Source organism: Drosophila eugracilis, unplaced genomic scaffold, assembly GCF_018153835.1.
Source record: "Drosophila eugracilis isolate 14026-0451.02 unplaced genomic scaffold, ASM1815383v1 contig_649, whole genome shotgun sequence".
Taxonomy (NCBI): domain Eukaryota; kingdom Metazoa; phylum Arthropoda; class Insecta; order Diptera; family Drosophilidae; genus Drosophila; species Drosophila eugracilis.
In genome coordinates this window covers 577,239-695,422 of record NW_024573535.1, presented here as the reverse complement: position 1 = coordinate 695,422, position 118,184 = coordinate 577,239, and the positions used below count along the sequence as shown (strand labels likewise).

The 118,184-nt window shown below is 41.6% G+C and overlaps 10 protein-coding genes across 17 annotated transcripts; 6 read left to right on the top strand and 4 right to left on the bottom strand.

The window, feature by feature from the left end:
* Window positions 1–8,706: 8,706 nt before the first annotated feature.
* Window positions 8,707–12,251, bottom strand: LOC108103113 (transcription factor btd). Its single transcript, XM_017208481.2, has 2 exons — window positions 11,236–12,251; window positions 8,707–10,425 (listed from the first exon to the last, which is right to left on the bottom strand). The coding sequence occupies exons 1-2, from the start codon at window positions 11,958–11,960 to the stop codon at window positions 9,213–9,215; spliced, it is 1,938 nt and encodes a 645-aa protein (XP_017063970.1). The 5' UTR covers window positions 11,961–12,251; the 3' UTR covers window positions 8,707–9,212.
* A 9,420-nt stretch (window positions 12,252–21,671) lies between these two features.
* On the top strand, window positions 21,672–26,415 carry LOC108103125 (probable serine/threonine-protein kinase DDB_G0278665). Of its 2 annotated transcripts, none has more exons than XM_017208493.2 (2): window positions 21,672–21,790; window positions 24,709–26,415. In XM_017208493.2, exon 2 carries the CDS (start codon window positions 25,296–25,298, stop codon window positions 25,920–25,922), a length of 627 nt encoding a protein of 208 aa, XP_017063982.1. In that variant the 5' UTR covers window positions 21,672–21,790; window positions 24,709–25,295; the 3' UTR covers window positions 25,923–26,415. The 2 variants fall into 2 exon arrangements, with proteins under 2 accessions (XP_017063982.1, XP_017063981.1); XM_017208492.2 differs by lacking the exon at window positions 21,672–21,790 and adding an exon at window positions 23,088–23,334.
* LOC108103124 (histone lysine acetyltransferase CREBBP) lies at window positions 26,356–40,709 on the top strand. Of its 2 annotated transcripts, none has more exons than XM_017208491.2 (13): window positions 26,356–26,468; window positions 26,891–27,481; window positions 27,585–27,953; window positions 28,033–32,070; window positions 32,164–32,453; window positions 32,524–32,681; window positions 34,501–34,581; window positions 34,832–35,780; window positions 35,868–36,098; window positions 36,173–36,403; window positions 36,851–37,248; window positions 37,440–38,940; window positions 39,238–40,709. In XM_017208491.2, exons 1-13 carry the CDS (start codon window positions 26,414–26,416, stop codon window positions 40,132–40,134), a joined length of 9,789 nt encoding a protein of 3,262 aa, XP_017063980.1. In that variant the 5' UTR covers window positions 26,356–26,413; the 3' UTR covers window positions 40,135–40,709. The 2 variants fall into 2 exon arrangements, with proteins under 2 accessions (XP_017063980.1, XP_017063979.1); XM_017208490.2 differs by having other exon boundaries at window positions 34,471–34,581.
* Window positions 40,710–47,652: 6,943 nt separating this feature from the next.
* LOC108103194 (nose resistant to fluoxetine protein 6) lies at window positions 47,653–51,944 on the top strand. The gene is made up of 6 exons (XM_017208582.2): window positions 47,653–48,034; window positions 49,674–50,076; window positions 50,147–50,220; window positions 50,286–50,815; window positions 50,876–51,532; window positions 51,593–51,944. The coding sequence occupies exons 1-6, from the start codon at window positions 47,758–47,760 to the stop codon at window positions 51,860–51,862; spliced, it is 2,211 nt and encodes a 736-aa protein (XP_017064071.1). The 5' UTR covers window positions 47,653–47,757; the 3' UTR covers window positions 51,863–51,944.
* A 1,216-nt stretch (window positions 51,945–53,160) lies between these two features.
* LOC108103137 (tyrosine-protein phosphatase non-receptor type 9) lies at window positions 53,161–87,876 on the top strand. 3 transcript variants are annotated; one of them, XM_017208510.2, is made up of 8 exons: window positions 53,161–53,252; window positions 69,145–69,534; window positions 69,611–69,841; window positions 82,965–83,872; window positions 83,925–84,085; window positions 84,143–84,372; window positions 84,440–84,647; window positions 84,710–87,876. In XM_017208510.2, the coding sequence occupies exons 1-8, from the start codon at window positions 53,229–53,231 to the stop codon at window positions 84,934–84,936; spliced, it is 2,379 nt and encodes a 792-aa protein (XP_017063999.1). In that variant the 5' UTR covers window positions 53,161–53,228; the 3' UTR covers window positions 84,937–87,876. The 3 variants fall into 3 exon arrangements, with proteins under 3 accessions (XP_017063999.1, XP_017063997.1, XP_017063998.1); XM_017208508.2 differs by lacking the exon at window positions 53,161–53,252 and adding an exon at window positions 61,958–62,228; XM_017208509.2 differs by lacking the exon at window positions 53,161–53,252 and adding an exon at window positions 67,434–67,659.
* Window positions 87,877–87,995: 119 nt separating this feature from the next.
* LOC108103143 (E3 ubiquitin-protein ligase HECW2) lies at window positions 87,996–102,521 on the bottom strand. 2 transcript variants are annotated; one of them, XM_017208514.2, is made up of 5 exons: window positions 101,829–102,521; window positions 99,286–101,768; window positions 99,018–99,184; window positions 90,662–90,850; window positions 87,996–90,586 (listed from the first exon to the last, which is right to left on the bottom strand). In XM_017208514.2, exons 1-5 carry the CDS (start codon window positions 102,199–102,201, stop codon window positions 89,512–89,514), a joined length of 4,287 nt encoding a protein of 1,428 aa, XP_017064003.1. In that variant the 5' UTR covers window positions 102,202–102,521; the 3' UTR covers window positions 87,996–89,511. The 2 variants fall into 2 exon arrangements, with proteins under 2 accessions (XP_017064003.1, XP_017064004.1); XM_017208515.2 differs by lacking the exons at window positions 99,018–99,184; window positions 99,286–101,768; window positions 101,829–102,521 and adding an exon at window positions 94,896–95,287.
* An 82-nt stretch (window positions 102,522–102,603) lies between these two features.
* Window positions 102,604–105,090, top strand: LOC108103144 (lysine--tRNA ligase). Of its 2 annotated transcripts, none has more exons than XM_017208517.2 (4): window positions 102,604–102,742; window positions 103,149–103,812; window positions 103,883–104,830; window positions 104,885–105,090. In XM_017208517.2, exons 1-4 carry the CDS (start codon window positions 102,711–102,713, stop codon window positions 104,972–104,974), a joined length of 1,734 nt encoding a protein of 577 aa, XP_017064006.1. In that variant the 5' UTR covers window positions 102,604–102,710; the 3' UTR covers window positions 104,975–105,090. The 2 variants fall into 2 exon arrangements, with proteins under 2 accessions (XP_017064006.1, XP_017064005.1); XM_017208516.2 differs by lacking the exon at window positions 102,604–102,742 and adding an exon at window positions 102,840–103,008.
* A 205-nt stretch (window positions 105,091–105,295) lies between these two features.
* LOC108103193 lies at window positions 105,296–107,515 on the bottom strand. The gene is made up of 2 exons (XM_017208581.2): window positions 107,367–107,515; window positions 105,296–106,775 (listed from the first exon to the last, which is right to left on the bottom strand). The coding sequence occupies exons 1-2, from the start codon at window positions 107,370–107,372 to the stop codon at window positions 105,612–105,614; spliced, it is 1,170 nt and encodes a 389-aa protein (XP_017064070.1). The 5' UTR covers window positions 107,373–107,515; the 3' UTR covers window positions 105,296–105,611.
* A 128-nt stretch (window positions 107,516–107,643) lies between these two features.
* LOC108103169 (protein LST8 homolog) lies at window positions 107,644–109,651 on the top strand. The gene is made up of 2 exons (XM_017208555.2): window positions 107,644–107,854; window positions 107,919–109,651. The coding sequence occupies exons 1-2, from the start codon at window positions 107,741–107,743 to the stop codon at window positions 108,744–108,746; spliced, it is 942 nt and encodes a 313-aa protein (XP_017064044.1). The 5' UTR covers window positions 107,644–107,740; the 3' UTR covers window positions 108,747–109,651.
* On the bottom strand, window positions 109,538–113,052 carry LOC108103168 (ADP-ribosylation factor-binding protein GGA2). 2 transcript variants are annotated; one of them, XM_017208554.2, is made up of 5 exons: window positions 112,897–113,052; window positions 112,651–112,808; window positions 111,307–111,901; window positions 110,078–111,054; window positions 109,538–110,016 (listed from the first exon to the last, which is right to left on the bottom strand). In XM_017208554.2, exons 1-5 carry the CDS (start codon window positions 112,931–112,933, stop codon window positions 109,804–109,806), a joined length of 1,980 nt encoding a protein of 659 aa, XP_017064043.1. In that variant the 5' UTR covers window positions 112,934–113,052; the 3' UTR covers window positions 109,538–109,803. The 2 variants fall into 2 exon arrangements, with proteins under 2 accessions (XP_017064043.1, XP_041675309.1); XM_041819375.1 differs by lacking the exons at window positions 112,651–112,808; window positions 112,897–113,052 and adding an exon at window positions 112,377–112,557.
* Between the last annotated feature and the right edge of the window lie 5,132 nt (window positions 113,053–118,184).

Below are 118,184 nucleotides of genomic sequence, written 5' to 3'. Positions count from 1 at the left end.
GCTAGCTAGGCGCCCTACTATTCAGCCGGAAAACGGGAAAACAAAACACACACGCATATGTGTGGGTGGGTGGTAATATGGGGTAGAGTGGGCGTGGCGCAGTTATCGATAAACCGCAGCAAATCGAAAGAAACATTCGTTGACACAAACAAATAAGCGAAGCGCGAACAATAAAATCAAATTAAATGCAGCAGAAAAGGAGCAATCGCGAGTCCTTTTTAGGGGTCCTTCAACATTTTCTTTTCTTTTTTTTTGCCCTTTTCTGCCTGTGAATTAAATGCGCCTGGTCATTGTGGAGCCATTAGCGGTCCTCGGGCGCCCCTGCTTTCCCTTCGTTTCTGTGCTGTCAGCATGAAAAGTGGAAAATTTATTGACTGCACATATGTCGCACTTTTTCCATTGGCTCCTGCTCCTGCTCTTGCTCCTGCTCCTGCGTCCTTAATGTTTTCCCTCGCCTAATGCACACATAAATATTTTAATTTGTATGCCGCAGATGCCGTTGCCTCGATTGAGTTGTCCTTCGGCCATTAGGTCCTTTCCTAGCCCTTTGGCCACTCTCTAGTAGTCGATTGGAATCCCCCCCAATCCTTCATAGCCTCCTTAACGATTGTCACGGCCTGATGTGCTCGACAGTGATTGGGTCACGTGCCGCATTGGACAAAGGACTCGCCAGAATGGGAGTTCATCGATTGGATTCATCGGTGTTCATCAGGTAATTATTTGGTATTCAAATGTGGGGGACCTCTGGAAAGGTTCTTAAATAAAGAAAACTTTAATTAAAGAAGAGTTTGAGTGGCTTCTTAAAGGGGGTTTAAGGCTAAGGTTTGACTATATTAACTTTAAGTGGAATTAGGTGGGTAAGGTAAGGTGTATGGGGATGAGGTAAGGTAAGGTAAGGTAAGATGACCTTAAATATTCTAAACTAATATTTTATAGAAATATTTATATATTTTTTGATATTATATATAATATAAAATACCGAAAATACGAGGTGTGTTCAAAAAGTAAGGTGACTCTTCAAATTTCGCGAATTTCAAATTTTTCGATTATCGAAACCTTTTAGAAGTTATACGAGGTGTGTTCAAAAAGTAAGGTGACTTTTCAAATTTCAAATTTTTCAAATTTTTCGATTATCTTCAGTTTTGGGAACAAGAAAAAGTCACATGGGGCCAAATCCGGTGAATATGGTGGGTGAGGCATTATTGTGGTGTTGTTTTTGGCCAAAAAATCCAAATCCTTTGATCCATATTTTTCGATAGCAAAAAATCGCCGAGCTCGCAAAACAACTTGTAACTTTACGCCTCTCACAACCAAACAAAAGAGGATGTTCCATTGAAACTTGGTACAGATGTTAGGGAAGAGTGTACCAATATAACAAAACAAAAAAATCGATAATCGAAAAATTTGAAATTCGCGAAATTTGAAGAGTCACCTTACTTTTTGAACACACCTCGTATAATCAAATTACAAACTAAGTTGTAGAATTTAAGTTTATCAAGCCGAAAGCCCTAGCAGCTGTGGCTTGGCTTCTTTTTTAGAAGTTTAAGTTTTTAGCATAAGCTAAAAGTGTATAAATAATTGAATAAAATAAAATACTTAACAATTAAGAGAGTTCATTATCATCGATTTATTGGTTTTTATCTTCTTTATTTTTATTATTTGATAGTCTAAGGTGGAGGAGACCAGAAAATGTCCTTCGACTAACAGATCTGCAAATTAAAGAAGATTTTGATTAAATTCTTAAGGAAATCGGTATTACTTCATCAGTAGGATATGATTTTAAGATAAGATATGATTAAGATATGATTAAAATAAGATTAAGATAAGATTAAGATATAATTAAAATATTATTAAGATATAATAAAGATATGATTAAGATATGATTAAGATATGATTAAGATAAGATTAAGTTATGATTATATTATTATCATTTGAGTGGAATTCGATGTAAAGGTCAAGTGAGGTTAACTAAAATATTGCTTTACAAATTTCTTAAATATTCGTAAAATATAGCTAAAGATGAAAAATCTTTTATGAAATGCCTGATATTAGGGAGATTCATGATTTCATCATTAATTTATTGATATTTATCTTGATTATTATTATTATTTGATATTTAAATGTTGGAAATGTTGGGTGGAAGCCAAGAAAAAATCCTTCTATTAACAGATCTGCAAATTAAAGAAGATTTTGAGAACTTTCTTAAGGGAATTGGTATTATTTTATCAGTGAGTTACGATAATAAAGTAAGATATGATTAAGATATGATTAAGATATGATTATATTATCATTATTTGAATGGAATTAGAAAGGAAAAGCAAGATGGCCTTAAATATTCCTTAAATAATTCCTTAAATATTCCTTAAATAATTCCTTAAATATTCCTTAAATATTCCTTAAATATAGCTAAAGCTAACAAATCACCCTATTTTATCATTAATTTATTGATTTTTATCTTGATTATTATAATTATTATTATTATTATTTGATTTTGAATTATCAAGAAGCCAAGAAAGTATCCTTCGACTAACAGAACTGCAAATTAAAGAAGATTTTGATTATATTTTTTAAAGGGAATTTTAAACATTAAATGAGTGAATTTTTTATAAAATTATATAATCAGTCAAAGTTTTCATTGGTATTTTTTAGACACAATGAAAAAGTTAACAGATTAGAGTTAAGCAACATTATATTTTGCGAACATTGTTCCCTGGGCGGTTGATATCGAAAAGTGGTGATTTTGACTGGCCCCCAACATCACCAGATTGGACGGCACCAGACTTTTATTTGTGGGGTTATTTGAAATCCAAGTTATACGCTAATAAACCAAAAACCTTAAGTCAACTAAAAGACAACATTAGACATGAAATAGCCGCCATAACGTCTGAAACATTGACCAAAGTCATGGAAAATGCTGAAAAAAGAATGCATTCGGCTGTCAGAGCTAAAGGTGCCCATTTACGTGATATCATTTTTAATAATAATTTGTAAAAAATCTCCTTGGACCAAAATAAATGATTTTTGGAATAAAAAAATAATTGTCCACTTTTTTTTGTTTTTGTTTTAAGAATCAAGTGGGTCAACTTTAAATGGCCCACCCTGTACCTGATAAATTTACTATATTTATGATATTTACTATATCATCCTCGATTGCTTTCGTCTGTTTTTAGTCTGTTTTTATTCCTTTTTATGTTCCTGTTTACTTACTATTTGCTTTTCAAATTAAGTTAATTGAGTTAACAAATGCGAAGAAATGTTGATCAAATTACATAAGCAAAAAAGTTATTTAAAATTTTTAATATTTTTCATAGAGTTTTGGCATTTATTTCTTGGTTAAAAACTTTATTACTTTTACTTTACTTTATTTGAGAAAATGCATGTACCTATGTGCTTATTTAATTTTATTTCATTAACTTATTTATTTATCTAAGACTAACAATTAGTTTAAAACTAAGAGCTAGCATAGGGCCAGGAGCAATAGCAGTTAAGAACTTCTGTTGGCTGCTAAATTTAGTTAATGGCTTGGTTAATATTAAGAAAAGGTTTAATTAAAACAAGGGTTTACTTTTTACATTTTATTCATATAATAATAAATGGTAACAAATTTCAATTTGGAAGTTAACAACCTTTTCTCAAATTTAATATTTGTTTTAAGTTAAGTTCTTGATGGATATTTTAGATGATATTTAAATTAAAATTACATAAAAATAAGAAGAATGTATAAAATTGATTAAAACCAAAAAGCATTCCAAAAAGTTTAGTTTTTTAAGCACCTTTTCTTTGCCAAATGTAAAATGCAAATTGGTAAATATTAAAAGCGCTGAAAGGCTTAAGTTTAGCTCTTAAAATATATAAAAATGAAGAAAAATAACCTTAAATTATAAAGATAAAATAATATTTACTACTAATTAGTGATGAAGATTTTTAAAATGAGTTTTCTTTAACATTTACAGTTTATGTCTTTATATTTTACCAAGCAATTAAGACATAAATTAAAATATTCAATAAAAAAAGGCTTACAATTTTTAGGTTTACTATAAGCCAGCTTAAAATATATTTAAATTTTAAGCGCTTACCTTATCAACACCCTCTGTTCTACACTCTAACCGAGTAATATCATTAATATTTCCCCTCGATCGGAGCTCAATAATAGTTGGCCATAAATGAAGTCATTTCATTCTTAGGCTTGCCTTCCATATCTACATTTTAATCCCCAGCTGAAGTCAATCCATCGTCGAGCCGTTTATCTCGGGCCTTTTGCCAATCGAGATTGCGATCTCGTTGCGCGATTATCCTTTAAACACATGTCATCTTAGCCACCAGTGCCCAGTTTTTCCTTTCTGCCGAGATCTGCACCCGCATCGAGCCCAAATACAGGCCATATGCTGCAGCAGCGATCTTTGGCAAAGAAGGACAAAGGGGCTAGGGCTAGGGCAAGGGAAAGGCAAAAGGAACCCACACACACACACAGGACAGAGGAGTTCTCGACCGCAGGACACGACCGAAATTTATAATCACCGATGACCATGTCAAACACGCCCACCGCCAACGCCCCCCCAACCAAAGGAGAAAAATAAGAGAGAGGGAAATGTGAAAAGTGAAAAGTAAAAACTAATAAATACCAAGTGCCGATGAAACATAAAACATTTTCTAGTTAAGTCATGTTCGATCATCTCGGCCGCAGGACCTTTTTTTTAGACACGCTTGCTTAGCGCAGGCAGAGCGAGAGATAATCTCAACTCAATTTGCTGTTGTCCTTTCGAGGAGACCAAAAAAAAAAGGATCGCTGGCAAGCCAAGCGCCGCCGAACATCAAAACACAGATTCCATGGAAATGTCAAGCTATAAGGGGGAGAGAGCGAGTCAAGTGCGCTTAGAACTCGATATTATTTATAGCCCCGATCAAAATTAGAGCGATATCTGGTTACCCCAAAAAAAAGAACATAAGCAGCGCCACTTGAGAATCTCTGAGATCTCTCTCTCTCTGTTGGAGGAGCGTGCCCAGAAGTCGAAGTCAAGTCGAGTCGAGTCGAGTATGTGTGACAACACTTTCGAAGGCAGCCTGCCATTGGGTTCCTCGAGTGGCCATCGAGTGGCCATATAGGTGTGGTGTCATCTAGCCACAAATTCTGGGAACTTCTCGGCTCCTGATCTAGTTTTTTGCTCCTCTCCTAAGTGGTTACTCATGTCGCAATATGGGGTTATGACTTCAGTTAGTGCTGTGATTTCGTAATTTGTTTAATTTGTTTTTTCTAACAGGTTTCGGGGCAAACATTTTTCTACTTAGCCCAAGGTTGGGGCCTTACAGATCTATTAATTCTCAGTGGATTGTTATGAAACTTTGGAATTGGGTGTATTGTAGTCTGATATTACATTGTAGAGAAGGATATGGCTCTATCTCTGTAGTGCTTTCATATAATTTTACTCAAAATTTGATTAATTATTCTGAAAAATTATCAGTTGCTGATCTGGGCTGTCAGGCTGTGTCACTTAATCGGAATATAACTTCAGTTTGTTTAATTTTTGTTCTTTAAGAGATTTCTAATCAAAAGTTTTTTCAAAAAGCCCAAAGTAGGACTCTTAATGATCCATTAACTCTCGCTGGATTGTTATGAAACTTCAGAAATGGGTGTATTTTAGTCTGATATAACATTGTAGGGAAGGATATGCCTCTATCGCTATCGTACTTTGATAAAATTTAACTCAAAATTTGATTATTTATTCTAAAATATTCTCAGTTGCTGATCTGGGCGGTTCAGGTTGTGTCACTTAATCGGAATATAACTTCAGTTTGTAAATTTTTTGTTCTTTAAGAGGCTTCTGATCAAAAGTTTTTTCAAAAAGCCCAAAGTAGGACTCTTAATGATCCATTAATTTTCGCTGGATTATTATGAAACTTCAGAAATGGGTGTATTTTAGTCGAATACAAAATTGTAGAGAAGGATATGTCTCCATCTCTTAAGTATTTTACATAAATTTTGCTTAAGATTGCAATAAATGTACTTCATAGTTCCAGAACCTTCTCAGATGCTGATCTAATTTATCTATCATGACTCTTAAGTGGTTACTTATGTCCAGACTATGTGAAAATATCAAGTTATGACTTAAGTTTGTATTGTAATTTCATAAATTCCTTAAATCTGATCAAAGATTTAGCATAGCCCCTCTTAAAGATTGATTTATCCTTACAGGATTGTAACAAACTTTAGAAACTTTATAAACAAGTGTATTATTAACGAACATGACGTGCTAAAAAGAAATGTAAGAATTTTATAGAAAATTATGAAAAAAGTACCCACTAAACGAAAGAAAGATCTATTCAATCTCACAGAATTATCATGAAATCTTAAAGTTACTTAGATGCCAACCCAATATAGCATTGTACCAAAGAATAAGTCAGTAAGGCTTGCCAAACTCATGATATTTAAGTTTTAGCCTAAAAAGTTTCATCTTCTTTCTATGGGGAAACAAAACACCATTCCAAGGCATTAGAGTCGTAAAGGAAATCTATAAACAAAATCATTTAAAAAGACCAACCCCGGCCAACAAACATTTCCAGCGATTTTGTAACCCATACTTAAAATTACACTTTCGCCCGGACAAGACTAGCTGGAGAGCACTTTTCGGGCCATTAAACTGGCCAAAAGACCAAAAGACGGAATACCTTATGTTCGGGTTAACTCCTCTACGTAATAAAACAGAAAAAAAAGAGAGACAGACAGAGAGAGAGAGAGAGAGAGAGAGAGTCGGAGGGAAGCGAAGAAAAATTAACAAATCATAACATCATCATTTATCATCATTAAGCTGCGAGATTTTATATTTTGTATTTCTTGTTGTACTTTATATTTTTTTTCCTTTTTTTTCGATTTTTTTTTTCATTTTATTTCTGGACTTTTCCCTTTTGGTTGTGTTTTTTTTTTATTTTCCTTCGCTGACCGCAGACTTCAGTTATAAATCAATCAGATTTTGTTTGCCATTTAGTGGAGCGCCCCGAAAAAAAAGGGTTTGGGCTTTGTGGGATCTTAACGTGGCCAACGCGGCGTATGATTAACGTGCGTGTGAAGTTGTTGGGCTGCCCCATCACACCCTCCGCCTCCGCCTCCTCCTTCTCCACCTTCTCCCGCATAGAGAAGAAGTAACTCCAAACTCTTCTACGAGTCTCTACCTACCTACCTACCTACCTACCTACCTACCAATCCCAACTGAGGTTGTCAACCGCTTCTTGCACCCAACAAATGGAAATGCATTGCGGCTGAGCGGTAGAGGGAGCCTTTTTAAGGGGGCGTGGCACGTTCGGAGGCTTGGCGCTCAGTCAACTTGAAAATTGATTGATGCCCGGGCAGGGCAGCATAAATCAATATTTTATATTGGCCGCAATCGATCTGCATCGCTATCTGCATTGCTTCACAGCGGATCGGATTGGATCGATCTCCTCTCCGTACGCCAATTCGATTGCCAATCTTCACGCCATCATTGTATCTCATTTTTGCACTTTTTTTTGCTTAACTTTTCCCGTTTAATTATAAAAACTCTGCGTGTGTGTGTTGGGGAAGGGGGGGGGCAATTCATTTTGGGCTGGCCAAAGTGGGCTAGTCGCTGGGTCTAAATTGACTCTCATTGGTTGCCTTTTAGATTGAATATTCCCCCAGCTGAGTTATGATCTCCGGCTGAACTAGGAGGGAACAGGCTGAAATGAGATTAAAATTGATTTTAGCAGATGGTAAGTAAGGTTGCCCCAAGGATCCTATCTTATTTGGGATCTATTATGGCAGGTGAGAAAGAGAAGATTGCTTTGGGTTAGCAAGTAGTAGGTTTCTGTAGTAACTTTTGGAAAGGAAAAACTTTCTTGCTGCTAACTAGGTTGTTGGGTTAGCTAGAGGATATGTGTTTTATGATGGAATATAACTTTGAGGGATGGTATTTAAGTTTTTCTTGTATAGTTAAAGAACTTTTAACCCTTTTAAATGAGTAAAAGTCAGATTTAGTTCATATTATCTAGTAAGTAGTTGCAGGGTTGCCCTTAAGCTATCTCTTAGAAAGAAAAATCTGTTAAAACTCGCGTTAAGCCTCGCTTTCAGGGAGATATGATATAAGATATATAGCCTAAGGTATAAGATATATATCCTAAGATATGAGATATACCCTAAGAAATAATGTCTAAGCTTAATCTTACTTTATTAAACGAATCGAATCGCTGATATTTCATAGCTTAAACTGATATAGTTCTAACCTGATAAAGAGGCTTTTCTTAACTGCACTTTTAACGCTTTCAATCAGAGGTAACTTCCCTATAAAAAATATAAAAAAAACCCAAAAAAATATTCCCCAAAAAAGGGTCCTTTCAAGTTAACAATGTTTTTACAGCTTTAAAGCGATGGCCGTCGAAATGAAAATAAAAATGAAAATAAAAATGAAAATAAATCTGGGAATGCAGACAAATACAAAGAGAAACCCTTAGAAAAAGTTTCCATTAAACAAAGAACCAAGCCAAAGATCAGCAGCACCCAAGCAGGAGATCAAGTTCGCCGGAAGTGGCAGAGCTTCCTGGCAAGAACAACCCTTGGATCATGATCAAACAACCCTGAAAGCAGCCCCTAAGCCCCTAAGGGTGTGCCTTTGGTTTCAAAAATAATAAAAACTGGAATCGCTTTGTTTTTCGATATAATTTTGTTCGTTTTTTTTTTTATTGTTAGGATTTTCGTGTTGCCTTGTTGTTGGTTTTTCATTTGCTTTTCCTTTTGTATATAATTTATCTTAAAGACAATTAACAATTATTATGGTACACAACTAGATGGTTTCTCTCGTTTCTATATGGTATGGCTTAAAAAACTCTATTTTTTTATGTACAGACATGCAAAAAAAAATGCCTTAACTAGGTTGCTGGGGGAAAAAAAAAAAGATTTTTAAAAAAAATTCAAGTCCTAGAACTAGCTATCAGTATAGTTAATATATATATGTTTAGTATTATATAATGTCTTAGGCGGTATTTGTGGATACTTTTTCTTTTTTTTTTGCTTGATTTTTCACATACTTTTTTATGTCAACAATAAACACTGAAAAAAAAACACACACTAGATTTTCGTTCTACGCTTGCTTTGTTGCCTTTTTTTGGGAAGGGAAAAGGGGGGGTTGGACTTTATGGCATTTGTTTTCTCAACTTTAAACTGTAACAATCTGGTTGGGGCAGCTCTCCTGGACATCCTTGTAGGACACCTAGGCAGTGGCATGTGGATGATAGGCCGCTGCCCAGGCATTGTGATGATGCGGATGCGGATGCGGATGAGGATGTGGATAGCCATAGCTGGCCGCTGTGCTTGCCCCAAAGTCCGCTGGATAACTGGCCGCATACTCGGACTTCATGTGGCAACTGGAGCTAGAGTCCTGGCTAGCTCCACTGGCCAGACCGCTCATGGTCAGACCATATTCCGCCGCCAACTGGGATTCACTTTGCATGGCCAGGGCGGCATAATGATGCTGGGCCAGTGCCGTGGCCGAAGCGGCTGGGGAAGATGCCGAACCGGTGGCGGAAACAACGGCTGCCGCTGGCGAACTGGCGCTGGAGGATGAGGATGAACTTGCTGAGGTAGTGGCTGGTTGTATGGCACGGCTGCTCCAGGGCTCCACATAGCTGGCGCCCATCTGCTGGCCCGTCGTCGCATGCTGATGCTGCTGGAAGAGTGGCGGCGGTGGTGGCGGGGCATTCACACCCGCTGATCCCGCTGATGCTGCCTGCTGGTAGAGATTAGCATAGGGAGCATAGTTGACCAGAGTGGTGGCCGCCTCTGGCTGTTCCTGCTTGAACTCCACGGGCGGTGTCAATGGCTTGCCCGACTTCTTCTCCTTCTTCTCCTGCTTTATCGCCGCCGCTGCCTGCTCCTTGGCCTCCGCGGCCAGAGCCTTCTTGCTCTTCTTGTCCTTGAAATGGGTCTTCTTGTGCTTGCTCAGGTGATCGCTGCGCGAGAACTTCTTGGAGCATATGGGGCAGGCATACGGGCGGTAGTTAGTGTGGGTCCGGCCATGTCGCTGCAGTTCGTCGGAACGGGAGAAACGCTTGCCGCAGGTGAGGCAGAGGAAGGGACGTTCGCCCGTATGCCAGCGGAGGTGGGTCTTCAGATGGGAGGCCTTGCCGTACAGCCGCTCGCAGCCGGGAATGTGGCAGATGTGCTGTTTGCGTCCCCGCTCATCGGGACCCACAATCGGCGGCAGTCCGCTCATCTCGTTCGTGCAATTGGGGCACGTGCAGCGAACGGAGCGCCGTTGCAATTGGGTCTGGAAGGCAATGTCATCGAAGTTGAAGCTCGGATAGCTCTGGGAACTCCATGGCTGGTAAAGACGCTCCTGATGCGAAAACCAGGCTGCGGATGAGGGCATGCCCACTGCATTGCCATAATAATCGGAGGCGTATTGGGCATAAGGAAATTGGCTTCTGCAAAGGAAAAACAAAGAAAAATTTGATTAGTTTTTAGTTTAAATTACTTTTTTTTAATAGTTTAAATATAAACTTTAGAATAAGATTTTTATCTAGCCTTTATTAGCAATTTAAAATGCTTAATTAATGGTTTTAGTCACCGTTTTAGTCACCATTTAGTCCTATCATTAGCTGTTCTAAGCTTTAATTTGATAGCAAAGTTTGTTATGAAGTGTTGAGAAAGTTAATAAATCTGAATACTGACTTGAAAGATTGTTATAAATCTAACAATATTCAAATTAACCTATCATTTTCGCGACTTAGAAATCCGATCTATATTTATGATGCACTACTTGATACTATCTGTGAGTTAATAGCTGTTCTGTCTTCAAGTTAGTAATTAATTACTGTTCTAAGATCTGTGTAATTTTGCTAGTATATATGCTAGACCGATCGTATCTTGTTATTTTAACTATTAAGGGAAAGTTATCTATCACTATTTGTATGATAGAAAAGATTGTTGTATCCCCAAGATCTTCTCTTTTTGTTAGTAAAGAAAAGTAAAAATCATCTTTAAGTAGGCAGAGTTAGAAACTGAAATCAACCTTAAAAGTTGATATAATAACTATAATTTTTAGTTATTTATCTGTTAAACTTTGATCAATGGATCTTCAATAAGCATCAGTTTCTAAATACTAATCCCATCTTAAAGATTCTTAGTTAAACTTGAGTTAAGCTGAAACCTAAGATCCCATCTTAAAGTTTATACACCAAGAAAGAACCCCTCGCAAGTGCAAGTCAAACTTCATAATAGCAATAGATATTTACCTTGGTGGGCCCAATCCGGAGTAGGCGGTATTCCAACCGTAGGCGGCACTGGCGACCGCCGCTGCTCCAAGGTCCGCTGCTGCAGCTGCTGCTGCGGCCGCCGCTGCTGCCGCCGAGGCCGCTGATGAGGGCGAGGAGGATGTGGATCCGGCAACTGCTCCCGCTCCCGCTGCAGTGGGTGGCGCCAGGGTGGTGGTGGGCGTTGATGGACTGGCCGAAATGGAGGCAAATGACTGGGCGGGCGATGGGAAGATACTGGGCGATACGGAGGCCGATGAGGGCGCCGATTGAATGCTGGAATTCGGTGATGCTGTGCCCGTGGATGAGGCCTGTGGATACGGAAGTTCCAACTTCATTGGTGGCTTGCCAGAACTGCCGTACAGTGGGGAACTGCCGGAACTGGAGCCGGAACTCGAGCCGGAAAGGGACGAGGGAGCGGACAGAAGGGCGGCGGCGCTAAGGAAGTCATGCTGCTGCTGTTGCGGCTGTTGCAATTGCTGTTGCTGCTGCGGCAAGTGTGATGATTGCTGCTGTTGCATGTGTTGCTGCTGTTGCTGTTGCGCCTGCTGCTGCTGCTGCTGCTGCTGCTGCGACAAGTGGAGATGATGTTGCGCCTGCTGCATGTGTAAATGATGTTGCTGCTGTTGCGCCTGCTGCTGTTGTTGCTGCTGCGCCTGATGCTGTTGCGCATAGGGATTCAAGTAATTGCATGCCGCATCGATCATGTTGAAAGGCTTTTCGATTTTATTGTTGCGTTGATTTTTTGGCTACTGCTGCTCCTTCTGCTGCTGTTGCGTTTTGCTGCTACTGCTGCTGCTACTGCTACTGCGTTCGTTAGCAATTTTCGCACATTGCTCTCGCACTTATTGATATTCGCTCGTGTAATTATGGCACGCTTTTCACTTTAGTTTTATAATTATAGTCTTTATTTTAGCCGCACACGTAATTGCAAGCACGCGGTGGAGAACACGGAAAAAACACAAACAAATTAAAGGCGACCGAAAATTCGCCAATGCTGCACATATATATATATATGCGAATTTATATATATATATATATATATATAGATCCGAAAACGAGCGAGTTTCTCTGCTGCTACTGCTGTCTCTTCTTCTTCGTTTACGTTGCCTTGCTGCTGCTTCTGCTGCTGCTGCTGCGCGTGATGTGATGTGATACAACCACCGGTAATTATCGTCGATTGTCGACTGAATTCCAAAATGCGGCGAGAGAGTCTAACAACGTACAAAACGAATCACTTGGCTGCGGGCAGCGGCGCGGGCAGAGGGCAGCGGCAGAGCCAGCGCTAGTGCTATCCCGTTCTGGCCCTTTTATAAACATGCTCTGGCTTCTCTCACCGACTCGCTCTCTCTCTCTTTCTCTCGCTCTTGGCACAATCATGGTGGTTGTTTTTGGTCGAAAGAGGTTGCCTTCAGGGCAACTCGCTTGGTCTCTTTTGCACCTATCGTATGGATATTGAACTCCTGATAGAAGCAGTCTCTGACTCTCTCTTTTACGCCTTAGAGATGTGGCTCTCTCCTTGCTGTTGTTCTTATTATTTTTGATGTTGTTGTCGTTGTTATTGCTGCTGCTGCTGCTGCCGCGGGCGTTTTGTTTTAATTTCTATGTGTGGGTTTGTGTGTCAAAGCAATTGGGTGAGCATGCGTTTTATTGTTGTTTTTGTTGTTCTTCTTGTTGCTGTTCTTGGGTTTCAGTGCTTATATTGCTCCTTATTGTTGTTGCTCTACTTATAGTTGTTGTTGTGATTGTTGTTGTACCTGTAGTCAAACTTTAACTTAAAGGCAAAAATTTTGGCTTATCTTTAAGAGACATTTTTTAGCTTTAAGTTTAGAAAATTTAGAAAGATAAGTTATAGTTTAAATTCTTGGCAGAGTTTATGAAGAAAAGCAAAATAAAAATAAGCAAATTTTTTAATATTGTAAGATTTACAAATTTTTCAGTTTTATGTACATATCTTCTAGTAATTCCATACAAAATTCCATTAAAAAAAATATATATAAATTTTAAATAATTTATTGCATTCTCAAAATATTAAATTTCTCAATTTAAAAGTTCTTTTAAAATATAAAAATCATAAGATAATACCATGAACTTTTTAAATAAAACATAAAAAACATACAAACATATTTATAAAAAATAAATAACTTAACCTCAAACTTTCGAATATTTTCCACTCAACATTTGACGGCTATAAATTACTTGAATTTTTACACATTTCAAGTACATTCATTATGGGCACGAATATCTGCTTAAATTCCCATTATCCCTTAACCCATTTAGGGCCCTTCAATTTGTTTCGATGAAAGTAAGCAGACGGAGAAAAGTATGGCTCATCATTTTAATTAAATTAAAATTTCTGTTTAATGGCATTTAATTTTTCATTTTACTCATGAGAACTCCCCAAAGAAAACAAAAAAGAAAAGCAAAAAAAAAAAAAGAAGAAGAAGGAGAAGAATGGGTTGGGGAAGGGGTAGCGGGCATAATTCAAATATCAATACAATAACAATAAAAACTAATAAATTTGTGGTCGCGGCCCAATGAAATAACTGTATTTAAAGGGGCGTTGACCAAACACCACCACAAAAGAGACACCAGCTCTCTCTTTTGCTCTAACACTGTCCTTCTCTGTCTTGCCCTCTTGCAGGGCATGCCTTCATGTGCGCCCGTATACCAATGTGTGTATGTGTGTGTGTGTTTGTGTGCCGCATATTAATCACAATTGCTGTTGTTGTTTTCGCTCCCTTTTTATTATGCGGCGTCTTTTTTATTACGCATACGCAACGTGGGCCTGGGCCACAAATTTTACGATTTGCTGCTGCTGTGAAAAGATAATGATGACTCCCAAAACGAAACGAGATTTCTGTAAGGGATCTCGACCCTTAAGTTACCCATTGTAGGTAGGGAACTTATAGAGCTAAGAAGTTCTTAAGGTATACCTATTCTAAAGTTAGTCCCAGTGATATGAAAGCTGTTATGTTTTTATATTTTAATGAAATTTTCTAGTATGCTTTATATTGCAAGATATATGGGGATGTGAAATAAGTTATTGAGATAAGAAATCCCCAGAATATCATTCGATATCCATGTAAATCTCTATAAGAAAGGAAAACAATAGAAACTATAGTTGGATGGCGCAATTTAGGGATAACAATAAAAAATATCCTTAAGCAGGTATAAAACCCAAATTATATAAAGTAAATAACTTAAAGCATAGCCAACCGTATATGCCCTTCTTTAGCTTTACTGGGTATGCAACTGGGACTTCTGGGCAACATGTAATGAAACGGAAGATACAATTATATTGAGGCTGCCAGGCTACCAACAACAAGGAGCCTGTCTCGTGCTGCCAGTCTCCCCTGTTTCCCACTTTCCGTTCCCTGCTCTACCCTTTCCTCCCCGCAGCGATCCTTCCTGGCCAGCAGTTCCTCTGGCTCCTTTGGCTGCCGAAGATTTATGACACTGCTGAAGTCAACTAGACTTGAAGACCGTCTGCCTGCGCCTGCCTAGCCCCTCCCTCTTTCCGCCTCCCTTTCAGGAAATACCCCCTCACCCCTCTACACCTTCCCTTCCTCTGCGAGTCCTTGTCCTTGTTCTTGTTCTTGTTGTTGTGCTTCTTCTTCTGCTTGTCCTTGGGCCACCACGTCGCCGCATAATCAATTAGCAAAAAGTCGGCAGCAACAGCAAGGAAAGTTCCCGCTATCCCTATCTACCCGCCGCCCACCAACGAACACGCCCACTTCTTTGCACCACTAGGTCAAGTGAAGTTGGAAAATCATTTCGGAAAACTACTATGGGCCAAGTAATGTGATTATAGGAAATGGAAAACTGAAAACTTAGAAAGAGATTTAGGAAAATCTGCAAGTGATGATAGCTAAGAGATGGGTATATAGAATGAGATATTTCTTGTCAGATTTCTAGATCTAGATCTATAAAATGTTAGTTCTAAGATCTACAGAAAGTATGCCCAAAATATATAGATAGATTAAGCACCTTATCATTACTCAATCCCACTTAAGATCCCAAGCAAATCGGAAGAAGAAGATCTCCCTTAGAAGACATCTCTAAATCTCTCAAAACATTATGCAAAATGAATCTTAATCTAGAGGAAGTGACTCCAGATATAAGACCACCCATCGATCCCTTCAATCCCCTGCCCTAGTCCACAACAGTCAACCACCCTGCATTAACCCTACACATCCCCAAGAAACGATCTTAACCATCACGTTCCGATCTGATCCGATCCGTTGTCATAATCAATTGATTAACTTCGACGAGCCCACCAAACAAGGCGTAGATCAGAGATCACAGTAGGGACAGGTATGCGGCTGGTAGGACTCCTAAGCTAGGTTTAAGCTGGAAAAGTTTTGACTTCGCCGCATCAAAGCTCCTCATCCGCGGGATTTCTTGCCGGATCGTCTGTTAATCCCGAAAGCGGACGAACCAGCCAGGATTACCTCGTTCTGTTTTGCTACCTAGCCCCCGACTCGGTTACGCCTGAATCGTAATTATTGATTCTTGATCCGGATCGGTGGTCTTTGGCTTGGATTAATGCGACATCTTCGGGTTTTCTGCACTGTGAGAAAGTAGAGAAGATTTGCGGGTTTAGTTTTGGTTTTTAGGGTCTTAAAGGTGGATATTTAAACTATTTTTAAAGATTTTTTCTAGAAAAATAAAAGCATTTTTTTATATTTTAAACCAGTTTTAAGGGCACGCCAATGAGTTTGAGTGTTTAAAGAGGAAAATGAATTAATGCTTTAAGAAAAGGTTGATAAAAATGTTCAAAAATTAAAGATTTAACCTCAAATTCAAACCAAAAATTCAAATTATTATCAAAAAACATTCAAGAACATTCCGAAACCACCCAAAATTTCTTTTCAGTGCAGCTATATGGCCCTCACATCGGTTTTTGGTGGTCTCGGATTAAACCGCACCCTTTGACCAAAGGTCCTGTGGGTTGCGGGTTGCTGGCCGAATGGCCGAATGACCGAGTGGGTGGCTGGGTGGTTTCGACACTGCCGCGGGGTGCCATAAATGCATAATCCACGTTTTACGATCGCTTAGCAGGAAAAGTCAAGGGATCGTCTGCGGTAATCCGAAAGAGAGAACAGATATATCTCGGGAATAGATATTTAACCAGGTAAAAGGAATATGCAAAAAATATTCAATTGAAATTTTAGGATGTAGGGTGCCCGGGGTGTGTAGGTTGTAGGGTGGTGCTAGATAGTAATCCTTTTTGGCTTGGCCAAACCTTAACCCGTTATGCAGATTTGTGTTAATTGGATTTATGGGGATTTTCGCATCTAAATCCTTTCACTGTCTGCAAATATTTTGGCCTTTCTAGCGTCTTCGGCCCGTTCTCCCTTACAAGATTAGATTAATCTCCGGGGTTTTTTCGCCAATTGACTTTGCATGGCTCTCTTAGCCCCTTGTTCCCTGGCCAACTATCTTTGACTTCTGCACAATCTTTGACTTTGGCTAAAGTTGATCTGGGTTTCGGGACTATTTGTATTATCATAGAACTGCTTTATAGTTTATAGGTGTGTTTTTTTTTTGTTGGAAAAATGAAAATATTTTAGATTTTACAAAGATTTATTTATTATTGTAAAAAGTGTTTTGCTGTTGCTAAAATTTATTAAAAAAATATTGAAAAATTGGGAATTTAATGAATCAATTTTGTAGCTTTTTTTTTAAATTATTAAATAAAATATTTGTATATTTTTTTTTAACAGATAAAATCAGTTTAAAAAGAGACTTCAATTTAAATAATCCAACTTTTTGGTATTAAAATAATTTTTAAAATTTATTTTTAGACAAATTTACATTAATTTTGATCGAAGTAAGATTTTAATATTATATTTATAATTTTTAGTAATTAAATCATAAATTTATGGATAGAAATTTGATTATAAAAAATATTTTAACATTTATTTACATAAATTTAAGTCTAAAATATTAAATAAAATTGAAATTAGATAGCAAATATGTTAAAATAAATAAAATTAAATATCTTAAATCATATTTATATCTTATTTTAGTTTATTTTTAACACTTTTTTATTAATAAATTTCCCTTACTATTAAATAAGAAACCCTAAAAACCCCCTCAGCTACCCCCTTTGATTATATTTCCTTCAGTTTTTGCTGGCATTAACCACGAGAGGCAACAGCTGGGCTAAGGAATTCATCTCAGCAGATCCAGGCTACGCCCCATCATGCCTGCACCCTTCCCTTAAGCCATATATCCATTATATAGAAGATATAGCTAGCACATACGATCGGCTGTTTGGCGACAGATTGCGCAATACTCAGGCAAACATCGCAAGGTCGAGGCGCGCCCCCTTTGACCTTTTCGTGGACGCACTTGTGGCCATCTCCAGGGAACGAGAACGGGAACGGGATCGGGTTCGGGATCGAGATCTTTGGACTTCCACAGAATTCTCTAATCAAGCGGCAACGATGCAAAAAACCAAAGAAGACAGAAAAGAAAAACACACAGAAGAAGAAGAAGAAGAAGAAGAAGAAGAAGAAGAAGAAGGGGGAGGGGGAGGAAAAACAATGGCACTAAACAATAAATTTTAATTTCAATAATAAATATTACCCATCCATGTGAGTGTGTGTGTGTGTTTCTCTTCTTCTTCTTCTTCTTCTTCGTTTTTATATGTATTTTCTTCTTCTTTTATGGAAGCGTGTGCGTTCGATGGGGAGCGGGGGGGAGGAGGTAGAACCGCGAACAAGATATTAGAGATCTCCTCGGGGACCGTTTTGCACTAAAAATGTCAACAGCATCAATTTACAGCCCCTAAATAGGGGAAGAAAGAGAGGGAGAGCGAAGAAAGAGTGCCGAAACAAGGGGATTCTAACACTTCCCGGGAAATCACTTGGTCGAGGCCGAACGAAAATCTCTTGATGTCCGAACTCGAGGCACTTGTTGCTACACTTTAAGAAATTTCTGTAATTTTAAAAACTTTTTTGTGACATTTTTGTAGAAAAGAATATGTAAAAATTAAAGATAAACTTAAACTTAAGTAGTATATATTAAGTAATTTGTAATTTAAGACTTATATATAAGAAATAAAAAATAAATAGGGTAGATACTTATTTTAAAATTCAATTTAAGGAATATTTAAATAACAAAGGGAATTAATTTTATAAAAAGGTTTGTCGAATTTTAAAGTTTTCAAATTTTCGAACTTGGGCCAAGGTTTCCGTATTTCTTTTTAAACTTTACTCTTTGTAAGCCATTTGAAAATATATTTTATTATATTATTAAATAATAAAATTTTGTAACAAAATAAATACATTTTTGCAGTTTAAATATAATAAATAAATACATAAATATTTTTATTTTTATGTTTTTTTTTAAGTTTCTATAGTAATATCCCTTCCTAAGCCATTTAATAATCACTTTATTAGATTTATCAAAAAATTAAATGAATTTTTAAAGATTAAATATAAAAAAAATATAAATATAAATAAAAAAATATATATGTTAAGATGTTAATTGACTTAGTAGCTGATTTACTATTTCTTATTAGACTGCAAATTAAATCGATTTTGGAATTTAAAAATCTAAATAAATAAGCAAAAGTATTTTTTATTTATTTTCCTTTTTTTAGAACCCAATAAAATACATTTCTTAGACTTTTTAAATAAATTTGCAAAAGAAAGTAAGTAAGTTTAATGTATACAAAATTATATAAATAAATTTTTTAAGAAATAAAATAAATAAGCTTGTAAAAGAAACTCCTAAAGTTATTCTTAAGGGCAATCAAAAAACAACTTTGACATTTAACATTCAATCTAAAAACACAAACAGATTGAAAGACAATATTCAACTTTTATTCAACTTAAATTCCAAACAATAAACCATCCAACTATTTCTCTCGGTGCATGTAGAACAGGAGCTGCCAGCGAAGAGAAGAAAAGAGAAGAAGCCGCCGCATAAATGGGGTGTCGAAATGATCATCAGTTGAGGGCGCCCCGCGGCGGAGCGCTCCTCTGATCTTCGCACCGCACGCCCCGCTGCGCTCCTTCCACGGCCCGGAAAATAAAACCGAAAGAAGGATCCTCGACCCCGAAACAGGACTCTTCCTTGGCCCCTGAAACAGTGGCAAACTAACATAAGGAAAAGCCAACCATGGGCCATGGGAAAAATCGATGTGATTTCGGCCCGTGTGTGTGTGTTGCGAAATCCAGGCGACAAAGGTGCCAGTGCCAGGACAAAGGACAACTAATTGGTCCGCTTCCAAATTGCGAGTCGCTGTTCTTTTGATGCCCCTTAGAACCTGCCGCTGCTCCTTTGTCCTCCCTCGACGGCCCTTTGTTTCAGTCGGTGGCCCAACAGGTTCAAAGGGAACACGACCTGTGCGACTGGCACTGCCACTGCGAGTTCAAATCAAAAATATTTATTTATTTTTTATTTATTCCCCAAAAAACGAAGCCGCCCATTGGAATTTCTATTTTACTCTAAATCAGTTTTTAAGTTTATTATTACTAAGGGAAAAATATAAAATATTACAAAGAAGGAGAACAAAATGCATTTTAGATTTAGAAACTCAAAACAAAATCAAGAAATTAATTTCCTTATTTTGCTGACAGATTGCCATTTAACTCTAAGAAAAAGTATTCCAGCAGATATTGTAAATATATTTAACAATAAACTATTTTTTAAAATATTTTTTTAATCTGAAAAAAAAAACAAATAACAAAATTTCAATTTTACTCGAAATCAGTTTTTAAGTTTTTTATTACTAAGGAGAAAACCCATAAAATATTACAAAGAAGGAGAAAAAACTCAAAAAAAATATGGAATATATATCTATATATATCTAAAAAAATGAATTATAGAAAAAATTATAAAAGTATTAAGCAATAAATTATTTTTCAAATTTTTTTCTTATTCTATAAAAAATAAAAAACGAAAATCAGAATTTGAATTTTTCTCGAAATAATTTCTTTAAGTATTATTAAAAGGAAAAATACAAAACAAACAAAAAGTATAAATAGTTAATATGAAGACCACCAAAATTAAGTACTATTTAATATTATATTAATAATTATTTTAATAATATAAACATAAGAAATTGCAAACAGAAAAAAAGATATAAATATATTTAAATATTTAGCAAAAAAAACCAAAGATGGAAATCTGAATTAAAGAGACACAAATTATGATTTTTTCAAATTAATGAATCTATAATCTAGATTAGAAAAAAACATTATATTATATATTAAATAAATATTTTACAGACTTAACCAATCTAAAAACAAGCAAATTATTTACATGAAACAAATAGGAAGTAGGAAAACAATAGACATTTTTTATTTAACTTCTTTACATTTGTATTTATTATATTTTTTTATTTATTTTTTATTTTTAAAAAATTTTAAAACCTTTGTTTTAAGTTTTTATTTTAAAAAGCGCCACCTATCAACGACATCTAGAGCCAGCTTTCATATTTGGCCAAATTGATTTAAATACATTTGGCGTCCCTGTTCCAATATTTTAGTCATTCCTTCAATAAAGTATAATCACATTATTAATATGTGCTATTTAAAAAAAATCTATTAGAACATAAATAAAAAATAAATGCTTAAAATACAAATGGCATACTAACAGAAGATTTCATTTACTATTTTACATAATTTTACATAGGCAACACTAACAAGGGACGCTACGACGGATAAAGACGGCACTAGCTCTATTGTTAAGTCATGAACATGGTTTGTGTCTTGGATTTTCCGATTGGAATCGATAATCCGATATGTTTGCAGTTGAAGACAAATATTCGATACAACGATTGTTTATATTTGTTCTTAAAACCAAAATTATTAAAAGCAAAGAATAAACTTAAACTATCTATATTTGTAGTTATAAGCGTAAATATTTTTAAAAATTATTTAAGAAGTTTAATTTAGAATTTTCATTTATGTGGTCATGTAGTCATTCTTTCAACTTTTTTGATGAGTTATTAAAATTATACAAACAAAAATGTAATATTAGAAAAAACAGATATTCACGTTTTAAACATTTAATCTTAAGGCCGACTTAAACTGCTTATATTTTTTCTAAATTACTTAACAAATTGCGAAAAAATTAATTTTTTCTATAATTATATTTCCATTGCGTTAAAGATATAATTTTTACATGCCCGAAACGGCCAATATTTTTAATCTTTTTGACTTAGGTTTAAAAGATATATTTCATTTCTTATTTATATATATATATATATATATATATATATTTATGTGTATATACATATATATACAATATATTTTTTTATATTTACAAACATATATCTAACGTGATTTATGAGAACGGGAAGATGATATTTGAAAATAAGCTAGACCATTAGCTAGTTTCACGATCTATCTAAAAATGATTCAGAGTGACAGCACTGAGCCGCATACGAATGCTCGTGCGAAGAAGAGGAAGAGAGGAGCGGTGCTGGGCTGAAAAAAAAAGAGTAGAAAAGGGGGGAAAATTGGCGCAAATTGTACACGCGAGGCGCAGCAGTGACGTTGGATCGGATCTATCGGTTAGTGTGGCGTGTTTTGCGGCAAATTTAATGCCGCCGATTGCCAATGTCCCGAGGAAAATAGCATAATTAAATAACCAGAGCCAGCGCATCTAGTGTAAAAAGTCGGGCATTATTCCCAATCGCAAAAGAGAGAGAATCGAATCGAACTCATCTCTCGTTGACTCGTTGACCCGTCTCGTTCGAGTCTCGCTTGTGCTATCACTTTCGCACTTACACACCGACCACCAGCCAGCCATATTGCCATCCCACTCTATTCGGTGACAACGTGTCGGTGTGCGTGCGTCAGTGTGCCATAGTGCAAGCGTGTATGTGCGATGTGTATATGCAACAAACAACGGCGGCCGCTAACAAAAAAAAATTGTAAATAAATACGCTGCCTTTCGGCAGCGCGCGAAAATCGAAAAAGTGCTCAAAAAGTTTACTGTAGAGCGGTTTTAAAAAAATCCCCAAATTTCTACTCGCAAAAGGGGGACAAAATTAGAAGCTGGTGCGACATTTATTGAACAATTTGAAAATTAATTTGTTCTGTGCGTTGTTTGCATGGCCACCGGTTCGTCGGAAAAGGACAACGATAGTGTTATCCTGCGGCGGCTGATTTTTTCGGCTTGCCTCTCTCTCTTGCTCTCATTGTCTCTCTCGCGGCGAGAACTAGTGGAATCACACTTACACTGCGCCCACTAGATATGCGCAAGCCAGTCACTCGATCATTTGCGTGGTGTGTGAATATGTTATTTTTTTTATTTACGATAGCAGATATAAATGAGGAAATGATTTTAAATTAAAATTCTTATAAATGGGTGTGTTTTAGAAACAGACAATGATTCGTTTGCTATTACGTTAAACAACCGAATTTCATATTTATTGTCACATATATTTATCATTAAAACAAATTGTATACGTATATGTTGGTTTCTATTAAAGAAATAGTAAATAGCTATTTGATATAAAAAAAGAAACAGAATCAATTTGATTTTTATATATTTTTTTTCAAAACCCTTTGTTCGTAATTGAAGTGACCCGAGAAACTGTGATTTTGGTAGCATTAAAGAAACGGCGATTGTGTCACCGGTGAGTTGTGGTCATCTCTGGTCTCGCTGCTTCGTTATCTGGCGCGCCATATGTGTGCGTATGTATGCGTATCGGCTCTCTGAGAGCGCGTGGCGTGAGCGGACTCGCCGACGCAGAGAGCGAGAAATGAGAGCGGAACAGGCTTACAAACAGCGGTTAACAGCTGTTATGGCGACAACAGAGCGCTAACAGCGGCATTTGTATGGATTTCGGGCCGTAACAGTGTGATAGCAGCGGTCCAACAGGGCGCGAGAGCGACGAGATCCCACTCGCGTGCTGTCGCAAACAGTCAATTTTAGTGAATTTCCGTGCTCGGTGGTGTATTTGAACGACCAGCCGCGGTCACACTGAAGCAAAAACATTTTTGGCTCGGAGAACGATTAACACAAGCGGACTGAAATTTTTTTGTTTTAGTGTTGCGAAAAAGTTTGTGGGATTTTTCTAAAATCGCCGGAAAATGTGAAAAATATATGGTACGAAACCGAAATTCGGCAAAAATTCAAAGAATATTTAGAAATTTAGTGCGTGGCAATCGGAAGTGGTGTAAAAATAAAAAAACCGGCCAAAATGTGGCCGGAAATTTTTTCAAATTTTCTACAGCATTTTCTCGAATTTCGAATTTGCTTAAATAATTTTTGCCATTTTTGTGCGGGCCGGGAAAAATGAAAAACGCTCTGGCGGAGACAACACAAAAAATTTCTGCAATAGAAACTTTGAAACGACGTGAAGAAGAAAACGAAACGAAAACGACGAGCGAACACAGAAAAAAATGGAATATATTTCTGTCGTCTGTTTTTCTTTCTTTTTCCAATGCTCCTCGCACTCGTTGTCGCTTACCGTCGTGTGTGTATTGCACACTAATGCCGCATGCCACCAATACCATCACACGCTTTCTCTCTCTCGGACTCGTGCTTGCTCTTCCACGAACTCGCTGATTCTGGTGTGCCAGTGTGTGTGCGTGTGTGTGTAACTGTGTGGTGAAAACGTCGTTGGCGTCGCTGTGAGAATTCTGTACGCGCGCCCCAAACCCTAAATGTGTGTGCGTGCGTGCGTGTGTGAAAGCTTTTGTCAGCCAGCCCCACTAACGCTAGTGTCGTCCCATTCGCACCCCACTCGCCACTCGCCGCCCCAACAAATTGAATTTCATATGATGGCCGCTCGAATGCGGAAGCAAAACCAAAATACGGCCACTTTTTCGGCCATTTAAAATGTAAATTGGACTGTAAATTGTAGGCTCAGCCGGCTGGCGATTCTAGTTATTTTTTTTAAGCAGAGTTCTAGATTTTTTTTCTGCCTTTCTAAGGGGTTTTTATATTTTTCAAAAATTTGTTCTCATTAAATTTTAAAGCATTTTTTTTTCTTATTCAATTTAATTTTGCCAGCGACGGCATATAATTTTTTTTGGGGGAACTGGCGGCAAAATAAATTTTATTATTTTCATTTTCGTAGTGTGCGGTAAAAGAGCGAGAGGCCAACACACACGTCCACACGTCTGCGGGCAGAGTAGCGAGTACAGCGCGTAGTATTGGCGAATAAAATTGCGAGACAAGAACAGAGCAGAGAGTGATGTAGAGCGGCAACGAGTGGTCGTCAAGCGGCGCAAAGAAGAGTACGACGAGAACCAGAGAATTCTCCCATTCTCGTTCTCCTCTCCCTTTTTGCCATCGTCTCGTCTCGCTGCATTTTGGTTTCGTTTCGTTTCCCTTTTCCCCTCGGTTTTGCTGGCCACTCGCGCGCGGCTAAAAAAAAAAAAGAAAATAAATAAATATTGCATTCGATATTTGTGAGCGGCGTTGTGTTCAATATAATCTAATAGGCAGCATATCATTCTTCTTGTGCGTTTACAGTATATGTGCAATGTTAGAGCGGCAATTGGCGGCAGTAGCAGCAGCAGCAACAACATCAACAGCAGCAGCAGAAGCGCCAGCAACAAAAACAAAAACAACCGAAACACAACAAACCCAACAACAACAGCCAACATTGTGAATTGCTTTTTTTCTTATTAATTGTAAATGAAAACCGAAGCAAGTGCAGATAAAAAAAAATTAATTATATTATTTATACACACATACATATATAATATATAGTAAAATATCTATATATATATATGTGTAAAAAATACAACATATAAACAACAAAAACAAAAAACAGCGGAGCCGAAAAAAGCCGCCAAAAACAAATCTGAAAAAAGATGTAAGATAGCGGAAAAAAAGGCGGAAAGAAAAGGAAGAGAGAGAGAAGACGAAGACGGAGAAGAGGAGAGCCAAAACAGCAACCGTTAATTTTCGCTCAGTGGAGGCAGGCAGGCAACAACAAACAAAACAAACCAAATCCAACAAACAATAACAACAGCAGCAGCAACAAACTCAACAAACAACAAGAGCCGCCCAGCCAAGGTCAACTTTTGTTGTTTTTTGGGGCCCAACAACACAAAATGCACGCGTGTGTCTGCTGCTGTTCGACAAACAACAATTGCAACAACAACAACCACAAGAACAACGACGACAGCAGCAGCAGCAGCAGCAACGGCAACAATAAATTGCTGCTAACGAAGCACAAGGAAGTAGAAGCAGAAGACGAGGTACTGGTCAAGCGGGAGCAGGCGAAGAAGCAAAAGGAGCACCAGGCGGTGGAGGAGGAGTTGTCTGCTGGCCAAAGCGCCAGTGGCGGCGACAACAACGACAACGATCTCAACGGCGCCGCAACGAGGAGGCGGTGGTGGCTGCGCGATCCTCCAGGATCAGCGGAAGCGGCAGAAGGCGAAGAAGGAGAAGAAGGAGGATCCGGTGCGGGTACAGCAGGAAAGAAAGCAACAGGAACGACGACGTGGTGGTCTCCACCCGGTGACGTTGCGGTGACGATAGCGCCGGCGACGTTGTTGCTGTCGTTGCAGCGGCAATTAGCAAAACAACAACAACAACAACAACTGAAACCAACAACAAAAGCCACAACATCCTTAGCAACAAACACCTCAGCAACAACAACAGCAAGAACCTCCATCATCAAGATCCCAATATACCAACAATACCAAATCCCAATCCTCGCCAGCCACGCCTTTTGAGTGCCTCTTTGTGTGTTGTGTATTGTGCGTGCGTTCGTTCGTTCGTGTGTTGCAAAGTGTCCAAACTAATTACAAAAAAACAAAAACAACAAACAACAACAAGACGAAGAAGAAGAAGAAGGAGTCTATTACCAAACACTAAACATCAAAACCTTCTGGCAACCTGTGCAACAACTGTCAAATATCAAGAAACGAAGAAGGACAAGCTCCTTGTCAAAACGCTAAAATCAGAATACGACCGACCGTCAACGTCTTCGCATTAACCAGAACGAATAAAAAACCAAATCTGACAAAAGAATCATTTAAAAAAAAAACAAAAAAGACTAAACGTGCTTAAAAACTCAACTCGGAATAGTTAAAGAAAACAATCGGCAAACCGGAGGAACTCTTTTAAGCTCCCCTTCTTAATTTCCTCCGACTTTCCAAACGTTTTTCCTTCCTCGTTATTGGATTACCGTGCATTCGCAACGGAAAAATCCAACTAACTCTATATGATGGCCGATCACTTAGACGAACCGCCCCAGAAGCGGGTTAAAATGGATCCAAGTGAGTACCCAATCCAGAAATTGCACAAATTTTCCGTTCGCCATTTTCTAGTCCCTACTTTTGACAGGCGAAAGAAAATTCCAGCATGACTTGAATTTTCGCAGAGCCGGCTTTTTTTTTCTTTCGAAGGCATGACAACCCTAGGACTTTCTTATACTTTCTTTTAGTATTATTGCCCCTCCCCATGATAATATGTGAAGTACTATATAAAATATTTGAATATTAATGCTGAGTAATATAATTTTAGTTCAAGAAGATAAGCGAGCTAAAAAATTCTTCACTTATTTCATAATTTTTCATAATTAAGTGTAGGCTTGAAGAGTGTAGATCGTCTTTTCTCATGAATTTAGTCTAATTTCGTTTTTTCCAATCTTCAAAAATCGTTTGCTAAAAAGTCCTCTTTTGATTTACTCTTCTCACAGCGGACATGTCTTATTTTCTGGAGGAGAATTTGCCCGATGAGCTGGTGTCCTCGAACAGCGGCTGGTCGGATCAGCTGACCGGCGGAGCAGGCGGTGGCAATGGAGGCGGCGGCTCCTCCGGCGTAACCACAAACTCCACATCAGGACCAAATCCCGGCGGAGGACCCAATAAACCGGCAGCCCAAGGACCAGGACCCGGCTCAGGACCTGGCGGCGTTGGCGTTGGAGTCAATGTGGGCGTCGGTGGCGTTGTCGGCGTCGGCGTTGTGCCTTCCCAGATGAACGGAGCCGGCGGCGGCAACGGATCCGGAACAGGCGGCGACGACGGCAGTGGCAATAATTCCGGTGCGGGCAACAGGATCAGTCAAATGCAGCACCAGCAGCTGCAGCACCTACTCCAGCAGCAACAGCAGGGCCAGAAGGGCACCATGGTGGTGCCTGGAATGCAGCAGCTGGGCAGCAAGTCTCCAAACCTGCAGTCGCCCAACCAGGGCGGCATGCAGCAGGTCGTGGGCACTCAGATGGGTATGGTCAACTCAATGCCCATGTCAATATCGAATAATGGCAACAATGGCATGAACGCCATACCAGGTAAGTGTTAAAACTTCTTCTTGTAATTGAGTCGAAAGACAGCAAGGAGATCGTATCAAGAACATCCTCTCTAATGCCCTATTTCTCTCTGACTTTCCGGCAGGCATGAACACCATTGCTCAGGGCAATCTGGGAAACATGGTGCTAACCAACAGCGTTGGCGGTGGCATGGGCGGCATGGTCAATCATCTAAAGCAGCAGCCAGGCGGCGGCGGCGGTGGCATGATCAATGCCGTTTCTGTACCAGGAGGACCGGGAGCTGGTCCCGGAGGTGTTGGAGCTGGCGGCGGTGGAGCCGTTACCACGAATCAAGGCATGCACATGCAGAATGGTCCGATGATGGGACGCATGGTGGGGCAACAGCATATGATTCGTGGTCCGCATCTCATGGGCGCCGCAGGTGGAGCTGGTGGACCAGGTAATGGACCTGGTGGCGGAGGACCACGCATGCAGAATCCCAACATGCAAATGGGTATGTTTCTCATTCTTAGTTTTAGTGGCTTTCCTAGAAAAAGAAATCGGTGACTAAGTATCGTTTCATCCGTTTGCAGGCCAACTCAACAGTCTGCCTTACGGTGTAGGTCAGTATGGTGGCCCAGGCGGTGGCAACAATCCCCAGCAACAACAGCAGCAACAGCAACAACTGCTTGCCCAGCAAATGGCCCAAAGAGGCGGCGTCGTACCGGGAATGCCACAGGGCAATCGACCCGTCGGCACAGTAGTACCCATGTCCACACTCGGAGGCGATGGAAATGTTCCCACTGGTCAGTTGGTCAGCGGGAATCCCCAGCAGCAACAGATGCTGGCGCAACAGCAAACCGGAGCTATGGGACCGCGACCTCCGCAACCGAATCAGCTACTCGGCCACCCTGGGCAGCAGCAGCAGCAGCAACCGGGAACCTCTCAGCAGCAGCAACAGCAGCAGGGAGTCGTTCTTGGAGGAGCAGGCGTTGTGGGCAATGTAGGTACTGGTGCTGTTGTGCCGGCAGTTGCAGGCGGTGGAGCCGGTGGCACCGTACAAGCGAGCGGCCCCGGTGGCGCCAATCGCGATGTGCCCGACGACCGCAAACGACAGATCCAGCAGCAACTTATGCTGCTGCTCCATGCACACAAATGCAACCGCAGGGAGAACCTAAACCCAAACAGAGAAGTGTGCAACGTTAACTACTGCAAGGCGATGAAAACTGTGCTGGCCCACATGGGCACTTGCAAGCAGAGCAAGGACTGCACCATGCAGCATTGTGCCTCCTCACGCCAGATCCTGTTGCATTATAAGACTTGCACCAACAGTGGCTGCATCATTTGCTATCCCTTTCGGCAGAATCATTCGGTTTTTCAAAATGCGAGTGTACCACCTGGTGGCGGACCGGCAGGAATTGCAGGTGCACCGCCCGGTGCTGGAGGAGCGGCTGGTGGAGCAGCCGGCTCAGGCGGTAACCTTCAGCAACAGCAGCAGCAGCAGCAACAACAGCAGCAGCAAAACCAGCAGCCCAATCTGACGGGTCTGGTGGTTGATGGCAAGCAAGGACAGCAGGTGCCCCCAGGAGGTGGCCAGAACACTGCCATAGTTCTTCCCCAACAACAGGGAGCCGGCGGAGCACCGGGTGCGCCCAAAACGACAGCGGACATGGTCCAACAGTTGACCCAACAGCAGCAGCAGCAACAGCAAGTTCATCAGCAGCAAGTCCAGCAGGAACTCCGTCGCTTCGATGGCATGGGCCAAGTCGGTCTGTCGCCCGGACCAAACGGTGGAATGCAGCAGCAGCAGCAGGGTTTGCCTCCAGTGATTCGCATGCAAGGCGCTCAGCCGGCCGTAAGGGTTTTAGGACCTGGTGGACCTGGCGGCCCGAGTGGACCCAATGTTTTGGCGAACGATGTGAATAGCCTGCATCAACAACAGCAACAGATGCTCCAACAGCAGCAGCAGCAAGGCCCGAACCGTCGACGAGCTGGCCTGGCCACAATGGTGGAGCAACAGCAGCAGCAGCAACAGCAACAGCAGCAACCCAATCCCGCCCAGCTGGGTGGCAACATTCCAGCACCACTCTCTGTCAACGTCGGTGGCTTTAGCAATACCAATTTCGGTGGTGCCACAGCCGGCGGAGCCGTTGGAGCCAATGACAAGCAGCAGTTAAAGGTAGCCCAAGTGCATCCGCAAAGCCATGTGGTAGGAGCGGGCGGAGCGGCTGCGGGCGCTGGAGCGAGTGGTGGCCAAGTGCCCGCCGGTTCCAGTGTACTGATGCCAGCCGATACCACAGGCAGTGGCAACGCGGGGAATCCCAACCAGAATGCAGGAGCAGGAGGAGGAGGCGCCGGCGGTAATGGCGGAAACTCGGGAGCTCCAGGAGATAACGAGAAGGACTGGCGAGAATCGGTGACTGCCGATCTCCGCAACCATCTCGTTCACAAACTGGTGCAGGCCATCTTCCCCACCTCGGATCCTACGACCATGCAGGACAAGCGGATGCACAATCTGGTGTCCTATGCGGAAAAGGTCGAGAAGGACATGTACGAGATGGCCAAGTGTAGATCCGAGTACTATCACCTGCTAGCCGAAAAGATTTACAAGATCCAGAAGGAGCTGGAAGAGAAGCGACTGAAGCGTAAGGAACAGCACCAGCAAATGTTGATGCAGCAGCAGGGCGTTGCGAATCCGGTGGCTGGAGGAGCGGCTGGTGGTGCGGGCAGTGCAGCTGGCGGAGCCGGAGGTGTAGTTCTCCCCCAGCAGCAGCAGCAGCAACAACAGCAGCAGCAACAGCAGGGACAACAACCCCTTCAAGGCTGCATCCATCCCAGCATCAGTCCAATGGGCGGTGTCATGCCTCCGCAGCAGTTGCGTCCACAGGGTCCACCTGGAATACTGGGTCAGCAGACGGCTGCAGCTCTCGGTGTCGGTGTGGGAGTCACTAACAACATGGTGACTATGCGCAGTCATTCACCCGGCGGCAACATGCTCGCATTACAGCAGCAACAGCGTATGCAATTCCCGCAACAACAACAACAGCAGCAACAGCCCGGATCTGGAGCTGGCAAAATGCTGGTCGGTCCACCAGGACCTAGTCCCGGTGGCATGGTAGTCAACCCAGCGCTCTCGCCCTACCAAACGACCAATGTGCTCACCAGTCCGGTGCCGGGACAGCAGCAACAGCAGCAGTTCATCAATGCTAACGGCGGCACTGGCGCCAATTCTCAGCTCAGTGAGATCATGAAGCAGCGTCACATTCACCAGCAGCAGCAGCAGCAACAACAGCAGGTGCAGCAACAGCAGCAGCAGCAGGGAATGTTGCTGCCGCAGTCGCCGTTCAGCAATGCCACGACCCTCCAACAGCAGCAACAGGCGACAAGCAACAGCTTTAGCTCCCCAATGCAGCAGCAAGGTCAGCAGCAGCAACAGCAACAACAAAAACCCGGCAGTGTGCTGAACAACATGCCGCCCACGCCCACGAGTCTAGAGGCTCTGAATGCGGGGGCAGGAGCGCCGGGAACGGGAGGATCCGCCTCCAATGTGACGGTTTCAGCTCCAAGTCCATCGCCTGGCTTCCTGTCCAACGGTCCGTCGATCGGCACGCCCTCCAACAACAATAATAGTAGTAGTGCTAACAACAACCCGCCCTCGGTGAGCAGTCTGATGCAACAGCCGCTGAGCAATCGGCCGGGTACGCCTCCTTATATACCCGCCTCACCAGTACCGGCGACAAGTGCCTCCGGATTGGCGGCAAGCAGTACGCCCGCATCAGCAGCAGCCACCTGTGCGAGCAGTGGAAGTGGTAGTAACAGCAGCAGTGGAGCCACTGCAGCTGGTGCCAGTTCCACGTCATCATCTTCCTCTGCGGGCTCAGGTACACCACTCAGCTCTGTGTCCACTCCCACTTCAGCCACGATGGCCACTAGCAGTGGCGGTGGCGGAGGAGGAGGAGGATCATCAACGACGCCCGCTAGCAATCCACTGCACCTTATGTCTGGAGGAACAACTGGAGGCGGCGCGGGGGCGACAACCACCACTTCGACGTCTTCGAGCAGTCGCATGATGAGCAGCTCCAGCAGTCTTTCCTCCCAGATGGCTGCCCTGGAAGCTGCGGCGCGTGACAACGACGATGAGACACCCTCGCCGTCCGGTGAGAACACAAACGGCAGTGGCGGTAGCGGAAATGCTGGCGGAATGGCATCCAAGGGCAAGCTGGATTCCATTAAGCAGGATGATGATATCAAGAAGGAGTTCATGGACGACAGCTGTGGCGGCAACAACGACAGCTCCCAGATGGATTGCTCGACGGGCGGCGGCAAGGGCAAGAATGTGAACAACGACGGCACCAGTATGATCAAAATGGAGATCAAAACGGAAGATGGTCTCGATGGCGATGTCAAGATCAAGACAGAGGTCATGGATGTGGATGAGGCTGGAGGATCAACAGCCGGAGATCATCATGGTGAAGGCGGCGGCGGTGTTGGCGGCGGCAAGGACAACATCAATGGAGCCCACGATGGCGGAGCGGCTGGCGGCGCAGTGGACATAAAGCCCAAGACAGATACGAAACCACTCGTACCGGAACCACTGGCTCCCAATGCGGGTGACAAAAAGAAGAAATGCCGTAAGTAGAAGTTGTTTTTATGTATTTGGGGGAGATTTCTTATTATTGTGTGGGTCGAATACTCATCTCTACATCTGCTTTTTCTCCATATAGAATTCAATCCCGAAGAACTGCGCACCGCTTTACTGCCGACGCTGGAGAAGCTTTACAGGCAGGAGCCCGAATCCGTGCCCTTTCGCTATCCGGTTGATCCCCAAGCACTGGGCATTCCCGACTACTTTGAGATCGTGAAGAAGCCCATGGATCTGGGTACCATTCGCACCAACATCCAGAATGGCAAGTACAGTGACCCCTGGGAGTATGTGGATGACGTATGGCTGATGTTCGACAATGCCTGGCTGTATAATCGCAAGACATCGCGGGTCTATCGCTATTGCACAAAGGTAGGATTACTTAGATGAGACACTGAGAGTTTTGGATGTTAATATGATTATTTCTTACTTTGTCAATTAGCTTTCCGAAGTTTTTGAGGCGGAGATTGATCCTGTGATGCAGGCGCTAGGCTACTGCTGCGGCAGGAAGTACACATTCAACCCACAAGTGCTCTGCTGCTATGGCAAGCAGCTTTGTACGATTCCACGGGATGCGAAGTACTATAGCTACCAGAACAGGTATGTGATCATCTGATCCTGCAATCCAACCCTGCTACCCTAAGACCCACTTGCTCGCCACGAAGACGATCTTTGCTTGGCTCTGTTTCGTTTCCGTTTCTCTGTTTGATGTGAAATGTAATTTAGTTCGAATTAAGCAGCTTGCTCGTTTTTGAATGTTTCAATTCAGCGAGTTCTTGAAAATATTTGTAATCAAAGGCCTGTTTCGGGTTTCAAATGTCTTTCTTAAAAACAATTTTGAGATATATCTTTAGGCTTCTATATAAAAATGATGTACAAAATTACACAATACCCGAACAGCTCTTGTAATTTAGATGTAAACCGCTTGCTCTTTATTATCGATTCCATGTCAATGTTCGATATGCTGCTATCAGGCAGCTTTTTTTGCTATAAAAAATGTCCGTTTTGTGCACTAATTTGATGGCTATTGACCCTTGATCCCTTTGTTCCTTTCCCGCTGACCTCTCTATTCTGTGTTTTCTGTGTGTGTGTTTTATCCTTAACGTTGCTGTGTACATAAAACCATTAATGTTGCACAATGCACCATGAAATTTGATAGAATATATAAAGAGGCTTATATATATATATATTAGGTATATAACAAACCAACAATGATACACACACACAAACGCAAACACCTTAATAATGTTCCTTTAATATCGCTGCTTTTGCTGCTTCCGATGCTGCTGCTGTTGCTTGATGCATCCCCAGATCCATCATGGCCATTAACTATTCTGGATACAATCCAACGCAATTCTCAAAATCCCTGGTCCAAGCCGAGGCTTTACCTTCCACATTTTTCGTTTAGGGAGAACAGAGCAAAACAATCAAAAATCAAATGATAAAATTTGATCGATTTGGAAGAAAACAGATCTTGCAGAATTCGAGCGGTTTAAATTCTCGGTTATCCATAAGAATTACATTCCCAAAATTTCCCAATAATCCAACTACAAGATCTGTTTTTAAGTTAAACACAAACTATATAAGAAATTCTATCTTTTGAAATCACAAAACTTCAATATCCAATTCTATCAATTCGATCTTATATGATATATGATATGATTAAAAACCATTTTTATATAGAAAAGTAAACAATTTACACTATAAATGTTTGTATGTATATAAAATGGAGTTTAGTGAAAACTTCAAGAACAGATCTTGTATAATGTTACCGCTCAAATATCCCCAGTTTTTCTCGATAATTAAAAGCTTAGTACAAACTTGGGATATTCGAGTTTCTTCTATATTAAATAATTCTAACCCTTAAATGTTGTAATTGACAAAAATTCTAATGCAAAACAAAACACTATTTTTGTTTCTCTTCCTTTCTTTTTTCGTTTATTTTGATTTTCTTTTCTCTCCCGCAACAACTACAACAAAAACCAAAATAATAATAATAATACCCGTTAATCTGTGTCACCTCATAACTGTATTATTGCGTGTCTTTATCAAATTTTGTATCTGTGTGTGTGTGTGTCTGTGTGTGTGTGTATGAAAATTGACAAAAACAAAACAAAACAAAAAAAAAATGGAAAACAACAAAACAACATGTAAACCACACTCACACACTCGCAATTGACTAAATGCATATAACCATCTCGCTTGCACGCACACCTGTACATCCGTACATCCGAACACCTGTACACCCATACACCTGTACACACGCCTGTGTTGTTGTGTTCCCTTTTTGGCTGCCATCTTCAAATTTCGTCCATCAATCAACTAAAATCGTAAAAAAAAAAAACAAACAATATAAACGCAATCGAACAACCAAAAATCAAAACAACAGTCTAAAGGAATACGGTGTCGCCTCAAATAGATACACCTACTGCCAAAAGTGCTTTAACGACATCCAGGGCGATACGGTCACACTGGGCGACGATCCACTGCAATCGCAAACGTAAGTATTTGATCTTAAAATGTAGCAAATTTTAGTTTAAGGGATGGGTTTTTGGATATTTTTGGATATCAATCATAAGTTATGTTATGATATCGGAGGGGATCCGAACATAAATAAAAAGATAAATTTATGAAGAAATTAAACTAAAGGAAAGTGTTCATCATGAGTTTTAGATGTTTCTAAGTTTAGACTATGTTAGTAAGCTTTAAATAATCATGCAAAACTAACTGAGTTTTCATTCTCTATCCAGCCAAATCAAAAAGGACCAGTTCAAGGAGATGAAGAACGATCACCTGGAGCTGGAGCCGTTTGTTGATTGCCAGGAGTGCGGACGCAAGCAGCACCAGATCTGTGTGCTCTGGCTGGACTCGATTTGGCCCGGTGGCTTCGTATGCGATAATTGCCTTAAGAAGAAGAACTCGAAGCGAAAGGAGAACAAGTTCAATGCGAAACGCCTGCCCACCACCAAGCTGGGCGTCTACATCGAGACGCGAGTGAATAACTTCCTCAAGAAGAAGGAGGCGGGCGCCGGCGAGGTGCACATCCGTGTGGTCAGCTCGTCGGATAAGTGCGTCGAGGTGAAGCCCGGAATGCGGCGACGTTTCGTCGAGCAGGGCGAGATGATGAACGAGTTTCCATATCGCGCCAAAGCTCTGTTCGCCTTCGAGGAGGTGGACGGCATTGATGTCTGCTTCTTTGGCATGCACGTCCAGGAGTACGGATCCGAGTGCCCGGCGCCGAATACGCGGCGTGTATATATCGCCTATTTGGATTCCGTTCATTTCTTCCGGCCAAGACAATACCGTACAGCGGTATATCACGAAATCCTGCTAGGCTACATGGACTATGTGAAGCAGCTGGGCTATACAATGGCCCATATCTGGGCCTGTCCGCCCTCCGAGGGTGATGACTACATCTTCCACTGCCATCCCACGGACCAAAAGATCCCCAAGCCCAAGCGCCTGCAGGAATGGTACAAAAAGATGCTCGACAAGGGCATGATCGAGCGCATTATACAGGATTACAAGGACATACTCAAGCAGGCGATGGAGGACAAGCTGGGCTCTGCCGCAGAGCTACCCTACTTCGAGGGCGACTTCTGGCCGAATGTGCTGGAGGAGAGCATCAAGGAGCTGGACCAAGAGGAGGAGGAGAAGCGCAAGCAGGCTGAGGCTGCCGAAGCAGCAGCTGCAGCAAATGTAAGTTTTCTTCTTTAGTTCATATGACTAAAATATTAAAGGAAATCGTTTTACATCTCTAACTTAACGTCTCCTTAACTATTTCAGCTCTTCTCCATTGAGGAAAATGAGGTCAGCGGTGATGGCAAGAAGAAGGGCCAGAAGAAGGCCAAAAAGTCAAACAAATCGAAGGCGGCGCAGCGCAAGAACAGCAAAAAGTCCAATGAGCATCAATCGGGCAACGATCTCTCCGCTAAGATTTATGCCACCATGGAGAAGCACAAGGAGGTCTTCTTCGTTATCCGTCTGCATTCGGCGCAGTCGGCAGCGAGTCTAGCGGTAAGTGTACTTTATTTCTAGTCCAACTTTCTAGAACTAAAAAGACTATGACTTTTTTCCGTTTCCCTTTACAGCCCATCCAAGATCCCGATCCGTTGCTCACATGCGATCTCATGGACGGACGCGATGCCTTCCTGACTCTAGCCCGCGACAAGCACTTTGAGTTCTCGTCGCTGCGGCGTGCCCAGTTCTCCACTCTGTCCATGTTGTACGAGCTGCATAACCAGGGCCAGGATAAGTTCGTATACACCTGCAACAACTGCAAGACGGCGGTGGAGACGCGCTACCACTGCACCGTCTGTGATGTGAGTATTGCCTTGTTGTTCATAGCAATCCATGAACTCAGTAGCATCAGCTCTCTTGAGCGAATATATATACAAAGTATAGAGATAAGGAAGAGGAAAGGGAATCCGTTGATAAGCTAGCTGTTTTCGGCTCAACTCGAGAGACGATTGTTCATTAAATTTTTGTAAAGCAGAATTAAGTAGAGACCAGAAAGATTAAAAAAACCCGGAGCATTTCCGGCTCGACCAGGGTGACTAAGGACAGCTACTAAAGGCGGTCTATGAATAAGCTCTTTTTTTGTTTATGCAAATTGAGTACAAAAGTAGGGACGACTTATTTAGATGCTTCATAAAAAGATTTGCATTCAAAGCTTGTAGTTCGGTGCTCGTTATTAGAATACAGAAAGATGTCTTAATCGAAAGTTATACAGGACCTATAAGCAATGCTAATATTTATGTCTTTTATAGGACTTTGATCTGTGCATCGTTTGCAAGGAGAAGGTCGGACATCCGCACAAAATGGAGAAGCTCGGCTTCGATATCGACGACGGCTCAGCGCCGACGGATCACAAACAGGCCAATCCCCAGGAGGCCCGCAAGCAGTCCATCCAGCGTTGCATCCAATCGTTGGTGCACGCCTGCCAGTGTCGCGATGCCAACTGCCGTTTGCCTTCGTGCCAGAAGATGAAACGCGTCGTTCAACACACAAAGAACTGCAAACGCAAGACGAACGGTGGATGCCCAATCTGCAAACAGCTCATCGCCCTCTGTTGCTATCACGCCAAGCACTGTCAGGAGCAGAAGTGTCCCGTGCCCTTCTGTCCCAACATCAAGCACAAACTCAAACAGCAGCAGCTCCAGCAGAAGTGAGTTCATTTAAATTAATTGTCGACTGGCTTGCATGTATTTGTTTTAATTCATTTCGATTTGAACTCGACAGATTGCGTTCGTTTTTATTTATTTTTTATTTTTACATATTTTATAGCTATGTTGATTTTGTGGGATTTTCCAAAAAAAAAAATACCATTAATGATTGTATTCTTATCTTACTTTTCAGACTCCAACAGCAACAGTTACTGCGTCGTCGTGTGGCCCTCATGTCTCGAACAGCAGCTCCGGCAGCTTTGCCTGGTCCCGCTGCAGTCAGCGGTCCGGCCGTGGTCTCTGGCGGAGTACCCGTCGTGGGAATGTCCAGTGTGGCAGTTAGCCAGCAAGTGATACCAGGTCAGGCTGGAATTTTACCGCCAGGAGCGGGTGGCATGTCGCCATCAACCGTGGCAGTTCCATCGCCCGTTTCGGGAGGAGCCGGTGCCGTTGGCATGGGCGGAATGACCTCACCGCATCCACATCAACCAGGAATTGGCATGAAACCAGGTGGCGGTCACTCACCGTCGCCAAATGTCTTGCAAGTGGTGAAGCAGGTCCAGGAAGAGGCAGCGCGTCAACAGGTTTCGCATGGCGGTGGCTTCGGCAAGGGTGGGCCAATGGCGCCGCCCGGAATGAATCGTCCGATGGGAGGTGCTGGACCCAACCCTAATGTTGTCAATCAGCTCGGAGGCATGGGCGTTGGTGTAGGAGGTGTCGGCGGCGTTGGTGTCGGAGGTGTTGGCGGAGTGGGCGTTAACCAGATGGGTTCGGCCGGTGGTGGCAATCCCCCTGGGGGCCCAGTTCCCGGCTCTGGAAACTGTGGAATGAATGTCAATCATCTGCTGTCCATGGATCAATGGGGCGGTGGAGGAGCCGGCGGTGGCGGTGCTAATCCTGGCGGTGGCAATCCCCAGGCACGCTATACCAACAATACCAGTGGCATGCGCCAGCCCACCCAGCTAATGCAGGCGAATCTGATACCGCCGCAGCAGCAGCAACAGATGATGGGCGGTTTGGGAGGACCCAACCAATTGGGCGGAGGCCAAATGCCCGTCGGTGGACAGCACGGAGGCATGGGTATGGGCATGGGAGCACCAATGGCCGGAACTGTTGGCGGAGTCCGTCCACCTCCCGGTGGCGGTGGTGGAGGAGGAGGCGGAGGAAGTGCCACAGGCAGCGGCCTAAATACCCAGCAGCTCGCCCAGATTATGCAAAAGATCAAGAATAATCCCACCAACGAGAGTAACCAGCACATCCTCACCATTCTGAAGCAAAATCCGCAGATCATGGCGGCGATCATCAAGCAGCGTCAGCAAACCCAGATCAATGCGGCGGCCGGTGGAGGAGCCCCTGGCCCCGGCGGTGGAGCTTTGCAGCAGCAACAGGCGGGCAACGGACCGCAGAATCCCCAGCAACAGCAGCAGCAGCAACAACAGCAGCAGCAACAGGTGATGCAGCAACAGCAGATGCAGCACATGATTAACCAACAGCAACAAGGCGGCGGTCCACAGCAGATGAATCCTAACCAGCAGCAGCAACAGGTCAATCTTATGCAGCAACAGCAGCAGGGCGGACCAGGAGGCCCAGGCTCTGGACTCCCCCAGCGCATGCCCAACATGCAGAACGCAGCCATGATGCTGCAAAGCCTTCCGCCCAACATGTCACCAGGCGTCTCCACTCAGGGAGGAATGGTGAGTGATCAAAGAAAAGTTTAAACTAAATTCTCAGTCCCAACACTAACTAGAAGATTTTTGATTCTTGAAATTCGTATTTTATATTTTAATTTATCTATAACTTCTTTAAAAAGTAGCGTAATTATGTTCCTGTAATTTAAAGAAGTCCTGCATTAGGGTCTTATATCAAAATATTATTTATATTAACCCAATGGAAACGATCTTATGACGGCTCCCCCTAACCCTTTAACCGAAACAAAGTTTACCCAATGAGTTCCTGCTTTATACTGAGTAAACATTCCAACCCCATCACAGGTGTCCAACCAGAACTGGAACAAGATGCGTTACATGCAGATGAACCAGTACCCTCCACCATATCCGCAGCGTCAGCGTGGTCCGCACATGGGCGGAGCGGGACCCGGTCCCGGCCAGCAACAATTTCCCGGTGGGGGAGGTGGAGCTGGCAACTTTAATGCAGGCGGTGCTGGAGGCGCAGGAGTGGGAGTGGGTGGAGTGCCCGGCGGAGCAGGTGCCGTGCCTGGAGGTGATCAGTACTCGATGGCCAATGCAGCGGCCGCCTCCAATATGCTGCAACAGCAGCAGGGTCAGGTCGGCGTTGGAGTAGGTGTAGGCGTGGGCGTTGGCGTGAAGCCAGGACCCGGACAACAGCAACAGCAGATGGGCGTGGGCATGCCGCCGGGTATGCAGCAGCAGCAACAACAGCAGCAGCAACAACCGCTGCAGCAGCAGCAGATGATGCAGGTGGCCATGCCAAATGCGAATGCCCAGAATCCGTCGGCGGTTGTTGGTGGACCCAACTCTCAGGTGATGGGCCCACCGACGCCGCACTCGCTGTCTCAGCAGCTAATGCAATCGGCTCGCTCCTCGCCGCCCATCCGCTCACCACAGCCAACGCCATCACCACGTTCCGCCCCCTCGCCACGTGCTGCTCCCTCAGCCTCGCCACGGGCCCAACCCTCGCCGCACCATGTAATGAGCAGCCATTCACCGGCGCCGCAAGGACCACCACATGATGGAATGCACAATCATGGCATGCATCATCAGTCACCTTTGCCAGGTGTACCTCAGGATGTTGGTGTGGGCGTCGGAGTTGGAGTCGGCGTTAACGTCGGCAATGTGGGCGTGGGCAATGCCGGAGGAGCCCTGCCCGACGCCTCCGACCAGCTGACCAAATTTGTAGAGAGACTCTAGTGCAGCAGCAGCAACGGCAGCAGCAGCGGCAGCAGCTACAACGGATGGTAGCGCCGTGGCCCAGGGCTAGACTGAAAGATTATGTCCAGTAGCCACAGACCAGACGTCGACAAACACCACCACCACCATCATCAGCCAGCAGGGATCACCAGTGTGTGTTAAACTTTAACGATTGTGACTAATTATTTTTTTTTTTTTAATCTTCAAAGTAAACCGCACCCCCAATTGTATAGCGTTATTATAATTAAATCAACAACTATCACATCTAATTTTAATGTAGTATAAGACATCCCCCACTACCACCACCACCACCACCACTACTACTACTACAACAACTACAACAACAACAACAACTATCAATCCCTTATTGTTTAAGTCTAGGACAAAATTTGAACAAAGCATTATGATTATGATTATGATTCGATTTCCATATTAAGTCCGCGATTGAGCAAATATATATACCATATATTTCATTATGCCCCAAAATAACACATAAAAACCATGTATTAATGAATGCAATTCCTTTGTTTCCACTAAGCAGAAATAGAAACAAGCATACAAAAATCATAGATGAACATGATCCGGATTATGAGACAGTTAATGGGAGGTGGGAGAGACACCTCCGATGTAACAGCGTTTAAAACGCCGAGCGAAAGCTAAAAACCTTTCCTTAGTGACTTACATTTTAAGCAGCAGCGAAAGTCGAAATGTGTTAAAACGTAACATTATTTATTTTATGACTCCGCCACTTTTTAAAAAGAAAAAAGCAAAGTTTGTGCTAATTAAGAGAAAGAGAGAGAGAGAGAGGGAGGAGTTAGCGTGTTGTAAAGGTGAATTAAGTTTTTTGTACCCTTGTAGTGTTGTAAGCCAAGTTGACAGACATTGACAATGACGACGACGACGATAATGACGATCACGACTCAATTCACCCGACCATCCGCATCCGCACAAGAAATATATAGCCTATAGTGAACATGTGCCTGTTGGCGATCGGCAGTTGATTAAGTGCTCCTTATAGGAGCTTCAAATTGGGAACACGCATAGAGTAAATACATATTTTTATACACAGATCGAACGGAATAGGAATCTGAAACGGAATCGCAATCGCATTCGAAATCGAAATCGAAAACGGGAATCCTCATCCTTTTTAGCCTCAACGCCATCCCCCTGTCCCCTAGCCCCACGATCGCGTCACCTAATCTAGAGCCCAAGAATCACTTCCAATTGACAGACAACAATAAGTAATCGAGAGGATGAGGAGGAGGAGGAAGAGGAGGAGTACGAGGACGATAACGCAATCGCAATAGCAATCGCAATTAGGAGAATCAGGAATCAGGACAGTAGCAAACGAAACACCAAACAGTTTAGCAAGTGGAGTAGGATGACCGGGGGAGCGATACGAAAGGAGTATGATTAACAAGAGCAACAAAATAGCAATAGCCAAAATGCTTTGAAATCAGATTTAGGGTACTTGAAACTAATAAGGAACTAACATTTACAACATATACATATATATATATATATATATGTATATATATATATGTGCGTACGTAGGACAACAAATTAGAGTTGTAATTTCTAACAAATTGTTCACGATTGATTGTTTATATTGATTAAGGATTTTAGCCTAAGGAAACCATGTCCCATGTGTGTGTGTGTGTGTGTGCGCGCGTGCAAGAGTGTGTGCGTGCAAATGTGTGTGTGTGTGTGTGTGTGCGTTCCTAATTCCTTGACTTACACATCCATTTAATTTCGAACTTATTGTACATAACTTGAGGTTTTACTTAGTATTTGATTTTGTGATAGCCAAAAGAAAAAGGATAAGGGAGCGCCAACAAAACCCCATTTGTCTCAAATGCAGGAAGCAGGATTTTTTACGGGGGACGCAGGATTGATTGCTATTTATTAATGCTAAAACAAAACAAAAATAAAAAACCATATAGGCTATAGACTTTTAGGCTAAAACACGATTTAGGTTTATCACTATTTATTAGACGTAGTCTGTAGTTTCCAATTGGGTTCTTTCATTAATCGGATATATCATGTCTAACTATGATTTTTTTTTTAGTGTATCTACTAAGATGGTATGTGGCAGGTATTGTTTTCGTTTTCAAACTGTTTTCATTCTTACCAGTTGCCGCCGCCCAAGAATCAGAAAGAGATAGGAGACAGTGAGAGAGCGAGACAGTTGACGAGCAGAAGAAGGGGATTTTGTAAATTTTAGATACTAGGATAATTATTCACTGCGCATAAAAATGCCTTCGATTGCAACATCAGCAAGTAACTAACATAATTGTAAATACCCAAACACACACCACACACAAGCATACGAATACAAACACACATACAACATATATATACATATATATGTATATAAAACAAATATATATTTACCGATTACTGATAGGTCTAGTAGATCACTCGAACGCGAGTGTGTAAAATCCAATGCTCTAGTTCGTAAGCCGCGCATACATATATCGAAAAAATCGGTTATATCGTTTATATATATAGATCGAACTACACCGCCACACACACATAAATATGGCATATAATTATATATATATATCGGGATATATACTTTTAGTTAGTGTGTTTTTAATCGAAACGCGCATAGTTTCCTTAATTAAGCGAAAGACAACAAAACAAAAAAAAAAAAATTGGAAAAACCAACTAAAAAAGCTGCGCCTGCCACCGATAAACGATGAAACCGATAATAAGAATTAACGCGAAAGGACGAAGAGAATGTGAAACCCACGCTGCGCTGCACACAATCAAAAAACAAAACGAAAAAAAAACAGACACCAAAAAACAAAAACAAAAACTAAAAATAAAGCAAGCTAAAGTAAATATTATTATATAGAAACGAAAACATACTCAAGTCACTGGGCTCTGCCGCCGAATGCCTTTGTACTTTTAATGTATGGAACAATGATCGGTAATTGATTATCGACAATCGTTGATCGGTAATAGTTGCGATAACAAGACGCTGCCTTCAAAATGCAGACGCCGCGTGCTGGTGGTGTAAAAAACAAAACAACAAAAAAAAAAAAACAAAAAAGTTATCGGATTAGCGGGCGCAGCGTTTAATTATTAATTAAACCCACGATAGTAACCAAAAAAAGGAAGATGATAGAGCGAGAGAGTTAGACAGAGAGAGAAAGAGCTGCTTGCCGTCTTTTTTCTGCGCATTGTTTTTGTTTTTTAATACACACAGTCAGCAGCAATGAACAAAGTTATGGGTGTGAAAGAGAGCGAGAAAGAACGTGAGAGAGAGTGGCTGAGTGAAAGAGCGAGTGCGAGTGGCAAAGACACATCAATTATCGTTTTTTTTTTTTAACCGTTTTGTGTGAGAACGACGCAAAGGGCGAACGAAAGAAGGATAGAGAAAGAGAGAGAGAGAGAGAGCATATTCCAAAACTATTTGTGATTACAATTATATATGATGAAAAGCGGAAGTAAAGAGAGCCGGAAGCCAGAAAACCAGAAAACTTAGAAGCAACACAAAACGCATTAACCGGATGATACCTAGATTTTAAGCCTTAGTCTAAAACCAGCGCTATATACACATTTATATATATACTTAGGTATGATCGATCACACGAAAGCGGGGGATATATATATATATAAATATATATATATATATATATACATATAACATAGTTAAGCCAACAATTGTAAATTATAAAATGAACATTTATTCTAAATGCAGTAGCAGCGGAAAAGATAAAAATGAAAAAACGTTAACCGAAGACGAAGCACTTTGCTAAACGCGTTTATTATTATGCATACAAAATGTAATTTCTTATAACAAAAACACAGAAAAGCCACAAAAAAAGAAAATGAATGAACTCGAGAAGAGGGGATAAACAAAAAGATAAAAGAAAATGAAAAACAAAAACAAAAACAAAAAACAAAAAACACAAAGGATGCGAAGGATAGATAAGTCAAGTGTAAAGTAAACCAAGCCTTAGTAAAAACTAGTTCTAACACAACAACCACAACAACAACAAAAACAAAAACAAAAACAAAAAACAAGAGAAAAGAAATGGTAAAACAAAAACGAAAGAAGAACGATTGATACTAATAACTAATATTAATAATGAGTACGATAATGTTTATGCTAATGATTACGATAACGATAAATGATAAATGATAAAGATAAACCGTTATGACATAATACCTACTTGTAAAATAGTGCGACAGTTAAGCTGATAAGATGACTTTGACTTTTCTATCAGATTTCATTAATTTAATGACACCCCCTCCACCCCCAAAAAAAAACAAAAGAAAAACACATACTCCCCTCCCCAAAAAAAACACATATAAAAAACAAACAACACACACACACGCATACACATCCAATGCATAAGTGTATGATTAAACATAAATATATAAATATTTTTTTTACTATTATTACGATGATTATGATTATTAATATTATTATTATTGTTTCTACCAATCTCTATTTCCTACTTTATGTCCCTTCTTTTTTTGTCGTATTGATCCAAAATCACAGCAAACCAAGCGAAACAAAACAAAGCAAACAAAAACAACAAAATAAAAAACCAACAACACTGTAATTAACTAAATACTTTGCTTGAAAGTGTAAAATAAATTAATTTAAATAAAAATTATGAAATTAAAACGAAACTATCATTAAAGTTGCATTTCTTTTTGGGGGGCATAAGTTCTGGACTATTACCATTTTTTCTAGTGCATTTCAATCTATTGGAAGATTAATCAATGATTATATAATCTGCCCGATAACTGTCCAAAAATAAAGGTCGATTAAGTCAAACTAAGCAGTATATATATTTATATATATATAATGTATATTTTCCCCAAAATTTAAATATAACTCAATGGCAAAACGTAGCGTCTTATCAATGAAAGCAGGTGCGTTTGGTCTTGGGGAATTCAGAATCGAGGGTTACGAGTGGAGAGCCCTTGAATTATTGGGTCGATATGATTCACATTTAGAAGAAAGATTTATAACCCTTAAGCTACGAGTAACTTCACTTTCCCTGGACTTTATAGCCGGCATAAAGTCGGTATATAGATGGTGTATCGCCGGCCGGAAATCAGGAGAACTACGGCTGTTTGGGTGCAAAGTCCGTACCGCTCTTCTTATATAGAACAGTTGACTCTATGAAGCGCACGCTACTGGGAATTATCCGTTATTATCAACTCGTGCCATCGTCACTTGGAACATCTATAAATAATGTGTCGAAAACAGTTTCAAGTGCCGGGCCAATTGACGTTCTAACTCCGAGGGATTAATGTTGCTGATCGCATTGCTGTGGCACGATTCGAATGGAATACGATCCTAGATAGGTTTACGCAGAGGTGGAATCTAGGATATTCAGGATATTTCCATATATTATAGATCTATTAAAGAACTCCTTCAAATGGAATCAGGTTATTGCCGTAAGCAGAAACTTTTATGTGTTAAAGGAATGATTTTTCTGGAATATTTTTAAATTAAATTTTCACCTAATAATTCATTCTTACAGATTCTGAAATTCTAGTATGAAAGGTGGCAAGAGGTAAGTTGATAGATTAATTTGAAGAAGGTCCACCCTAATCGTATGAATAGTACCTGGGACTTTCACATGGGGTTGGCAAAGTCCAAGTGAAGGCAAACATACTCGATCAGGCGACCTTGAATGACATCACTATGAAGGAAAGTTAAACTAGGAGTTAAACTGGAGTACCATCAATTAGTAGAAAATTTTAGAAAATAAAGTTAAGATATTTTGGAATATCCTTTAATTACAGACAAAAATCATTATTTCAAAGATTTCTCAAAGATTTTATAGATATATATATAGATATATTCTATATCTTAACTTTTGTTAAATATAAAAATTTTGTAAAATAATTTTGTATTGAAATAAAATCTTGAAAACTCCAAGTATTTCTTTTTCATAGCCACCAAAATCTCTGATTCATTCATCCAACCTCCGAAGCTAATCAAACTTATCAGTTAATTTACGATCCTGCTGAGATTCGACTCTGACGATGTTGAAAAGTTTTGGTAGAATTGGTTTACAATGATTTCCTGAGCTTGTAAATCCACAGAGCAGCACCATCTGGTCTTGACTTAGTAACCACCAGGCGTAATCTGTTATCGGGAGATAAGATTTGTACTGGTCAGGTGGACAAGTACCCAGTTAGCCAGGTGTTTGCTGGCTTTGGTGTTCCCACGCCATAAACAAATTTTGCCTTCTTAAAGATAGATATTAAGATTAGACTCTCGCGGTCTCCCCCTATCGATGGTTCCGCACTCCATCTGAAGTGAGTGTCATCCAATCCAGGCGAATGCCACCCACTCGATCTTAATAGACACGGGCAAGTGGCCTCTCGGATCGGTGATACGATCGCCTGATATGGTAAATGAAATAAGGCTGATTATTATGCTTTTAAACTGGTTTTTGTTTACCTCCTTGAAATGATTCCGTTTCCGCGGGCCTAGAATCAGATTATTTAAATTCTGGGAAGGTTTTTTTTTTATAAGGGGTGTGGTTTCTGGGAAGTTATTTTAGATAGGTGTACCAGGAAGGCCTATCTCAACATTTATTGTCTATATTTCTCATTGCTGCAACAGAAGTTGTGCTTTTCCTATCAATCCTAATTGTAGATTATATTATTTAATTTATTTATGGGCATTATATCATCGCCGAACTAAAGTTTCGTTTCTTATCATATTTAATTCCTAATCATTTCATCATAATACCATTTTAATCCGTCAAAATAAATTTGGTATACGCCTTATATGGCTGCTAAATGATAACTCAATTTAAGACTGTAACCCTGTTATATCATCGCCAGCTAGCATTACGTATCTTAGCCTATAAGAAAAATAATACAATGATCATCGTTTTCACCTTTTCATATCCGATACTTAATAGATATTATCTACTTTATATAAACTTCTAATCTTACGAAAAGTGCCATAGTCATTCTTCTATGTTTCTATGTTTGTTCAGGAACCTCTTTCCAACCTTCCCAACCTGCCCAGATCAACCTTGACTTTCTACACCAACCGAAATGATCGAATAATTGTCTGTTCAGGTGGGCTACTCGTGGGACCAAAGTCCCCGTGGCCGTCGGTAATTTAATTAAACCGAATCTAAATGGTGGATCGTCTTTTTTTTTTTTTTGCTTTTGTCTTTGACATGGATTTATGGACGGCGGACTACGTTCGCAAATCCGTATGATGAATCCAGCCCATTGGTATGGGCCAAGTTAAGGTAACCAAGTGGGGATCGGAAGAGTGAGCCAGATAAGACACACGGGGCGATAGGGTGGGCAATGCAAGCCAATTGATTAGGAGACGCTCGGCGAGGAGAGGTTTCCCCCTTATCGACGGGGGCTTCAAGACCAGTAGCTGGCAATATTTATAGACTCCAGGGGCGGGCGTTGCTTGGTCATCGCCAACGCTGTACTCAAGTGCCCACTCGAATCGGGCCTATAAACGTTGATCCAAAAAAAAAAAACTAGCCTATAAAAGCTGTGCGATCTATGCAATCGCCCACTCAGTAATACACACCACCTTCAGGTGGTCGCGACGCGTTCTCTAAATCACTGCCCCAAACCCACCGACGATCCACGCTACGGATTATGAAGGACCTTTACAGTGTCCTGGCAGTCGCGCTGCTGATCGCGACTGTTAGCGCCCAGAATTCGACCTCCAACTACCTTCTCACTGGTCACTCATCCCCGCTGACCAGCAGCTTTGCCCATCAGTTCTTCAATTTGGCTTCCCAATATGGACAACAGGCTAACACCCAGGAGGTACGAGTCTACCAGGACCGAGCCTACGACGACGAACTCTGCGATCGGGATATTAACTTCATCCGGGATTCTATAAACAACCTGGAAGAGTGGGCTCTGGAGTGTAAGCATTACTTTTATATGGTTTTCTTTGAGTGATCAGTGATCAGTGATCGCAATCGAGTAGCAAAGGCTTTAATTTGATTTGATTTGTACCTCGTTTTAAAGGCAATTTATTAATATCAAAACTTCACCTGCAGTCCGAATGCAGTTCTTGTTGTCTTTCTAAGGAAAGTGATCGTTTTTTAGGGAATAGAAATTGCTTTTCTGCAGCTTAGTTATTAAAACTAGCTAACAAACTCCTTGAATGAAGCAACTATAATTCATAAATGATCAGATTTGATTTTCATACACACTTCCTTCTTTGATCTTTGTTAGAATTTTAGATTGCAGTTCTTTTATTTTTATTTTGTAATTTAAAAATTATTTTTAGTCTGAACAAAAATGCAATTTACTGATCGTTATTTGAAAATATTCTATTTAATCTCTGTTTTTAATATTCCAAAGTAATTTAGAGTTTGGAGGACATTAAGCAGAGCTTAGTCTTTGAAAGTTTAACAGCCTTGAAATTATCCTTATTCTTATTCCATTTTCGACTATTCAGAGTCCTATTTAGACTCCATTTTAGACTTTTCAGTTCCAATTACTTCACCTAACACCTTATCAAAGGATAACCTTTATTACCACAAATCCACTTGGCTTTTTGCATTTGTCTCTAATCTGTGTAATTTCCCCTATTGGCCATTCATAAATCCCGTTTAGCCTTGATTTCACTTTTATGGCAGTCATAATTTTAATTGCAAATCCAATTCGATCGATTTAGTTTGTTATCGATAAGATCGATGGCCAAACTCTGCGAAATTTCCAAAATGATATCACACTCCGATTTATAGTTCGTTTGGCTTGGGAATTTGTATAATGATTTATTGAGAAGATTATGAGATTAAGAATGAGACTGATCCGGCCACTTGATCCTTTGACCGCGGTCTGCTTTCGGCGGTATTTATAGAATCCCCCTGAAACTTGATTGTGCTTATTTTTGATTACCCTTTTAATGGCGTAATCTCGTTTCGGTGATTTCACAATTCCATTCATGATTTCCACGATAAAGTGAATCGTTATATATAGGCACTATAAACCCCTTACCTTAGCCATCTATTGTCATTTGAGGTCTTTATGGGTCTTGGGCTGTGATCCATTTATTTCCCAACTCCATTCATACTTCATAATTTTCTCTGCGTATCAGCGTTTGTTGACGGTTTCAAGTGGATTGCAATTTACTAGATCCATAAATCAATTCCGAATAGTAAACTGCACAAGGGCCTTGCCAATCCACAGGTCCGCAGTGGCAATACTAATCGTATCTATATACCATATCATATCGGACGCCTTCAATATGCCGGCTTATCGTTGCTGCAAATCCCCAGCATAAGACCTGCAGGTGCACAAAAATTGGTCTTTCGTTGGTCTTATCAGTTAAAAAGAAAAAAAATATTTCTAACGAGTACTTTCGTACTTCTTCGAATTAATCCAATATTTGAAATCAAAGTGGCTTCTTGGCTTGGCAAAGCTCTTTAAATTGAATCAATTTAGAAAATAGAAAGTGGCCCTTAGAAAAGGAAAGATTAAATGTATTCCTTCTTGATTCTTTAGAATTTTTTGTAGAAAGATCACTTAAAACCTTTTTCCCCCTTTCCCTATAGTTCCCGACACATGGGGTCGCTTGCCCATTGGTCTCTTCTGGGGCCATACGATCAGCATGGGCCAGTACGAGGAGTGCGTGGCAGCAACCAGTACCCACAGCTATGAGGTCCGTGGACAGTACTGCTTGGCTCGCCTGGATATCAAAGAGTTCTACCAATCGGTTAAGAAGCGCGGAGAAGAGTTTAGCCGTATTAGCTATAAGCAAACGGATCCAGAGATCTTCGAGCTGGGCATCTGTGTTCCCAAGTCCTGTAGTCCTCAGAAGGCCAATGACTTGCTCAAGAGCGTCATCACCACATATTATGGCACAAGTCTGGCCGATCCGAACTTTGAAATGGTCACGGAGGCACGCTGCAAATATGATGCACCCATCGAGTTACGTGGCATTGATATATTTGCGATGTGAGTCACAAATCGATATATTTTAAAAACAATTTATCGAATATTAAACTAAACTTAATGTACCCAACAGCGTCTTCTTCTCGCTGATCATCTTCTTCATGGTGGCCAGCAGTGTTTACGATTATATCCAGACCCGCAATGGAGGTAAGTTAAGGATTTGAAAGTTTTTCCTAGCTGAATACTTTCTAAAGAGAACGTTCGTTTAATAGCTCCCAAGAAACCTCTGCTGGTGGCCTTTTCCGTGCTGACCAATGCCCCCAAAATCTTTACCGTAAAGAAGGTCAACAACCCGAATGTGATTCACTGCCTGAATGGTCTGCGTTGCTTCAGCATGATGTGGGTGGTCTTTGGCCATGGCTACATGACCTTCTACGATTTGCCGCACATCAACAAGAACGCGTTCTACACCTGGGTGGAGACTCCATACTCGATGTTGGTCCAGAATGGTTCCCTCTGCGTGGACACCTTCTTTTTCATGTCCGGTCTGCTGATGTGCTGGGGTGCCTTCCGGGAAATGGAGCGCACTAAGGGCAAGCTGAACATCCCGATGATGTACTTCCATCGTTATATCCGACTCACTCCCGTGGTGGCCGTCGTTGTCCTGTACATTATGTCGCTCTACAAGTACTCCGGCGCCGGACCCATGTGGTTCAAGCTTGGCACCCAGGATCAGAGGTGCGCCGACACCTGGTGGGCCACGTTGATCTATGTCCAGAACTATGCCTTCCCCTACAGCATTGTAAGTGAAAGTATTTCTGATTCTTAAGATAGATCTTAATTTCCATTCTCCTATCCTTAGTGCATCTCTCAATCCTGGTATTTGGCCGTGGACACTCAGCTCTACTTCCTTTCCCCGCTGTTCCTAATCCCGCTGTGGAAGTGGGGCAAGAAGGCCTTAATACCCATCGTGATCATCCTGATTTTGTGCCTGGGAGGAACCTTCGCCACCTTTATGTTGAATGACTTTACGCTGTTCCGCGTACAGGACGATCAGGTGGATCTGCGCCAGAGGTTGACCTACTATCCAACCCATACTCGCATTCCCACCTGGCTGATTGGTGTGATCTTTGGCTATTTCCTGTTCACCCGCAACCGTGGACGTCAGATCCCGATGACCAAGCCATTGGTACTGACCGGATGGTTCGTGGCCTTTGGAACGATGTTGGCCTGCATGTGGGGACCCTACTGGCGCATCCTGCCGGATACCCCTGATTCCCCCCTGATCGAAGGAGCCTTCTTTGAGCCTCTCAGCAGAACTGCTTGGGCTTTGTCCATCGGCTGGATCGTTTGGGCCTGCTACAATGGTCATGGTGGTCTGGTCAATGACTTCTTGTCCTGGGGCTTCTTCACTGGCTTCAGCCGACTGTGCTACTGCATGTACGTGATCCATCGCATTGTCCAGCTGGTCAACGCCGCTCGTCTGCAGACGGACACCCACTTCTCCAACTACGATGCGGTGAGTAATAATAGTTAATCTCTCTACTTGAAGGTTCCTAATCGTTAAACCCTTTTATAGATCCTCCGCTGGTGGCACGACTTCGGCATCACCCTAACCGCCTCCATCTTCGCCACCTTGGCCTTCGAGGCCCCGATTTTGGGCATTGAGAAGGCCATTTTTGGCAAGCCAGCGCCCAAGAAGCCAACTCCCGGTGAGCTGGCCAAAACTGCCCCAGTGGCACCCACTTCTGCTCCCGTTGATCCTGCACCTGAACCTAAGCCGGTGGAGGAGGTCAAGGCGGAGATCACGCCTACTTCCAGCAGCGAAGAGAATCCATCCAAGGCCTAGGCTCTTAAGCCTCGACACGATTTTTTTTTTCCATACGAACCAATTTTTTGTGCGTAGTTAGTTTTATTTATTAAAAATTTTTTAAAATCGAAAAGAAAATCTTTTTAATTTGGTGGCTTAAGTTTATATTATAAGCTTGGCAGATATATGACTCAAAGGGGTATAACTTCCTAAATTTCCTTTAATAATTTGGAGGAAGGATACCCACTGTATTTAGCGAGCGTGGCACATCTCTAAAGGTCTGTACTTACTTATTGAACTTTATTGTTGAATAATTCTTAATTCAAAACTTATTTAAATGATAGTTAGTTTTAGCTTTCAAAAAGGCGTTCACCCGGGACACAAGCACGGTCCATTATGGATCCTGCTCTTAGTCAAGTTTAACACCTCTTGGCTGATGAAGAATAATTTATAACGGGAAATTAACACACCCGACTGCAATTTTAGAAATTACTCAAAATAGTCTCCCAGGAGTGCCTTTCATAACACCAGAAGTCACAAATTTCAAAATCTTTAATATTATGTAAATGTTTATTTAAAAAGAATTTGGTGTGATTTTTGACAACTTGAAATCACAAACCCTTGAATTTAAAATGGTCTGCTGACTTCTTGTTCCGACACACTAGAAAATTGTATACTAGATACTTACTAAAGGACAACAATATAATATAAGCATGTATTTAAACTTATTTACTAGTAGAAAAAGTGATTACTTGTATACTAAATGTAGCTACATGTATAATAAAGTATATTATAAACAGATACAAAAATAAAATAGAATTAGCTTCTAAATCACTAATGCCGAAAAGTATGCAATAGCGACTACCTCGGCAATCAAGTATTATTAGTGAATAAATTAAGAATGTTTTAATTGTTATATAAAGGTCTTAATAAATTTTATAAATTTTGAATATAAATTAAAAACTATAAGTAATTTGAAGTTTATATTCTGACGACTTTAAGATAAATGCCTTTTCGGTGCCGTCTTAACTAGAGCCAAATGCACTTCGGAGCGTTTCGAAGCGGAGAGCTTAAAGTGTCAAAAAAGCGATACCACTTCAATCATTTTGAACTTGGGATCCTCGCTCACTTTGACAGTTAATTTTTTTTACTATTAGATCAGTTTGATATGTTTGATTATTTATCAATAAGAAATAAAATGAGAAAGGTCAATAAGAAATTTAAATCTTGGCTAACCAACTAAGTTTGGACTCATTTGAATTTTAGCTATTTCTAGCTAGCAGAAAGGCATTAAGCGGAGACGTGAACCTCTACTCAAGTGCTATGTCTTATTTAGTGCATTTAAACACCTCCAGAATATTCGGGCGGTCCACTTATGGTCACACTCTTATTTACTCGGTAAAAAATGGAGGCAGAACAACAAGAATTCGTAAGTTCCGTTTTCAAATCAAACCAAACAAACAAATAAATAAATATTGTTTATGCGCGTCACTGTGCCGCTTTGCCGCCCACTGACAGGCCACGCCCATCCGGTTGGCAAGGCTGTAATCGTCATGGGCTGTTCATAAGGGATTCGAAACGGGAAAAACTTAAAAACCGAAAGGCTTAACGAACAGTTTACCGAAATTTTGCGTGCGTGTTTTCAACCTGTATTCGTATGCCACAGTGTGTGTGTGAGTGTTTGTGTTTGTGTGACGATATGCAAGCTTACCTGTATGTGTGTTGGGCAAACTTTTTGTGTTAAGGTATTTGTGCGTTTGTTCCGCAATTGCACTATATGTTTGTTGCAAATGTTTGTGTGATTGTGTGCGTGTTTATGTCGGTTAACACGTGCCGCCCCGCCCCACTGCTAATCGCTCCATCTCCCTTGCACAAGCATTCCGTTACAGGCCTCTTATCAATGCAGCAACAACAAGAGTGCATGTGTGAGTGTGTGGGTTCGCTTCATTAGGGAAAGTGATTTCCGGAGTGCAGTTGTTGTTGTTGTTGATGTTTTTGTTGTTGTCGCCTGCAAAAGGGTCAAAAACCGGTTTAGTTGCAAGCGAAAAAGGGAAAAACTGAACTCCGAATAATGGAAAAACGCTTTCCCTTTGCTAAAATAGCAGTCATTTTTTTTTTTGTTTTTTTTATTAACCCGGCCAATTTTGCATTGCACAAATCTTTGTTCCCAATCCCACTGTCTTACATACACAACATACACACATGCACTCGCACACAATTGCACTGCCATTGTTTGCTTAATCACTTTACGGGTGCGAAAGAGAGGAAGGGAGATGAAGAAACAAGAAGAGCGGAGTGAGAGAGTGAGGAGAGTAAATATATTAACCTAATTGGGATTCAAAACTTTTTTCCCTCTTGAAACAGTTTCCAAAATATCATTTCTGAGCAAAGATCACCGGAATTCCCCAAGCTTCTTTTTCCTTTTTTTTTTTGCTTTTTGCAGATAAGCAATTTTGACAAATATTTTAAAAAGTTTTGAATGATTCATAGCTGAATGAGGGGTTAAACATTGCTTAAAAAATAATTCAATTTCTAAATACAGATTTGTTAGTCTTACTGAAAAATATTCATTTAATAACTACTTCAGTTTAAGTAATAAGCTTTCCAATTTGATAACTTTTCCCATGTTTTTAATATTATTTATTAGAACTTTTATCATTAGTAATTTGTCTTACAATACTTGTTTTCTGTACCTTAAAAAAGATTGAAAACTCTTAAAATTCTTTAAATTGGTTTAATATTTCCACGAAATTTGTTTGTCATTCTGTCATGGGTTCAATAATTTGTACATGGAAATTCCTTTGTAGCGGCGAGTTTTCCCAATTTTTCCCAATTTGCATTTTCTCTACGCCAATCGGAAGTGCCGTTGTTTATGTGCTTTCCAGATAATTTATTTATTTTTCTCTAAAGACCTCAACCCACCACCCCCTTTTGCCCAACCATCTCGTAAATTCGTTTTTCATTGGAAATCTTTTTCGGGTCTTCAAAATTGGTTTAAAGCGAAATTTTCATTCATGCATATTTATCGTCGTTGTTGTTTTTGCACGTGTGTTGGATGAGGTGAGAAGAAAGGGAGAAGGTCGAATGGTGGTTTATTTTCCGATTTATTTAGAATTGGGAATCACTTTTAACATTATTTGTTTAGTTTTTTTCAAAACATGTGATCCATGATCACTTAAATCTTAGATTACGTTTGCAATCATAAGCCAAACTCGTTTGTAAAATGGGTTGCACACTCAGAGGTTAGAAATATCAAAGGTTTTTTGGTCAGATTAAAGTATGAAAAAAAAACATTTCCATTGCTTAATATTACTAATTGTCATAATTGGAATATTAATATATGGCAATTTCGATGACAAGAGCTGTGTATGTCATAGCTTTATGTTTTTTGATGAAATGAAAATGACAACTCCCGCTGGCATCCTTTTGTTGGCTTTTCCAGCTTTTCCCTCCTCTTGCCACATCACAATTTGCGCATATTTCGTGTGCGCACAATTGATTTCACTTGAATTGACATTACTAACTACAAATTGTTGCGTTTTCATTGTTGCATATTTGCCAACTTTTGTGGATGCCACCACACCACCCCCCCATCTGCCTGGCAGCCTGTCTGTCTTTCTGTCTGCTCGATGCATAAATCAAATTGCTCATAAAAAGGGCAGACAGGCGGGCAACAACAATGACAACACTTCACCCAGCACGCCCTCTCTCTCTCTCTCTCTCTGGTTTCTAGTCCTCCATTCGGTTTCATGTGCACAAATAAATTTATTTGTGCACTAAATAAGCCAGAGGCTGGGCTTGCACTCGTGGGAAGGGGTCACTAAATGAGATTCTTTTCAGAAATGTATCTTGAAGAAAATCTGATGATTATACTATATAAATATGTCATTTAAAGTGAGTTATTCTCTAAGATTCTGAAATCTCTTTCAAAACTGTCTTTGGAATGAATCCCTCAAGCTTTCAGATCAGTAAGCAACTGTTGCATACTTTTAGTCACCTTTAAAAGAGGTTCCAAAAACTCTAGGAATCAATAATGATGTATATTATGCCATTTTGTGTTTGCATATAGAAATAGAAATGATCTTTAAACCAAAACTACTTTTTAACACATAATTTGTTGTCGTTAATTTTCAAGGCTTATAAATTGTCAGCCATCACCCTTTAAATAGTAATACAAACTATGATAACTAATAAGCACAACACTTATTGTGAGCTCCCCTAAATAATTATCTCGGGATTCCTCAGGCTCTTTAGTTTCCCCCTTTCGAATGCATGCTGCGTTCTTGCAATGCTCCCCCTCGAAACCCTTTGCGGCACTAACTTGGACGCCACCTCTGCGCTGCGAGCGCTTACAAAGTTATGAAATATTTGTGTCCCATTGCAGTTGACTGCTGGTTGTGTCCCCTTACCGCAACACCCTCCCGCCCAACTTGGCTTCCTTCCTTCCTTCTTCCTTGCCAGCCAACATTTTGCCCTTTTCGGTTGCCCTGGATTTATTATGGCATCCTTGTGCCGGGATTTTGAACCCAGCCAGTCAAAGTACAATAACCCAGGCCAGCCGAAGGATGAAAATGTGGTTGGGGCATGGGCATCATGATGAGAATGTGAATGGGGATGGGGATGGGGATGGGGATGGGGATGTGAATGAGGATGAGGATGAGGTGCGGCAGCCTGTTGCTATGCCTGTTCTTGATTTGACTGGGCTTCCTCATTTGCGTTGATTAAGCCGCGAGGGCTGTGCCACAGATAGCAGCCACAATAACTTTCATTAAAAACGAAAAGCGGAGAATAAAAATAAAATGGAAAATAAACAAAAAACAACAACAGAGACGTCGTTGTGCAACTGGGCCCATGTGTGTACGTACGCTCGTGGAAATGGGTCAGGCCCAGTAGTCCCAGTGCTCTCTTATCATAGCCCACAACCAAGTCCACAGCCCACAGCCCAATGTGGAACAGCCGCCCGGACTGAAATCAAAACTGGAACGGGGGGAGGGCGCATTTTCGTTTCGTTCTCTCCCTCCCTACTCCTCCTCCTCTCCGATTCCCTGGGAGCCCCGAGCGCCTAGCAAAAATAATATTCCGAAAATAAACAAGCAGGCAAAAAAAATATATATATATATATATTTAGGGGAGAGCAAAGACAAGCCCACAAATGCGAAAAAAATAAAAATAATATAAAATAGAAACTACAAAAGGTGTAGACTCCCCAAAGAGTACTTTTTTTTTTTTTTTGCACATTCAGGAGTTGGAATATCTAGAACTTAATGGTAGCTTTTAATGCCTGACACGCTTTAACCCACTTACTAGCCATAAACTTTAACGAAATATCTTTGGGTAAACTACGGAGGGGTGTTAACTTCTCGGAAAACTACTTCGCAGCAGTGAAAACTATTTAGCCAAGTGATGGAAACCTTTTGCAGCTGGAAATGGCGCAATTTCCCAGTTTACTGTATGGTATATATATATCTATATAAACATATATATATAGGCACGATTCTGATTTCATTGATACTCGTATGGGTGCAAGTGGCATTGCTGCTCTGAGTAGTTCTTTGTACCTACTTGTATATGGCACTTAATGGTATAAATATGTGTTTATTTTTTGTGTAAATAAACATTTCCTCAAAGATTTGAGATTGTAGAAAGAGCTTAGTTTCTTGATTTAGATGGAAGGGTTATGGAAGTGTTTCCCATTAAATCCCTTTCCTAGAATTCGAAAAGCATTTTGTAATTTCTAGAGCTATTTATTCCAGTTTATCGGGGGGGATCTCTGGACCTTCTTAACCCCCTTAAGCTTAACAATTAGCCATTAAATTCCGAGTCCTCCATTGCATTGTTAACCCTTCGATTGTTTGCCAAACATGTGCTGCTCTTCTCCGGGGATGTATTTGCCACCAAAGTGGGTCAATGGATGCCGTCTGGCTATCTGACTCCGGCCATTTAATCGTGGCCAGATCCCTGGTCCGTTGCTTATTACGATTTCCCATTTACTTATGCATAATTGGAACTATTGCGATTGATTTTGCTTCTACGGAGGAGGAGGAGGAACAGCAGCAGCAGTACTTGGTGTGCAGCTAGGGCATTGTGTTTCGTTTTTGTTGTTTGCCTCCAAGCCGCCAAGCCGCCATGCTGCCATGCCTCCATGCCAATCATGCAGGTTGTTGAACTCCCCTAGAATCGCACACTCACATGTGACCGACCGGGTGAGTGGCTCTCAGAGACCAGAGACCCAGCTCTTCGGCTCCGTTGCCAGTTTATTCTGATTCTGGATCCGAATCCCAATCTGCCGCTGATGCTCCGCCTCTAAGCTTCAGATGCTGGCGTGGATTTGACTTGACGTTGCTCTGTTGCTTCCGCAATGATTTCTTCGCAAGTACGGTGGAGACTAGATAAAGGGTTGAGGAATTTGACTAATTTTGAAATATTTATAGAATAATATAAACGATATCTTGTTATCAAAAGTGTTCTATAAAAACACCCAATAATTATAATAAAAATCCAACCTAAAAATCTGTTTACTAAATGTCTGAAATGAATCTTTAATATCTTTTCTTTACTTTTTGATAACTTGAAAAATCTTATAATTATATCTTAAACAAACTTCGTTAGGATTTTACTACACAGTTTCTCTTATTGATCATTTACTGTATCTGACTTTTTGGTCTTTTTCTATATGCCTCTTTTTCCTTTTCCTTTTCTTTGGCTCTTCCACAGTTCTTTGGCTTTCTTTTGCACAATTACCAGCCAAGTTTTGGCCTCACTTTACTTTACTTTTGCTGCTGTTGGGTTCTTCTTCTTTATAACTATACAAATATAGTTTCTAATGCCAGAGGTCCCATTGTCTGAGTCTTCATTTCCGCCGTTCTTGTTCTTGTCCGTCCATCCTCTCCAGCTCCACCAACTCGACTCAACTCCACTCATTGTGTCGTGCTCAAGTCTCCATTGCGATATTTTCTCAATTGCATTTTGGACCACGACCTGACAATGACATGTGTCCCCATCTCATCTGTATCTTTCATCTCCCATCATCTCTCGGCTCCCAACTTGTCTTGATCCCATCCTCAACACTTTCGAATGCCGCGGGCCCTTAACAATTTTCTAACAAAAATCACAGCTTTCGTACACGGAGAAAAATGAAGTAATGATGGGGAAATATTTGGTTTTTAATTTTATTTTTTTTATCCATTAACTGGAGAAAGATAATTAGTTTATTTGTTATTGAATGTGGTTTTAAGTTTTTTTAAGTTTAAAACATTTAAAACTCTTTAAATTAACTTTTTTTGGGTTTTAACCTAGAGTTCTAAACTTTTATGACTTTGACTTTGATTTGGCATTAGAAAAGCGTAACATAACTTATCAAAATCATATTTATTTTGTTTTTTCCATGTGTAAAAACAAGAAGAACACGTAAAAACCAAGTTGAAAGAACTCTTTGGGGGCATTGTTGGTCTTTTTTTTTGCTTTTGATTGGTTTGACCGATTTACATTGTGCAAAAGAAATGAGTTTTTGGGGGAGGTATACGAGTAGGAGTAGAGCGGGTATAGAGCCAAATATGCCCGCCGAGGGCTTTTCATTTGTTTTGGCCTACATTGGGCCCAAAAACATGTTGCTGTTCGTTTTCTCCCACATTTGGCTCTCCTGTTCAGAAGTTTTTAGCCATTTCTGATAATTAAAAAGGCAACATTTCATTTCATTTGTTTTGTTTGCCTGCCTGCCTGGCTATTTGCTTTTCTAAGGCTGTTATGCTCCCTTGGCAGTTTGCCCATTGGCTGTGCCAGAATCAGAATCACCATAAAACGGAGTGGACAGGAGGAGCTATATAACTATAAGGCTATATGGCTATATGGCTATATGGCAGACTTAATTGAGTCCAAAGTGAAGTGGTGGGGTTGGAGGAGACTAATATGGAATATCTCGAAGTGTTGCCAAGTAAACTTGGAGTGTATTTATTGCCTTAGACTTGCAGACTTGGCCATAAACAAACATAAAATGTGTTAGAAAAATATTTGTAAATTTCATGAATGCAATGTTAGTCCCTTTTGGAATGATTAGCGAAGGGTTGACCTTTTTAAGCCATAATTTGCGATCAAACAAAAGGCACAACGAACCCTTGAAGCACTTTCTTTATACGAACATGTTGAATATAAATTATAAACTTCGTAATAAAGCCGTTTTAAGTTGGGGGCATGACATAAGAAGTCTTCAGCTGGAGAAATGGAGAATGAGAAATGTTTTCAATTGCTCAGCTTAGTCACGTTCCATGGCCAACTGGAGAAATGTGTCGCATCATCGAAGGCAGTTACCAAGTTTTTGTTGGTTTTCTGATGGTTCCAAATCTCCATCTTCATTGCGTAATCTGATAGATAAAGTGGGGTGGGTAGGTGGGGGCATAATAATGCCCCTAATCCCATTTGTGATCACTTTCTATGTGGAATGGGGTCACCAGCGGGGGCTAATTTGTGGATCAAACTCGTTTTGAGGGCGCCAAATACAGTCTAAACTGGATTGAAAGTTTAATTGGTATAAAGATAGAAAGATTATTATAAGAACTTACTAAAAGGATTATTCTGTATTAAGTAAAGGCATTGGGAATTTAACTGCCAATAATCATTGCTTTGTTTATTTTCGTTTATGACAGTTTTTGAGGTTCCCTTAACGAAGTTAGACTGTAGCAATCAGATCGATTCATCGCCATTTACATATGTGTGTTTAAGCTGCGGTGATTTCTTTTCGATGCGGATTTGTGTATAAAAAACGCATTGAAAAGAAAGTTTTTCAGCTTGATGTGTGCTCGGCGGCGGCAGCAACAATAGTCGTAATAATAATTATAATATTATAACAACAACAGCAGCGGCAAGAGCGTGATGCTTGAGGCTTTTGTCTTGTCTCAATGTCACGCCCCCCCTTCCGGGCGGGTCAAGGGGGGCGTAACAGAGACAGAGACAGAGACTTTTAAGCGAGCGTTTTGTTTAAATAATCGAGAGAGACAGGCGCGGGTAAACACAAGAAAGCGTAATAATAATAATGAAAAATAATAACAATAATCATGGGCAAATGGTAGAAAACAAAAAGCACTGTCATATGTACATACATATGTATAAAATATATGTACATATGTATGTACATACATACTTACATATGTGAGTCGTACGCGAGGCAAGTGAAATTTTTTCCAACGACACTCGAAACTCTGGCGAAATTTCTTAACACTTTCATAAGAAGTCATGAGCAGAGCAAAGAAAATAAATTAAATTAAGCACAAAAGCCGCTCAGCGAGCCGTGCCTTTGGGCATTAAGATTTAAGCTTGATTTAGTTATTTTCCTCACATTTCTTTTCATTTTCATTGACGGCCTCCAACTGAGCCCGCTGCGCACTTCTGTTAGAATACAGTGGGGCCTCCCATTGCAAAAATGACTTTATATTATTTTGATCCACTGTTTTCTTGAGTAAAATTCTTATTCAGTAAACTGTCATATTGATGTAGGTTGTTGAGAAGAAAGTTAAGGCATATGGGAACAACATTTTTGAATATTAAAAAATCAATTCATCTTTTTTTAAGATTAAATTGATTAAGTCAAAGTTTTGTTTGCTCACAATTCGTTTAGAGAAGTTCCACTGTGCTTGCTGGCGATTAACAGATCATGATCACTGTTAATGGGCATCCTTTTAATTTTAACATGGGCTTACGCTCTCTCTCTCCTCGGTCTCTTTGCCTCTCTTTTGCCGGCTGACATTGAACTGTGTCAGTGGCAGTAGCAGCAGCAATAAAAACAACGACGACGCCTTGTAATGGGGCGGACTGCGCAGCTCCACTCGCTTAGCCTCTCTCTGCTACGCAGTGGACAAAATGGTTTTCGTTGACAATAGATCAATGTGTAAATATGTTAAAATGTTAAAAAAAATTTAAAAATATTAAAGTAAAAATAATTCAAATGGATTTTAAAATGTAAAAATGTTACCAATTTGCATAAATATAGTTTGCAGAATTTTCTAATTTAAATTATCAATCGCTAGATTGACTGCTTATCCCACTGTGCGCTCCTCTTTCTCTTCTGCGCATGCGCAGCAGCTCAGCCAACGCAGGCAGAGGCTGCTGGCTGCGTTTCTCGCTGTTTCGCCGTTCGTTATTCATTGTTTGTTGTCAGTCGACGCGCGTTCATCTCGTCTCATCCGCCTCGTGCGCTCGCGTCTCTTAGCTGTGATGTGGAATTAAATGATTATTATTTATCTATTTGTTTTTGTGTGTGCAATATAGTGTTTGTTCTAGTGTGTGTGAAAAATGCCCCAAAATGCAGCGAACGCATGGGAATAAGGACAAACCGGAGGATAAGAATAACAACGGCCGAAGCTGGAGCGAGCAGGATAGCGGCTGTCATCAGCGCCTCTTCCTGTGCATTGCCAAGGTGTGTGTGTGTGTGTGTGTTTGTGTGTGCATCCATCTCCTTCTCACACATGGGCATTGATTTTTACTTTCTAAGCTTTGCTTTGCTTTGCTTTGGTTTTCCCTCATCTCAGGATGCTCTCTTTCTTTATGTCTCTCTTTGCTACACGAAAGAAAAAAGTACATTGGTTAGGGATTTATTTCTTTAAATTAATTAAAAAAAAATTGTAAATTCAAGTTGGATTTAAACTTACTTAACATTGCTTATTGTCTAAAACTTATCTTGATTTACAGATTATTTTATTTGTTTTTTTTTTTTCTTTCATATTTCTTTTATTTCTTTACTGTGCATTTACTCTCCTTCGCATGCAGTTCTTTGCCTTTGCTGGGCTATTTATAGACAGTTTTTGTTGCCTTTTTGGCTCCTTCTTTCCTTTCCTCAACTTGTTGCTCTCTCTCTCTTCGTCGAGCTTCGAGATGTGTTCTTCTGTTGTTCTTTCTTCTCTAGTTCATTAGCATCGAACAAAGAGTTCTCCGGAGTTGGTTTCTTACCACCACCTGAGAATTACCGGGAAAGCCAGAAGAACAAACTGACTTATCGCTGATGCTGTGTATTTGTCTTACGAGTGAAAGAATGGTCCCGACTTACTTATACCCAAGTAGCTATCTTATCTGATTGGACATTAAAGAACTTCCCTACACATCATTTTGGGACAGAACAAAGAGAGTTTCAAAAAATTAGTACTAGATTGCCTAATACCGGGAAGCAAGAGTGTTAGATCTAGTAACTTAAGATATTGCAAATGGTTAGTTCTTCGAAGTCTTTTCATCAGAATAGCTATTAACTAAGACTTAACCATTTTAAAGGTAGTTCGCTGAAAATCGTCAAAGTTCAAGGAATCTCTTTTATCCATTAAAATTATTCAGTAATGTTTAAGGGATTACATTTTTGGCCAGCCTTCTTTAATTAAAAGCCTATCGTTTATCATTTAAAAGCTTGTTTAGAGTTCTTTTGTTACTAAAACCTCGTAATTTATAACTTTAAAGGTCTAAAAGATAGGTATTACTTAAACCTCTGTAGATTAAAGCTATTACGCTGACTAAGAAGTTCATGGAATTGCACACTTTTATTACGAAATACCTAGATTTCGGTTCCTCATATTTTCTAATTACTCACCTAATTCTTTCCATGAAATATGCTAACAGATATTTCCTTATTTAAAAGCATACCAGCTGTTGGTTGTATGAAATCATGTTCCATTTCCCTTGGCCCCTTCGTAAAGCAACAGCTGGTTTCTTTTGTATCTCGCCTCGCATTTCTTTTGGCTATTGGATTGGCCAAGTTCCGTTTGGAGCTCGGATTCGTACCATATGTAACACATCGCCATCTCACATAGCAGAAGAAACACGAGGCGAACGGGAGACCCGACATCAATTCGCATGCAAATGAAATTTCGCCGCCGCTTCTTTGCATTTCTCTCTAAGAGCGTTTGTTCATATGCAAATGGGCGTGGCGGTCGGTGGTGGGGGGTTGCTATTTGGATAGACAATGAAGATAAACCGTTTGAACAGCAGCATAGTGAATATTCTTGGATGAAGCCTAAATGAACAGACTTCATCTCCATCGCATTTTGAATTTTTAATAGTCCGGTCCCTCTATTGGAATACTTTCACATTTAGAATTTATACGAAAAAGGTATCTTAATCTCTTATCTTAGGATGCGGTTTTAGAATTTGTAAAGTAAAAAAGCTCTTATAAATACCATTTATTTCCTTATCTAAACTTATTTTAATCACTTTTCCAACATATTAAACTGAAATGACGGCAGTTCATGTTAGTGAGTCTAAACTTTAGCGGCACACAATGCGAACTGCGTAGTCTTTTGTCCCGCTCCGAGCTGCCACAATCCGCTATGGGGTCAGCTCTTTGCTGCTCCTCCTCATACCATGGCCCCCATATCACTCCCCGTAAACCAATTTGCGACTGCGCATTAAACGGAAGCATAATAAATGCGCTTTAGCCGGGCATTTCGAATCAATTGCGAAAGTGTGAAAGGAAGTTGCCCCTCCAGCGAGCAACCCCTTTTCCCCTCGTTGTGCGTTTCCTGCTGGAAGAAATTGTGCAAAATATTCTCAGACAACAATCTGTCAGCAATATCCTGCATCCTGTGAAAGGAAATCGTCGAAAGGAGCCGGAATGCAGACGTAAATAATGGCGGCAAGAGCCCTGTCAAAGATCTTGGGGATGGGTCTGCGGAATTCACTTGATGAGGGTTATTTCCTGAAGCTTACTGAATGGCTACAATGCGTTGGAAATGGAAAACCAACGGAGTAGGTGTGACTTTAAGAGATTGTCATTTAAGTTCAGGAATTGCTGTATATTCCAACATTAAAATTGGAACTATCAACAGCATTTCCTTTATAAATCATATATATAATCTAACATACTATCATTATAAAGATTGCATCGCTACGTTTCACCTCTTTTAACCGACCCAACCACTGTTGTCAACTCACTGACCAAGTTCAATTCAGCGTAAATATATGTACAGATTCTGATTTAATGCTCCATTTACTATAGAGCAATTGTTCACGACCAGAGATTAGTCAGCGATGAAATCACTAAGGATGAGTGATCTCTGAGCAGTAACTAATATATATGCTGATCCGTCAGATATGGCTGGTCAATACAGCTGTCCCCTCGTTATGCTATTCTCTCGAAGTGCATGTGCTGTGTGCTGTTTAGGTTTGGTTCTGTGTTTGGGTATTGGTTTGGGTCTTTACCCCAAGCGAATCATAACTGTCTGGCTGGGAGTTTGTTTTCCAATCGCTGATCGTTGGCTGATTTTTTAGAACCAGCGGCTTCCATGCTCAGAGTCCGTTAACAGAAGACTCTTCTCCAGAGATCGGAGACACCGATTTAGACATGGCCCCAAGCGGTTTTACAGTTTCCACGTAGAACCGAACGAAACGGATTGGAACAGTTGGCGGCGAGGTCTGTCGCTTTTACTTTGCATGCAAACAGTTAAGAAGGCTGGCAAAGCTTGTTGTTGTTTGTTGTTTGTTGTTGCTCTATTAACTGGCTCTGGCCAAGAGATTTACGTTGACTGTAATCATAACCATAACCATAACCAGAACTCAAACTCAAACTCGAACTGTGCACCGAAACCGGAAGTGAGTGAACCGCCTTCCGCCTTCTCTATAGTATATATCAGCTTGCTTGCTTTCTTTATATCTTTCTTTCATTCTTGCTTTAGCATAGCTAATTGACAAACAATCTTTTGTTTATGCTGAGCGATTCTTCAAGCGTTGAAACTATCCCCGAACCTACATTCTACATTCTTACGAAGCTGTAATTTATGGGAGAAATATTAAAAAGCAGAAAGTTTTATCTTCTAAAATTAGCATAATAAATAAATTAAGAAGTAGTCGTTTGTAAGATTAATCATCTCCTTTAACATGCTAAAAACTCCCTTAGAACTTCGGCTGGAACTAATGATCTTGAGTAAGCTTTTCTGATTTGATTGATTGAGATATATTTTCATGAATATTGATACATCAGCGCATTGCCATATGCATATGGTGCAGTCTTCTTTTTGGGACTGCCCAACAATGCTGAACTCATTCCACTGAACTTAGTCACAATCCGGGGCATTCGGGCGACTCTCTCCGATAAACCTTTTTGATTTCAAGTCCCAGCACCGCCCCGACCAGCCCCTTTGATCCATGCGCAGCAAAAGTGAAAGTAGCGCCGGCGGGGCCATTAGCGAGTATCTAAAATTAGACAAGACTTGGTGACCTGTTGGCCTAGGCCAGCTAACAAACACAGCGACAAAACAAACAACAAGCCCACAACCGACGGATGACACATCATAAACAAATACCACATACGAGTATCTAGTTACACTGTTGTTGTTTTTCTTTGGTTTTTCTTTGCTTTTCCAATTGCTTAGAGTTGCCTCGTTGAGGAAAGTCGTCTAATTACGGATCAAAGGATTTCGAATTTCGACTCCTGGCGGGGCGATTTATTTCGAGTTCATTTGAAGCGAACGAAATGAATATCTTATGTCATAACCATTAAAACCATTAAGCCCCTGTTCCAGACTCCGTGGCCATAATGTATTCGTAGAAAGACGCGAGATAAACAGACGCGATCGGGGGTAAAGAGGTGAGGATCATGAATACGATGACGCATAGCATAGCTCACCTCGCTTTTGGGCCACACATCATCCGAATCCGTTTCAAAGGAATCCCTGGACCCGCACACTGGGTTAAAGTAATGGGAAAAGTTGGAAATTCATTGGGTTTTAAAAATACTAATTTTTTTCTGATTAAACCTATGAAGTTTTTTGTTACTACTTTTTTATAGTATCTTCCACATATTATAATCATTTTTAGTTACTTTCTTTGGAAAAAGCATTTCATACGAAACGGCAATTATCTCTCATTTGGTTTCCGCATAAACGCAAATTACTTTGCAAAATCAATGACAATTCTCAAATATTTACCATGAACTTGCACTTTTTTTTTCGTTAAGCGAAAAATACAAAACTAATTTATGAGCATTGGCCAGTGAACGTGAGCTTCTAGAGCACAATTCATGCTAATTGATAGGCTTCGGTTCATTGAATGCCAACTTCTGCGAACTTCTCCAGATAAAGGCTCGAGTTCTCACGAACACAATTTGCTTGATAAGCTATCGGGCTTGTCGCTGCACTAATCAAACATCGACGTTATCAACGATCTGGCCCACTGTGCACCGGTCGAAGGGTGACATATGAGGGCTATGGTTACGGTTCCGTCTCCCTCTCCGTCTCTCTGTCTCTGTTTCTGTCTCCGCCGTATGACTCAAATTGTTGGTATGCCTCCCGCTGGCGCCGCCCGCGCCACCGCTTCCGAGAAAACGCTCAACGTGTTCTCTCTGCTTCTGCAGTTCGTTAACCGCAGCACCGCTGCTGCACAGAGCGAAAGAAAATTTGATCAAATTTTGTGTTAGGAAATACTTGATGTCAAAAATTTTGTATATTTATGTTGATTATTTCAATGGAAGATTAGTTTTGTGATTTTCCAAATTCCGCTTAAGATCTCAGCTAAGTTTCTTTCAGTGCATCTGCAATCAGTCGATGACGATGATTTCGCGGCGTCGGCAGCGCTGCCTTCCGCTCTGCCCGGCGATCGAAGTCAAGTGGTCGCGACTCGCGCGAGTGTTTGCAGTTTTCAGTACCCAAGAAACTTCGGACGCGGCGTGTCGCGAAAAAGGGAAGTGCGAAGAAGAGTGGCCAATAGTGAAGATCAGACCAAAAGGATTCCCAAAAAAAAAAAATCAACAGGATATATCATATTTTTGTTCAGGTGTCTTAGTTAGTGCGAATGTTCGGTTAGTGAGTTAAGTTTAACTAAAGAAGAAGAAGACCATGGTGCATCTGTATCAACGACGTCGCAGCCGCGAACAGGTGGGTTTCGATCGGTTCCAATCAGTTCCGTTCTGGGCCGCATATATGTATATAGGAGTATATTTGTATACCTGTGAGCGTGCCTAGCATTTGGATTGACTAATTAGTTGGGGTAGAAAATCGCTTGAATGAAGAAGCCACACCAAAGGCTGAATGAAGCAATTGGAAATTGATGGAATTTGCACCTGGTTAATGGCAACTAAGAAGATACAGCCAGTTGTATTAATAAACATAGGAAAACCGGCAACGGGAGAGAGACAGACAGAGAGAGAGAGAGTGAGATAAGGAAAAGGCCTCAATTGGTTCGACAATAATGACGAATTGGCTTTAATTAAACAATTCCCACAATCGTATAATGCTTTAATTTCGTTGATCCGACACTTTGGTGGCTTGGATCGCATTGCATTAACCTTGATACGCTGGAAACGGGGTCAACACACCCCACAAGCTGACTTCTCCTCCAACGACTGATGACCCATTAAGGAATGAATGAAACTTGCACTTATCGCCCAAACTTGATATTGAGTACATATGTATAATTATTATCTTTAGCAAGAGTTATATTATTAATAATGTTATGTATTTGGAGAAGCGTAATCAAATTCGTTTGCGGAAATTGCCAGATACAGAAGAAGATTGTTCGAAAAGCCAAAAGGTGGCACATTTGTTGATATTTCCCCATTTACACGCTTAATCTCGACCCATTTCGAGGCAGATAAGGTGGGCACAGTGCAATAGCATTGCACAATGTATAGAGTATGTTACTATATACAGTGGTATATATATTATGTACAATACAGCAGCATTGTTAGCACTTAGTGATGTGATCATGGGCGTGAGCCATTAACTCAAAATGAAAGATGATGCACCGTGTTTAATTGCCCAGCATCACGAAATCGTGAGAATCCAAAAACAACACAGAGTTTGCATCACTCAATGAACTGCAGAAATTTATGATCAGCCTGGGCTGAACTAGTTCCGCTGACCATAAAGACTGCGATTTTATTGATCAGCAGCAACTCGTTCTCAGTCGATAGGACAAAACCCATGAATCAAAATGGGCAATGGCAAAGCGGAAACCAGTTGACCACTTTATGTGGGTCAAAGTGGCAGAACTAGTTCCGTAATTTAACCAATTGTCGTAAATTCAGTTGGTTATGACGGAGGTCCCATTGAAGCCTAACCCGTTCCCGCTCACTGCAGATGGTCTTAATGGGGGGCTATCTTTTCAGATCTCCAAGATATTTGTTAAGATACTGGACTTAAGCGGTTAACTTGTACTGTCAGATAAATATTTCCCATAAATTCAAAGTGTTATGGCTGAAATTGATTTTCTAAAAGCAATCTAATCGAAGATTATATATCCCATAAATTGGATTAATATCTATGAAATGGAAGGGCTGAAAAGGGGGCTTAGTTTTTCTGACTACGAGAAAGAAACATCTATCTTATAATCTTTTCTTTTTCCTTAAACCTATTTTCCAGGCTGTGAAACAATTCATTGATCTCTGCAACAATCTGGGTGCTAACTGCAGCACGACGACATCCACATCTCCGTCAGTTTCCTCCTCCTCAGCCAGCAGTACGCAGAACTTAATAGGGGTTGTGCCGCCACAGTTACAACAGCAGCTGCAGGTGCAATTACCACCGCCAGCTGGTGGGGGAGAAGGTGGAGGTGGTGCGGCGCCTGTGAGGCGGCACATATCGCATACGACAGCCGTTAAGTTTCTGTACGCCCGTAAATTTGATATACCGCGAGCGGTCTCACTGTACGAGCAGCATGAACAGATCCGCCTGAAGGAGGATCTCTATAACATTGATCCGGATGTGGAGCCTTTGCGCTCCGAGCTGCAGACCGGCAAGTTCACAATCCTGGTAAGACTATATATATATATATACCCCAATCCTTTCTAGAAACAAGTTTATAACTGTATTTGGTTTTTGCTTTCAGCCCGCTCGCACTTCCAGTGGGGCTGCCATCGCCCTCTTCACCGCCAATCGACACAGTCCGCTGAGCGTTTCGCATAGGACCACGCTACAGGGCATCGTCTATCAGCTGGACAGTGCGCTTCAGGACTCGGAGACACAGCGCGCCGGCCTCGTCTTTATCTACGACATGAGCGGCTCCAAGTATTCAAACTTTGACTACGACCTCTCCCAGAAGATTCTCACGCTGCTGAAGGTGAGTTTCGATCGGGCAACATGGCATACTTTTAGGCAGCGATGGCTAGGCAGCCTCTAGCTAGGCTTAGGAGCTATTTTGTCGAGCTATTTTGTCGAAATGGTTTGTTAAGAGTCTTAATGTATAAAGGAATTTTGTTGTAATTATTTCTTGGCCTGCCTTTAGCTTGAGGAAAGTCTCCTTTGTGTAGAAAGTTGTGATAAGACGACTAGCGATGTCTGGTTAAAAGCATATTAAGCTTAGTTAAGGGTTTAATCTAAGTAAGGTTTTAATATTAATCAAAAATCTGTAGAAGTCTTTGTTTTGGACACATTTTAAAGATCGTAAAGCCTTAACTTAATAATAGTTTCAATCTAATTTAAGACAAAGCCATTCAATATGCTGTAATGTGTAGAAAACTTTAGCTTAAAAAGCGTTACGAAAAAAGTGCAAAGTTTGGCCAGAAAAATGTCAGATGTTAGGTAGAATCCGACATATTTCCAGGTGGCCTGTCATCAGAGTGGCTGCCTGCCCCCTGCAGTTTGGCCCATTGTCGCACTTCCGGCTGTTTGGCAAGTCAAAAGTCAACGCAACGCAATCCCAGCTTGCCCCACAAAGGCACGAAGCGTGTCACGGCGGCCCCTGAAATTAAAATATTAAACATGCCTCTATTAATACAAAAGATATTTTTCATGCCCATATGCGCGGTTTTTGTTTTTTGTTTGTGTCGTATCTGTGAATCGGCGGGTGTATTCGCGCATCCAACTATCCGAGTTTCTGTGCCAAGTGGCCTGTGGATTCTCTATCAACGTTGGAATGACGGGAAAAATGTCTTCAAGCTGAAAATTTCTGTCTCGTTTCGTTGGCTTTTCATGTCATGCGTCAAATGTTTCTCTTTTTTCATATTTACTTTGTGGTTCTTGTTGATTGAAAGGAAGTGGGAGGTATCGCAGTGCTGCTATTGGGCAAGTTCTATAGTCTTTAAGGCCATTTTTGGGTTGTTCGTTTGTGTATTAACAAAGAGCAGATGGAGGCTATATTGTCAGTTTGCTAAGTTTTAGTTTCTTAAAGCAGTTTTTCGATCTTATTATTACCTTAATAATGTATCTATGACTTATAGTTTATACAACAAGAAATTTAAGTAAGTTAAAGTTAAGTTATTAACTTAAAAATCTAGACTAACTTGGGCAACATTGCAGAAAGTATGTGGGCTTAACTAGGCGCAAATGTTTTCCCCTTTTTTATTTTTTTGTTGAAGTTACTTTCGAGAAGTGTGGTTTGTAGGCCCTTTGAGTGCTGTTGTGGCTTTTCTATTATTCCGCTGTTCCGCCCATAAAAGTTAGTTATTCGCTTTGTTTTTTACATGAACTCCCATAAAATATTACTGTCGTACCTGACTCGGAAATCCTTGTTGGAGGAAGTAGTTGAGTGCACACAATCAGCGCCAGAACAAAAACAAAATATAAACCCCTCTCTAACTACAGCCACACACATGCACGCAGGCAGTAGGGAGGAGGGTGGTGGTGAGTTGTAGGAGGTGGAAGGTGGGAGGCAGTGTACGGTAGGCGTGGCAATCACAGCATGCGCTGCGTGGGCAGCAGCTTTAGTCTGCCTACGCGAAAGCTGAAAACAACTACTCCTCCCTTAGTCATACAGAGTAAGACGTAATTTTGATTGGGGACAACCCACTGTCGCCACCCCCTACTTTTACCACCCCCTCCCCACCACTATTTGCATAAAATAAAAAAGAAGAAGCGCAAACACACACACACACACACACACCAAAAGCAACAACAGGTAGTAGCTATCATCATCCCAGTTTGCTGTCTTGTTTTCCATTTCATTTGCTTTTCGTTTACTCGAGTCCCACATTTTTGTGCTCTTTGCTGTTTGGCCGTTTGTCATGAAATTGCGTTCTACTTGTCGTCCGTTGTCGTCCTACTGCCAATGTACAGTTACTAGAGATCGTAGCCTGAACGAAAATCTATATAAAATCAGACGTATTATGAGGAGGGAGAAATCGCCGGCCGGCATTGAAAGTCCGCGAATATTGAAGGAGTCTCTTGACATATTTCGTTTAATTTGCCAAAAAGCCTCTTCAGGTCATATGTATGTATGTATGTATGTATGTATGTTTGTATGTTTGTATGTATGTATGTTTGTATGTTTGTATGTATGTATGTATGTATGTATGTAGATATATGATTAAACATTTACATTGGTGTTTATCTGCCTACCTATATTTGTATATGCGTACATAATCTGCCCACTCAGATATACAGGCTGGGCTATACAAATATCAATCATGATTCGGTATCTAACATAAGTTCATACTATTTTTATTGGCAAATTGAAAATATAGAAAAACGATCTTTTTAACGATGGAAATCTTTTAAATTTAATAACTGCTGGAAAATAAAGTAAGAGTTTTGGTAACCCCAAACTGCTATTAAAGAGCTTTTCAAAGAATGATCATAAATTACGGTAGAAAAATTAAATTTTTATTCCTGTTTATGGCCTAAAATACTCTCTTAAGGATCACCTTGGCTTAGTAAATTTTATTCAAAATTAAATTCAATATTTCTTTCTTGCTGTACTATTTTTCTGGTCATGACTGTATGAATATATATCCATCCGAACATATATATATTTATTTCATTCTGCCACGAAAATCAAAATAAAGTTAACAATGAAAACGATTCGGTGTGGGCGAGCTCTTCCCTCGCAAATGGCACGCCAGTGGTCAGAGGGAGATAGAGCCCGAGCTAGACGGTTTGCTGAGGAAGAGGAAGTGCGGGAGAATGAGAGAGTGTCCAATAACCGTTCTCTTTGGCGCGTGTCTTAATAATATTTCGTATTTCGTGGAATGAGAGAAAGAGAGAGAGAGAGAGAGAGAGCGTAATAAAGATAAGTTGCGTTGGCGGTAAGCTCAAAGTTCGTGACGTCATGGCAATTGGAAAGAAAAGACAAAAAATCACGGCAACTCTGGCTTTTGTACTAAGCCGCGTATGCGCAATATTTTGGGGCCATCACGCATACGCAACGTTGTGGCAATGTGAGGATAGAAGAAGAGATCGTAACATGCACGCACACATGCATAATGTGGAATGTGCCCACGCTTTTTCACTCTCACTTTTACGCAGAGAGTGCGGAAGTGGGAGAGAGAGACACGGAGACTAGGTTCATGCGTAGTGAAATTCATTAAAAATTGTTTAGTTTTTAGTTTTCGGTGGATTTCAGCTACAGTTAAGGCTCCCTTAGTTATTGAAATAGTTTTAACAGGAGAAAAATTAATATTAATTAAGACCCTTAATTAAGCAAACATGACATAAATATGTCATATTTAATCTGCGCTTTTCGATTGGATACCTTCATATCGCGATTTCAATAATTCACGAAAGTTATGGCAGAAACATGGTAGTATATGGAGAGAGAAGAAGAGAGAGAGAGAGAGCTGGGGAGAGAGCAAAGCTTCGCGGCGCGCTCTTTGCCGCTGGGTCGCTGGTGGCTATCTTACGATTTTGCTTGATTAACTAATTCAGTTGACGTGTTCTAGTCGAACGTTATAGATTGTACCTAAAGGCACACCCCCGCCAGTCCCTTAGCCAAAAGGAATACAAACGCGCGCAAAGAGCGGTAAAAATGTGCGTCTATATGGAAAAGCCATTTCCCATTTCCGATGCACGCGTGTGAAAGTTTTCTTCTGCTATTTTTCGTTTTGTTTTTTTGGTGGTTTGGTTGCATGCCTTTGCCTAGCTTTTGATTGCTGCACTTGGCCCACAAACACTTGATCAAACAGTGATTGACGGCGGGATAATTTGGACGTATTTATAGATCGTTTGGAAAAGCGGCGCGCAGTTCATTCATTGCTCAGTTGGCTTAAATACGATTAATACCCGATGACGCCGTCGATATGTTAACGCTTTTGTTATTGTTGTGTCGATACGTTGGCCGTGCGGCTGCTAGCTGCTAGCTGCTGGCTGCTGGGTTGTGTTATTTTTACAACGTGCTTTCTGTTACCACAGCAGTTCGACATTGACGCAAATGTTTAGACCAGACCCGAGTCACTAAATGCAAATTTATACACCAGAAAACGTAACGAGAGAATTGTACGCCCTCGGAACGTGGAGTACTCCGCTTCCGCATTACAAGAGTGGTTCCGGAAAATCCAAAAAAAAAAAAAAAATTATACAAAATAATCAAAAAATGGCGTTTTACTGGTCAAAAAATATTATATTCGAATGACTAGTTCGGAAAAGTGAAGTGGCGTGTTTTCCATATAAATTTTGTAAACAGTTTTATGACTTTTGAACGTGGAACCTTTTCGCTGTACCTCTATTGATAATTCAAAGGTGTGATCAGTTCTTCGTAACTTGTTAAATAATACAATAATATGGTTGCGCAGTTTATATTTTTGATTTGTTTACGAAAGAAATTAGCTATTGGAGAGCCAAAAATACGTAAATAGCTTTAAGATTAAATGAACGAAGTAAACTTATCTTATCGATGCCATTAGTATTTTGAAGTTATAGTAGCCGTTTCCCTCTCACTGCCCGGGAAATACCATTTAGCTTTGCTTAAACTAAAAGCAAATATTGAAAAATTCCAAACGCACAGTCATCCATGCTTAGGTCACTTTTGAATGTGATTTCTTTTCCGTTCATTGTCGTTCTCCTTATGGGCTGATGTGTTTTGAAACTTCGATGACTATTCGCAGCGTTATTAATAGTCATCTTAATTTTTTGGCAATCTGCATTAATCGGAAACGATTCGAATGTTTTGGCGAGTTTTTAGTCAGGCTTACAACCCTGTTGGCAAGTTAAGTTTATGGTCAGTCTTCTTGTTGAGTGGTTTTTGATCTCTGATAAATATTTGTGAATTAAAAATTTGGAGAGTGAACTCTCATTAAAAAGTTAGTCATTATTTAAGATTATTAAAGAAACTGCCTTTATATGTAGATGCCTTTTTCCTACATAGATATGATCACCCTTTAAGATACCTAAAAAGTACTAAGCGGCCTCATAGGCTGCTTCCCAAAGCTAGTTGGCAACCCTGCTTGGCAACTTCAACCACTTGAGCCACCCACTCGCTGGCAATCGACAGCTGCATCGCATGCAACCTTGCACTGACAAAACCACCCTTAGCATTCCGGCTTTTGCTCTCTCACTCTCACTCTCTCTCTCTCTGGCGCTTCCTTACTCCGTCCCTCGCTCTCTCAACAACCCCCTGAAGTCCATCAGGGTGGCCCCAGAGAGAGAGAGAGGACGAGAGCAACCCACTGACCCGCTCGTCCGCTCTTTTCCACCAACGGTGGTGGCAAAATAGAGAGCGCCTGCGCCGAGAACGCAGCCGCAAAATATCAAAAGAAAAAAAAAAAGCGAAATAGCAGAAAAAAACCAAAACGAAACGAAAAAAATAAAATAAAGCAGCCGCAGCAGTCAGACGTAGTTCAGCTTTCCACGACGACGCGCAACAAACAAACTGCATAAAGAAAGGCGAGAAAATCCAAGAGAAGACAGCTCAGAGGCGTAGGAAAATCGAAATATTGAAAAACCCAAGACAAAAGCCAGCGAAATGCTTTCAAAATTGTTGCTCAATCCGAAAAACGCCTGCTGAACGCCTGTTTTAATATTCTTATTATTTTTTTTTTCCAAGTGCAAAGAAAAAGTGGAAAACTCTCCGCTCGGTGCGTGTGTGCGGTGTATGTGTGTATCTGAAATCAGCTTTAGTTTGTTGAATGTTTCGCACGCACTTTACAGCAACAAATTCGCTTAACTGCAGCCGGGTAAAAAAGCGAATATAGAAAAGTATCTGCAGAAAGTGCAGGACGGCGGAAGGGTCAGACCTTCAAGGAAAACTTCTAAGAAAAAGAAAGAAAGGAAAATCCCAATATCAAATGCGTATTTTTGTTTTGTTTTTCCCCCGTTAAGACCAAACCCCCCTCCCCAAAACCATCCCAACACCCAACCCCCGTGTGTCTGCCGTTTGGCCAGAAAGGAGATTAAGAGAGGATGTGGTGCATCCATCCCATTGTGTAATGTGACAAATCGCCGAGAATCAAATGAAATAAAAACGCAAAAACAAAAAAGTTATGTAAAATTGTTCAATTGGAAGTGCACGCAATTAGCATTTAATTGTGCGAACCAAACTATATATTACAATAAAAATCTGAATAATTAGACAGCAGCGGTGGCGGCAACAACAACAGTAATAACAGCAACAGCAGCAACAACGCGGCAATCAACAACAATCCATAACAACGCCAACGCGCGACTCAGGTACATGATTATACAGATACAGCTTAGCTGTATATATATATATATATATGTTATATATGTATATATATAGTGGGGATATAGATATACAATGGTATATACTCGTCGCCTATATGGACAGAGAGTCGCCCCCTGACTGATTTGTAAAGACCTCGCCAAAAACATTTCTATTTGTTGTTTTCGCTGTCTTTTGTTTTCAAGGAAATCTATTTTTTTGCGTTTTCTCTGTTTTTTTTTTTGTTTGTATTTATTTTTTGGCTATTTGTAGACAACAAACATTTAATTTTAATTTTAATTTGGTTTATGATTCATTAGCCTGGGCTTTGGCAGTGAATCACGTTTTAAGTTGATCGCAGTGCTTAGTTAAATCGCAGCTACTCCGCGGTTATTAATCAATAGGCGGCTGAAATCTGGCAGATTGAGCCCTTGTCTGTGTGTGTGTTGCTCAATTAGCTAATGCCCAAGTCTTTGGTGGGGTCGTTTGTGTGTCAAAGTAGGTCAGCTAATTGGGTTAGCCCGGCTGGATGCGAAACTATTGTTGGCTGGGAGCCCTCTTCAGGGGATTCCATCTTGCTGAGGCCATGGAAATTCAATTTGAGAAACCAAAAAGGATTTATCAAAGGATTCCAAGGGATGTTTACAGGAAAGAAGTTTTAAATTCTCTTTTTTGGGTAATCGCAATTATCGATATCAATTATTCATCGAATATGCCACCTTGAATAGAGTTCAAAGAAAGCCCACTGATACTTCAAGCTAACTTCTTAGAAAATCGATACTCATCCAATTCGAGAACATTTTAAAGCTGTTGATACTGACAAGAAAACCTAGGATAAAGCCCAGGCCCACCACTTTACGAAGCGAGCTGCCTTATGCAGATATCTTGGGGTTCTCCTCGGTCGGCCATCAATGGCAGGTGATATGCGACTTTTGTTTTCTTTGCGCTTACCTGTCCTCTCCGCTGTTTTCTTTGGCGCAACAAAAGCTGCTGCTGCTGCTGCGGCTGTCATTCACAGAGCTTGACAAAAATCAACAACAATAGGAACACCAACACCAACAGCAACAACAACAACCATAGCAAATATGCCAATAATACCGGAGGGCAAGCGGTAGAACTAGGAGGAGTAACAAGAACGAGGAGAGGAACAAGTGGAGGCAATCAAACACAGCTGTTGGCGTTGGTTCAATGGCGCGTATATATTTTTTTTGCTGCCACTTTTTACTTCTTACCTTTTGATTTATATCCCCCGATGTCTGCTTGTGTGTGTGTGTGTATGTGTGTCTATGTCCATGTCATTTTTGTATATGTCATGTGAAAGAGACCCAGTTACAGTGCGTATCAGAAGTTTAAGACAGTTGGACGAGGGTTTGTCAATCGAGGAATAAGGTCATGTATGCATAAAGTTTTCAAATTTCAATGGGGATTATGATGATGAATTGGTGTTGACCAGAAGAAGTTATACTATCGATATTAGTTATCGAATGGCAATAGTAGCTACTTACTGAAAATCAAATCTATGGTCAATCGATTACTTATAATGAATATGTTACAGATCTTTCTCTTACTTGAACTTGTACTTGTACTTAAAATCGAAACTATCGATATTGTTTATCGACAGTCATCAATTTTATTATCATTAATATTAAACAAGCATTTAAAATAACTTACTTTGACAAATTTCAAACCAGAATGTTTGCATAATTTTTAATAAATATTAAATTTATCGATTGCAACCCTTCGCCCTTTGAGTGACAAATGTTTTAAGTATTTACCTCTGTCTCCGAGGGACTCTCAATTGATTGGCTTGCGGCCTTATATCATTCTGGGCAAATAAGCCTCGATTCGGTTGGGATCTCCCACATGTCTATATATATATATACACACACACACACACACACACACACAGGCATACACAGGCATCTTATGTGGTAGAGCCGATGCGGAGCCGTCAGTCAATCAGCGTGAAGAGCTCTCCAATTAGCATGGCTTAGCCTGAGCCATCAAATATTGATTCCCCTTACGGATATCTTCGCCTTCATCTTTTCTCCTGGCCTGGGATGACTGTCTTCCACCTGCAGCCCAATAATATTTATTATTTATTTTGTGCCTTTTTTTTTATTTTATTTTTTGTATTTGGCTTAAGCTTTTTTGCCCCTGACATATTGTCATTTTTTGGCTTTCTACTTGAACGTTTTCATTGTAAACATTTTTCTTGCTCGGCTGGTTTTTTTTTTCTTAGTTTAGTTTCTTGACTGTACTTGAAGATGGGGGAAAAAAAAAGATCTATATATAGCCAAAGTATATGGATGTTTAAGGTTGATTTGAGCAAGACTTGAAGTTATATTTGAGATGCTTTTAAAAGTTTACAAAGTGTATTTTATAGCTGGGCTGAGACTTCAATTAGATAATTGAATAAAGCTGATTAATCATAACTTAGCGATGGCCTTTTCCCATGATCTTTTGGCCCCACGTTCGCTTATTCATTTGTCTTTGAGACTCTTCCTCCCTTTGCTCTCTCTCTCTCTCTCCCTCTTTGCTTCCTGGTTTATCGGTTTGTTTGCCGTGCGTGCCGCTTTCGCCTTTTTTGGCCAACGCCGACGACAAATTCGTTTCATGCCCAAAGACGGAGACAAGCTTAAAACGCATTACCAATTTTGGCCATGGCTAATTTCACATATTTATTTATTGTTTCGTCCCCTTTGAATATGCTGGTGGAATGTTTGGAGAATATGGCTGAGAAATGGGCAGAGAGCTATGGCGAACATAGTAGCTAGGGACCGCGTGGCGTATACTTGATAACATTATGAACTTCGCTTGCGTCAATTCCGCTGAAATTCCTGGCTAATTAGATTCCTTGTGAGCAAACCCCCCTCACCCCCTTGACATTTGTAGATTGCAATTAAATTGCATCTCATGAATTTCTAGGAATCTTTGGTCTTCGCATTTCCAAGAACACGTGAAAGCGTCAATAATCTCGTTAATTAAGGAATAGATTTCAAAGTACGTTCGTGGAAGTGTTGAAAACTGATTCTTGGGTGATTCATACACACACTCACACACACACAGAGAGTATCCTTTCTGGTTTGATTGGATTTCGCCTTTTTGATTAGAATGGAAATTATAATTAAGCTGAAATTTAATGCTTGCATAAGATTCCCAGAAGCCGTCCAATTAAGCCAGCAGCTTACCTCTTTATTTCTATTTCTCAGCAGAAAAGTGGATTGCGGCACTTGAGGTGAGTTATTGTACACTCGAAAGTGTTTTTACCATTATGACATGGCGTTGGAAGACTCTTTTGCTTCAAAAGGCTGTCGTTCTTTCGAGTTCCCAAAGTTCATTGATGGAAAATTAAGGCAGTTAAAGAGTTAAATTGCCTTTTGAGTGCGTTTATCTTGGGGTTTTCCCAGGAGAATCACACTATTAATCTGCCATTTTCTCCCTGTGCATGATGAGGCATTAGGGAGCTTCTTCTTGTACCGCCAAAGTTGCTAATTTTAGCCTTAGCCAGGAATAAACTTCATATAACAATATCCAATTTCCCCAGCATCCCACACGCTTCTGCAGCCAAGTAACCAGGATTCATTCAGTGGGATGTGGAATGTGGAATGTGGGTGGGATAAGCGTAGAGCAAAACGCATGCCAAGGCACGTTAAGTTGCCCACTCGAGCCCCATCAGGAAAACTCCTCCTCCGTCGTCGTCAGAGGCTCTCGTTGCTCCTGCCCGGTCTACGGGGGCGGGCCAACAGCCGGACGGAAAGGGTGAATCCGGAGACGCCAAGGTGGATACTTGAAGTTTGTCCCAAGTTTCATTCAACTTTTGCGCAGACTTTTTGGCCCTCAAGGCAAATAATCTGGCCAAGAACAGCAGTATGTTCACCAAGCCACCTGCCATTGTGTGTGTTTTCCTTCTTTTCCTCGGCGAGTTTGGGTTGTGTTTGTCAATTAAATGTGTGTGCCTGGTATGGATGGTGGCCCTCTCTGGGTGGTGGTGGCTATGCTGGATGGCTGACTGAGCATTGTGATTGTTATTATTGGATTGCCTGCTATCTCAGAGCCGCCAGCCCCCCCAATTGGATTCTAATTGGATGTGGGAATAACCAGAAAGTGGGGTGTTGAAAAAGCGGACGGGTGGTGTAAACAGCTGGGCTTTGTGACCCTGAAACGCTTGTAACGCCGGTCGACAAGTTCAGTATTTTGTAGCCATTTCGTTTCAGTTTCAGTTTATATTCAGAATATTAATATATAAAAAAGAAATATCCCCGATTATGAGTCATAAGCACCCCTAAAGCTGGCATGCCAGGGGAAAGAATATGAACTGAAATGTTATACAATATTTCCTATATTGTATTGTGTTTTAGCCATTCAAATTTCCTTGAGACACGCACCGTGGTTTATTTATTGGCCAAGTTAACGAAACAAGTCAAGAAAATGAAGTAAGAGTTGATTATTTATTACCCTTATTGAGTACTCCTACAAAATGTTTGCTACTTTTCAAACTTTTGCAAAATTGAAACAGCACATATAGTCGATGTTTATTTTTATCAAGGAAAAGTATATATATTATTAAATAGTTATTAAAAGAAAGACTTCTTGGTATTTTCTTGAACGTGTGACGTCTATAGCATGCCTTCTACGAGGGCAAGTGTATTATTAATAGACTTTATTGACTGTTTTCAATATGCAAATTGGACTGTAGAAGGTCATGGGATATTTTTACAGAGTTCCAACTGCTACTTGAAGGAGAATTTTATATAAAGTAAAGGAAATTTTTGCTGTCCTGCGCTATAAGATTCATTCTGTTGGGAATTTTTGATCAGTAAGTTAAGAAACAGAGAAATAAAGACAACTTCTTGTAATTTCCCAACTCCCCTTGTTGGGATTTATAAAAAGTATTGCCTACTTTCTAGCTTCCATTAAAATTATGCAACACTGAAAGCAGGCAGAACTTTAAGGTGAATTCATATGTTTTCCTATGTGTGTGTGTGTGAGTTGGGATCAAAGTGAAAGTGCACATGAAAACAAACTGAAAGGCAGGACAAAGGCATGAAAAGTAGCAACAAAACAAAAAAGAAGGAAAAGAAGGAGAGGCAGCAGATGAAAGGAAGTTGTTTATATAGACATATGTGTGTGTGTGTGTGTGTATGTTGCCTGCATTTCTGCTCCTTCATCTTTGTGTGTGTTTGTATGATTTGATGATGCAATCTTTGGCAGAAGAAGCAGAATAAGAAACACACGGAAAAGGGGGCGGAAAACGTTAGACCAACTTAATTGAAAATGCTGGCAATTAGAGCTTTAAGAGGAATTTATTGAGCCAACGGCAGATGCACTGACACTGAAACAATAGGAGGGCAGACCGAGGGGAGGAACGACAATATTTTTTAGGTAAACTGCGAAAAGAACTTTTAATTAAATTCTCCACACAGCCACATGCCTGTGTGTGTGTGTGTGTTTGTGTGTGTGCTTATATTGGTTGTGATTGTGCGTTTAATTAAAGTGCATTCGTTGTTGTTTTAACCGCACTTTCAGCTTGTTTTCCTTTTTTTTTTTTTCATTTACCCACTGCTTGCTGACCTTAATCTGCTTGCTGCACTGCTTTTGGGGCCAATAAACTAAATAATGATGGCATGGATGATATATATACAGATGCCTATATACACCAAAAGCAAATACAGTGGTAAAGAACGTGGAGCCACCCACCTATCTCTCTTGCTTTAGCCTTCCATCTTTCTCTTTTCCTCTACGGAAAATCACATTTCACCTCTGAGTGAAGCCAAGTTTTCCACTTGTTGTTGTTGACTTTGCTGTATCTCAATGTGCCATCGACGAAAAATGCCGCAATGAAATTTGCTCAACATTTCCCCAACTGGGTGAAGGTTGCCAAAGCTCTTGCCCCCAACCACTCACCGCTCGCCACATTTCTCTTTCTCAAACGAACCGTTGAATGTGTCGCATTTTTCTTTTAGCCTAGCCCAGTTTACCTAGCGGCCTTTAAACTCAGCCAGTAGAATAAGTTTTAGCAAAAGAAAAACTAATGATAAACATTAAATATTTTCCTAAAAAGAGTAACTAAAAAGCAGCAATAAATAGCTCAAGTTCCTATAACTTGTTTCGGTGAATCCACTTGTTTTAGTTAGTACTTGGTTTCTGCGTAGTACTATCACGCTTATTCGACTTCAATAATGAAAAGTATAAGGTTTCCCAAGGAACGCATACACACGAACTCCCACAAGTACCTTTGTTTGTTCTTTGAAATCCTCTTTGGCAATGTTTTCAACACAATTGGCAATGGAGTACAAAAACCAGAGCATTTCATTGGGTTGCGTGTTAATTAATAAATGCAAAGCTTTTTAGCCGGAACTCGTGCCATGTGCAGGCCAACTTGGTTTATTGCAGAAGGTTTCCCTGGAAACTGTTCGCCCCCGTGCTTGGCCCACTCACACATATATGGTATATCTCAGCTGGACTTGTCCCCCTTCTAACCCCCACCCTTTTGTTCGGACCGATGCACAACAGTTTGCAATATTCCTGGGAAAAACTACAGGTCAGCGGCGTTGGGCGGTGTATTAGAAAGTTTCACCATACTAGGGGAAAATGTCACTTTTCTGGGGAAAACCGTACAGGTCAAAATGCCAACTGCCACAAATTGAATGCCAGGAAAATGCAATACAAATTAGTTCTTGCTTTAACCTTATAGACGCAAATCCTACATTCAATCGTAGTTTGGCGGTTCTAAAGGTAGACAAATTAATAATTTAAGAGTGCAGTTAATAGTTAATAATAGTGATTAGCCTTACCAAAACGTATTCTTATCTCAAGCTAAAATTTTTGACCAATTACTAATCATGAAAACTCGTTACTTTGCTTTTTCCAGGGCGGCTATCCGGCGCGTCTAAAGAAAGTACTGATCGTGACGGCTCCACTGTGGTTCAAGGCACCCTTCAAGATCCTGCGTCTGTTTGTGCGCGAGAAGCTGCGCGAGCGAGTGTTCACTGTATCGGTGCCTCAATTGGCGCTGCACGTGCCGCGCAAGGCGCTGCCCATTCACTTGGGTGGCACGCTGGAGGTCGATCACGCCACATGGTTGCACAGCTGCCGCCAATCGATGACGAATCGTGAGGACGAGCTGCTGGCCAATATCGTGGGTGTGGGAGGATCTGGTTCTGCAACTGGATCAGCGGCAGTGGTGGCCACCAATGGCACGGAAACAGAGGCCGCAACAACGGGAGCCACGATAATCAGCGCCGTCCATCAATTGGGCGATAATAATACCACCGTGGTGACGGTTAGCAATGGTGTGGGTCCAGCTGGAACGGCGGCTGGAGGAGCAACTGCAGCAGCAGCAGCAGCAGCAGCAGTAAGCTGTAGTGCCGAGCCCAACGAAAACATCACAATCAACGGACTAAGTCCCAGCCACCGTCCGGCGAACAACAGCAGTAGCAGCAGCAGCAGTACAGCCACCGCGGCCAATCCCCTCAAGCTCAACACGAGTGGTGCGGCGGATAACAATAGTACCATTACCAACGCCACCACGACTGCAGGGGCTGGTGCTGGTGCAGCTGGTGGCACCACCAACGGTGGCGGCGAATTCTGGTCAGAGAATCCGCCCAGCAGCGCCTCGTCCGGGTTCAGCGACGACGACAGTCTGGCCGGACAGGAGGGTGATCCCAAGCCCATCGACCAGATTGTGCAGATGGTGAAGCAGCGCGGACGACATGGGCTGATTAAGGAGTACGCGGACATTCGGAATAGGGCCCCCGAGGGCACCTTCCTGCATGCGAGGTAAGTACTTATCTCTATATCTGATAATGGATCATCATGAACTCTTTTATAGGATGCGTGCCAATTTGACCAAGAATCGCTATACAGACGTCCTCTGCTACGATCACAGTCGAGTGGTGCTGGCACACGAAGACGGCGACGAGCCGTCAGATTACATAAATGCGAATTTTGTCGATGGCTACAAACAGAAGAATGCCTATATTTCAACTCAAGGTGAGGAAGCGGAGCTCTTAAACTAGAAACTGTAAACTAATAGAGATCGTTTTGCAGGTCCATTACCAAAGACATCCCAGGACTTTTGGCGCATGATCTGGGAGCAACATTGTTTAGTTATAGTAATGACAACGCGCGTGATGGAGCGCGGACGCGTGAAATGCGGCCAATACTGGGAGCCGACTGAAGAAAGTTCCTTAGAGTTTGGCGACTACCATGTGCGAACAATTAGCGTTGAGTGCAACGAGGACTATATGGTTGCCTCGTTGGAATTGAGAAACATAAAGGTGAATCTCTTTTAAATCAATGAAACTATAATGGGTTCCAATAAATACTTTGTACTTTCGCCCACAGACTGACGAAATTCGCAATGTCTCGCATTGGCAGTTCACCAGCTGGCCAGACTACGGCGTTCCCAGTTCGGCCATGGCCATGCTGAACTTCCTGCAGAAGGTGCGCGAAAAGCAGGCGCAGCTCGTCGCCGGACTGGGCGACACCTGGGCGGGTCATGCCCGCGGACCGCCCATTGTGGTGCACTGCAGTGCTGGCATTGGACGCACAGGTGAATGATCTTGCATGGCTAACAAATTCTTGTCAAATTCACTAACTAAACTGAATCCATAGGTACATTCATCACCCTGGACATTTGCATATCGCGCCTGGAGGACGTGGGCACGGCGGACATACGCGGCACCGTTGAGAAGATCCGGTCACAGCGCGCCTACTCCATCCAGATGCCCGATCAGTATGTGTTCTGTCACCTGGCCCTCATCGAATACGCTTATTCGCGTGGAATGCTGCAGACCGTCGATCTGGCCGGCTTCGATGAACGCGAACAGGACTCGGAGTAGACTTTCATAGTTAGTCCTGAGACGGAAAAAAGGGACGAGAAAACAACTTGTATACAGAATAATTTTATGTTTTACCATTTGCAAATTGGAGTTGTAACCATTTTTGACTAGATGTTCGTCCTGATATAATATAATATGATGATATATGGATGCGAGAGAAGCGATAGGAAGCACAGATAGATTCCGCGACACGGACGATGCGAGAGATGGGAGTGTAGAGAGTAGAGTAACCAATTTACGTTAATCTATTATTTTTTTTTTAAATATTATTACATACCAAGCTATAGTTGTATAGCAAAACATCTTATATATAAACATTATTTAAATTAAATTTAAACTAAATGAAAAACAAATAGCTAAAAATAAAGAAGAAACAAAAACAAAAACAAAAACAAAAAAACAACAAAACCAGCAGCATTAGCAAACTAGCAAGACAAGCTGACAAGCAAAAACAATGCAAATTGACAGCGAAGAGTGTTTAACCATGACAAAGTTAAAGTTAACTAACTATAGTCCGATGGATAACGGAGTACGGAGTACAACGAAGGAACATTGGGATGAGGACGAGCGGTACTGGCGCTACTGGTTGGTCGGTCACTCAAGGCAAGCAAACCAAACAAACCGTCCGGCGGTGAGTCAAAAGGTCGAAAGCGGACCCCAAGCCCCGAAGCCCGTGGAGCGGACAAATATTATGCATTTCCCCCCACTCAACCGAGTTAATCAGCTGCGATCGTAATCCTAAAAGCTACTAAGCAACTGAAGACGAAGCAGCATCAGCGGCGCAGCAGCCAACTAGTTACATAAAACTTATATAGCATATGCCTAGATCTACGAACCGCATATATATGAATATGTATAACGAATATATATATATATATATATATATACCAGAAGAAATCAGATTTAAGCACTGTTCAATGTTGTTGCATACGAAAATAGCCCAAAGGAAGAGAGTCCTCTTCGCCAGCCTGCCCTCCTGGCCGCATCTAATCCAGATGTGATCCAAACTGATACCCGAAAACCCCCACCCCCGAAACTCTCTTCGCCTCCAAGCTGTTAAATGTGTATTTTATTCTGTTGTTGTTTTTTTTTTTTACCAATTTTTTTCTAATTCTTTACAAATATTTATATATATATAGAGCGAAATTAAATGTATCGTGCAGAGAATCGTGTGTAGTAGTGAATTTTACTAAAAATTATTTTACCAACTAAACGTAAATAGTTGAAAGCGCAGAAAGCAAGTATTAAAATGGGAAAAACAAAAAAAAACACATTAGATATCTAACATGCCTTCTTTCCTACATTTTTCATATGCCAAGCGAATCTTAAACAAAATAATCGTAATGAAAAAAAAACAAAAATAAATGAAGGAAAACCAAAACATATTTTGTATTACTTTTTTAAAATAACAAAAAGATCTACATATATGAAATTATGAATCTGAATCAAGTCAAGAATGGCAGCTTTCTCGAACCGAAGTTTAACTGAATAGAAACAAAAAAACAAAAAAAAAGCGAAATAGAAATATTAATTGTAATTATGTGTATGTAATGTCGGACAGAATGCATTTTCTTCGTGCATCCCTGCGAAAGTATTATAAATATTTACATATATAATGAAATTAAGTGCATATATACTGCATACTGCGACCCAAATCTGCAAGAAAGATGAATACATGCGATGTTTTTTTTTTTTTTCATTGTCTCCTCATGTATGCATGTAAATATCTACGAAATATATATTGTATTTTTGGTGCAAATTCAAAAGTTGTGCTCCAAATACACACAAACAACACTCACACACACACACACACACACACTCTACCACTCACACGTATGTATATCATTAGAATTGTAAAAGCTGTGATCAAACCCGAATGAAAGATGCAAGTCGAAATTGGAGCCACAGGATGCTCCGCAAGCACAGCCAGTCAGACAGACAGATTGAAGTCATACTCTACAATAATATTTAATCGCAAAACAGAACCATTTTCAATTCTTTCAATGGCCTTTTCCGAGAGAAACAAAGAAACAAGAAACCTAAACAGATTGCATAATGAATACTCAACTCCCCAGATTAATGGATGCTCTATTTTTATAATGCTTAACACAGAAAGAGAGATCATAACTGCATATAATCCAAAACCAAAACGAGGAAGCAAAAATGATACCACGATGATGATGATAACTATAAATAATATTTTTTGTAGGCTCCTGGCTCGGAGTGGAGGAAAGAATTTATTTAATATATATATATATATATATATATCTATGTATTAACACATGTATGAAAATTAGCAAAATTTCTTCAAGTGTATTTGTAAAACTTAGCTAGAGTCACAAGCCTTTGTTTTCCGTTCAAACAATGTGTAAAGAATATAACTTAGTACGAGTACTCAAAATGTTGCGTGTGTCACGTTGCTTTCAGAAAGCTTTGCTGCGCACACAATATGCACCGTAAAATCGAATGAAAATTCAGTCACCAGATCGATCGATCGATCCCAGCCCACCCTTTAACCAAATCTTGACTAGAGATCTATCCATTAGCCGCTATTTCCCGCATATTAAATACTCGCATTTGTCGCACTTGGATTAATATTACCCACATACCCACTAACCAACCGGAAGACACCTCTCCACTAATCCAGTTATCGAGTAATCCAGTAATCCAGTGAACCATTTACCCAGCTCAAAACCACCACAGGGAGAGACACTGTACATACCACGCGGCAGGACGCGCGTTCGGCGAGATCCATACCCAAAACCAGGTAGATCTTAGCCTAGAGAAATGGTCGCATAATATTTAAGGGGCATTAAGTATATGTTATCATTTCATGAAGACAAACAAGAAACCAAAATACAACTTGATGTAAAAGCAAAATGCATTTTGCAGTTAAAAAAACAAATAAAAGTAACAAAAGAAAATTGTGGATAAAATATATATAGAACGAGGTCTTTTATTTTCAGAAATTTGTGGGAATTTTCTTTTTTTTTTTTTAGAATTTACAAAGAAAACGAAACCTGGATTTAAAGTTAATTAATAAACACAACTATCAGCTGTTTGCTTTTGAAGTAAAAGGCTCACATTTATTTGTTTATAATTATAGTTAATTTGTTCATAAATACACGCACAGTAATAATTCATTAAAACAATCATCAATTATCAATAAGTAGTTCAAAAAGCGTTTTATATCATTCTATCTCTGTCCCTTTCAGTGACTCCAGCTCTGTCTATCGCTCTGTCTCTCTCCATTTCTGGTTCTCCGTCTCTGTCGCTTTCCGTATCAACTAATGCCAAAAATACATGTAAATAAATCACCATTTAGTTTATCCTTTTGTTTCGTTTTCGTTTTCGCTTTCGATAAATACTAATCATAAAAACCTTTTTGTTTTTCTTTTTTTTTTTTCAATTATTTAGCTACATTTTGAATTTTGTTTGTTTGTTTGTTTTTCTTTTTCGTTAAATATAATCAATATTATCGTTAATTATATGCGCCGAAAGAACCAATAAAGCCGAAGCAACGCACTGGACCAATTTGTAATCGTTGGCAAAACAGCAGCCAATTTTTGTGTATATAATAAACCGTATAAACCCGATCGGAGCTAGGATGTGCCTTTAGCCTGTCCTGGCCAGAGCGGTCAGGCAGGCAGGTAAGCACATGAAAACTTCTATACGGACTGTTCAAGGTTGTTATCATGTAAATTCAAAAACAATTTACATACTTTTTTTTGGGATTAAAGGAGATGGGTAAATATATATATATATATATTATATATGCTATAATAACTGACATCCACAGTACGCTTATTTGGAATGCACACATCTAGGGAGTGTTCGAAATTTGAGTTGGAATTCGAGTTAAGGCTAAGACAACATTATAAGCTAGTTAAGTATTGGCGTAGAGTTGCCTCTGCTCTCTCTCTCTCTCTCTCTCTATTTTTCTTAATCTTTGGAGCCTGCTAAACTGCAAGGGGAGCAGCGTTAATTTTAGCATCGTTCATACATTTTTCTAGAGGCAGTTGGCATCGTTTCGAGTGTAAATCAGGCAGAGACGAGCGAAGGATGTTTAGGCTTAGAAGTTATCCTCCTTCTGGGTCGTGTGTGTAGATCTTAGAACTAATGACTGGCGGCGCTGGCAAGCCGTTTTGCTCTTGAGGTAACTTCCATTCGGTGAACGGCAAACGGCAAACGAAGGCGAAGGCAATTTTCCTACGAACTAATGGGATGCCATGCCTAAAGTAGCAAGTCTGTCTATGGCTAGGCTTTTCTTGTTTTTCTTTTTAAAGGGGACGGGTAACCTACGTATATAAATAACTACAGTACGATCACAAGTGTAGCAGAAGTTCTAGCAGATTGAAACACAAATTGAGGTGTCTTAAAAGGATTAGGAATTAAGATTTGGTTTTGATTTCTTCCGCCTTCTAAGAACCCAACTAATGGCTTTCAAACGACTGGGACTTCTGCAACACCTGCGACTATCTAGACTTAGGCAATTTATAAAAACTTCTAAAATCGAAATAAAGCGTTTCGGGGTGTGGGTGCAACAAAGTGAGGCTGAGGTGCAATATCACGTGCCTACTCGATGCCGAACGTGTTGGTTTCCTCGACGGCCAGCAGCAGCTTCTCGTAGAGCAGTTCGGGCGTGGGATAGGGTGGCAGGTCAAGCCGGTTGAAGCAGGTATGGGCACGGGGCAGGGCGTTTGGCTTGCCCCATTTCTCGATGCAGAATCGCCTTGGGCCTGTCGAACCGCGCAGCGCCGAGAAGCCCTCGTAGGGGATGCTCGAGGTGCCAGTCACAAACTGTAGGAGACGCAGTCGCTGCTCATTGCTAAAGCGCTCGATAACCTGCCAGAACCACACGATCACCTGATGGTTATCGTGGTAGCCCGAACGATACTCCGTGTTGAGGCGCCAATCATTCGTGTCTATCTCGGCGGTGCCTGCGATCACCAGCTCCAGTTCACGGGCATCAAAAACGGAGACGAGTCGCGAATCGACCACCTCGTAAAAGCCACGCACCAGTGACTCTGTCTGCTCTTGAACTCCACGCTCCAGCCGCCATTTTATCATGCGCTCCAGGTACTCCTTCTTGTTCTTCTCATTGACGATTATATTCTTGCCGCCCGGCTTCAGTTCGCGCTCCACCACACGGCCGAGCAGCTCCTCAGTAACGCAGAATGTCAGGCCGAGATCCACGCCAGTGCCGATGTCGTTGTCGCGTATCCACTGCAGCGACTGATGAAACTCGTTGTCCAGCGACTCCAAGTCACTGAGCGCCACAGGCAAACGCAGCAGTGCCTTGTAAAAGGGTCGCGTAAAGAAGGCGTCCAATAGATATTGATGTACAAGAGCCAATCCCAGAACACGGCCACTGAAGCGGAACCAGTCATGGCAGTTGTCCACGAACGCCGACAGAGGCGACACCTGCACCGTGTACGTGTCATTTGCTGAGTACTCGAACAGCCCGTAGTATGGGTTGAACAGCTCGCGGGAGAGCAGAAAGAAGAACTCGCGGGACGGACCGCCATAGTCCAAACCCTCCTCCGTGTCCCAGAGTACGGCAAGACGTCCGCGTTGCAGGTCCTTCTTGTTGGCGGACATGATGCGACGGAAGGCGTCCTCTAGCAAATGGCTACGACGGATGTGCAGTCTGTAAGATTTAAGAACAAATTAGTAAATATTCTTTATAGTTAGGCAAAGGAATTAAGCCAAGCTAAATACTTACTTAAGCTTGTGTGGTCCTTGGCCATAGCCCTTGGACTCCAATTTGCGATAGAAGCTGCGCAACTTGGCCTCGAAATCCCGTCGGAATGGTGGCGGCGCCCGCTGTGGCATCCGTGAGCTCAGGACTGGCGATCCCTGTGGACTGCGCTCTTCAATAGGAACATAGCTCATGATCTCCTGCTCGAACAGGCTGCGTGGGTGTTAAAGATAAAAGCGGATAATCGATTAGATAATAACTCAAATTAGTTGCACTCGCCATACAGCGATTAACTACGGGGCTGCCCATAAATCTACGGTTAGAACTCTCCGCGCTATCGATGGCGTCATTCTCGCTCCAATGGCAACCAGGCGGTGCCATTGATTGCTCATTCCCAGCTAATCCGACAATTGATTAGCCCACGCAGCAGAGCACAAGCACATCCGCCAGCCCGGAAAGGACGCTTATCCAAACATGGAGTATGGCCGTTGATAGGCGATAAATGGGATTTAGACTTTGGATTTAGACTTTGGTTTTAGTCTTATGGCAGCAGCACTGAGCGAAAAGCTAAGATCATATCCAATACTGTCAAATATTTAAAGACTAAATCTTTTAGTTACAAAAATTGATCTTCATAATATTTGAAAATTCAGTGTGCCAGCTTATTAATCTAGTTAGCAAAATGAAAAGTCATACGACTGCAGCCGGCTGATACGTCACTCGCGGCGACATATAGAACCGATTCTGGTGACGACCCATTTGCATCGAATTCAGCGGTGATGAAATCAGACCACAGATGACCAGCGCAAAAGGTCAGGAAGGCAAGTGATTTGTCATGGACATTAATATGCGCCTTATATACATTTTTTGCTCAGAACTCAAGACCCCAGTCTTTCTTCCGCCCAACGGACCTCCCACCTCAGCTTGCCACGCCCACCATTGGTGAAAAAAAAAAAAAAAAACGCAAAGACCACAAACGTTTTCTCACCGCCAGGCGGAAGAATCTCTCGATTTCCAATCAATGCAATCGATTAGGTCAAAGGCGACCTTCGTCCAAAGCCAGAACAGACTTTTCCTTCCAGCTTTTTTGTTTTGTTTTGTTTTGTTTTTTTTTTCGATCGATTGGCCCGGCCCGGTAATATTATTAACTATATTCCGATTCTAAGTAGTTAATCCATAATTTAAATTGCTATTTGGTTGCGCCTTTTGCTTTTGGCTCCAACGGCCTTCAACTTGAAATTGAAAATTGGCCAATTAATAACGCAAATTATGGCGGTCAACCGCACTCGGTGCTGGGTGGTAGGTGCTATACATTTTTCAGGGGAGTTAGGTGGGGAGTATAGGATCAGATCGGATCGAATAGTGACAACAGTTTTGGGTGCAATTATCGCCCGCTCGGAAGTGACTAATTCCCCCAATTTGAGAGCGGGAGCTGCCCCCTTCTGGGCTCAGCTCATTAGCAATCATTTTTGGCAGCTTTGTGGCAGATGGAAATGGATCAATTAATGGCTCTGCCACGTATGCTATGCTATGCCGTGTCGAATTACTTTCAAATTGAATGAAATTCTTGCAAAATTATTGGAACAACAGGAAGCTGCAATTAACGCGAATTAAACGCAAAATGAAAAGCGAACCAACCAAAAAAAATAATGAAAAAAAAGAATAAAACGCGTAATACCAAACGATTGCGGTGACACCCACTCTCGTCCAACAAAGAACCGCCGATCGTCATTGTGTGGGGCAACTGCGCGATAGGCCAGGGAGTTGGGGGCGTGGCTGGGTGGTAGGAATATCTATAAACACTTGCTGCAATCACTCTGGACTGCCGGTCACTGACTTTGACTTGCAAAGAAAGTTCATAAAATAAGTGCGGAAATGCCGAGGGTTTGGCCATGACTCTTTCAAACTCTTTCTCTGGCCTGGATCATTCCTTGATCTTTCTCAACGACTTATGCCTTGTAGATTTATCATTTGAGAATATCTAACAATATCTATGGATAGAAAAGAAACTTGTATAGCCTATACAAGCTTTCCCCAGCCTGCAAAAAGAACTCCCATTATGCGGGATCGAGGAAGCTCTCCAAGATCTTCCATATCATTCGTTTTTTTTACTACAGTACCCACTTCACTTTCCACTCTATTATCCAGTACTTCCCTTAAAGACTTCCCTTGTATGAGTTTTATCCACAATTCATAAATGCACCACCAACTTCACCCACATTGTCTGATGATTCGCTAAATATTTGGAATTAACGCGAGCTTTACGAGAGCCACTCATATGAAATATGATATGAAAGGGAAGCGCTTTTATGCTGGTCGGTACAGTAAAACATCACTTAAACATATTAGCACAAGAATCAAGAATCAAGAATCTGTGGCGACTCACGTACTTCTCCCACATGTGGAAGTTGTAGACGAACTTGGAGAAGAGACCCATTTGATGGGTTGTAAATCCCAAATGGATTCCCAATTAGCAGTACACTTAAAGCCAAAAAACCGAAAAAAAACAAAAGAAAAACAGTCAAGCGAAAACTTTGGTTAAGTCAATTCCCAATCCAACTGAAGCAGGCAGACGACTGATTTGGATTCGATTCCAAACTGCACCACCAGATGCAGTGGGGGGCAGGAACAGGGGGGGCCAAAGATATCACGATAAGCTGATAAGGTGGGCGGCGATAATGGAGCCTTAACCCGTTTAGGTTTTCGGGGGTTATGAATTCCGTAATGGTTACACATGAAACTTTTAGATAATATGATGGATATTATAATTTCTATTATTTTCAGATATATAAATAGAGTAATACAGGGTTAAGGAGATAAAGTAGAAAGGTAGATAAATTACAGGAACTTGGTTTGAAGAGTGATCATTGCCTTTGATCCGAAAACTAAAGAAGAGCTTCTTTTGATTTTCAAGAAGAATCTTTTATGAACATTTTCAAAGGAGAAGAAGAAATCCCAACCAAAACTCTTTCGAAAACGATAACATCTAGCATTTCAAAACTCTTTAAAAATTCCTGGCCAAACGAAATCTAATCCGAAATAATAAAAACAATTTCAACACAATCCCATTAGGCGATTGGGCAAGAAACAAATTGGGGGAAAAATTGATTCCTGATAAGCCATAAACTTAGTGCCCAGCGAACTAAAGTGATTGTGTAATATAAACAAGCCACTTGAGCATTTGTTTATCCTTGAGTTTTGGAGATATTGGGATTTCCCATAACGCGGCTTGCACTGCAATCGGACACTCGTTATAATAGGGTTATGAGAGGGTCTAGGTACCACCAATAGCCAACACAAACCATAACCATAATTTGTGGGAACTGTTTACTTGGCAACATTCCGTCACATTCCTGCAAACCAAGGGAACTGTCGTTGCATCCAGAACGGAACGCTACAAACGTGGGAATGCAATGGGAGCCGGCCCATGGAATCCGATCTCCACGGATAGAAAAGTGCCAGGCAGGCGGAATGGATGGCGGTAAACCAAGTCGGATGCAATTCGGTGACAGGATGTCTTGATCTCATTTTGTCTACGTTGCATTTCAGCGATCTCAGTGATCTCTTCTGGTGGGAAGTGCATGGAAAGTGGGAAACTGGGCAATAGATGAGTAAATATGATGATGATTAGATGCTTCTTGGATGACTCAAAGGCACAGTTTAGAATATTGTGAAATAACAACTTGTACTTAGCTTAGACTTATATCAATATTTGATATTAATTCAGGGATTAAAATGATCAACTTGCACTGTTTTATAGACATTATTTCTCCCAAAGGATTAATGTACATAAAAAGGGATTGATAAAATGAAAGTAAATTAAAATCATAATCAAATTAGACAATAAAATATTATAAAAAAGTATGATTGATTAAAGGAGTTCAGTGTAGCAAAAGAAGTAAAATCTAATCAAGTTCTTTAATAAAAACATTGAGTTTCCTGCTAATATCCTTACTTCTTACTTCTTCAGGATCTGGCAGGATCTTCTAAATATCCCACTATATCGAATTCCCATTAATATCAAAGCAAACACGAAAAAGGATTTCCCCTTAATGTTTCCAAAACTCCCAATATCTTAAAGTTTCCCAAAAATGTTTAAAATTAACAAAAAAAAAGAGTTCCCAAAATCAATCAGTTTGTAATCTAAGGGTACTTCACAGCCATACCGATGACCACACGACAGCAGTGTCACCAAGTCAAAAGGGGAATTTTAGGTATTTAAGATGTTTGATTAGTAAGTGATTACAAGACTACTTACACGGCCCACACGATGTAGGCAGCCTTCGATAGAAAGCCCATTTTGTTGTGCGCCTAAAGCCTTAAGCACCAAATAGTTAACCATCACTGAGAGATCACCGGAGATCGATCCTTTCGGTTAGGATATTACGCTAGCCGATAGATTGAGATAGATAGATAAGGCGCGAAACGGTTTGAAACGGTTGGCAAACGGTTAGAAACGGGACGATGTGTGCTCACGCCGCGGCTGTTGAAATGCCTCTGGTGATAGAAGCTTACTATCCGACTGACGAGCGGAACGAAGTCGCAACGGAGGCAGAAGCGGCAGCGGCGGCAGAAGCGGCCAAACGAACGGAACGGAACGAAGCCGGCGGAGTCACAGATAAACAAAAAAAAAACAAAAATATATAACAAAATAAAGTTAACAACAAGAAAGAAAAAAAAAAAACCGAAACCAAGGAGTGAGAGCTTCAAACTCTCGCTTTTCAACAGACAGAGGGTGGTGGTTTGCTCTCCGCCGATAATGCTCCTCGATCTAGTATATACTATATAGCATATGCCATATGCTACCCCAATGACCGACGATTGCAGAATGCTGGCGCTTGTCTAGCCGCCGAGCCGATAAATATGAATTTCAATTCAATTTAAGCGCGGCAAAGGAAATTATTTAATTATTCGCTGGTTTTGTTTTCGGTCGGCTTTTCGGTTTCGTTTCGTTTCGTTTCTTTTCGTATCGTTTAGTTCTGTTTTTAGTTTTCTGTTTTCTGTTTTCTGTTTTGGTATCGATTGTGTTTTGGTTTTTTCGTGCAAGGCGGCAATCGAGGCGGTGCAGCGCTGCCCCAATAACCGCCGCCGAAGACCCAACAGAATCCGACGCCGAACTTCAAGTCACAGTGGGGCAGTGACCAGGAAAAGGGATCAAGATTGGGTTACTTAAGGGCATTACTTTGGGATACTGAAAGTCAAATTTATTCACAGAACTAATCAAAATAATTCAAATGAGACTCTCAAAGAAATTGTAAGTTGGTTTACCCAAAAAACTTCAAAAAGAAAACTTCAACTTACCTACAGTAATAATTTCGAATTTTGGAATGTTTTGAAATTTTTAAAAGTTATGGAAAACATTAAAACATCATTACTTTTCTTAAACTAGAAAACTCTTTGCTGAAACTAATCCTAAGAATTATGTTTTGCCAAATCTTAAGCCCTCTGGCCCCACTGTACCGCCTGTCAGCTGTTACCGGCATGGCTTTGGGTTCGGGTTCGGGTTCGGGTTAGGGTTTGTGTTTGTGTTCGGGTTCGGATTCGGTTTTGGTGTCACTCGTCGCTGCCACCGATTGAGATTGAGTCACCCCCATGAGGAGTGCACTTCAAGCGATCGACGACAGCCCCCACCCATTCCCATTCCCATTCCCTTTCCCAATAAGCGCCTCTTATGGCCCGGCGATGGCACTCGGATGGGTGAGTGTGTGGCGTGGCATTGGTCATGGTTATAATTGTCCGCTCATCACTCCACCACAACAACCACTACCACTGCCAATCCCACTCCCTTTCCTACTGACACTGTCACCACGCCTCGCATTTAGCACGCCCCAAAACGGAAGCCAGCACAAACAGACGCCGGCCACTGTCTCCATGTCTGCCTGCTCCAATGCTCCAATGCTCCAATGCTCGAATGCCTCAATGATCCCATGTCGTTCCTCGTCTCATGTCCCAATCGAACGCATGCACGCATGCGCAGCCGCCCAAAAGCCCAATGAACTGTAAACAAGCACCAAACAACGGCAACAAATTCAGAAAGAAAAGCGAACGTTCCCTTCTACGGGTCAAATTTAAATGGCAAACAGCAGTTAACCCAACTCCACCGCCAACTTCCTGCTCCGAAAATATCATATTAGTATAGTTCGAATGCTCTAACAACTTCGATTGGGAAACTATTTTTAGTTAAATTATAAAAAACGAACGCTTAATCTGTGCCTAAAGTAGTACTTAATGGCTCTAAAGGTATCACTTTTGAGATACTTTTGAAATATTCTCTTTGAGATGATAAATTATATTATATATATTTCAAATATCTTTTAAAATCTAATGGAATATATTTCCATATCGCCTAAGAAACTAAACATACCCCAAGAAAGAGCAATGAAAGTTCAACCGAAAACTTGTCAATGCCTCGACGACAGCGACGAAGTTCAACGATGACGATCACTGCGAGGCTACGAGGGTGCCGATGATAATGATGATAATACTTGCTGATGACGATGGCGATGACGACTATGCCACACCCCCGCCTCAAAGGAGACGCCGTCGGAGTGGCTATTGTTGCATAGCCCCAGCTACTACTACTACTACTACTACTATTCCCTGGTTCCCCGTTTGGCTAATAATTTATGCTTCATTCGGAATTGGGTTAAATTGTGTGCGAGGGGGGCGAGGGGAAATTAGCGGATTAGTGCTTGGAGTGCCATATTTATGGGGCAGCTGGCTTAGGGCGTTGCCCTGCCCATTGGGGCAGTGGGCGTGGCTGTTCCAAATGGCCGCGCCAAAGCCGGAATGCCCCCTCACATCCAGGCAGTAAACCCAAGATCGCTCAATAAATACCATCTATAATGCCATGCAGTTATTTATATATTTTCAGGTAATTGACCAACCAATAAAAGCATTTAGCCAACTGGCGAAATGTGTGGTTAACTAGTAAGCGCGTATTAGTAGACTCTTAGTCGGCTTATTAATTGCGCAATCAGGCGCAATGCCTAATGGGAGGCTACCGCCCCCGAACATGTATGACTAATGGCCAAGTGCAGATTATCTGGGCTGCAGCTTCTAAGATCCAAGTTGTTGTGCAATAGAAGTTTTTCTGTGTGAGTATGTATGGGTTTGTGCTTTCCCAATGCTATTGGTTTTGTAAATATTTTCCCTAACAAGCTTGTTAACTGCTATACTTAACGATGCAATATATTTCATGGGATATGGGATGCCCGACAGATTGAGCTTCTTGTTCTTAGCAGAAACTGCTTTTAGGTCTTAACGGCAAACGACTTTCCATTCAAACTTCTATTACTGAGACTGAGTTTTCTGGTTTTAAAACAGGATTCCATCTACTAAATAACATTACTAATTCATATTTCCCATCAAACAAGCATAAAACTATGGCGAAAACTCCCACGGCTCATTTTCTGAGTGTGCCAACGAAGCGCGACAATTTGGCTAATTGAAATGCAATTAAATGGCTCAATCAAAATTGGTATTGGAATCGGAATTGTTGGTGGCCACTGCGGAGTAATCGACAAGTTGCGAGCTTGAGAGGCGCCGACATAATCTCTCGACTTCATTTTCCATTTTGTTGCCGCCGAGATTGGGATTAAGATTAAGGTCAGCAGCAGTGCATGTGGATGCCGGTCAATTGGCGGCGGACTGCAGCCTGCAGTTCCTCAATTTTTGTGGTCAAAACGGGCCGATAAATGTACTTTGGACGAAATACGGTCAATTAGACAATAAGCAATGAGATTAGAAGCCAAGACGAAGTGCCTAGCCTTGCCGTGGGTAGTTGGTTAGTCCGTTTGCTTTGTTGGACGTGTTTGGCGTTTTGGAAAATTAGCCAACAACCTTCGAAACTGTTTTCAAAAGCAATTAAACCCACTCGCACACTCATATGCGGATCACTCAAGCAGGACCGCCGCCAAAATCGATTTAAGCCAACAACAGTACCAGCTCTTAATCAGAGCCAAAGCCAAAGCCGAAGCCAAAGCCGAAACCAATACAAGCCCAAGTGCACTGAACTAATCCGAACCAAGAAAATGACGCACCAATGCAATTTCAGGCCAGGTGGATTCGGCCTGGCTCTGGGACCTTCGTCAAGTGCAGGTGGAGCTATTGACTGACGGCCACTGGTGCGTCATATGAGCGGGACCTATTGCGAGGGGCTCATTAGCGCAGTTTGGCAGCTCTGATGGTCTCCAGTTGTCTGGCAAGTGAAACAACCACGATCACAAGCTAAACACAATGATTCTAAGAGTTAAGGAACGCCGTCTTAGATGGGCAAAGAAGTGTCGAAAATAAAACTATTATTAACTATATTATAAGTTATAAGAATCTTTCCTACCTATCTGTTGATCATTTTTAAAAACTAGACAGGAACACTCACCTCAGCAAAATTGTCAGTTGTAGGTCATGGCCCAATCTCTCGAGAGCTGGAACACCCTCCACTCGGAGTATATTGATTTTTTCACGAAGCGGCCGGGACATTGTGTGCTGGCCCTGGCGCTCTCGCAAGATCTCCAGGATGTTCGGCTGGCGCAGGAAGGCAATGACCTTAAAGGTGAGACAGAAAATCAATTAAATTAAAAGTCAACTCTCTTGAAAATATCTTATTACGGCAAGGAAATGACAGATGTTGGGGATGGGATGCTCACCTTCTCGTTGTAGGCAATGGGAACATCTTCGTATCCGGCTGCAGTCGCCCCTGCTCCTGTTATTCCAACGGCACCATATGCTGATCGGTCTGCGTTAAGACCACAGGCGATGACTGCCGTTGTGGTGCAGTTGTGACCATGTCCATGACTACCCCTGGACGAGGATGACGACGACGGCCTCGGCGGAGGCAAGGGCGGCACTCCAGACACAGAGGTTCCAGGACTGGCGCTAATATGACCACTGGTGGCCGAAAGGCAGTTGCCATCCACCAGATCTGGGTAGTAGTAGCCCATACCTGGCTGTTGCTGCGTATGTTGCTGGCGATGGCGCACCACACGTGGACACTCCACCGGCAGACGAGGATCCATGAATGAGGTGCGGCGGTGTTGGTGGTCAATAAAGAACTGTTTGCCCGATTGATCCAACTTGGTCTCCCAGCAGGAGGGCAATTCCCTACCCATCTGGGCAAAAGTGTTAACCAGCGCTACCAGATCCTTATTATACTGATACCGCTGGAAACACTGTGGATCCCTTCGGATGCGCATGACCATGTGCTTAAGCGCGGCATTCCGGTTGTAGATGGCCAAAGCAGCTTCGTTGGTATGCAGCAGGGAATAGAAATCCGGACGGCAGAGCATCAGAATTGCAGGATGGATAGCCGAGGCAGGTGGAGGAACAGCTGCAGCTGCGGCGTTGCCGTTGCTATTGGCAGAGGGTGGTAGATTGTAAAGTTGCGCAGCTCTACTCTCATTTGTAATGGTGCGGCGGATACTCTGATACCGTCTATCCAGCTGCTGGCGATGGTGTTGCTCCCTTCCTGCTGGCCCACCACTCGGTGCCGCTCCTGGCCGTTGCCAGGAGGTCGTTCGCGTTGTGTGATCGATGTAAAAGATCCGCCCGTGGCTATCCATGCGCGCCTCCCAAGCGGGTGGAAGTGGTGGCTCTCCCGCAGCTCCAGCTCCGCAAGATCCGGACACTGTACCCGATCCGGGTTCCAAAATAGCCGCACCAGTTGATGCTGCCGCCGCCGCTGCCGCTGCTGCTGCAGCAGCACTGCGTTCCGGAATGGAGGGCAAGCGGGTACTGCTAATGTGCACCACTTCGTCTGTCGGCTCCGGACCCTGCTCTTGGCTACCATCCTGCAGGTAGATGTAGTCCAATTGACTAGAGGCTGCTGGGGGATCCGATGGGATCCCTCCTACGCTGGCGAGGCTGGAGTTGGCAGTGACGGCTTGGAGGCGGGCATGCCGTCGGGCATGGTGAGTAGGTGTGGGTGGACATACCAATGGTGACGCAATAACCCCTCCTGTTGTACTAGCTCCGGCTCCACCGCCCACACGTTTGAGGAGTCGTTGTTGAGGTCGCTGGCCATGAAATGTTGGTGTTCCTGGCGGCACCACCTCTTGAAGAGCTCCACCTACTCCCCTGCCTCTGGTAGGCGAGTGCTGTTCCGGACTTAAGCTAAGATCCAGGGGAGAGGCACTGCGCGTAGAGCAGCCCGAGGGAGGACTCCTCGGACGTTTTGGTGAGAGTAGCAGACGTGGAGAGGATTGCTCCTCCGATGATCCAGCCTTGCCATTGGAAAGGGCACGGGTGAGCGGACGATGCTGACGCAGATACGGAAATTGGAGACTGTTGGGCGACGCGGACGATGGCCCAACATTCGAGGAGCTTGGGAAGGTTGGGAACTCATAGCTCTGGTGGACCGGCACCTTTTGTGTGCTAATGGTGTTGATGTAGCTATCGGGTCCGATCTTTTTTTTAAGCAGGGGCTTAAACCGCATGGGTGGTGTAGCCAGGGGAGAGTTGTTGGAACTTCCACTACCCTGGGCCATTTCCTCGGCCAGTCGCTCATCCGTGTCCAGTATGTCGAACTGGAAGACATCGCCCTGAAGTTTAAGATCCCGACCAACGGCTCGAGGTGGCCAAGAGCGTTCCAGCGGACGATGTTGTGGCGGCGAGGGCTGTCGCAAATGATGATGTTGCTGTTGCTTCTGTTGCTGCTGTTGACGGCGCTGAACATGGGCACTGGCTTGGAGAGCAGCTGCGGCTCCTAGAAGACTTTCAACGGCAGCCGCCTCCTCGTCCTCCTCCTCCTCGACCTCTTCATCAACTTCAGCCATGCTTAGAGTATCCACCATCTCAGCGGGAACGGTTTCGAAGCACTCACGTGCCACCCACAGATTAAAGCCATCTCCGTTTGCGTTCGACAATGTGCTGGCCGGTGCACCCGCCTTGGTCTTCTTCTTGGCTCCACTGAGAGGTGTGGAGCCGCCGCTTTGAGGCGACAGTGTCCAGGATTTCCGACGAGCGCCACCGCCTACGCTACTGCCCCCATCGCTACCAATGCTGCCATTATAAGAATTTGTAGGCGAGAGTGTGGAATTGTTGGCAGGCGTCTCGCAGGACTTGGTGGAAAGCAGGGTCTGATGGCAGGGTTCCCTGGGCTCCTTGGACTCTGGGGTTTTTTCTTCTTTGGGCGCTGTAAATAAGGTATAAAACGTCAGTGGATGGGTTAACTCGATTATCCTAAGATGCTTACATTCATCACATAAATGTGCCATCGCGCAAGCCCCCAGCTTTTGTGGATCCTCGACGTCTTGGTTTCCAGATACCAAAGGTATATCGTGGTCCTCAACCTCGCTAACACTAACCTGAACATCGTTGGTCAAAGTCAGAGCACTCTGGAAAGCCTGTTCCAGTTCATCGCTTTCGTTGCCGTTGCGCGCCTCATAGAAGGCCTCCTCCTCCTTGGGTTCATCCTCATCGTCGTCTTCCTCTCCTCCCTCTTCTTCCTCTTCCTCGCCACCGACCTGCGACCTGACAGTAATGGGATCCACTGGGTTCCTATCCGCCAGGCATGACGACGATGCTGGCATGGGCTTTAGGACCACCGGAGTAGATGGTAGCTCCATTGCGTTCGGCTCCGGAATTCAAGATGTGCTCTTCTTCTTCCTCTTAGCGTCCCCACCTCTCTTACTCTTCCCCTCGTCCACTACCACTGCTACCCTGCCAAGGGTTAACAGTTACAGTTGCAGTTGCTCTAGTTTGGCGTTTTGACGTTTGCTGCCTTTCGACCCGCGCATTTCGTGGCCGCCTGCCATTAGTCCGGATCTTTGCCGTGCTGTGCTCACTGCCCGTCGGGGCTGTTGCTTTCGTTTATCAATTGTTAATCAAAGTCACAAAGCTAAAATATAGTTTTACGCAGAACCAGTGTGACCGAATGGCAATGGTCCAATTACACAGAGCAATGCAACGGTAACACTGTCCGATAGAATGGCCACTTTTGCGAGAAATTCTACATCTGGCAGCCCTGGTTGTGTACTTTTTACTTTGTGGCGCTTCACATTCGCAATTCGTTTGGTTTCCGCCGCTTTTGAAACCCCGGACTAGCCAGCGAGCAACGTAACCGAAACGTATCAGCATGGCCGCTGCAAGTGGAGAACTGTCCAAGAAGTAAGTGCCTAGGCCATCAAATTCGACCCAAAGACCATCCGGCCAACGTAGCAGCCTTTTGAGGTTAAGGCGAAGCCGCAACGTTCCAGTTTTTTTTTTTTTGTTATTGGCCGCTGATGAAATACCGTGCTTAAAATAACAATGCTCGCCCGCTGCGTCCTTAAAGTAGTGCAGGAGGCGTGGCCCAGACCCAGCAAGATTTGGGTCCCGGCCATCGGCTTCCACGTGAGCGGCTGCCAATTGCAGCCTAGCAAACAAACCAAACTGTGGGTAATCCGACCCATCGGACTGGCTGTCATAACAAGGACAGGAAACTTTTCTGATTGCCCAAGTTATAACAGTCTTCACTTCCATTTTACGTCTATCTACATAAGTTTATTAATCTATTAAATATCTTTGTTTGCAGTGAACTTAAGCGTCGCCTAAAGGCCGAACAAAAGGCCAAGGAAAAGGCAGAGAAGGCAGCCGCTGCTCCTGCAGAAGGAACCGCCGGTAAGAAGAAGAGCAGCGCCGCCGAAGAGGAGGAAATCTCGCCCAACGAGTATTTTAAGATCCGATCCGCCGCCGTTCAGGAACTTAAGCGTTCACCCAGCACGCATCCCTATCCACATAAGTTCCATGTGAGCATCTCCCTGGAAGATTTCATCTCCAAGTACGAGAACAGTCTAAAGGAGGGCGACACTTTGGAGAATGTGAGCCTGAGCGTGGCCGGCCGTGTTCATGCAATCCGCGAGTCGGGGGCGAAGCTCATTTTCTACGATCTGCGTGGCGAAGGAGTCAAGGTGCAAGTGATGGCTAGCGCCAAGTCCTACAAATCGGAGGCAGACTTTGAAACGGATACTGCCAAGCTGCGGCGCGGCGATATTATCGGCGTCATCGGACATCCCGGCAAGACTAAGAAGGGCGAGTTGTCTGTGATGCCCACTGAGATTAAACTGCTGTCGCCCTGCCTGCACATGCTGCCTCATCTGCATTTTGGCCTTAAGGACAAGGAGACACGCTACCGTCAGCGTTACCTTGATCTCATTCTGAACAACAAAGTGCGCGAAAACTTCCAAGTCCGCGCCAAGGTAAGAATCAGCAGTGTAATATTACTACCGAGGTTCATACTACAGTACACCTTTCTCGCATTTTTCTTAGATTATCTCGTACGTTCGCCAGTTTTTGGATCGCCTCGGTTTCCTGGAGATCGAGACACCAATGATGAACATGATCGCGGGTGGAGCCACTGCCAAACCCTTCGTAACGCATCACAACGACCTAAAGATGGACCTGTTTATGCGCATAGCTCCGGAGCTGTACCACAAGATGCTGGTGGTAGGTGGTCTTGATCGCGTCTACGAAATCGGACGGCAGTTCCGTAACGAGGGCATCGACCTTACTCACAATCCAGAATTTACCACGTGCGAGTTCTATATGGCGTATGCCGACTACGCCGACATTATGGACATCACCGAACAATTAGTCTCTGGAATGGTGAAGGCCATTCGTGGATCCTATAAGGTCATCTATCACCCGGACGGTCCGGAGGGACCCGAGCAAGAACTTGACTTTACGCCACCCTTTAAGCGCGTGTCCATGATCAAAACGTTGGAGGAAAAGCTACAAGTTAAGTTCCCTGCGGCCGATACATTCAATACGCCAGAGACGAATCAGTTCCTGTCCCAGCTATGCACCAAGCACCAGGTTGAGTGCCCCGCACCTCGCACCACCGCTCGATTGCTGGACAAGCTCGTGGGCGAGTTTATAGAAGAGTTCTGCGTAAATCCCACGTTCATCTGCGAGCACCCGCAGATAATGTCTCCATTGGCCAAATATCATCGCAGTATTCCCGGTCTGACTGAGCGCTTCGAGCTCTTCGTGGCCAAGAAGGAGATCTGCAACGCCTACACCGAGTTAAACGATCCTGTAGTTCAGCGGGAGCGCTTTGAGCAACAGGCCAGTGATAAAGCGGCTGGAGATGACGAGGCCCAATTGGTTGACGAGAACTTCTGCACGTCCTTGGAATATGGACTGCCGCCCACTGGCGGCTTCGGTATGGGCATCGATCGGCTGGCTATGTTCCTTACGGACTCCAATAACATTAAAGTGAGTTCCTTGGTGGTAATTTGAAATCATTGTTAAATCAAAATTAACTTTTAGGAGGTTCTACTGTTCCCCGCAATGAAGCCAGAAGAGGCCAACCGCACTGCAGCAGAAACTGCTCCCGCCACCGCTGCCACCCAACAGTAGAGGTCTTCGGATCACTCAACTCAATCCTGATTCTTGTACGTTACGCTCGTCACGGGCTAGTCCCAGTTGCTAAGTTATTCAACGAATAAAACTTTTTTCCAATATGTGAAACATGAGTAATTTTGTTGTTTCAATTACTGGCCGATTTCGAATGCTCGCTACTGCAGTTGTCAAAACCACTGCCTGCATTTTCGGTTTTATAAATTCTTTCTGACAACTAGTTAACCTTAAGTTAAATACGACAGCAAGACAGCCCAGAGCACCCATATAGCAGACTGCTTTGCAAGTCCGATGGCCGAAAGAATTCCGTTATTCTTAATTAGTAATAACATTTTATTAATTTTATACTTTAAATCTATTCATTCATATAAAAACTATAATCATAACAATTATTTCATAGCCATAAATTACTAAAGTTACGACTAAAGACTAATATTATAGCTTATATTGTTAGCATATGTAGACATTTTTCGATTTTTGGATTTTTTGGAATTGTTTATTCTTTGATATAAGGCATGTATTGGAAGAGATTATTCAACACCAACATATAAAACAGTCCGTTAGGAAGATCTATTTTGTGAGCATTATATGAGTTCCAGGTTTCAGTCTTTAATAGTCTTTAATTAACATTTCCAGTTCAAAGTATTAAACCGTTTATGGATATTCCAAAAAGTGTTACTGTTATGGCATTAAATACTGCGAAATAGTTAACAGGCAATAAGTCAACAAAATTATTTATATACAAATCGCTTGCTATTGACATTAGGGCTCGGAGTGCTTCGGTATGGTTTTCATTTCGTTTGTCCGGGCAAAATATTTTATTATAGTGTGAATGACAAGGGAATGATATTACAAATATGTAGAAAACATGGTTAGTTATTAGCATTAAGAAGTTCGAAAACGGTGGTAAATAGTTCCACCGGTAAAATGCGAAAACGATTACAAGAAAAACCACCAGAGTAGATAGTACAGCACGTATAAGGATGGCACTTCGATTAATGGTATTAAGGCACGGTATCAAAAACACAAATTGAGTCGTCATCATTAAAATGAACTTGTTAAAATTGTTATTCACAATGTATTTTAGTGTAGTGAAGATGGAAAATATAATGTATAACATATATAGGAGAATAAGTTCCCTTAACAACCAATTAGGAGTTATTCGATTGTCCTTCTTTTCTTCTTTCTTCTTTCTTTTGTCCTTTTTTTTCTTTGTCTTTATCATAGAAATATTTTCTCTCAACTCATTCAAAGAATGTACAAGCAAATACATTAAGTAAAGGGGTACTATAATTGTTAAAATTTTTAAGCGAAATATTTCATCCACTGGCATAATACGACTCAACATTTTATTTACCCCACATTGTTGGTCCATTAGGGCTGACGTTAGGTAATAGCCAGTAAGTTCACCAAACTTACTGTAAGCTAAATTGTCCGCCCTTAGAATGACAAGAGAAATAAGCACATACATCAAAAAATGTAAAAGTGAATGTACATCTTGGCTTAACTTCAAATGTAAGTAAAGTGTATAACTTAAACCGAGCCCGATCAAGCACACCACAGATATAGCGCAAACATTGAGTTTGAAGAAGAGCTTCCCAAGCCATTTAATATGAAACATCCAGGGCAATAAATTCCTAACTGGTGTCTTGTAGCTAAATTCTTCATAGCTTGACATCTTGAAGTACAACTGACACATACCGGCGACAATGCCTATTGGCACGGACAACAAAATGGTCTTTATTTTCCATTTGGACGTGGTAGGACTTGCAGAAGAATCCGTTTGTGTTACCGAAGGTACCTAGAGGATAAGTAACAGAAAAAATTAGTTTAGTTAGCTTAAAACGAGCTTAAAAATCAAATTTAAAAATGAGATAGTATTTTATTACATTTTCATAGATAGTAAATAGTAACCCGAAGCTTGCTTCGAAGTACAGTTCAAAAAAGAATTACCGTTGAATTCAGAAATATAAATCAAGTATGAGAAGTGTACGAATATTTGTGCGTAAAAAAATGATCTATTATTTAAGTTAAAACTTGTTAATTTTATGTTCAAAGTATATTCTCGAAATGTATATCTTTCATTTGAGATATTTCATTTTAATGTCTGTTACGTATTTGATATTGAGATTATTAAGGAATAAACTTGGAACTCATGGGTATATGAATGTATTTCATATGAGCCGACTGTATTTAAAAGGTAGATGGAAGCGTTTCCGACTCTACAACCCTTGGGGGTTTCCCCAAAACGAGTGGGATAATACCAAAACCAAGATCACTATCACAATAATAAAAAAAATAAACGAAAGCAACAATTGGGTATACATACATTTCCTACTTTCACACACACACACACACACAGCAAGCACTTGTAAATTTTTTTGTAACTTACGTGCATTCTTTTGAATTTTTTTTTCGCGACAGGTCACGACGAGGTGAATTTTATATTAGTTCTGAGTCGTCTGTCGTCGTCTCCTGTAAGGTGCGACGAAAACAATTGCGTTTCGGAACAAATTTTATCATCTTCTTCTTCTTCTGTTCCAAAACAACGATCGATAATAAAAAAATATCAACTTGAATCGAAAATAATCGATTTCCAAAAAGTAGTATTGTTTACGGCACTATTAGCCAACGGAATTAGATTTTTTTTCTCGTTTCTAAAGTCAGTATATTCCCATTTATGGACTGCGGTCACATTGGCTAAAAAAAATAAAAACATAGCGGACGGTAAATCGGCGAAATTGTTAATTAAACCTTAATCGGAGGATGGGCGACCAACAACAGCTAATCCTGGCCACCGGGGGGTACGACCACACAATAAAGGTGTGGCAGGCACACACGGGAAATTGTATAAAGACAATGCGATTCGTAGAAACTTCGGTAGGATTTGTGGTATTTAGCCAAAAACCTGATGTACAACATTCATACATATTTAATCTTCCAGCAAGTCAATGCCCTGGACAGGACGCCGGACAAGACGCGTCTGGCAGCTTGTGGTTACCAGTGCATCCGACTGTATGACCTGGAGTCCAACTGCACCGCACCGGTGATCAATTTCGACGGTGTGCAGAAGAATGTGACACGCCTGGGCTTTCAGGAAGATGGCAACTGGATGTTCACCGCCGGGGAGGATCACCATGTGCGAATCTGGGACATGATCTCCGCTCCACCACACTGTTCGAGGGTTTTCGACTGCGAGGCTCCTGTAAATGCGGCCTGTTTGCATCCTAACCAGGTAGAGATCGCCATGGGCTCACAAAATGGCAGCGTTTTTCTATGGGACGTTAAGTCTGAGCGACACGAAAGGATTGTTCCCGAGGTGGATGCATCTATTCAGGACGTGGCCATTTCACCAGATGGGAGATATTTGGCGGCTGCCAATAACAGAGGCAAGTGCTATATCTGGTCGCTGACCAGTCAGGACCAAAAGATGAGTACATTGAGGCCAATCAAGAAGTTCAAGGCGCACTCTCGGTACATCCTGCGCTGCAAATTCAGTCCAGACTCCAGGCTCCTTCTCACGACTTCAGGTGACGGAACGGTGCGCATTTGGAACACGGATGATTTCACCAAATGGCTAGAACTGGGTATCGAAAACTATTGGGTATGGGATGCCGCCTTTAGTGCCGATTCCAAGTGGCTCTTTACCGCCTCCTCTGACGGTATTGCTCGGCTGTGGAAGCTGCAGACTAAGAGTCCCTTCAGGGATTATACCGGTCACACCAAGGCCATCACTGCCCTTTCCTTCAAGGATGAAATCTTGGGCCCATAGTAATACCTAGTCGCTAGAATTTAGCCAATTTGTAAGCTTTGTGACCATTGTGTCACTATCGATAGTTCTTCTGATTTGATTTCCTTCTCGATTTGAAGGTGTTTTTTCAAGGGCAGCAAAAACTATTGAAGATTTACCATAAGTCCTTTTTATACTGAACTTAAATCAATATACTACTGTATATTAATTGGACAACTAAATTCGCACTAATTTAATGTAAATTTTAAGCGGGAATAATGAAAACAGTGTCTACAAAATGAATTGCATTTATATGATAAAAAGGCTAGCTTTCTGCTTTAATGTTCATTAAGCTTCTGGAGTTTTAACCTCCATTCAGTTGCAGCTGAGCTCTAGAAGTTTTGATAGTACTTTGATTACATTACTAAAATTAATTTATTGAGAGAGGTCAGATATGCTAAATATATTACTTTTATTCAAACAGTCTTAAAATTTCAAATTTGCTATACTGTTAAAACAAAAACTGCCAGAAATGCTGATAAAATGGTTCAATAACTTTCCATAATCGAATTTAAGGTATAAATTTGTTTCCACGAAAGTCGAAAAGTGGGTCAAGTACACAGAATCATAAATGGAGATATTTTAAGCAGACAAATCCTAAGGAACATATTACAGAAAGGTGCTGGCAAATCAAGAGGATGCAGTTAAATGTAGGAATAGTAGCGATGACTGCATATAGGCAACACACAAACCAGAACTGAAGCAGCATCATCAACAAGAAGCCCCACAATTTAATAGAGAAATTAGAATACCTCTGAAAATGAGCGCTTGGATTTTGTAGCGACTTTTTCGTAATTTATAAACTTTTGATACATCATTATATTACGACTAAACGTGTGTATGCAAAATGCAATTTGAATAAAATCTTACTGGCATAAATATACATAGAATACATAAATCAAAAACCAACTTTATCTTTTAGACAGAGGTAAGATGATGGGAGCAACACATAAGTGGAAAATTGACTTTTTAGCTTGGGTTTGCTTTTTTTGATGGGTTTTAAGTGGACGGGAGCGGAGTAAGCTGGCGTCTGGTGGTTCTAGTCCACGTAGTCGATGCCCTGGGCCACAATCGATTCTTTGATGGGGTCTGGATCGTCGCCCAGTTTGTAGCCCACAATGCAGGTAACGTCCACAGCTTTGCCAGTGGGATTTAGGAGAAGCATAACCTGGTTGATGGGCGTAGCCGGGCGAAAGGGTTTGTGGGGCGGCATATGGCTGTCAGTCGGAGGCAGCAATCGCACTTTGCATGGCTAAAAGAAAAGATAGTTAGTTCTTCTCATTGCTCTCCTCTCTTTCACCTGTTTCCCCTACCTTCTTCACACTGGCCTCGAACTGAAAGTCATGAACTGGTTGCCGACTCTTGTTCTGAGCCGATATCACAATGACCGATACACGATGGCCGGGCCGATCGCTGGTGAAGTTCAGACTGAGCTGCATGTCATCGTCGTCAAGGACGATACGCTGCTCGCCGGTGGCCTGAATATTGTCCAGTTCCACGTGAATTTCGCTAAGCGGCTTAGCCGGAGGAACAACCGGAGCCACTGAACCTGCCAGGGCTTCGTCGGTTTTATCTACATCTTCGCTGAGCAGAGGTTCATCATCTATGGGATCAGTAGAAGCAGCAGCTGGAGCAGGAGTAGGAGCGGGTGCTGCCGCGAGCTCCTCTGGTGTCTTAACCTGTATCCTTTCCCGGGCCAAGTCGTTCAGCGTGAGCTTTTCGGGATCCCGCTTAAAGCTGGCCATCCGATCCTGAGAGGGCAGAATCTGCTGGAAGAGCTCTTCGCTAAGCATATCGATTTGCGGCATCTTTCTGGCCGTTCCCGGTATTTTGCTGGAGTCTCCACCATTGCCATTGGCAAATCCCTCGCTTACAGGGCCTTGGCTTAACACCTGCGGTTCTAGCAAAGTGGTCGAATTTTGGAATGATGGGTTCTTTTTGGCTTCGCTTTCGGCTAGTGCGCTGCTAAATATGTCACTTAAATCGGCGAGCGGATCCCCTCCGGTTGCCGTGGAATTGGAATTACTGGTGCCGGTATTTGGTGTATTGGTGGTAGCCTCAGCACTTACGTTGGTCCCACTGATTAGCAAATCCCCAAGGAGTTCATTTAGCAGCAGTGCATTATTGGAGCTCGAAGCTGTGGTCGAATTGAATGTGGACTTTGCAGTGGATGTCGATGTTAAAGAACTCGTCGTCAGAGTAGGAGCAGTGCTTTTCGTGGGCGAGGGCACTAATAGCTTGTAGCGTTGCATGGTTGTCAGTAGAGCGCAATTAGCATCCAATGTGTCAGCTGTGAATGGATATGAATCTGGTTAATGATGTTACGCCCTTCGTTATATCTACGATGAACTATCAAAGATATGAAAATGATTTCCATGGGACACAAGAATAAGCTATATCATATCTCCTAATCTATTTTAAATGGCTTTGGAAGTGATTCTGTTTTTAAAATTATGTTCTGATAAATAAATGAAGATGTATACAAATTATTACTTTAACTTTTTTTTAAAAATGTAATCCTCTCGAGAAGTACCACACCCACCTACAAGCTGGGCATCGGAGTCGTCGAGCAGCTGCGGCAAATGTTGAAAAATTGGCTTGTGCTTTTTGCAGCTCTTGTAGAGCTCGTGCAGTGTCTCGCTGACATCCTGGTTGGAGGGGTCGTAGGTGTCTAGCATCTGATTAAGCAATTGCATTGTCTCCTGCACTTCGCTAAGTACAAGGCGGTGCTGAGCCAGCAGATCGTTACGTCGCGCCTCCTGCGCCATCCGATATTGCAGAAGGAGATTGGCCCGTTTGAAGTTTTCCGGATTATTGCTTTTGACGAGCTTGGCGAACATAGCCTCGTCGATGGTGCCCAGAACACTCTCCCTTTTGGCAACTGCCGCCTCCGTTGTGCCGTGTTCAATATCCCCCTCCTTCCGAAGCATATCGTAGGCATCGCGGATCTTCTGGCGCTGTGGAAACTCCGTGGTCCACAGGAGGAGGCATTCCATGATCCGTTGTTTAACCTCGTGCGGCGTTTCGGCGCCCTTGTACTTTTTGGACACCAAGCGTATCAGTTCGTTAAGGAAGCGAAACTTAGACGCTTCGTCCTGGAAGTCGTCGCCACACTGCGTCATGCACTCTTCGAGCAGCTGAAAATAGTTGATTAAGTTAACTATGAATTAATGATTGAGTTTATATATAGTATAGGTTTATCGGCGTGGTTAAAAATTAATTAAATAATTGAATTTTACATTTAAACGGCAACACCTTTATCAATTTGTAGAAGTGTTATATAGGGATGTTTCAAATTAATATTATCAATCAATTTAACCGAATTACAAATCTAAAATCAAGAAAATTTTAAAATAAAATGTTTTCTTTTTATCATTGGTTAGGCACTAAAAGAAAGTTTATAATGTTGTGTTATCAATGATATGTACTTCATGACTAAACTTATATAAACACTTTTAACACCTATTGCATTTTATATTTGTTCACAAAAATAAAAAAAAAAAGTTTGATAGCGCAATGGAAGAAAATGTTAAGCTAACAATATTGTAAAATGAAAATAGCCCTATCTGTTTTTGTTAGCTGCTTTGTTTCTAGTTGGTAATACATACGCACATTTTGGCCACAACTGATAACAGTCACTATTGCAAATTGAACGCAGCCACACAAGTGCGTGTGTTTTTTTTTTTGCATTTGTATGCCTTTTGACAGCTTTACACCCTACAGTGCGTCGGTGTGCGCCGGTGTTTCTGTGTGTGCGTTCGTTTCAGTGGGCAAAATTTTTTCCACACACACACCCCTTCACCGTTAGCCATCGACAGTGGGCGTACGCAGGGGTAATTTCAAGAAAATGCGACAAAACAAAATGAGAATTAGTCAAATCATTTACCGAAATCGCTCGCGTTGCCTCCGTAACGTTGGAAGATCGCACCTTGGCCACAATCATTTCTTGCGCCTTGTGGACTAACTGAGCATTGCTTTTGACCACAATGCAGAACATTTGCACGCCCAGTTCGTCGATTTTCTTTGCCGGATTTGTTGCTCTTTCTAGGCAGGCGAAAGGGGTGATGAGAAATGTAAAAAAAAAGCTCTGAATTTAATGGTTTCCTTGTGTCGGATTGTGGAAGTAACTTACCCAGCATCTCCTCCATTATGCTCTCGTCGGTTGTCATTACGCGGCCGATCGTTGGGCTCCGTTATTAACTGGGGGATAAACAATATTTGCGGTGATTTCTGACATATTGTTGTTGCTGCTAGAGCTGGAATTGAATTCGATGTTTACACGATACTATCGATTTTAGAAAAGCTTTCGATGATTTGCTGTTATCGTCTGCCAGTGGGACCGACGTTTTTACCGTTAAGTATACCAAAAAATACCATGCATATGGGCTCTATGGTGCATGTCGTATTATAGTAGCGATGCCACTATATTTGGATCAAACGTTGCCATTTCGGATTTCTTTTACTGGCCGTTGATTTTTGAGGCTCATTAAAAAACTTAAACAAACTGAAGCATTGTTAACAGCTATTTTAAATTTTTTTGGGCGTTCATTTCGATGGATGATGACAAAACTGAAGAAACAGTTCTGTTGGACAGCGCGAAAACGGATTTCAATACATATATTATATTTTAAACATATATGTACATATGTACATATGTATGTATGTATGGATATCCTTTACTACTTTAAAATTGCAATTTGTGTAACATTAACATTGCAAACACAATTCCTGCTTATGTAAGCACATGCAAACACGTGGGGTATCTGTGTGTGCGTAGGCAGCAACCTGTGGCCATTTCACCTTAAGTTAACCTTTCGACAGGACATCGCGCAGGCGTCTGAAATCGGCTGGCTATAATTAGAAGCACTTGCATCATCATCTCGACGGGGAATCGGAATTGTTGCTCCAAACGTTTCACGTGGTGGTGGGGTCATATTGTGTTCATACCCTATAATCGTGGTCTTGAATGGGTATATTTTGCAATATAATTATAATATATAATATAATTAAATTATCTAAAAATGTCCTTAAATGAGAATTACTATAATAGATGAAGCGTTGGGCTGTTCCTCTTCTCCTTCTGAAAAAGATAAGATACAATGTGCTCATACATATTTGGTTGGCTGTGCTTGACGATGAGCCCTAAAAGTAGGCAACATATTCGGCTTAACGGGTATCTTTTAGTTGTGGCACTCGAACTTTGCTTTATTTTTTTTTATGTTTTTCTTATACCGTTTCTCCAGCGTTTGGCAACACGTGCAGCACTCACACACAAACATACTCGCGTAGGAGGCTCGTCACCGGCCTGCGCATGTGAGTTAGTGTGTCGGTGTGGGTCGTAACAGAGAACCGCTCTCATTCACTTGCTCTCCGATACAACTGTTATACTAAAACCAGTTTACATGCGCCGCGTATAACAAACGACTCTGCCAACGTCGCTGCTTCTGCTCAAAAAGGACAAACTCAAGGGCAAAACTCAAACAAAAAACAAACAAAAAAACTGGAAACTAGAAGAAATACAAAAATTAGGGAGTATGTCTTGCACAAATTTCGTACGCCTGACTTTGATAAGTTCGCCTTGATTGCCATACTTGGACATATGCATACATATATATGTACATACATATGCATATAGATTTATTTCTACATATGTATGGATGTATGTTCATGGGTGATACGTATTGGACCCTATACTATTTTCTAGATTACACAATCAGTCCCGGTTTTAATATCAAGTTTTTTTCGTTGCCACTCCCACGAAATTTGTTGTTGGGAGAGGATTCGGCGAGTGTGTGGGTGTGCGTGTATGCGCCTGTGTATGTATGCTTGTGTGTCCCGACTGACACACTTTTTGACCTCCCATGTCTCTCTCTATCTAACCTGCCCCTCTCTTACTAGCTCGTGGGCGTGCTTAAGCCTACCCTTTGAGGTTATGTTCGTTGATTGCATATTTAAGCAACTTCCATTGATTAACCATCAACTAGCGACCAAAAACATAAACGAAAAACAAAAAACAAAAACGAAACCTCTATCTGTCGCCTGGCCCTTTGTTAAGTGTCGTTATTGATATTGATTGGCCAAACTTTTCCACGCACGCAAACAGCTGGCATTTAACGTTATCGCTGGCAAACAAATACCCGTTACGATAAGTTTTACCGTTGTAGTAAACAAGCCATTAACCGATTCAATTTATTTACCAGAAATCCAGAATTTTTCCAGAAATCTTGACAAGTATTATATATTGAACTTGAAAAATGACCTTATCAATTCCATTGGTAGCCAAAATGTCATATGAATGAAGTTTGGACAGCATCGTATGACTTGAGTAGGTGATCAATAAATACAACTCTATAATTATGGGCTACAGTAAAGCCTCAGGAATGTGATATGATGTGCTGCGCACCCCCGCTGAGCCACTTGAGATCTCAAGGCTATCGGAATTATCTCGGCATTATCGCATTCGACGATCACATTCCGTATTGCAGTGGTCGGCCGTGAAATATTGCCGCATCCGGAGTCTGGAATATAGGAGCTTATCGGGCTGGGGGGCCAAAAACCGATCGAATTTCTTTGATAGGGAAAGTTCTTGTTCGATTTCTACCCCTTGAACCCCCTGAACGTTTGGCTAGACTAGTAATGGTAATACCCATTCCTCTCCTCCCACTTTTTGTTGTTGTTTGCTTTGTAAATTTATGTATTTAACTTTGATAAGAGGAATAGTCGATAGAAGTACTTGGCAATCGCTGAAGACCCCCCTTCCTGGCCTATGGGGCTTATCAATCTCGGGCCAAATATGGTAAATCAACTGGATGGTGGACGAGAAAGAGAGAGACAGATTTTGTTGGATATAAAGTTAGAGATACTATATATGTTATGTGCACAAATAGCTGCCAAATAACATGAAAAAAAAAACATGAATTAATTACTGCTTGGCAGCAGGGGCGATTCTACTACAGAGTACGCCATTAACCCCACGTCCGGGTACGTTGAATGCTTATCAGGGGTTCTGGAGGGGTATTATCGGCGGACTGGCTTTTGCACTTTTACTTTCAGCTATCAAACTCGTTTGGGAATCACGTCGATTGGGGTGAATTGGCTTTATCGGACAGTCGAATCTCTGGGCCCAATAAGCCCTAATGGCAACATGCCACGCTTAGTGTAAATGAATATATAAAGTAAATCAGCTTTTGCCACAAGTTGATCAAAAATGTATTAAGCAAGAACTTTATTTTGATATCCGAAGGTTTGATCCTTCCTTTTATTCCAATATTCACCTTTCCAACACTAGAAATGAAAAACTTAAGATAATGGTCATTATTTCATCAAGTTAAAGTCAAGTTACTCTATGAATCATCCACTTCCAAAACGTAATCTCTTGATATATGAGTCAACTAAATCGCCCAATGAAAGACCATTACGGTTAAGCCTTTAGTCGCACCAGAAGTACATAGTAAATTTTGGCTAGTAATCAAAGGGACCGATTTCCCAGCAGACCAGCCAATAAAAATAAACTATAGTTGTCCATTCATTGGGGTCTAAACATAAAAACAAAAACTTGTTGAGCAGAGCATTACCATTTGAATTGGCTTATCAGTCAAGTGGTACTACGAACAGAACTAGAACCAAGATCATTAACTTAAGTTGGACAATCTATATAAAACTTATTAATATATATAGTATATATACTCACATGGAGAGCAAAGATTATGGCGTATTTATAACTGATCACTGGTTTTTAGATCAGATTTCTTAAGTTTTAAAGAGGATTCAGTTATCTATGATAAACACTAACCTTCGATTAACCTTCTGGGCGATATCAATGAAGAGTATGCGCTGCTCCCCTTAGATCCATTTCCACTCCGGTGTTTGCTTATCAACTTGAGGTTCGGCAACAATTCTGATTACACTCCCCAATGTGCTTGACATGGGGCCAACCAGTGGTTAGCCCCCCGCCATTGCCACTTCCATTCCAAACGCCAAATAAAAAAAAATTCGCACAAATTCCATTGTCGAGTTTTCGTGGGTTCCAATTCTATATGGCCGATCATAAATATGTTTATTGTTTATAATCGTAAATAAATAGCGCAAGAGGAGAGCATATGAGTTCAGCTTCGAGGTGTTAAAGATCAGGCGGGGTATATATTGAGCTGAGAGCTATAGATTGGCTTGCCATTTGTCCTGTGCTTATCTAGGGATCTGGAATTATCTTTCCTTGCTCTTTAAGCTTCACTGTGAAAAGTACTCTATTACATTTTCTATTTTCTTCTGTCCTAATCTTCCCAACAATTAAGTAAGGCCCCATCCTAGAATATTCTATCACCCGTCAATGTATCGTTTGATTTCCATCTGTCTCTTATGCAATTCCAGCTTAAACTGCGTTTTACGCCAATTGAGAATTGAGAAGCGGAAGACAACGAGATCCAGTTCGAGATCGACTCGGCATTTGTTTTGTTTGCCAACTAACATATACCCATATATTTTTCAGGTAATTATCGTAGTATATACGGCCCTGGCTGAATAGTTGCTAAATGACTTGGCCAGAGTGCAGTGGGTTTTCGCTGGCGAATGAATGAATGAACCCATAAACGGGGGTGTACAAGTGCGCCCAGCAGTTCGGTTCAAAGTTCTGACTTGGGTCACAGTCGTTGAGTTAGTCACCTGTAATCCAAGTAATTGCGAACTTACTTAGGAAAATAATAAGATAAGCAAGTCATGATGAATATAAGCCATATATCTCAGTCAGTTTAAGCCCCTCTTCCAATATTGCTATTATTAATTGCAGCCTCGTTGCACTTTTCAAGAGGTAGTCTTATCAAAAGAGCTTTGCTTAGAATATAACTTACTCATATATATATTTCCCTGACGTTATCATTATTGATTTTCCAAGAATTATAGATATACGATCCGAGTAAGTTTCGAAACCGCAGCACATTTTTATAGGGTTGAGAATATCAAAGAAGGGAGGGAGGTTGCATGGGGTTGCATAAGGGTCTGGACATTGGAATACCTCGGACTGGGGGTGTAGGGTGCTTGGCCCGTTTGAGAAATGCAGAAACGTGATCTATTCCATGTTGTCTCACTGGCATTCTCTGTGGTTATCAGCCGAGCTGTGTGTGTCCCATTTGCACTCAAATTGGCCAGTTGTTTACGTTTACGTTTGCCGCTATTGGCAATTCTCTGGCTCTTTGTTTTTTTGCTTTGCTTTGCTCCGATTTGTTTTTGCTAGTTTCCGATTCTGTTGTTATTGTTTATAGCGCCCCAGAAAGGTGTTTAATTTATACCCCACACGTCCATACCACCCACAACGATTCGATCACATAGAATGGAGATTTATTGGGTTCGAATTCCCGTTCTTCCATGTGCCACTATTTATATTAATAATCCATTTTGCTCTATAATATTGTTAAGTCTTAGTGTTCT

Coding starts and splice junctions, on each gene's coding strand:
- LOC108103113 (XM_017208481.2), bottom strand. CDS start 11,960: ATGATCGATGCGGCATGCAATTACTTGAATCCCTATGCGCAACAGCAT. Junction 10,426..11,235: donor TCCGGATTGGGCCCACCAAG/GTAAATATCTAT, acceptor TTTCCTTTGCAG/AAGCCAATTTCCTTATGCCC.
- LOC108103125 (XM_017208493.2), top strand. CDS start 25,296: ATGCACGCGTGTGTCTGCTGCTGTTCGACAAACAACAATTGCAACAAC.
- LOC108103124 (XM_017208490.2), top strand. CDS start 26,414: ATGATGGCCGATCACTTAGACGAACCGCCCCAGAAGCGGGTTAAAATG. Junction 32,682..34,470: donor TACTATAGCTACCAGAACAG/GTATGTGATCAT, acceptor TCAAAACAACAG/TCTAAAGGAATACGGTGTCG. Junction 35,781..35,867: donor AAGCAGCAGCTGCAGCAAAT/GTAAGTTTTCTT, acceptor TAACTATTTCAG/CTCTTCTCCATTGAGGAAAA.
- LOC108103194 (XM_017208582.2), top strand. CDS start 47,758: ATGAAGGACCTTTACAGTGTCCTGGCAGTCGCGCTGCTGATCGCGACT. Junction 48,035..49,673: donor GGAAGAGTGGGCTCTGGAGT/GTAAGCATTACT, acceptor CTTTCCCTATAG/TTCCCGACACATGGGGTCGC. Junction 50,221..50,285: donor TATCCAGACCCGCAATGGAG/GTAAGTTAAGGA, acceptor TTCGTTTAATAG/CTCCCAAGAAACCTCTGCTG.
- LOC108103137 (XM_017208508.2), top strand. CDS start 62,115: ATGCAGCGAACGCATGGGAATAAGGACAAACCGGAGGATAAGAATAAC. Junction 62,229..69,144: donor TCTTCCTGTGCATTGCCAAG/GTGTGTGTGTGT, acceptor CCTATTTTCCAG/GCTGTGAAACAATTCATTGA. Junction 69,535..69,610: donor CCGGCAAGTTCACAATCCTG/GTAAGACTATAT, acceptor TTTTGCTTTCAG/CCCGCTCGCACTTCCAGTGG.
- LOC108103143 (XM_017208514.2), bottom strand. CDS start 102,201: ATGGAGCTACCATCTACTCCGGTGGTCCTAAAGCCCATGCCAGCATCG. Junction 99,185..99,285: donor CCATTGCCTACAACGAGAAG/GTGAGCATCCCA, acceptor CTCACCTTTAAG/GTCATTGCCTTCCTGCGCCA. Junction 90,851..99,017: donor CAACTGACAATTTTGCTGAG/GTGAGTGTTCCT, acceptor ACACCCACGCAG/CCTGTTCGAGCAGGAGATCA.
- LOC108103144 (XM_017208516.2), top strand. CDS start 102,884: ATGCTCGCCCGCTGCGTCCTTAAAGTAGTGCAGGAGGCGTGGCCCAGA. Junction 103,009..103,148: donor CCTAGCAAACAAACCAAACT/GTGGGTAATCCG, acceptor CTTTGTTTGCAG/TGAACTTAAGCGTCGCCTAA. Junction 103,813..103,882: donor ACTTCCAAGTCCGCGCCAAG/GTAAGAATCAGC, acceptor CATTTTTCTTAG/ATTATCTCGTACGTTCGCCA.
- LOC108103169 (XM_017208555.2), top strand. CDS start 107,741: ATGGGCGACCAACAACAGCTAATCCTGGCCACCGGGGGGTACGACCAC. Junction 107,855..107,918: donor TGCGATTCGTAGAAACTTCG/GTAGGATTTGTG, acceptor TTAATCTTCCAG/CAAGTCAATGCCCTGGACAG.
- LOC108103168 (XM_017208554.2), bottom strand. CDS start 112,933: ATGACAACCGACGAGAGCATAATGGAGGAGATGCTGG. Junction 112,809..112,896: donor CATAATGGAGGAGATGCTGG/GTAAGTTACTTC, acceptor TCGCCTGCCTAG/AAAGAGCAACAAATCCGGCA. Junction 111,055..111,306: donor CTCCGATGCCCAGCTTGTAG/GTGGGTGTGGTA, acceptor ATCCATTCACAG/CTGACACATTGGATGCTAAT.